We start from the raw sequence: 140,280 nt of genomic DNA on the forward strand, positions 1-140,280 counted from the left end.
GATAAAATTGGGTGTGGTGTCCTTTCGATCACTAGAGGGAAACTTGGGAAAAACACTAATGAAACAGGAGCTTGAAGACAAAAAGGAGAATGTGGGGGAAGCCCTAAGGCTTGGGAGACCATCCCCACTTAGCCATGGATCTTGGGTCAACCAGGCAGGCTCTGTTGGTGGTGTTGTGAAAGAAGAGGAGAACCATATATGCCATCCTGACTTTTCTAGAGGGGCTGGGTGCATCTGAACTCCCTTGAGTTCTAACTTTGCTTCATAGAAAGCTCATGCTAGATATTGCTAGTCTTTCTGATGTCACTGGACTCCTCTTTTATTTTATTACAATAGACTACTATGGCTATCTATCTGGAACATACAAAGATGAAGCCTGTGGTTTGCTCAGTGGTGGCTTTAGGCCAGTAAAGTGTCAGAATATGTATTTTTATTTCAATACATCATTCCCACTTTTCTCCCCAATGGGACTCAAAGCGGCTTACAACATCATTCTTCCCTCCTTCATTTTATCCTCAAAACATGTGCTTGTGTAACCTCTATCTGTGGGTTCTGTGGGGCAGAACTTGGAAGGAGTTGCAAAGAACTAAATTTAAAACAAAATGATTTACTTCCTTAACAAATAACACTTTTAACATCAACATTTAACATTAACAATTTACAGTCCTTTTAGGTTGCGTTTCAAGTCCTTATATTTACAATCTACTGATCATGCCAAGTCCAATTCTTCCTGTGGTGGTTGGCTTATGAAGACTTCAGAGGCTTGGTGAACGGGATCCAAGATGACGAAGGTCCCCAAAAGAACTCCCATCAACTACATACATAGGAAGCCCTGAAACAATAAATTCTAACATTTACAATGTAGCAAAAATAAACAACTCCCTTCCCACTAGTTCCCAACAACTTTGCAATTGCCTTAAACAAGGTGTTAAGAGCTTATAAAGAATTAAATCAAGGTCCCAGCCTGGTAGCCTTGCTTCCTCCAACTTCACCAGTTTTTGCAGCCTTCTGCTGCTTTGAGTCTCCACCCCTTTCTGGGTCAACCCATTCTGAACATAGGGGTTACACTTGCACTGTCTGAGGGAAGAAGAGACAGAGGACCTCCCTCTTATCTGTCTCAGTCAAAGCTCTGCTCATGACCTGAGTACAATTCCGACAGAAGTCGGTTTCAGGCAGTTGGCTCAAGGTTGACTCAGCCTTCCATCTTTCCAAGGTGGATATGCTGGGGGTAAATTGTAGATGACTGAGTAAGGCAATGGCAAACCACCCCATAAACAAAGTCTGCTTAGTAAACTTCGTGTTGTGATATTACCTCATGGGTCAGTAATGACCTCGTACTTGCACAAGGGGCTAACTTTACCTTTAAGCTTTTGTCTTCAGTCCATGGCTTTCTCCTCTTTTCTCGCAGGATTGTCCGTGAATATATAAAGCAATTGGGCTTGCAGATGTCCGAATTCGGTTCAAGTAACTCAAACAACTTGTATTATGTTAACAACATCAGAAAGAGAGCTTCGGAAGTCAATAAGAAACCCAGCATTCTGGGATATCACCTGAAACCTGAAGAAGAAGGGAAATCTGCCCGGCAGTTATACAGTTTTGCCATCAAAAAGGTCTGGATTGTGTTTTTTTAATTGTTTCAAACTGACAATAAACTGATAAATACTAAAGAATTCCAACTAGTTTTTATAAATATGTATATGTATACAATATCCATAATATGAAAAAACCATAAGAGCTTAGAAAATTCATCAGAGTAGATAACAGTCATCATAATAATTGTAAAGAGTGCAGCAATACAGATACTTAAATATTAAGTACATTATTAAAGTTAAAGTTTAGTTTATTATTCAGTCATTGACCAGACATATAAAATAATTACATTTAAAGCCGGTGCAATTCCACTAAGAACTGATGTCTCTTAATCACATCATAATACAATATTAGCACACATGATCCAATAGTCCCCTACTGTGGCGGAGCCACTAGGGGATGGGGGGTGCGTTGTGCTCCAGGCGCATGCCTGGGGGTGCAGAAAATCGCCCCCAGGCCCCTCCCCCCCTGCGGCGCCTCCCCACTCCCTTCCCACACTTATCTTAGTTCCTTTTTCAGAACTTTTTCAGGCTGCAAAAGTTCTGTTCGCAGTAAAAACAGCCTAAGGAACTACAGTTCCTAGGAGACCTTGGGGCTCACAAGGTCTTCTGGGAAGTATAGTTCCCATCAGGTCGTTTTTACTGCGAACAGGCCTTTTGCAGCCTGAAAAAGTTCTGAAAAAGAAAAGGAACTAGGGTAAGTGTGGGAAGGGGGGAAGGGGGGCGCCGTGGGGGGCATGGGGGTGTAAAATAGAGAATGCACACCAGGCGCAGTTTGGCCCAGCTATGCCTCTGGTCCCCTATACCGTGGAGAGTGTGAATTCTTTTTACCACATGGGGAGGAAGCCATCACAGATAAGGTGAGTCATGGTGAAGGCATCAATACAGAAAAATCAAAAGTTATCCTTCCTATATGCACACAAATTCAGTCCTGAATCCACTGAGATTCTTTTGTCCCTACAACTGTCTAAGGAGGCTATTTTCTAATCTCACAACCCTGACAGTGTGGTGTAGTGGTAATTCCCCTTCACACCAAGGAAACTTGCTTGGTGACCTTGGGCCAGACACACACTCTGCCCAGACCCTGGCTAGCATTTGGATGAGAGACCTTAAAGGAACACCAGGGTTGTGACGTGGAAGCAGAAAATGGCAAACCACCTCCATTTTTTTTTTGCCTTGGAAACCCTTCAGGGTTACCGTAAGTCGTCTGCAACTTGACAGCTAAAAAAAATTAAGCAATGCAAGAAATGGTGTTACATAAGTGGACATATAACACAGTGAAAGCAAGGTAAAACTGCACAGCAAGAGATATTACATAGTAGTAAAGTCCACTCCCTGATATGGAAGGGCCAGGCCAGTCCATTCTTGTCAGATCTTGGAAGTCAGCCTGGTTCATTCTTGGATGGGAGGTCACCAAGGAGGTCCAGAGTCACTACGAAGATGTGCTGCATCATTCATAGCCACATATGCATGTCACCCTTCCTTAAAGGTGCTCAGGCTAGCATGGGCTTTCCTACTGGCAAAGCATGTCCTCTTCCACTGAGCCACGGACCCTTCCTTCCAGGGCAGTAATTCTTGGTGTGAGAGCATTACAACCAGTCTCATTGCACACCCACCAATGTTTCATAATATTCCTATTTTCATTTTTGAAGCATTGTAGGTATGCAGTTCTTCTGCTTTTGCCCTAAGCCCAAGGTTTGCTGAAGTTTGACAGACCACCAGATGTAAATGCTTTCAGCTTGACAGTTGGAACATGTAAAGGTTGAAGATAAAATATCTGTCGAAGGCTCCAAAAATCAATCTGTTGATTAGTACCCTTGCCCAAATGATCAAGGATTGGGTTCTGGGACAAAGTGACAAGCGTTAAATCCATTTTTCATTGTTATTGTTTTGTTGTTGTTTTACTCCTGTCTTCACTCATATCTCTTCACTCCTTACATTACCTTTTTTTTCATTCCTGACTTTTTCTTGATGTTCATTCCAGGTTATAGAAGAGGTACAGAGGACGAACTGTAGCTACCTGTTTCAAAAATATGACTCCTACTCAACCAGGGTAAAGGAATTCTTCCTAAAGCAACAGTCCTAACTTTTGAAGTCAAAAGAACCAATAATGGAGCACGGGAGTGGCATACTCGTGCCTTTCATGCCCTTTTTCAGAGTTGGTTCAAAATGGGAGATGATTCATTATGTTGTTTTGGAATGGGAAAAGTGGTGACTTTTATTGGTTAAGTCAGCTTTTGAGAACTTTATGTCCAATGGGATGGGGAGCCTGCCAGTAGTTCTAGAAATATACTTCTCACTTTGGGGGGAAGAGTACTAGAGTTTACAATCAGTGACCAAGGATAAGGAGCTATTAAACATTCTAGGGAGACCACATGTGTCAATGTCAGAATGTATGTTGTGGGTTCAGAAATATAGCTTAGTTCAGAAAGGAGCAGCAGTGGCGTAGTGGTTAAGAGCAGGTGCATTCTAAACTGGAGGAACCGGGTTTGATTCCCCACTCTGCCGCTTGAGCTGTGGAGGCTTATCTGGGGAATTGAGATTAGCCTGCATGCATTCATTTCCCGCCCAAGGACCGGCGCAGCGGCTGCGTCCTTGCCAAAGCCCCGCCCAGGAATGCCCTGCCCCCGGAATGCCCCACCCCGCCCCCATCGTGCCCTGCCCAGCCCCATTGGTGCTACACCACAGTTTGAATCCCACCACCATGGGAACCTGTTACTAAAATTTTTGGATCCCACCACTGAGCGTAAGTTAGCTGCTGGCATGAGGGGTGTTCTTGGGCTAAAAGTCCTTTGGGAACTGTCTAAAATCAGCTCAACCCCCAGACAAAGTGGTCTCCCTGCTGGCAGAGGCTGTTACAGTGTAAGAATGACAATATTGAGAAATGCTTCCTGGTTCCTGTGCAACAGTGCCTCGCAGTCAAGCTAAGTCCCTTGGCTCTGGCATATGTGCCACTTTGCACAGTGCTGTTGGCATGGGCATCAGAACAACTCTTCCTTTGCTTCCAGTGCAAAGTCCTTCACACACAAACACTCCCCTTTGGATTGCACAGAAAGTATCCACATCTCTACATACATAGTGCATACTGCTTAGTTAGGTCTTATATGAAAAATGATTCTGAGACCATTCTTCTCATCAGACTTGGAACTCTTTTCTCCTTTAACAGCAATACTTAATCGAGGTAGCGAACTTGAGTCATGGAGCTGTCCAGATGATTGGAGTCTTACTAAATCACGATAATGGCTATTACCAGTCCTTTGTTGAGAGCTTGAAGGGGGAAGTCTTCGCACATTCAAAAGGGTAAGCACGTGTGCCATGGGGATGAAACTGGGACCAATTAACCTTAGCTGAGAGAAAACCCTAGTCATTTTGGACTCAGAGTGCAATTGCCAGTGTTGCAATTATATGGCAAATGTCCAAAGACCCCACAGCGAAGCCAACATGAATCAATTCATAGAATCGTAGATTTGGAAGAGACCACAATCCAACCCCCTGCCATGCAGGAATGCACAATCAAAGCACTCTGAACAGATGGCCATCCAGCTTCTCCACCACCCTCTGAAGCAACCCATTCCACTGTCGAACAGCCCTTACTGTCAGTAAATTCTTCCTAATGTTTAGGTGGAATCTCTTTTCCTATACTTTGCATCCATTACTCTGTGTCCTAGTCCCTGGAGTGGCAGAAAACAAGCTTGGTACTTCTTCAACCTGACATCCCTTCAAATATTTAGACATGGCTATCATATTGTTTGATATCACAGCTGCCAGTTCTTTAGCTGGTTGTTGGCCTTTCATTACAATTCGAGCCTCACCCAGAGGCCTAGGAAGTTGTAATGTATTGGTGTAGTGTTGTTCGGATTCCTTCTGAATCTGACAGATGTTGATTTTGTCGATTTGAAGATGTTTTAAGTGCTGCCCTAGTGTTTTTGGAATGGTGCCCAGGGTGCTGATTACCACTGGGATGACCTCGGCTGGTTTGTGCCATAGTAGCTGAATCTCAATTTTCAGATCGTGGAATTTAGTGGCCTTCTCATGAGCAACAGAGTCAGTCCTCAGAGAACATGTAAATGACCTTGAACGATTTAGCATGTGGAATGGCCCCTGCCAGTCCTCATAGATGTGTGGTGGTCGTGGTTGTGGTCGTGGTCGTGGTCGTGGTAGGGGACCAAGAAGAGCACATAATTGCCCCAGAGATATATTTATTTTCAATATTTGTAGGCCCACCTTTCTACTCTCCAAAATGGAACACAAGGTACCAAGAGAGAGAAAAGACTAAACAGTGACACACAACCCTGAATTTATGGTTCCAAACTGAAAGTTTTCTCCCATCCAAGGGGGATCATTATATGGATAGGGCAGGGGATTGGAATGTGTACTTTTTGCCTGACACTCATTAATCTGTATAAGGCACCATTCAATTGGTTGACAATTCACTGTACTGTACTGTACTGGATTTCCACTGATGTGTGTCTCCCCACTTTCCTAACTTTATATCTGTACTATAAACAGAAATGCATAGCAGTCAGGAGGTGCCGACACTAGTGTGATGGACTTGGAGAAAGGACAACATGTGGCTGATCCTTTCTTGTGGCTGTAGTTATGGCCATGGTTTTACACCACCTGACGTTCCATATGCTTATTATAGTATAATTAAACCCAAAAAACAAAGTAGAACCAGTAAGAAAGCAGCATAATTTGTGCAACATCAAATACCTGAGTGAATAGTCATGCTTTTATGTACCTCCCCAAAACAAGATGGAGGGGAGGAGTTGTAACAGTTAAACTGACATAATAGCTCTGTAATATAGAGCCAGGTTGTTATCAGGAATTTATACTGAACACCAGACAAAGCTGGAGGCTGGTACATGATGGTTTTTCACTGAAAGATTCTCCATTGAATTGAATTCAAACCAGCCCCAAGAGCAAAAACAAACAAACAAAGAAAAACATGCATATAAAAATGTAATTCAGTAATTAGATATTCAGGGGCCCCAAGAGAATCAGAGATTACATTTTCCATAAAGTCTGTAAGAAAGTGATTATTTTGCCTGTGGAAGACTTACCTGGGGTAGAAAACTGCCTCCTCTCCCACAGCAGAGGCCTACTATTTCAAGAAATGTGGAATGGTGTGGAAAAATATTATGAAGAGGCCCCTTTGTCTATTTCCAATCCATTTATTTGAGTTTGCTTTTTGTCTTGCAGTTCTGATGAACTAGTAGGAGGCATAGATCTACTGCCAAGAGCCCTTTACAAAACCATTTCAAATCGCGTTGTCCTGAATGCCAGAGTGGTCAGCATAACACAAAAGAAAGGTGCTGTTACTGCAGTTTATAAAACACCTCGCCAATCGTCAAGTGTGACAGCCGACTATGCCATTCTCACCCCTACAACGAAGGCCACCCGGCGCATCTATTTTGATCCGCCCCTCTCAGCTAACAAATCCAATGCCTTGCGAGCTGCCTACTACAGGAGTGCCACCAAAGTCTTCCTTGGTTGCTCCAAGAAGTTCTGGGAAGCTGAAGGTATTTATGGTGGGCAGTCCGTCACCGACCGTCCATCCCGATTCATCAACTACATGTCCCGTAATTTCTCCAGAGGCTTTGGGGTTCTGTTGGCCTCCTACGTTACTAGCGAGGACTCCACTTTTTTCTTGTCTCTAAGCCATGAAGAAATTCTTAACATCGTCTTCGATGACCTGTCAGTCGTCCATCAGTTGCCTAAAGAAAAGCTACGAAGGATCTGTAACTCCTCAGTGATTAAGCGATGGGACCTGGACCAGTATGCCATGGGTGGTTATGTTCGGTTCATCCCCTACCAGTTTACGGAATTTGCAAAACCTCTTCGGGAGACAGAAGGTAGACTCTATTTTGCTGGGGAGCACACCACTGTGCTCCATGGTTGGATAGATAGTGCCATGGCAACAGGACTGAGAGCAGCAAGAGCTATCAATCTCTTGTGAGGGAAGCACTCCCGGATCAATCCAACTAAGAGAAGAATGATGTTTAACAACAGAACTGCAAAATAATAACTATCTATTAAGAAGTTCAACCCAGGATAAATCAAAATTTCTTACAGCATTACCAGATAGCAAAGAATGTGATCCAAAGCAAACAACCTTTTGCCAAAGAGGTTGGCAACAAACCTCTTTGCAACAAAAGGAGAACTTCTGAATAATACAGCAAAGATATTCAGAACACTCCCACATTTCTTTAACATAGCAGCAGTGGCGGAGCTACAAGGGCCTGGGGGGTGCGCCATGCACCGGGCGCATGCCTGGGGCGGAAAATCACCCCAGGCCCCGCCCCTGCCCCCTGATTCCCACAGCACCCCCTTGCGACGCCTCACCCCACCCCCCTTTCCACACTTACCTTAGATCCTTTCCTTTTCCTAGAACTTTTTCAGGCTGAAAAAAAGGCCTATTCACAGTACAGGCTAAAAACAGCCTGAGGAACTACAGTTCCCAGGAGACCTTGGGGCTCTCAAGGTCTCTAGGGAAGTATAGTTCCTATCAGGAACTAAAGTGCAAGGGTGTAATAAAGGGACTGAGAGAATTCGAAAAAATAGATTACACAACAAAACCAACACTTATAAAGGATGACTTTATAAGCTGTTGTTTCAGTTTGATACAGAAACAGATCAAGGGAAGCCATGTATGGTCATATGGATGCAAAACTTTGAGGAAGAAATCTCTTTTCATCAATGGGAAACTTGATGGATGAAAGGTATAACATTTATTGCCAACTGAACATTAAGAGAAAACTGGTACAAGATGTTCTATCCATGGTAGATTACTCCAAAGGATAGTGAGAATATGGACATGAATTATAAAGGAAAAAGCTGGAAATGTAAAGAAGTGGATGTCTCTTTTTGTCACATGCAGTGGATGTGTAGAAAAGTTTTAAAATTCTGAAAAGAAATTCATGCAGAAATGCAAAGAAATCTTAAAAATAAAATTTGCAATGGGTGCTAAGACAACGTTACTAGGCATATTGCAAACAATATTCCCCAAATGTCAGACCAGTTGTTTCAGTATTTGATAACAATGGCCAGAGTGGTACTTGAAACAAAAAGGAAGGCAGAAGAATATCCAAGGAAAGAGAATTGGGAAAATAAACTAATTGAATATGCAACAAAGGCAAAATTAACAAACTTTGTGAATAAACAACCAGTCAAAGAATTCCAAGAAAAATGGAAAGCATATTATTTATATTATTTCAAAAGCAAAGAAAGAAGTGAAGGATATTGCTGAGTGATGCATATAAATTATCATTAACCTTGATGATATATTATGTATTAGATTGGAAAAGGATTTAAAAGGAAACAGACCAATGATTAATCACTTTATGAAAAATGTTATGTCAATACAACTCTTATTTTGTGAGAAAAAAACAGAAAGTTAAAAGGCATTTATGAGTTTTTATATACTTTGGATTATTAGAATTTATAGTACAAACAGCCATCATTGGTAATTGTTTTTTTATTTCTCTGTAATATTATAGGAAGAATTTGGTTTTGTTTCTTAGTCTTTAAAACTAACTGTAATTATGATTTGACTCTGGTTTCTTTTTTTTCTGTTTTGTTAATTTCTATCAATAAAAAAAGGAAAAAGCAGAGCTCCAGCCAGTCGGAATCAAGGATTTTTACAGATAACCTTTAATGGCATAATACAAAGATTTAAAATAAAATACCAAAAAATTAAAAGACAAAATAGAAAGCAAAATTAAGATAGTTTGTTTATGACCATGCATCGTTTGTTTATGACTGTGCATAAAAACCTGGCCGTTTGCTTTAGAGCAGCGATGGCGAACCTTTTCGAGACCGAAAATTACTTGGGAAATTGCAAACCCAAAAAAACCTAACGTATTTATCAAGAAAGTGCCTTAACATCGGGTAATTTAACCTGAATACTGAGGTTTTCATTTAGAAAAACTGGATGGCTCCGAGGCGTGTGTTACTCAGGAGTAAGCTTGGTGGTAGTTGATGGCTTTGCTTTGAAGCAACCGTGCAACTCTTCCAACGGGTGAATCACAACCCTAGGAGGGTTTGCTCAGAAGCAAGCCCCATTGCCAGCAACCGAGCTTACTCCCAGGTAAAGGATCACGCTTAAGTTTAACAGCACTTACCAGGGTTACCTACACTACTTCCCCAAAACTAGGTCTCAGGTTTAATGCTGATAATCGAGCCCAGCGGCCCAGGCCAGCCTAGATGTGGGGGGGGGGGGGGACTCTGTTTGCGCGTGCCCACAGAGAGGGCTCTGAGTGCCACCTCTAGGACCCGTGCCATAGGTTCGCCATCACTGCTTTAGAGCATCGCTGGATTCGTTGTTTAATAGATAAACTGTCTTCTGCATTTCTGTCCAGCACTCTAGGCCCATCAGCAAGGTTGAGAGGAACTTTGTTCTGGCCTGGTTATGAAGGGGGCAAGAATACAAAACATGGTAGACAGTTTCTGGAATCAAGGATTTTAAAATTGACAGGGGGAGTGTCGTGTGGACAAATACTTATTTAGCAGAGTTAATGCAATAATGAGGCAGAGACCAGTTGCTTTACTGAAATAAAGTGTACTTACTACAGGGAAGGGAAACTTGGAAGAAAAACAATAAACATCTTTCTTACTAGCTAGCACCAACAGCCAGCTTGCGGCTTAGACTATTACATAGCTACTAAGCTATGGATAGACTGAACTGAACACGTGCAGAGTGCAGAGTGCAACACAAAGAACATATATCTAAAGCCTACGTGCAGACCTGCATGTAGCCCACCCAACCAATAGTATCAATTACCTGGTCACTGACTTCTGACCTCACTAACTAATTAGCATGCAACAATTAACTCCTTCATTACTGGTTTGTGTGACTGGCACTTGCCAAATCCCATCAGGAAGGAAGTGGGCTTTATGAAGGTTGACAGAGGACAGTGCTGCGTCCAATGGTATTTTGAGAGAGAGAGGTGGCTGCTGGGGGTTATAGTTTTTCTGAGTAAAATGGCTGCCACTATGTGTTTTTAAAAGAGTGTTTGCTGATCTCCAAAAATGGAGAAAGAAGGGGGGGAAATGTGACGGTGGTGTGCAATTTTTTCTTTCGAGTCCTTCAGACTTTTGCTACCATGTTCTGCAGGCGGCAGTGGGGCTAGAAAAAGTAAACATGTGTGCCTTATTCCTTCCTCCACCCTTTCCTACCTGACACAAGAACAAACAAAAGCAGTCTTTTTTTGCTCTAGGGTTTAAAGAGAGAGAGAGCTTTAGAACTCTCCCTCCCGACTTTTTGCAGAAAAAGTAGTTCCATACACACCCCACGTCCTCCAACATCTTTCCAGCATCCAGTTCCTATTCTACATTCCCTTTCCTGTATCTAGACTTTGGAAACTGTTGTAACTTTCTTGGTATTATCTTGGTAAGCATATAATTCCAAAAAGAATGCACTGAAAGTCAATTTCACTTCTGGCTGCTAATATAAAATAATTCAAGGCCCACCATGCAAGGGGGGGGGGGGGTTACTGAGACCAGAAGGACCATTTCCACAGTCTTTGCTTTGGAAAATGTTTGCTGTTATTATGCTCTATCTCACCAAAAGATCTCAGGAGATTTCTGAATTAATCCACCACTTCTTCCTGGATCTTCTTTGCAGTGGCCCTAGTGCTCCCCTGTGGTCCTAGTGCCTACCTCGTTCTTCCCTCTCCCCTTCCAATTGTTTAATAGCTTTAAAAAGTAGTTTTTAAGCACAGCCTTCATCAAAAACATATTTTCGTGCACTGTTAAATATGAAACTGTAATTCTGTTGCCCTAGGAATGTTTTTGAATTTCTTGTGTGTGAAGCTGTATTCTACAGAGTTAGACCGCATGTCTATCAAGGTCATAGCCACTGCTCTGACAGGAATGCTCTCCGGAGGTTCAAGTCTTTCAGATCGTCAACTGCCTGATCTTGGGAACTGGAAGCAGCACGGATTGAACCTGTTATCTTCTGCATGCAAGATAGGTTACTACTCAAGTAGGAATTACACGTGGATCTTTCCAAACACTGAGTTATGTCTATGACCGTCTCAGGTGCGCTGTTATTAAACCACAAACCTCCTGTTCTCCATCTGCTTTCTTCTTGTTGTTCTCCAAAGACAAACAAGCTACAAGGAGTAGGAATAATTCAGCAGTCCAGTATCAACTTTACATCTAGAAGGTGCCAGTAGAAGGTTAGTCAGAGTGAAAGGGTAGAAGGTGTCTGGAAAGACCCTGTGTAACCCCCATGCTCAGAATGGGTTGACCCAGTAAGGGGTGGAGACTCAAAGCAGCAAGAGGCTGCAGACCTCCTGTAGTTTGGAGGAGACAAGGCTACCAGACTCGGACCTTGATTTCTATAAGCCCTTAACACCTTGTTAAGGGTTTCTTTCTGTGGTTGTAATGGGTGAGAGTTCTCCTGGAAACCTTTATCATGTTGAATCCTGTTCACCAAGTCCTTGGAGTCTTCAGGAGCCAACCCACTTGCATGAAGGATTGGATTTGGAAATATCAGAAGACTGTAACTAGAAGGACTTGAAATGAAACCTGAACAGGACCTTGAAGTATGATGTTAAATGTTGATGTTTGATGTTATATGTTAAGAAAGTAAGCCATTTTGTTTTTAAATTTGTTGTTGCAAACTCATTCCAAGTTCTGCCCCACAGAACCCACAGGTAGAGGTTACACCTGCTTGACCTCTGGAGAACAGGTTCTATTTAGACAGTACCAAGCTAACTCTGTATAAGTTATAACTCTGTATAAGTTCACTATGTAAGAATGTTTCCTAAACTTCATCTAGGGAAAGCCTGAGATATCACTTGGTTCAAAAGAAAGAGGGCCACAACAAAACAACCAGTAAGATCCCAATTTATTATATTCCTAAGAATTTGAGGGTGTTTTTTCTCCCAGAGTTTTTCCAATGACACGAGATCTTTCTGCAACCCACACCCCATCTTGGTCCGCCGGGATGGAAAGTTGCTGGCTCACGAAAAAGTTATTCCTTGTAATGTGAAAGATCTCTTAGCATCCTTAGGGTAGCGTTGGGATTATACTTCAGGTGGAAGCTGTGGTTTTCTTTCATTCTGTTTCATGCAGGCTGGCTCATTCTTTCTTTCCCCCCATCTCATTCCCCCTCTTTAGAACTCATATTTGCCAACCCGAGGAGAATGGAGGGGATAACGTTCTAACGGCAACGATGGCGAGACACTTTGCGGATGGTGCGGATCAACTTCGCGGCCTGATCCTTGTGCATCATCCGCTTTAGGGCATTTTGCAGTTCCTTGGCACCAACGATGGAAATGCGCTTCACTTTCTTGTTGTAGAACTTTCTGATGAAGGAGATCATCTTCCCCTTGGCCTTGTTTGATATGTACACCTTGTCCCGGTTCAGCTGACGCAGGATTTTAGATATAAACTCATCGTACGGATGCTTCAGAACTCGCCTTGGAAGCCCATGATGATTCCCTCGTTTCTGCTGTGGCTTCCTTCGTTTCAGCTGTGGCTTCCTTCGTTTTAGTAGTGGCTTCCTTCGTTTCGGCAGGAGCTTCCTGCGCCGAGTCCTCCTGGTCACTCTCAGCTTCCTTCTCTTTGGAAGCTGGGCCCTTCTCCTTCTTCTGTGAGCAGCAACCATTGTCCCAAATGTCTCCAATTCAGCCTTGTTTCCCACCTGAGAATACCACAGCTGCCCTGAGCTCTGCTTTGGCTGATGGTCTGATGAGGGATGAGCACTGATGGGCTGGCTGCATCAAGGTTCCCTGGTAGCAGCACTGGTAGCCAATCAAATGCTGACACCTCACAATGCCCACCTCTCACCTTTCCCTCTACCCCATTTGCTCACAAAGGAGACTGTGACACCCCTGCCACTCCTTGACTTAGGGGTTGGTTCAAGATCACATTTATACTGGTGCCATCACGTTTTTTGGAGCTCAAAAATTGGTGGCCATTGTGCAGCAGCTTTCTGGTCAAACATCCTGCTTTACGCTAGAGTTGAGTCTAGGAGCATCTTAGAGATCAAAAAGATTTTCAGTATAATTTTTGTGAGTCAAAGTTCCCTTTGTCGAAGCTTTGACTCTTAAAAATTTACACTCTCAAAATCTTTTGTCTTTAAGGTGCTCCTGGACTCCAACCTAGCTGTTCTACTGCAGACCAACGTGGCCACCTTCCGACACTATCCTGGTTTATTTTATTGTCACCCTTTGTAGGAAGCGGGATGTTGAAAGAATATTTTTAATTGCAAACAATAGCACAGAAAATAGAGGCCAAGGTGGCAAGGTGACCAAATTGCTGGACGTCTGTACAACTCTGGTGTTTTTGTTTTGCTTTGGGTTTTTTTAAAGTATAATCTTTGTCATGATTATCTGTGTCTCATCTTCCATTCTGTCAACCACTGGAGAAAGGTCAGAAAGGAAAAAGGCAGAGATTATCACCACTACATGGCAGACAGGCAGAAGTTCAACATTCAGCAGTGAATGGGATTCTGTACTAACCACCTGCATAAAACACATTAAACGTTTAATGGCTTGTCTCCAAGAAAAAGGTGCAAAAAATGAAGCATACTTTAAAGAGCGTTAGCTGAATTTCCTCTTTGGTACTGCATTATCTCAGTGTAATCAGTGTGAATCTGTGTCCATGATGACCTGAAGAAGGGATCTTTGACTCACAAAGCTTATACTGAAAATCTTTTTAGTCTCTAATAACCTACTGGACTCAAACCTAGCTGTAAAGCAGGATGTTTGAACAAAAGCTGCTGCATAATGGCCACCTGAGGTCCAAAATAAAATTACTGAAGTCCAAAATGACTGAGGTCCAAAATAAAATTACTGAGGTCCAATTACTGAGGTCCAAAATAAAATTACAGCACCGGTATGAATGTGGTCTGGAACCTGTAAGGTTGTTTCGGTTTGCTAGAAGCCTGATTCAACCTTGGATCTACATTCCTGCTTCTGGGAGTCGTGCCCAGACCCATCTTTATCTCTTGCTTAGCCTTGCTGCGTGCTTGCTACTGTTCTGTGTGAACCTGTCCTTGGTGGGAATAGTAAGATGGGAAGGAATGGTTGTTTGGGTTGGGATTTCCGCGGGAAAACGTCAGCCCGTAAAAAGCGGCTGCTTGGGAGAGTCTGGTCAGAATTCGCATTGTCTGTAGAAGATCATGATTGCCAGATCAATAAAGAACTAATACAGTTACTTTTTGTCTGGATTTTGCTGATTCCTTACAGAACCAACTCATAAGCCAATGAGTGGCAGGTATGTCATACTCTCCTTTGTTAGCAAGTGGGATAGAGGGAAAGGTGAGAGGTGGGCATTGTGAGGTATCAAAGTTTGATTGGCTACCAGTGCTGCTACCAGGGAATCTTGATGCAGTCAGCCCATCAGTGCTCATCCCTCATTAGACCATCAGCCAACGTAAAGCTCAGGGCAATTGTGGTGTCTTCAAGTGGAAAACAAGGCTGAACTGGAGACATTTGGGACAATGGTTGCTGCTCACAGAACAAGGAGAAAGACCCAACTTCCAAAGAGAAGAAAGCAGATAGCGAGCAAGAAAACTCAGCGCAGGAAGCTCCTGCCGAAGCTGAGGAAGCCGCAGCTAAAACGAAGAAAGCCGCAACTAAAACAGAGAAAGCCACAACTAAAGCGAAGAAAGCCGCAGCTGAAACGAGGGAAGCCGCAGCTGAAACGAGAGAAACACCCTGTGCATCCAAAGCCAGTTCCAAAGCGTCCCTACGATGAGTTTATATCGAAAGTCCTGCGTCAGCTGAACCAGGACAAGGTGTGCATTTCGAGCAAGGCCAAGGGGAAGATGATCTCCTTCATCAGAAAGTTCTACAACAATGTGTCCGAGCAGGCCAAACACAACAAGAAGTCCAAGGACATTTCCATCATTGGCACCAAGGAACTACAAAAAGCCCTAAAGCGGGTGATGCACAAGGATCAGGCCATGAAGTTGGTCCGCACCATCCGCAAAGTGTCTCGCCATCGCTGCCGTTAGAGCAGCATCCCCTCCATTCTCCTCGGGCTGGCAGATGTGAGTTCGAAAGAGGGGAATTGAGGTTGGGAGAGAAAAAGAATGAGCCAGCCTGCATGGAACAGAATTAAAGAAAAACCACAGCTTCCACCTGAAGTATAGTCCTGATGCTGCCCTAAGGATGCTAAGCGATCTTTCACTTTACAAGGAACATCTTTTCATGCAACAACATTATCATTCGACATAAATCAACAGTTTTCCATCCTTGATGAACCAAGAGGGGATGTGAGTTGCAGAAAGATCTTGTATCACTGGAAAAGCTTTGGGAGAAAAACATCCTCAAATTCTTAGGAATATAATAAATTGGGATCTTACTGGTTCTTTTGGTTTGTGGTGGCTTTCTTTCTTTTGAACTGAGTCAGAGTTTTCCCTAGATGAAGTTTAGGAAACATTCTTACATAGGCCCCTTCCGCACACGCAAAATAATGCATTTTCAAACCACTTTCACAACTGTTTGCAAGTGGATTTTGCCATTCCGCACAGCTTCAAAGAGCATTGAAAGCAGTTGGTTAGCTTATGCATACTTGGATCTCTGTTTGATCTAGCTCAGGGGTAGGGAACCTGCGGCTCTCCAGATGTTCAGGAACTACAATTCCCATCAGCCCCTACCAGCATGGCCAATTGGCCATGCTGACAGAGGCTGATGGGAATTGTAGTTCCTGAACATCTGGAGAGCCGCAGGTTCCCTACCCCTGATCTAGCTCATTGTTCAAGTCCAGAGTTCAAACAGGGTCCAGTCTACAGAACAGTTGTCGTTCAAGAGAACTGCAGCCAACTTTGAAGTTGACAAGCTGAAACTATTTCTGCCTCATGATAGCACTGATTTGGTTACCAAGCTAAAAGTAGGAGGCGGAGCTTGGGGATGACTGAGTTTGGGAAAGGGAAGGACCTCAGCCACATAGTCCATCCTCCAAATCAGCTTTTTCTCCGAGGGAACTGATCTCTGTTGTCTGGAGATGTGCTAAAATTCTGGCAGATTCCCAAGCCCCACCTGGAGAATGGCAACCCTACTGCCCTCCCCAAACTGCCCTCGCCCTGGGTAGTACCCCCCTCCCAATTCTTCAGCAATTTCTCAGGCTATAGTTGGCAAACCTAATCACTGAGCCTCACCAAGACATCATTGAGCCCCACCCAACAATGAGTGTAAGAATTTGGGAGGATGGGAACCTGCCTTCAGTGTTCTTATGCCCTCTCACCATAAAAGTTCTACCTGAGGGGATGGGAGCACTCCAGGAAACAGGGTTTTTTTAGAGGTTTTTTAAGAACTGCCTTCCATCTGTGGCATTTTTGGCTGTTTTCACATTTTACCACCTGTTTGTGACACTTTCTCCTTGTTTTGTGAGCAGCAACCATTGTCCTAAATGTCTCCCAAGACCATTCAACCTTGTTTCCCACCTGAAAACAACATGGTTGCCCTGGGCTTTGCTATGGCTGATGGTCTGATGAGGGATGCGCACTGATGGGCTGGCTGCATCAAGGATCCCTGGTCGCAGCACTGGTAGCCAATCAGACGTTGACACCTCACAATGCCCATTTCTCAACTTTCCCTTTCTCCCATTTGCTAACAAAAAAGACTGTGACACACCTGCCACTCATTGGCTTGTGGTCAGTTCAAGGACACATGTATATTGGTGCTTTAATTTCGGGGGTTCGGGGGTAGAACAGTATACCAAATCAAATTTATAATAATAATAAATAATGTTATTTTGGAGCTCAATAATTGGTTATCATCATGCACAACTTTTTGGTCAAACCTCATGGTTTACAGCTAGTTTTGAGTCCAGTTTGTCTTTAGAGACAAACAAGGGGTGTTTTTTGGGGGGAGGGGAGATAAACTTTTGTGAGTCAAAGCTCCCTTCACAAGAGCTATGACTCTTAAAAGCTTATACAACGAAAATCTTTTCAGTGTTTAAGGTGCTCCGGGACTCGGATCTAGCTGTTCTACTGGAGACCAACATGGCCACCCTCTGAAACTATCCTGCGTTATACAGAAGAGCTGCAACGCTGTGTGAGCCTTCCTACATCCACCATTCAAAAAATAAATCAGATAACCCCTTCCCTTCCAAACAGACACAAGAATAGGGAAAGCAAGAGCAAAAGTAAATGGCTCCCCCTGTGGTTTGCTGTCAGAAATGCAGAAACAGCTAACAGACAAATGAATGCTTCCCCCAAAAGACCATTGGTGCCTATGGTATCGAGGCATCAACCACACTCCAAACACTACAGCTTCAGTTGCAAAAGTAGTAGGTTGGGATTGAATAAGTGTGCAGGCAGGAAGCCCCTGCCCTATGGATGCTCCCCATATTCAGGGGCTCCCTCAGTATGCAGAAAACATGACTATGGCAATTAATGAAAAGGGGTAATTAACAAACAGAAGGAAAAAATGGCCCAGTAAGAAAATGCTCCAGGAGTTCTGCAAAGGAGAGAGCAGCATAGCGTTTGAGGAGAAAGGCACAGACGGATTCTGTGGCAGTTAAATAGGGCCAATTGACTTCCACCACCACCCCATCCCTTGGGATTTACGTGGAGAAAAGAAAGCTGCCTGCAACAAGGACAGAACTTCCAAACTTCCACTGTGGTCCAGCACAAGCCAGATGCGACACACAGGACCACCTGCCATGTAGCCAGTCAAGGTACCCCCTTCCCTTGGAAGACTCACCCCCCCCCCCGCCTCCCTAAATTAATATTTGTCTTTATTTAATTTTAAATTTTATTTAATAACAACAAATAATACATCTGGAGTAATATTTGTGAGGCTATTTCCAAGAAAGAGGTGTCTCTGGGGAAGAATCCCTCAGTCTCTGTGCCTATGGTATCGAGGCATCATGCAAGGTTGCCGCTCTCACAGCTTGGGTTTGTGTTCTGCCTCCTCCTTTGAACCCTTTATTAGCAAAGAAGGCGCCAGAGAGAGCCATGTCCACCTTCTGGCAAAATGGACCAACAAGGGGTGGGATTCAAACCCATGCACGAAGAGCACATTGGATTAGCAGTCTGTAGCCTTGACCACTCGGCCAGCTTGTCAAGGACTTGGTCAGTCCATAGATATCCCTGAGTAGGCTCCAACCACCATCCTTCCAGTTAACACCTGGACACGCTGGCCAATTGCACCACAGAGAACCTGCTTGTGTAACCTCTATCTGTGGGTTCTGTGGGGCAGAACTTGCAATGAGTTTGCAACAACAAATTTTTTAAAAAAACAATATGGTTTACTTTCTTAACATATAACATATAACATCAACATTTAACATCACACTTCAAGGTCCTGTTCAGGTTGCATTTTCAAGTCCTTATATTTACAGTCTACTGATACTGCCAAGTCCAATTCTTCTTTGCAAGTGGGTTGGCTCCTGAAGACTCCAAGGGCTTGATGAACAGGATTCAACATGATGAAGGTTTCCAGGAGAACTCTCACCCATTACAAACATAAAAAGAAACCCTGAAAAAATAAACTCCAACATTTACAACATAGCAAAGATAAACAACTACCTTCCCACTAGTTCCCAACAACATTGCAGTTACCTTAACAAGGTGTTAAGGGCTTATACAAACCAAGGTCCGAGTCTGGTAGCCTTGTCTCCTCCAAACTACATGAGCTCTGCAGCCTCCTGCTGCTTTGAGTCTCCACTCCTTTCTGGGTCAACCCATTCTGAGCATGGGGGTTACACTTGCTCACACTGAGCAGCCAAGCCATAATATGATTTTCAGGAGGCTGAACAACGGGGAAAGACAGAAGCACAGGGAACCGAAGGGGCAGTCTGGCCCAAACTAAAGCATTTTAAGTCCGGCTGATTTGCAAAGTGAGATACTTCAGCCAGTGGTGTGAGGTGCCTTGTCAAAAGCCTTCTGAAAGCCCACGTATAGAATGTCTACCAGGTTTTCTACATGTTTGTTCACTTTCTCAAAGAACTGCAAAAGATTAACCAAGATTAAATTTCTGTGCCCGTGTACAGAGTAGGGGAGAAGGAGGTGTCACATCTGTGCCATTTTCGAACTTCCCTGACTCACAAGGTTATGTAGTTGCAAACTTCAAGTGGTTGAAACCCTGACTCCCCAACTCTTGCACTGCACCAGATTTGATAACATCAGATCTAAATATACCAACTTACATTTTTTCTTCCAATCTGGGCTGCCTGATCTGACTAGGTTATCTCTATTATTAAACAACTCGGACCCCGGTCTTTGTGAAGAGATCGCCAATTTCATTGCGGAGATAGTTGAGAGTTCCCAGTAGAACGTATTTGTTGTGCTCCCCGTGGGGCCTTTTATCTATCATGCATTCATGCAATTGTTCCCCATTTATGTAACTCTTTCTGACTATGCCAATAAAGGCTTATGTATGTAAACTTCCCTGACTGGAAAATACACCAGTGTGGTGGTAACAGGGTGTAATGGGCTAACCACCCTGCCTCACTCAAGGAACCAGTAAATTAGTAACTTTCATTATTGTTACTTTTAATTAATTTCTCTCCTGCCTGCCTCCCCAGTGGGAACGCAAAAGTGCTTACAAAATCCTTCCCTGTTCTATCTTCACAATAGCCCTGTGAGGTACGCCAGTCCAACAGGAGTCAAAGTTCAAGCCCTACATACCTTGATTTCCTGCAAACTCCCCCCCCTCCTTTTTTCTGCAACCAAGTGACCATCAGTTTCACCATAGGCCTAAATAAAAGACTATGAAACTTGAACGCTGTTGTCTTCTCCCTAAAAGTAGGGGTTTTGTTGTTGTTAAACATGCGATTTAGAGTTTTAAATATAAATAGTCCCTAATGAGGCCAGTATCGAACACTAAAGTAATATTTAAAACATTTCAAGGGGCCTTGGATCAGTCGTTCTCAACCTTCCTAATGCCGCGACCCTTTAATACAGTTCCTCATGTTGTGGTGACCCCCAACCCTAACATTTATCCATTTTATAGAGGGAGAACACTGATCCAGAGAGTCTTAGGCGACCCCTGTGAAAGGGTCGTTCGACCCCCAGGTTGAGAACCACTCTAGACAGAGATCTCACAAAAGGTATCAGTTTTCTTTGCAGTTCTACCACTAGAGGGCTCTGGATGAGAGGGAAAGAGAAGAAACCTCATCACTTCTCTCTTTTTTCTTACTGCTTTTTCTCTACTCCAATGCAAAGTTGATCTTCCTGGGGTTATCAGACATAGTGTGGGCTCTCTTCATTGGGATCTACGCAGCTAAGTCAGTGGCTGTCTCTTGCTAAAAATAATTTTGTGCCTCATACACTATGCACTCTTCTCTTCTCTCCTCCACCCCTCTGTATTAAGTGAATAAAAGGAGTAGATTTAAATCCCTTTGGGCAAGAGTAGTTTCTCTTTTATGCTCTCTATAGTACACCACGCCCCCACCGCAATCCTTAACTGGTATTAAATTGTTATAATTATTTATTTACACAGCACACCCCACTGAAAAGGCCTTGAAACAGTTTCACTTATCTCGCTCTTTCCAGGAGCTACAGCAGTGTAGTAGTAGTTATGGAATGAATCTAAAGCTGGAAAATCTCCTGTTCAAATCTTGCAGCGGTGTTGGTGTGTTTTATTTATTTCTGCTCTATTTCAAACATTTGTTAGCCACCTTTCTTCTTTTCAGAGCTCAAGGCTGCATCTAGCCCTCCCAGTAGAGGATGAAGAGGGGAAAGCTTTTGCTGGACTGTTGCATTTCTGACGGGGGGGGGGGGGGAAGGGCACTTCACCCCACACCAAATACTTCAATACCCATCAGGGGAAGTGTTCTGTCTAGATCTAGAAGTTTTCACATTGGGGGGCGGGACCAAAACGTTGCCGTTTGTGTTAAGGCTTGAGTTCGTGCCTCAGTCTGCGCGTGTCCCATACTATTCTGGAAAGGATGGCCGGAAGGTAGGAACTTGGAAACTTGGGGGAAGCTTGAAGAACGATTTTAGGGAAAGCGGCATCTTTGGCCGCGGCCACCAGAGGGCTCTGGCTGTTGCTTGAGGGATGCCTTCCCCTCTCGAGCTCTGCGCTTCCCACCCACCCAGGATATCAGGGGGCTGAGCTTCCCAGGTCACCCAGGATGTGTGCAGCGCGGGGGTGAATTCCGCAATGACTTGGGGTCAACGGCGGCTCCCCCTGTTGCAATCCGTGCCCGGAAGCGCATCTCTGTTGATGAGGGACCGACCGAAGTGAGAACTGCTTCTGGTTGCTCTCAGCCGCTTGGGGTCTCCAAGGCTCTGCAGCCTTTAACCCTTCAGCAACCGGCGACTCCAGGTAATCCAGGAAAGAGCGCAGCCTGGGTTGTTGCGGTCAGGAAAGAGGATGTTTGGAATGGCTCCGTTTTAGCCTTCTTTCCAAGCTGGGGGCTCCGGTACTTTAATTTTGCACAACAGCACAGAGAGATTGTCACTCCCACTGATTTGGCTTATGAGAACAAAGGCATCCGGAATGGACGCATATGTGGATTATGCATAGGCGATTTAAAAATTAGAGGGTTAGCTGGGTTAGTCTGTTGCGGTACAAATAGTCTGGATTCTGGTGGCACCTTAAAAGACTATTTGATTCCAAGATCAACTTTGTTCAGAGAAGAAGGGGTCTGCTCTACAAAAGCAGTGGAATGGAATAAAATGTTTTTACAGTGACACAAGACTCCTGTTTATGAAGGACCAAAGGTGCTGTTTAAAATGGCATCCCATAGTGACTCTCTGGAAATTCACACAATTGCAAGCACGGGTTTTCTATCATGTGTGCTGTTGCCTGTGTGGACAAATGGAAGGAAAGATGGTTTGTTACGGGTTTAATAAGCCAACCACCACCACAAAAAAAAACACCCCCTCTGCTCTGTTCAAATGTCAAAATATCACCAAGTACAACAGGGTCACTGGATGAAAAACTATAAATACATATACAGGTAATGGTATTTCTAAGAGGGATGTTGCCTTTTTCAGAGAGATGCTTTGTGCTTTTTGTCAGATGCATGGCAGAAGAAAATTCAACACTTTTGCATTTCTCCCCTCCAAAAAAATACCTTTCCTTGTCTAATTTCTGTCTGATGCACAGTGGTTCAATGCAAACTATTTCAGCGGGGCGGGGGGTTGTGACAGTCCTAATGATGACAAGGAACCCAACAGGTGCAGCTGTGTTTGTTTTTGGAGCCAGAATGAAGGACACCTGGAGAAAAGTGTGGGTACATGTGCACAGGTGTTTTATTCCCCCTCCCACAGATTAATAGCTCTCCTCTCAACCAACCATCAAATACAGCCAATCCATGAAATAGCCATTGGTTTGCTGTTGGAAATGCTTCAACTCTGTACCTGGAAATTTGGCCAATGGGATTATTGCTTGTTGTTTCAGAGCTGGCAGCCTAGAGAAGAGCAGCTGCTGGTGGTGGTTGCAATGGAACAGTATGTGCTCCTGGACCCGCGGCAGAGAGCCTTGTACCGGGATGTCATGCAGGAGAGCTATGAGACACTGATGGCACTGGGTAGGGATCTATTTTCTTCCTTGGGACAACTCACAAGAAGCCCAGACAGGTTCTCTTTGTCCCCCCGCCCCCGGGAGCTTCCCAGTATCCATTCTCAAATAGGAGTGATGAATTTCATTTTCTGTCTGGTTTTCTGTCCCCCCTCCCCCCCCCAGGAGGTCAACCAAGCATCTATTGTTTTTACCTCCCCATTTTATCCCCACAGCTACCCCAGCTAAGAAGCAGTGACTGAGTGGCTGTTGCTTCTGCAAGCTTCATGTCTAAATGCAAATCTGATCTTGAGTTCCTGCACCCAGTGCTAAAACCATGTGCTACAAATCTATCGTTTGGGTTTTGTTACTGCTAAAGGCCCACAAAATAAGAACTGTTAAACTGAGCACAACATATATCCAACAATAGGGTTTTTTTGTTGTTGTATTGTAAGAGTTTGCAAACTTTTAAGTTATCACCCCCCAGACCTAAGGCTGGATAGAAATCAGTTTGCTCTGAAGATGTCTGGGTAGGTTTCTCTTCTTTTTTGGTATGGCAGCAGACTGACATCTGAATAGGCAGATGCTGCAACCACACACCCCCTCCCTATACACACATACAATGCAAACCTTGCCTACCTCTTCTCCAGCATATTCAGATGAAGGATTTGGGATTAATTTAGAGAAGACATAGCAGATTCACAGCTGGGTCACTTCCATTTTTTCACAGCGGGCTTAGAGGGGCACTCTAGATTGGGATCACGGCTCCTGGGATGAGGACTTAGCCTCTCGCCCACATTTGCGCTGAGTCTCTGATCCAAATTGTCACCCCAGCAGCTGTATTTTGAGAAAACTGAAGTTGTCAAAGATGTAGTCTTGGATCTTCTATGTCTTGTCTAGTGAAGCCCTCCAGTTGCCTGGGCTGAAAAGCATCTTAGCATCTTTCTGTGTCTGACACTCCAGGCTGCTGTAGTTAGTGAGCATAAGAAAGGCCAATGCTGTGTCTTAATATGAGGCAGCATCAAGCATTTATGGGAAACACCACAGAGAACACTGTTTGCAGAAGGCCTCAGAGCCGTCATTGCACCTTGGGGTTTGTTTGTTTTTCCTCATTGTAAATAGAGAATTGTCGATGGGTCTCTTGAGCTTCAGCATCTGAACAAAGCTGTTCTTGCTCTTCTCTGTGCATTTCATGGAGAGAAGAATTTCCACTGTCCAAACCTGACCTGCTGTCCCGACTGGAACGAAGCCATGAGGCAAGAGCCCTTGACTTTCAGGAGCCAACAGCCATCCCTCCAGGTGAGTCGTGACTTCAATTGGAAGGTCTGGATCTCACTGCTAAAATAATATCCAGGTTGTGCCACCAGAAAGCCCCGTCTGACCAATGACCATCCAGAATAAGTTCTGTGTGTGAATCTTCCATTGCATATACTTTATCAGCATGTTGCAATTGCTCCTTCCAAAAATCTTGGATAGATGTCTTAGTTTTTGCATGGAGAACTGTATAGACACAGATTCTGAATTCTGTGATGTTTGCTGTGGAGTTTGAACTATTGCACATTTTTCCTTACAATGGAGCTTTGTTTTAGACTGGATTTTCACAAATGAGAATAAGTTGTAAACCTGTTTCTGGACATGCCGACCCATTAAGTTTGGGTGTACCATTTCAGATTAGCTCACACAACAGAATGTTCCTCTGCAGAAAAATATTTCCCATACAGAGAATCTAGATGTCAAGGAGATGGTGCAATAGCTAAAAAGGCAAAAGCTATTCTGGAGCTGCATCAACGGAAGTATAGTGTTCAGATCGAGCCTTTGCTTTACTCTGCTCTGGTTAGACTTCACCTAGAATATGTGTTCAGTTTTTGGCACCACAGTTTGAGAAGGATGTCGGCAAGTTGGAGTGTGCCCAGAAGAGGAGAATAAATATGGTGAAGCAACTGGAGACCAAGTCCTACGAGGAAAGGTTGAAGGACCTGAGTGTGTTTAGCCTGGAGTGGAGATGGTGATATGATAACCATCTTCAAGTACAGAGGATGCTGCAGGGCTGTTCCAGAAGGTTGGACCAGAACCAATGGGTTGAAATTAGTTTCAGCTAAACCAGCGGTTCTCAACCTGTGGGTCGCGACCCCTTTGGGGATCAAACGACCCTTTCACAGGGGTCACCTAAGACCATAAAAAAACACATATTTCCGATGGTCTTAGGAACCGAGACACCATTCCTCTATGGTTGGGGGTTATCACAACATTAGGAACTGTATTAAAGGGTCGTGGCATTAGGAAGGTTGAGAACCACTGAGCTAAACATTAGGAAGAACTTCCTAACCGTTACAAAAGTTTCTTGGTTGAACAGGCTTCCTCAGGAAGTGGTGAGCTATCCTTCTCCGGAGGTTTTTAAACAGAGGCTAGACAGCCGTCTAACAATGATGCTGATTTTGTAAACTTAGGCAGATCATTAGAAAGAGGGCAAAAAGGGTTGTGTCAGGGCTCGGTTCTCATGGCCCTTTCTTACATGTGCAGGGTAATGCCAATCAGCACTTTGGGGAGGAATTTCTCTCCAGGCCTGATTGGCCAGGGATCATGGAGGGTTGGGTTTTTTTGCCACCTTCTGGGCATGGAGCAGGCATCAGTGGGTACCATGTGACCCGATTTCCTATAACCGGTGATGCCAGGGATTGAACCTGAAGCCTTCTGCATACAAAGCAGATTTTCTGCCATGACCCTTCTGCAAACCTCATTCAAACTCATACCAAGTGTCAAGAGCATAGGTGTGCTGTTGGCCACTTCCTGTTTATCCTTGGAGCTAGTGCGGGAGGCGAAACTGTTGTAAGGATGCCCTGTCTGGCTGTTTCAAAAGATCTTGAACTCTTGCCCTTTTCAAAATTAAGTGAAATAGTCTTTTCTTATCTGCAAACTAGGAATCCCTGTAAGGCTGGGACGGTCGTAAGAACTCTGGTTCTGTAGTCCATTTGTTTATTTCCGGTTGCTTATTGCTGTCATTGGTTATTACAGCTGTCAGTGAGAATACTGAGGAAAAGCTCCATCCAGAACAGGAAGATTCCACAGCAGAGGAACTCACAGGGGTGGCCTCCAAGGATTCTGAAGGTGGGCAGCCAAACACCGAGGGCTGGGCTGAAGACTCCCCTCTCCTGTCTTCAACACCTCAGCCACCTCCAAGACCCAACATCTGCCAGGAATGTGGCAAAGCCTTCAGCCACAAATCTGCCTTGGTGAAGCACCAAAAAATCCACACTGGAGAAAAGCCTTATGAGTGTGAGGAATGTGGGAAGAGCTTCATTCAGCGGTCAGACCTGACTATCCACCAGAGAACTCACACAGGAGAGAGGCCGTATCGGTGCCCTGATTGTGGAAAGAGTTTTAGCGTCAGCTCCACTTTGTTGACCCACCAGCGGATCCATGTGCCAGGAGGTGAGAAACCTAATTGCTGCCCCGAGTGTGGCAAATGCTTCAGCGATCCAGTGGCGCTGGAGCGTCATCGCAAAGGCCACACTGGGGAGAAACCCCATGAGTGCAGAGACTGTGGGAAAAGTTTTGCCTGGAGCTCCCATCTGGAGAGGCACCGGCGAATCCACACAGGTGAGAAACCTTACAAATGCCCTGAATGTGGCCGGGCGTTCGCTTGGAGCTCCCACTTGGACCGACACATGCGCACCCATGCTGTGTCAGCTCTACCCGAGGAAGCGCCCCCCTCCAAGTGCACAGATTGTGGCAAGCGGGTCAACCACATCACGCATCCACATCGCTTTAGGCACAAGAGCACCCAGACCCCTATAGAGCATGAGGATGAGGAGGGGGCCAAGAACGAAGTGACGGAGAAGGAGCATCCCCATCGCTGCGCAGTATGTGGGAAGTGCTTCAGCCAAAGCTCCAACCTGCTCAAACACCAGCGTGTCCACACCGGAGAGAAACCTTACCAGTGCTCAGAATGTGGGCGGTGGTTTACCTGGTGCTCCGCCCTCCTCAAACACCAGCGCACCCATAGCAAAGACAGGCCTTTCCCCTGTCCAGTATGCACCCGGGGTTTCAAGGATCCCACTTCCCTGGCCAAGCACCAGCTCAGTCATGCTGGCGGAAAGCCTCATCAGGGTCTTGATTGTGATAAAAGGTTTGGGCGGAGCTCCCACCTGGATGCACATTTTCAGAGCCACACAGAAGAAAAACCCTATGAGTGCAAGGACTGCGGCCGGGGATCTCGCTTAGGGAGGCACCAGCAGATCCACATCGGGGCATGCCCCCATGGCTACAGGGAGTGCAGCAAAACCGTGCCCTTAGAGGCCACACTGGCCACCCATCGGCGCCTCCACGATGTTGAGGCCAAGCCTCACCAATGCCCCGAATGTGGGAGAGGGTTCAGTGCTGCCTCAGTGCTGGAACGTCACTGTCGGCTGCATCGTGGCAAGAAGCCTTATCAGTGCAATATCTGTGGCAAGGGCTTTGCCTGGAGCTCACACTTCGACCGCCACCGGGTCTCGCATACTGGAGAGAAGCCTTTCCCCTGTGCATACTGTGGGAAGTGTTTTGGACGCAGCTCCCATCGCAACCGGCACCAGCGCTCCCACGCTGTCCCTGAAGGCCAAGTCCAGCCACAGGACAACCTAGAGGGTGCTTTACCAACTGCACCAGTGGCCAATTGGTGGGAAGGGGATGGAGACAGGAGACCCTCACTGGAGCAGCAGGAAACCTGGCCCGTCACAATGGACCCAGCAGTTCCATTCCAATGGATGGCCAAGTCTTCTGGAGATGCATGGAGAACAATGCGGGGAAATGACCCTGGGCCTGAGGCAGAGAATTTGACACATCCTGCAGAAAGTTGGACTCAGCCACCTCCTCCAGTTTCCTCTCCCAACCTCACTTGACTCCCCCCCCCCCGATGCAAATATTGTACCTTTGTTAAGCTGCCTTCTCAAAACATGCCACAATTGAACAGGCAACCTTCTATTTCATTCCAGCTTACCCAGAAGCAGATGCCTCCTTGGTACCTAGAACACACTTCTAAGAGTCTCTTCACCACCTGGATCAGGGTATGTGTATGTAGGTGTTTTTTTAATTTGGTTGCTTTCAGTTTTCACATTCCTGCCAGTGGCACATGTGCAAACGTTTTGTTTGGATAAGTCACAGCAACCCGGAGCAGTACTGCATGTTTGTAGAACTGGCTTCTCCATGAGAGGGCACCCTGAGAATAACAACTCCCAAGTTTCTAACCCAGTGATGGTGAACCTTTTTGAGTCCGAGTGCCCAAACTGCAACCCAAAACCCACTTATTTATCGCAAAGTGCCAACATGGCAATTTAACCTGAAGACTGGGGTTTTCGTTTAGGAAAAATGGTTGGCTCTGAGGCGTGCGTTACTCAGGAGTAAGCTTGGTGGTAGTTGTTGGCTTTGCTTTGAAGCAACCGTGCAACTCTTCGAACAGGTGAATCACAACCCTAGGAGGGTTTACTCAGAAGTAAGCCACATAGCCAGCAACCGAGCTTACTCCCAGGTAAAGGATTGCGCTTTAGTTCTTTGCATGAAAATCAGTGGGGTTTAACAGCGCTTAACAGGGTTACCTACACTGCTTCCCCAAAACTAGGTCTTAGGTTTAATGCTAATAATCGAGCCCATGGCCCAGGCCAGCCTAGATGTGTGTGTGGGGGGGGGAGCGATTTCCCCCCCACATGATGAATTCTGTCTGTGCGTGCCCACAGAGAGGGCTCTGAGTGCCACCTCTGGCACCCGTGCCATAGGTCGCCATCACTGTTCTAACCCATTTGGTTGCAGATAATTATTTGGAAATGCAGGAACAGAGACAGAGATGGGGGGAGTTTTCCATTTTACTGTTCCATTTTACCTCTCCCTGTAATCAGTACTGTGTTCATTTTTGTGCATGTGCAGAATTTGGTACCCCAAGTGACTCTGCTTTTGTTAAAGGGAGACAAGTCTAATTGCAGTCCTTACAGTAAAGAGTCAATGCTGATGTCGGCGCTGAGGGTAAAATCTGAAGAAAGCTTCCTAGGATCGTGGTATAAAGGTTTATGGCTGCCAAATAAAAAATATCGATTTTGCAGGTGCGGAAAAAACTCCCCGCCCCACCGAAGCACTGTTCTTTGTGTGGACAAAACTGAGCTAGATTGACCAGTTGTCAAAGGCTCATTCCTCACATGCAGAATAATGCACTTTCAAACTGCTTTCAGTGCTCTTTGAAGCTGTGCTGAATAGCAAAATCCACTTGCAAACAGTTGTGAAAGTGGTTTGAAAGCCCATTATTTTGCGTGTGCAGAAGGGGCTGAAGGCAGCTTCATACACATTAATATGCATAGTGCAGAAGAACTGCAAGTTTGCATTGTTGTAGAGTTTACAGAACACAGCTCCCCTTGGCCCTGACAGCAAGTTACCCAATCTCAAGAAATCATTGATTGCTGTGTTGGCTCATTCATTCGCTCAGCAGGGACTCTGTTTATCACACTTTCTTATTTAATTCCTCCATTTCCCCCAATCTGTAGTTTTCACGGCCTTTCCTCCTTTCTGCTATACTTCTTGCCAAAATACATTGAAAATCTTGATTTCAGTGCTAAGTAAATCTGTCTGGATGTATACTTGCTGGATTGGCATGGGTTTGTTTGCATCATAGGGGTTCTGGATGCAGGAGGCTTATTGACAAAGGTGCAAGGCACCATTTTCAGTATTTACTGTTTCGTTACATTTATACTTTTCCTTTTCACTCAGTGGCGATCCAAACCAGTTTATGTGGGTTCTCCCCGATTTTATCCTCACACGATCTGATCATGTCATCCGATGAGACTCCATGGCAGAATGGAGATTCGATTCTGGGTCTCTGACCATTACACCCCACTGGATCATTCTTGAATTTATTGTCAAAGGCTTTCACGGCCGGATTCAAATGGTTCTGGTGGGTTTTCCGGGCTGTGTGGCCGTAGTCTGGTGGATCTTGCCCCTAACAGTTCATCTGCATCCAGAGGCATAGCTGCGCCCTAACCCCGCCCCCCCCCCCACGGCGCCCCCCTTCCCACCCCCCTTCCCACACTTACCTTAGTTCCTTTTCTTTTTCAAGTACTTTTTCAAGCTGAAAAAAGCAGCCTCTTCACAGTTCAGGCAAAAAACTGCCTGAGGAACTATACTTCCCAGGAGACCTTGTGAGCCCCAAGGTCTCCTGGGAACTGTAGTTCCTCAGGCCGTTTTTAAGCCTGAACTGTAAATAGGCCATCAGGTGAAATGTTAAGAGCAAGATCCACCAGACCATGGCCACAGAGCCTGGAAAACCCACCAGAACCATTCTTGAATCATTCATCTTTTCTGCTGTTCAGGACCACTTTGGTCTCTTACACTTAGCCCCCACTTCATTTGCATCAATCCTGCCTACCCTTTCCCAAAATAAGAAAACACCTGCTTCTATACTGTGGGTGGAAAATATACCATATGATCAGCCCTCCACACCTCTTTGATGGGGCAGGAAGGGGGAGTGACTGTGTGAAAGTAGTCCCATGTGGCAATGTTTTATTTCACCACCACCACCACCAATTTAATTTTATCCAATCAACAGGTCCTGAAACTTGCTGGAAAAGTTAGCTAACGGGAACTGTAACTTAGCCGCGTTTTATTTTCCAGCCACACTACTAAGGCAAAGATTTCCAAGTGTTTCAGAGCACCTCCTCTGACCACCGGCAGCTGTTTTTAAAGAATGTCTTTCAAGGGGCACAGAAGTAACCCCCACTCCAAAAAGTATCCTCTTTAGTTTAAAGTATCCTATTTATAAAATAGGGAAATAACGACATCCTGCTCTTAAAATAAAGCTGCAATGAGTCCGGGCACTTAATTCTCATTCTTTCAAGTGGACCCCATTATCCATCTAGCAATGCTAGCAACAGTAGCATCCAATATGGGAGGGCGTTTTCACCTGCAAATACAGCTGTATGGTTTGGCCCCAAATACCATTTGTCCATCTATAAAGTCATACCCTTGGAACATCTACCAAAGAACCATCCCCACCCCCCAGTTAAATGATTTTCCATGCCAGGGAAAGGCTCAAGCCAGTACTGAAGAGAAGCTGAGATCAGGCATCAATAGCCACTGTCAGTGCTGACCCACCACAAAATCAAGGTCTTCTGGCAACCAAAACCAGGGTACCATGGCCCCAGGGAAAAATCGGGGGGGGGGGGCAGAATTTCCCCCTTTGCCATTAAATTCAGTTAGTCACCTTGGGCTTGCCAGCCACCTCTCAAGAGCTTTGTGAAAGAAAGGTGGGACCATATTCCAAGCCAGCATGGTGTAGTAGTTGAGCAGGTGGAGAACAGGGTTTGATTCCTCACTCTTACCCATGAATAGTGGACTCCTATCTGATTAACCTGATTTGTTTGCCTCCCTCCTACACATGTAGCCCGCTGACTGGCCCTGGGCTAGTCACAGTTCTCTCTGAACTCTCAGCCCCACCTACCTCACAAGGTGTCTGTTGTGGGGAGAGGAGGGAGTTTGTAAGCTTCTTTGAGAGTACTTAACAGTAGAGAAAGTGGGGTATAAATCCAAACTCCTCTTCTCTTGGGATGTTTTAAAAGAAATAGTGAAGATTCTAGGCAGGTTTCAACCCGGTTGCCTTTAACCCAGCCTTCCCCCTAGAGGTATCAGCAGATTGCGAGCAAATGAGATTCCTGACAGAGCAAGGTGGCTGGTTTCAAAAAAGCTCTTTCGTTGTTGGACACACACAACGGCACTACTATGTGGGTTCAGGTTGGCGGGGGCGAATGAGGCAACCTAACCTGAGGAATGGGTTGAATGAAGCAAATACAGTTCTGCTTCCCCTTTTTTGTGTACTTGGACGTGATTTGAACTCAGAGCTGAAAAGAGGATTGTTGCAGAATAAGTCTGGCCACCAAAGTAGCCTCTCCGCTTGGATCCTGTACACCAACTGCAGTCTTCTAGTTGCCATTTTTTACTTGTCCCCCTCGCTGAAGGGGGCCCTGCTTGGCCTGCACGGGTCTGTTCCTTGAGGAAATAGCGGCTCCCACCTTGAGGAATGAGCTTACCTGAGCAGGTGACAGAAATACTCTGTTGAGAAGCCCTGTCGATTGTTTCATTTTCAAAGGTTTAAGCCAGGGGTCTGCAACCCACAGCTCCGAGCCGCATGCGGCTCTTTCAGCCTTATACTGCGGCTCCACGTGGCCTGGAGGTCGGAGGGTAGCGTGGCCATGTCCCTCCAGCCCTTCAGAGCAGCTCTGGAAGGAAAGGTGAGTGGAGGGGCCGAACCGGCTCTCCGGCTCAGTAGATCTTCGGGGCTGTGGAAAACAGGTCCAAATGGCTCTTTGGGTGGTAAAGGTTGCCGACCCCTGGTTTAAGCTGACTGTTTTCTTCAGTACAGACAGTTTAACTTTTTAAAAATATGGAACTATAAATTGTTTTGAGCCATATGGAAGGGCAGGGTATAGGGTTAGGGTTAGGGTATAAATTAAAGAGCCAAAATGACGACCATAGCACACACTGATCCGAATCATAACGGTTGGCTTTGATCGACAATCAAAACCAAGTTGTCAATACTGGTCTCTTTGGATGGACTCTCATAATTTGTGCTGTTGGGTCACAGAGAAAGAACGGAGGATGCATTCCTAGAGCCCCTGCTTTCTCTTCTCAGGACAGCCTGTGATAATCACATCAGGTTCAGTAGGCCAACAGTCACAGGCTTCAGGGCCTCATGTCATTAAGAATTTAAATATGGATTGCCCGCCCGCTGACTTTGGCCCAGACATTCATTTAAACAGGTGTAAGGGAACTGGTTTCCAAACCAAATGTAGCCTTCTCAGCCAGCACAGTTTTCCTCACAAAATTGCCCTGAGGAGAATATGGATGAACTACACTCGCTGCCAGACAACGGGGCAAAAAGCAGCTTGCTGGTACTGTTATGGTTCACAAAAGTGGTCCAGGGAAGACTAAATTCTAAACTCACACACTCTGTAAAGAAGTTTCCCCACACCTGGTGTATTATTGGGTCAGGAGAACCAATTATAAAAATCGCAACATGGAATTTGTCCTAAGATTGTAACATACACGCAAGCACACACATCCATTTCCGTACGCAGCAAAAGAAGCAGATGCACGCGTGACGTACGACTGTTTTGTTTTGTTTTTACTTTATTACTCCTACCCAACAACAAAGGAATCAGAGCTTAGAAACGTCTTTCTCTATATGTCATTTCAAAGTGGAGGTGGGGGAAAGAAAGGAAGAGAGCCTGAAATGGAGAGGAGGGGGACAGCAACAATACTTGCTTTGGATAAAAACAAAGGACGACAAAACAAAAACGGAAACACGTCGTTTCAAAACAGATACTCCAAAAAGCAATAAAGTAAAAATGCGCCTCTGTCGAAGAACATGTGAGACAGAGAGGGGAGAATACGGAGGCAGACACAGAAGCAGAGAACCCAATGCTAGGGGAACCCAGAGACCCGGCTATCCCTGACAGGCCACCTCCAACAGACTTGCTGGGACAAGACAGTAGGGCAGATCTGAGCCCCACAGGTGCAGCAGCGCAGCATGTAATACAGCAGTTGCCACCAGTGGGAGGCGGCGGAGAGCGTTCTTTCCACAAGCCGGGAAAGCCTGCCTTGCCTCCACAGACCTCTCTGAAGGGAGGGGCTGACTCTTTCGGTCTGTCATCCTGAAAGCAGGATTCTGAGGTAGGTGTTCAGAGAGGGGGAGAAAGGTTTTGGGGGAAGGGGAGGGCATGGCAGCCAGCCAGTTCAACAGTTCTCAGAGATCCCCCCCCCCCAATCCAGAACTTACAGGGAAGGTTTCTGTGCCGCAAACCCCGGTTCTGCTCCTCTCCTTTTCACACAGAGATCCAAGGAGCGGCCATGTTCAGTAGTAACAACTCACCTGCCTCCCTCCTTTCCAGCAATATCTGCCACTCACCTGCAGGGCTGAGGAAAGTTGCCAGCCAGCTAGCCAGCCCTCTCCCCATCTTGCAGCAGTTAAACCCATAAGTTAGCCTTACACTGCAAAAGGGGAGCCCCATTCTCCCCTGAAATGAAAGACTTTAGCTGCCTTTTATTTCCCCTTCTGGCCTTTCTTGAGGTTAGGCGCAAAGTCTGCTTCTTTTAACTCTCCATCACATACTCCCCCTCCCCCTAAAAGAAAAAAAGCATAGCAGATGCCCCCATTTCTGATCCAAGCAGGTCTCTCTCTCAGGGCAAAAAAACAAAAACAACCCTTTCTTGTTTCATTTTCTTTAAAGCCACGTCAAGAAAATTCTCAGTTGCCTGTTTGTCTGGGTACCTGGAAAGATGATGCCGCCACTTAGAAATCTGACTTTTCTTTTTTCTTACACAGCTTGGGCAGGACCTATTTCAAGGCCTGGTGACACCCCTCCCACACCCAAATAGGAACTCAACGTATTCTTCATGCTTCAAATCTAACTTCCCCACCCATAAGCTGCCTGCCAAAGAGGCACAGACGTGACTGCTTCCCCACTCCAATAGCTCAATCCTCCTGGAGTCCCTCCTGTTTTCTATCCTTCACCTGCACCTGCAGCATTCCCTGCCCCGAGACAGGTGGTTTTCTTCACACTGTTACCTCCATTTCTGTGGTTATCTTAACTCCCCTTTACACATCCATGCCTTTGACCAAATGAAAAACCCCAACCGAGGGATAAGAGCACCAAACACATCATCCAGTAAGCCCAACATTCCCTTCCCAGTCTGTACAGCAGAGACGCAGATCAGCCGATTGTCTCCATTCTCTCAGCTTCTCCAGTTCAGGAGAAGGAAACAGCTGGGAGTTCCTGGGCATGGAAGGTTGTCTTTCCCCCAAAGCACCTGGCAAGCTGAAACTGAGCAGCGGGGACTCCCAGAACCACAAGAAACCAACTGAAATCCCCCATCCATCCACAAGTCACTAAACGAAGAACAAAGTCTGGCTAGCTCTTGCTGCAGCCGAGGTAACTACAGCCTCACGCGGGACTAGGGAAATGCAATTTACCAGCCCCACTCAAGGGAAATTTCACAGGGCCTCCAGTGTTCAGATTCTTTGAGCTGAATGAGTCAATAAAGCTTTTTCCTCCACACTCAAGAGGACTACGCAGTTCCGTTCCCCTCCCTTCCGTGTGGATTCCCGAGCCATCTGGTCAGGTTCGAGCCAACCTGCCAGGCATTTAAGGTCTGGAGGTCTGTCTTCGGCATTTGTTAAAGCTTTGTTATCCAAGGGTTTAAAATGATAAAGGAGCGAGAGAAAGAAGTTGGTCTAATCCGGGCAAGTCCTCCGATGTGTAATAAAGGGATGATCAGTAAAGCTTTCCCCCGAAACTGGGGTAAATATGTACACAGTGTCAACGGGGGAAAAAAGTAAGACATCCAAACAGATTTTTCTAGACACTAAATCAGAACCAGTTTCCAATGTACGTGGTCATTTTTACCTAGATACGATTTCCAAAAATCTGGTGTCAGCTACACCTAACCATCAAGGTATTTAGAGGATGTACACCATATTTCCTCAAATTCCTTAACCTGGTATTGTCATGAGAGGTAGAGATGCCCCGAAGCTTCCCCTTAACCGGTACGTATGTTAAGGACTTTGATCGTGCGGTTTTTAGATTTGGTACGGGACAATCCCTTTCCCCGGACCAGGCTGGACATCTCCTAGGGGGACTCCTTGACATGACACCTTTGATGCTTCAAGAGGTTGGCCCGGCGGGTGAACCCCTTCCCACAGTTCGAGCATCTGTAGGGCTTGCCCCCCATGTGGGTCCGCTGGTGGATGAGGAGTTCCAGAGTGGTGCCGAAACTCCGGCCGCACTCGCTACACTTGTAGGGCCTCTTGCCCAGGTGGCTGCGCTGATGCTTGAAGAGCTGGGAGGTCTGGCTGAAGTGCTCGGGGCAATCCGGGCATTTGTAGGGCTTCTCCCCCGTGTGGATTCTCTGATGCCTCTCCAGGTGAGAGCTCCACGCAAAGCGTTTCCCGCAGTACTGGCACTTGTGGTTCTTCTCCATGGCGTGGCCCCGTTGGTGGGCCAGGAAAGCCGAGCTGTCCCCAAAGCGCTTGTCACAGTCCCCACACTTATAGGGCCGCGCGTGCGAGTGGGTCTTGTTGTGCTGAAGGAGATGAACTTTCTGGGCAAACTTCTCCCCGCAGGTGGGGCAAGGGAACGGGCGCTCCCCAGTGTGCACCCGACGGTGGCGCTCCAGGTGGGAGGCCCACACAAACCCTTTCCCACACTCCTCGCAGAGGTGGGTGCGCTCGCGGCGGTGGCCCCGCTGGTGCCGCATCAAGGTCTGCCTGCTGCGGAAGACCTTCCCACAGTCCTCACAGCCCAGGTGGGTCTTCTTGTGTTCCTCCAATTCGGAGATCTGAGCGTAACTCCTCCAGCAGGCTGGGCAATTATAAGGCCGCTCTCCCATGTAATAGTTAGCGCCCGGTCGCTTGGCCAGGTGGTACGCTCTGACTGTCGTCTCCCCTTTTTCGAAAGGACGCGGAAGGGCAGCTCTCCGATAATACTCGCCGGTGTCTCTCCAGGTGGGAGGCCCAGATGAAACACTTCCCGCAGTCGGTGCACTTGTGGGGCTTCTCGGCCGTGTGCCCCTTGCGGTGGTTCTCCAGGGCGGAGCTTTGGGCAAACCGCTTCCCGCAATCCTCGCACTTGAAGGGCTTCTCGATCAGCTGGGAGCAGCGGTGCTGCAAGAGGTGAAAGTTCTGGCTGTAGGCTTCCCCGCAATTGTGGCATTTGAAGGGCTTCTCCCCGGTGTGCATCCTCCGGTGGCGCTCCAGGTGGGAGCTCCAGATGAAGCTTTTCCCGCAGTCGGTGCACTGGAAGGGCTTCTCCCGAGCAGCATTGGCCTCGCTCTTCTGCCGGCCCCTGCCAGGGTTGGTCAGGCACTTGGTACAGTCCGAACACCGGCTCTCCAGGCTTTTCTTCAGCGCGTGGCCCCGCTGGGTGGCTTTGTCCTGCTTCTTCACCACGGCGGGCATTTTCTGGTGCTTAGGACTGGTCCGGTTGGCTAAAGGTCTGGCTCGCTTCGGGATGCTTTGGGAGGTGCCAGGTCGCAACTCCTCGGGGCTTTCGTCCTCCTCTTCGTCCTCTTCCTCTTCCTCGTCCTCTTCGTCATTGTTACTGCTGTTCAGCAATTTGTCTGCAGCTGACAAGAGGGAGAAAAAAAGATTCACCAACTGAGGCTAGAAAAAGGGATCCCGCCCCCCCTGTAGTCTCTAAAACGCCTGGGTCTTCGACTTTAGATTGCACACCTGCATGCAGGGCCTCTTTGGCGGGGGGCGGGGAAGCGATTGTAAGATCCTTTATTTTTAAAAAGCAGCCCATGAAAAATAAAATGTGATGGTTAAAAAGGGGGAGAAATTTAAGGCAACAGCTCCCAAGATCTAGACTGGGCCTCCACCGTGTAAATGTGGGCACAGCCACTTGGTTAGATTCGTCTTAAAAAGGGGTTGGGCAAATTTATTTATTTATTTATATATACACACACACACACATACATACATATATACACATATATACACACACACATACATATACATACATATATACATACACATACACACACACACATATATACATACATACATACACATACACACACACACACACACCGCCCTCCCCAAAGGCTCAGGGCGGTGTCCATCAATAGTAAAACAATTTAAAACATCATAATATATAATTTACATAAAATAATACATAAAATAGCAAGACTACAGATGGCTTCAACCCCTCCCTCCCCCTTTTATATACCCACGGGAGGCCAGATGTTCTTACGGCGGAGTTGACATCATCCCGGCTGGCCAAACGCCTGGCGGAACAGGTCAAGTGCGGGCCCTCGCGGAGCTTTGTAAGTCCCGCAGGGCCCTGGTCTCACCTGGAAGCCTGTTCCACCAGGTAGGGGCCAGAGCCGTAAAGGCCCTGGCCCTTGTAGAGGCCAGCCGGATCGCCTTGGGGCCAGGGATCACCAGTAGGTCCGCCTCCGATGAGCGGAGGGGCCTAGAAGGGCGATATAGGGAGAGACGGTCCCTCAGATTAATGCACGATGACAGCTGAACCAAAGGAAGAATGTCTCCTGTTGTCAGATGCTGGGAAGCATCCTGTCGGAAGGGGTTCTTGACTTGCTTATGTACTTCCCAGAGCACGTTAGACATTTTTCAAATATTATCAAAGAATAAAACATGGCAAGAAAAACAGAATGAAAATAATGAAGATATGGACAAGTTATGAGAATCGGATGAAGGAGACGGGAGTCAAAGGAGACATATGGATAAGAAGACAACAACGAATGAACTTACTGCTGTTTGGTTAAAGAAAAGTAAAACATAATATTAGGGGAGGGTGGGAGGGAAAAAAGGGAAAATGTATTGTTTGGAAATTATAGCAGAAAGATGTAAATAGAACGATTATTTCAAACTATACAATAAAAAATATTTTTTTAAAAAAAATGTACTTCCCAGAGCCATCTGATTGGCTACAGTCAGAACAAGATGCAGGACTAAGTGAACAGCCCAGATCAGTATCGGGAGAGGACGATACAGGTCTATCAAAACTAGGACAAAGAGGCTTAGAGACAGCTTCTACTCCAGAGCTGTGGCTATGCTGAACTCCGCAGCTTCGTGTTGATGTGTTTGGGGCTGTGTAGGGATGGGTGGAGGAAGGGGAAAGTGAGGATGGGGTACGAGTGGGTTTGTGAGAGGCGTGATGACCGCATGGTGACTTGCCACTGCCTGCCTGGTCACGAAAGGTTGCGGATCTCCGCGCCCGTCTGGAATAGGCTTTTAGACAGTGCTGGGGTGTAGTCAGCAGTTGTGGTCCACATTGGCACCAACGACATTGGGAAATGCAGCCGGGAGGTTCTGGAAGCTAAATTTAGGCTGCTAGGAAACAGGTTGAAGTCCAGGACCTCCAAGGTGGCATTCTCAGAAATGCTACCCGTTCCACTGGCATAAGAGGCCGAGAGCTAGGCAAGCGGAGATACAGGAATCTCCAATATGCGTGGATGAGAGAAAGGTGGTGTAAGGCAGAGGGTTTCAGATTTGTCAGGAACTGGGGAACCTTTTGGGACAAGGTAGGCCTGTACAAACGGGACGGGCTTCATCTTAACCAAAGAGGAACCGGGCTGCAGGCGCTCAACATTAAAAAGGAGGCATAACAGCTTTTAAACTGACCACTTGGGGAAAGCAGACAGGAGCTGGGAGTGACTGCCGGTTCCCGGGAGAATACAGTATCTATAGGGATGCAGACAGAGAGGGAGGATTTTCCTAAATCAACCACATACTGGCGAGGAACATAACAATGTGCATGTGACAAGGGATAGTGTCTACAAAAGACTTGAGGTTAAAGCACATAAATCCCAGGTTAAGGACAGAGACAGGAGTATACAGGTGTCTCTATGCTAATAGTAGAAGCATTACGACCTAAAATGGGGGGGGCTCAGAATACAGAGTTTTGAAGGAGGACTTTGATATAGTGGGCATTACAGAGACATGGTGGAATGAGGAGGATAGTGGGATGCTGTTATGTACCAGGCTGCAGATATAGGAAGGATAGAGACCCAGAGGCGCATTGGGGAATTGGAGTTGCCCTTTACATCAAAGAGAGCATAGTATCACATAAAATAAAAGACAATGCAAGGGAGGCGGGTTCCCCTACAGAGAATCACTGTGGATATCAATACCACCAGGTGTGAAGGACAGTTTAATGTTAGGAATATATTATAGTCCCCCTGACCAAAGAGGTGCACAAGAGGATTCTGAGGATGGAAAAAGAAATTAGAGGAGCCAACAAAAAACAAAATGAAAACAGTGGTAATGGGTGATTTTAACTTTATCCCCATATAAACTGGAAAAATGCATGTTCAGGTCATAGTAAGGAGAGAGCATTCCTGGATATGCTAAATGACTGTAGCTTAGAGCAGATGGTTGTGGAACCAACCAGGGGAGAGGTGATCCTAGATCTAATTCTATGTGGGACCCAGGACCTGGTGCAGGAAGTCAGTGTTGTTGAGCCGATAGGGAACAGCGGCCACAATGCTGTCAGATTCAGTATCTCAGCATGCGAACAAGTGGCAACTACTAATGTAGTTACATTAAGCCTTCAGAAAGGGAAATTTCTCAAAGATGAGGGGGATAGATGCTTAGGAAGCTGAAAGGGAAAATCAAAGAGAGTCAAAACTGTCCAGGATGCTTGGAGGTTATTTAAAAACACAGTCTTAAAAGCTCAGCTGGAATGTGTTCCACAGGTTAGAAAAGGCAGCACCCAGTCCAAAAGAAAACCACCATGGTTAACAAAATAGGTTGAGGAAATTATCAAAAAAAAAAAAAAATGTCTTTTAGAAAATGGAAGTCCAGTTTGGCTGATGAAGAATATGAGAGGGAACACAAATGGTGGCAAAAGAGAAGCAGAAGTTAGCTGTAAAGGGGAGGCAAAAAAAAGGATTATGAGGAGCGCATGGCTATGAACATCAAGACCAGCAACAAACAGTTCTTCAAGTACATCAAAAGCAGGAAGCCAGCAAGGGAAGCGGTAGGCCCGTTAGATGACAAAGGAACAAAGGGTGTGCTAAAATATGGCAGGGAGATTGCAGAGAAGCTGAATGAATTCTTTGCATCTGTCTTCACCCAAGAGGAGGTGAGGAACATTCCTGCACCTGAACCAAGCTTCTTAGGAGGCGAATCAGAGGAACTAGCGAAGATAGTGGTAGACAAGGAAGAAGTTCTGGCAGCCATTGATAAACTAAATATTACCAAATCCCCTGGCCCAGATTGCATTCACCCAGGTTTCTTAAAAGGCTCAAGAATGAAATTTGTGATCTTCTGCTCCACTTTAATAATACAGCTTATCCCTGAAATCCTCAGGCTCCTTCCCTGAAGACTGGAAGGTGGTAAATGTCACACGAATCTTTAAGAAAGGATCCACAAGGGGGGGACCCGGGGAAATTACAGGTGAGTCAGTTTGACATCTGTTCCTGTGGTAAATTGGTAGAATCTATCATTAAAGATAAAATTATAAAACATGTAGAAAAGCAAAGACCTGCTGAGAAAGAGTCAGCATGGCTTTTGCAGAAGAGCAAATCCCTGTCTTACAAACTTACTAGAGTTCTTTGAGGGTGTAAACAGGCATGTGGACAAAAGGGGTGAACTGGTGGACATTGTCTACTTGGATTTCCAAAAGGCTTTTGACAAAGTTCCTCACCAGAGACTGTTGAAAGAAAACTCAGCAATGAAGGAATAGGAGGGGAAGTCCTCCTATGGATTAAAAACTGGTTGAGAAACAAGGAAACAAAGAGTGGGTGTAAATGGGAAGTTCTCACAATGGAGAGATGTCGTGAATGGTGTTCCCCAAGGATTCGTTTTCGGGCCAGTGCTCTTTAGCCTATTCATAAATGACCTGGAAGTAGGGGTGGGTAAGCGTGGTGATGGCAAGTTTGCAGATGATACCAAATTATGTAGAATTGGTGAGAACCTGCAAAGGATTATGAGGAGAGCTCAAAGTGGACCTTGATAAATTAGATAGAGTGGGCTCCAGGGAAGCCCAGCAACGTGCAGATCAAGCCAGCAAAATGTAAAGTGAGGAGTGCACATAGGGGCAAAAAATCCAAACTTCACATACACGCTACAGGGGTCAGTGCTATCAGTCACAGACCAGGAAAGGGATTTAGGCGTCTTAGTTGATAGTTCCATGGGAATGTCAACTCAATGCATGGCAGCTGTGAAAAAGGCAAACTCTATGCTGGGGATCATTAGAAAAGGAATTGATAATAAAACTGCAAAGATTGTCATGCCCTTATATAAAGCAGTGGTGCGACCGCACTTGGAGTACTGTGTCCAGTTCTGGTCGCCGCATCTCAAAAAGGATATTGAGGAGATAGAAAAAGTGCAGAGAAGGGCAACAAGGATGATTGAGGGACTGGAGCACCTTCCCTATGAGGAGAGGCTGCAGCGTTTGGGACTCTTTAGTTTGGAGAGGAGGCGGCTGAGGTGGGATATGATTGAAGTCTACCAAATTATGCATGGGGTAGAAAATGTTGACAGAGAGAAATTTTTCTCTCTTTCTCACAATACTAGAACCAGGGGGCATTCATTGAAAATGCTGGGGGGAAGAATTAGGACTAATAAAAGGAAACACTTCTTCACGCAACGTGTGATTGGTGTTTGGAATATGCTGCCACAGGAGGTGGTGATGGCCACTAACCTTTATAGCTTTAAAAGGGGCTTGGACAGATTTATGGAGGAGAAGTCGATTTATGGCTACCAATCTTGATCCTCTTTGATCTGAGATTGCAAATGCCTTAACAGACCAGGTGATCGGGAGCAACAGCCGCAGAAGGCCATTGCGTTCACATCCTACAAGTGAGCTCCCAAAGGCACCTGGTGGGCCACTGCGAGTAGCAGAGAGCTGGACTAGATGGACCTTGGTCTGATCCAGCTGGCTTGTCTTATGTTCTTATGTTCTTATGAGTGTGAAATTGTGTGCATCGAGGAATGCTGCTGTAAATTTCGTTGTGCGTGCACAATGACAATAAAATGCTTATGCTTATGGTTGTTGAGGCCACAGTGGGGAAGGTGGTCAACACTGGGGGGGGGGGGCTGCCTCAATTGATTAGCCCCAGCAGGTTCGCCAGCCTAGATCAGCACTGGAGGGGTTGGCTTGCAAGGTCAGATTGGGAGGGTGGCTGCTGGCACCGGCGAGCCCATGGAGAGCCCAGAACAACACCGGGGTGGGGGTGGGGTAGCTGCCTTGGTTCATGGGCCTGATAAGCTCTCCCAGGGGGGCAGATCCGGTTCCCAGGCTGCAGGTTTTACTCCCCTGATCCCTGGGGAGTGCCTCAGCAAATGCCCTTACAGCAGGCTTGCCAGTCAGAACAGGGGGTAGCTGCCTTAATTGGTGAGCCCAGAGCAGGCTCACTGGCCCAGACTGGCGGGGGGGGGGGGGGGGGGGAGGGTGAGGGGGGGGGGGGGGCGGGGGGGGGGGGGGGGGGGGGGGGGGGGGGGGGGCAAGGTTACTTCAGCTGGTGAACCTTGGGGGAGATGACCTGCACTAGGGAGCAGTGGCCGCCTGAACTGGGCAGCAGGCAGCAGCCTCACCAGTCCTGATGGACACTGGGAAGATGGTTGGCACCTCAGCTGGCTCTCAGGGCCGGATCCAGCCACTGGGCTACATGTTTGACACCCCTGATCTAGACGCTCTTGTTCAGAGGTCTCCAAACTATGGTCCTCCAGATGTTCAGGAACTACAATTCCCATCAGCCTCTGCCAACATGGCCAAGTAGCAGGGCTGATGGGAATTGTAGTTCCTGAACATCTGGAGGGCCATAGTTTGAAGACCCCTGCGTCTTGTTGAAGCAGCGGATTTACTCGGAGTAGACCACCTTGTAGGACGCAACGAAGACAAGAACCGATAGGCACACAGTCCCCAGTGCAGTTCTATTTTATGGCTATCTACTAACAAAGTGCTTCACCAGACCACAGGTGCTTTCAGGCACAAATCACACTGCTGTCTGTGCTAACTATATACCAAAGTGGTACCCATCAGGTGCCCTCACCTTATCAGGTTTGCACACGGTACAAGCTGTGCACTTGGTGCTAATCTGCACACGGCACCTGCTAGGAGGGTCCAGCTGTCATTTAGATTTTGCCTATCTAAACATTTACACCTGTCCTGACACCCCTTCCAAAATCGGTATGACAGTATGTACATTATTTACAACATTGACACACGCCACATTTAGCTGTTCACACAGTGGACCATATTTTTCTTTCGAAGTAGGTTTCGTTAATGCATCGGCCACATTTAGTTTTGAATCGACATATTTCTACTCCTCCTTTTGGTGCAAAAGATCCTGGGTTCAGTTCAAAAACATGGCCATGTCATAAAAGGAGATCCCACAACGTGGGATGGGAGCATGCATCGTGGCTGAGGGCATGGCTTTCACTCCAGGAAGCTCCGGGCTCCATCCTGAAGTGGCAACTCAAGAATGAACTTGCTCTTCTCAAGCCCTCAAAGAGCCCCTGCCAGTCAAGTCAGGCCACACAGAGCGAGACATCCCACCGAAGGACACGACTTGCCCATTTTCAATCCCTGTCAAGGTATTTTTTTAAAAAAAAAGTACACACCCCATCCCTTTTCTTGATCATCTGACTAACAGCAAAGCAGTGGGTCTCAACCATCCTAGTGCCGCGACCCTTTAATACAGCTCCTCATGTTGTGGTGACCCCCAACCCTAACATTTATCCATTTTACAGATGGAGAACACTGATGCTGAGAGTCTTAAGCGGCCCCTGTGAAAGGGTCGTTCGACCCCCAAAGGGGTCCCGACCCTCAGGTTGAGAACCACTGCAGCAAAGCCTCCCACCCATTAAAGGGGGGGGCGGTGTTGGTGCAGAGATCAGACTGGAAGACTGGGACAGGATAGGGCAGGGGCATAAGAGGGAAATAAATCAACTTGAGGGGAACGCAGAGGTAAAGGGTAAGTAGAAGTGATCCTCACTGAACAGAGAAGAAGAAGAAGAGTTTGGATTTATATCCCCCCTTTCTCTCCTGCAGGAGACTCAAAGGGGCTTACAATCTCCTTGCCCTTCCCCCCTCACAACAGACACCCTGTGAGGTAGGTGGGGCTGAGAGAGCTCCGAGAAGCTGTGACTAGCCCAAGGTCACCCAGCTGGCATGTGTGGGAGTGTATAGGCTAATCTGAATTCCCCAGATAAGCCTCCACAGCTCAGGCGGCAGAGCGGAGAATCAAACCTGGTTCCTCCAGATTAGATACACGAGCTCTTAACCTCCTACGCCACTGCTGCTCCAGAGAGGGAGAAACGAAGTTGTAAAAGCAAATGGGGGAAGGCATCATTAAGTAAATACAGAAAAGACATTAAGGGAAAGGCTGTATACACAAGGATTCACTTTCCAACATTCATCAAAGCGCGCACACACCCCATTACACCCCCCTGTTTTTCACACTGACCTGGGAAGCTCCTTGCTTTTGCTGCTGCCATAGCTAGATTTAAGATCTGCCTTCCTCCACCTTCCTCTACCCACCAGAGAGAAAGCGTGGGAGAGATCAGGACCATTTGTAACTGGGCTGGGGAGTGGGGCTTTCAAGAGCTGCCCCCCCCCCCCTCAGGACACACTGGGAGGCAGTCGCTGGAGGTTTCTTTACACTTAAGGCCAACAAAACCAGATAACCGTTTTCAAAAGAAAACAATGTGGAAACAATAAAACAAAACCCTGGTAAAGGACAGCCCTCCTTACCCTGAAGCTCAAGGAAATCTGCAAGGAGAGCCCCTCCCCATAGCTCAAGGGGTCTCTCAGACTTAGCCGGGGAAATCAGAACATGCTATTAGGAGCACCCATGGCAGCTGGATTCAGAGCTTGCCACTTTATTTTTGGTTGCAGCTGAAAATGTTTATTATGATAAACCACCTCTAACCACGAGGAAAGGCGGGACATGTTTGAATGAATAAGGAGTTATTCTAAAGAGTTTTCTAGCCTTCTTTCTGAATTGCTCCTCACAACCACATGCACAAACATACACGTGCGTGCAGACCCACATACACACATTCCTCCCAAGGAAAGATACGTCCAACTCCTCCTTGTTGAGGAAAATACGAGCAGCCTAAGAACCCAGATATCAAATTCTTTCCTCCTGGAAAAAGGAAGTTGCAATAATCTGGAACCTGCACGGGGAAAGGGGTAAGACACTCTACGGCATAGGTGTCAAACTCGCGGCCCTCCTGGACTACAGTTCATGATGGGAACTGTAGTCCATAACATCTGGAGGGCCGCGAGTTTGACACCTATGACGGGTATCGAAAGCCAGGCTGGCCGGCCTGTGACTGTACTGTAAGTACAAATAGCTGCAGATAATAAAATGAACTCTTTGCACACTCAACAAGAGCCGAGATCAGCCGAGAGCCGTTTCTCCTTGTACATTAAGAGCTTTTTGGTATGGCAGGTTTTATTTGGCCAGCCGTTGTCTCAGCCATTCTCCAGGCACTCAAGGAGAGTCTTTTACAGCACCTACCGTACTAACAGATCCTTTAAACTGGAGATGTGGGATTGCACCTTTTACATGCAAAGCAGAGGCCCTTCAACTAAGCCAAGAGTGAGCCAGGCTACTTGGAAAGGGGAAGTAAATCTGAGTTTTGTGTATGTATTGTGGGTCTACACCTCTCTGCGCTAATGAAACCTTCTCCCATCTCTTGAGTGGCCATGCCACCTAGCACAGGAAATATGCCCCCTTCACTCTTTATGCATACTCACTAGCAGCAGGACCTTCCAAAAAGCAGTATACACATGCCAAAAACTCAGCTCCATAGGAGATTGAAGTAAACAGGGTTCCAAGACCCTTCTGAGGGTCAGACCCGTGACCACAGGACCAAAGGAGTACACAGGCACTGGAGGTAGCTGAAACAATCAAGGCAGCTTCCATTGTGCTTTGCCTCAAGATAACCTTTTATTATTACGCAGATTTGTGTGAACAGCTCAACAGGTTTTGCAGCTGCGTCGATGGCAGCTGGTTTAGAATGCGTATCCTAGGGTGGAATGTTGCAATAAAATGCCTTCTTCATGTACAACAGGTTCTTCACCAGGAAAATTCCAGACAGAGGCCGCTTCCACACAGATACTATTATTCTCTGTGAAATTCTTGTTCCTGCAAATGCAGAGGAACTCACATACTATCCAGACAACACATTTCCTTGCACTTTTCTAGCCTCAGGTCCCCGTAATCACCATTTCTGCAACAAACAGGGGAGAGGGGGGATCCCAGACTTTACAATAAAATCAAAAATTGCTAACGTGCTTTAGCACTATCATAATCTATTAGTTCCCAGTTTTTTTAAAAAAAAATTAAGCCTCCAGCCCTTTTTGTTGTAGAGTTATAAAGGGAAAGGTACAGCTTGTACTTCGCCCTCAACTGCACAACAAAGAGCTACAGACTGGGGGGTGGGAGGAGGGGGAAAAGTGGGAGCCAGTAGTTCATGACAACAGAATGTTACATAATGCCTTATTGGTTTATCCATTCGAATTTTTTTTAAGCCTTGGAACTCCTTCAGTGGCATAGGGCAAAATGGCAACTATGGAGAAGAATCTGTAAAAATACACACTTTCCCATCCACACAGCATCCAAAGGCACTTGGATTACCATTAAGTTAGTACCAAGCCAGGCCTAAGGTAGATCATAAACGAGACAGGGGAGAACATAGAATCAGAATGAAATGAGAGGGTAACACCATGAAGATGTTTCCAAAAGCAGCACTGTTGTAAAGCAGCCGGGGCGGTGGGGGAGGAGGGGGGGAGGGAGGGGAGAAGAGAGAGAATCTGTGTGAAAGCAGCAACCAGGGTGCCTGAATGTCCAGGATCTTGTTACTGTCACAGAGGTGCCTCAAATGCTTCTTCAGATCTTGGCCTTGCTAATAACTACAGGGCTATGGTGGCGAACCTTTGGCACTCCAGATGTTATGGACTACAATTCCCATCAGCCCCTCCAATTGGCCATGCTGACAGGGGCTGATGGGAATTGTAGTCCATAACATCTGGAGTGCCAAAGGTTTGCCACCACTGCTAGGGTTTTCAACACTATTTCCATCCAGGCTCTCAATTGAAGAGATAGGTAGGAATCTGAACATTCAAAACACTACTTTGGCAACACTAAGAAAAAAAATCCAGTGTCGGATAGACTATGAGCTATAACATTGGAAACTGCCAATTCAAATCTCACCTCCGCCATAAATTCACTGAGTGGGAGGCAGTGGCGTATGTGCCTAGGGACAAGGGGTACCCCTTGTCCCCGGGCGCCACTCTTCTGGTCACATGGGGGGGCGCAAAATCGGGCCCCCACGTGACCAGGAAGTCCTGCTGTCTCATTGTTTTCGCGTGCCTCGACCCCATCCGAGGCACGCAAAAAACGACGAGCACCCTCAACCCCACCCTGGACTCCCCCCTCTCTTCAGAAGAGACTGCAGGCTGCCGGCTGAGAACCCAGCCAGCAGGGGGAGTCTGGGGGGGAGGTGGGCACCCTAGACTTTGCCCATGTCCATGGTGACATGGGCAGGGTTGAGGGCAGTGGGGGTGGAGCCTGGTGGAATCAGGGGTGGAGCTAGGGTGGTGGGGGCAGAGCCTGGGGGCGTCCTGGAGACAATTTGTCTCTGGGCGCCATTTGCCCCTGGTACGCTTCTGGTGGGAGGGGAGCTGCCATCCTTCAGCCCACCCCAGCTCCTCTGTATAATACCACTGAACTATCTAATAAGGCTTTTTTTAAAGTACATTTTCAGTACTTGACTCCAATTTCTAAAATCAATGTGCATTAATGTACCAAGAGGCTCCCCAAACCCCTTTGCTACCTCGTCCCTCCACCAGCTGCAAATGCCAGTCCTGAAGTCCTCCACAAATGGCAGAAAACTTGGGTTTATACAGAACTCAGTCTTCCCACCAGCTTTGAAGGGTCACTGTAGGAGCCCTATGTATCATTGCCACAAATCCCAGCATGCACCTGCACCTGCACCTCTGGTCACCAGGCTTCTGAGAAGAAAACAAGCCGCCAATGTTCCTCAGCACTTCTCCCAGGGAGATTAATTCCGCTTCTTTGAAGACTGGTATGAAGGGAAAGATCCTACCTCTCCCCATATTGCCCCGGTAGGCCCCTCCGCTCCCCGGAGGAGGACCTACTCATGATCCCTGGCCCAAAAATAATCAGGCTGGCCTCAACGAGGGGCAGGGCCTTTTCAGCCCTGGCCCCTACCTGGCGGAACAGGCTCCCTAGGGAGATCAGGGCCCTGCGGGACTTACAGAGTTTCCGCAGGGTCTGCAAGATGGACCTGTTCCGCCAGGCGTTTGGCCAGCCTGATTAAAAATACATCTATCGTGTCATCTGGCCTCCCATGGGCACAAAAGGGGGAGGGGGGTAGCCAGACGCCATCCACATTTTTTAATGGGTTCTGTTTTTATGTAATTGGTATTTAAATTATGTTTTAATGTATGTTTTAACCTGTTGTGAACCGCCCTGAGCCCTCAGGGGGAGGGCAGTATATAAATCTAATAAATAAATAAATAAATAAATAAATACCTCTTTGACCATCACACCATTTGGGTTATGACTTCTGTGTATATTTAAAAGTGAGGGGGAGAGAGAGAGAAGAGCTCAGCATGAAGTGGAAAGAAGGTGGAAAGGCATCCTTACCAAGAGACATCAGTGTCTCATAGCTCTCCTGCATAACATCTCGATACAGGGCCCTCTGACGTGGATCCAGATATACCCATGGCTCCATGGTGAAACGACAAGTCTTCTCAGAAGCCCACCAGCGCCTGGGAGATAGCAAAGGAATCATAATCAATGCATGGAACATCTAAAAGGCAAATTACATGTGGACTGCTTACATAACTCATAGCTAAGAGATAGTCCTCTATAAGGTTCCACAAAGGCTCTATTGGGGGGGGGGGGGCTCTGAAGCTCCTTTGGAAAAATTACAATGATAAGTCTTCTGGCCCTGACCCCAGCTGGCCTGATCTCATCAGACAGAAGCTCCACAGGGTCAGCCCTGGTCAGTATTAGGATGGGAGATGGCAAAGATATTTCAAGGATGTATTCACACATATGCCACACAGTGGCAGGCAGTGGCAAAACGCCATCCAAATGGCTGAACTACTTCCAACTCTGGGAGTTTTGTCTGGAGATTTTGAGAGGTCTCTCATTTTGAAGAGCCAGGTAAAGCTCAAATTCAGATCAACCTGCAACTCAGAGGAAGCCCGTTCTCATTGCACCGTCTGATCTGGAACAGCCTCGCAAAAATAATGATTTGCCTCGTGGGGCAAACGCAAAGGTCACAGAAAACCTACAGGTTCTTCCAAATGTGGCAAACAACATCTTCACGGGGCTCTTGGAAAAAATTATCTTCACGCACATCCTGCAACCAACTGGGAAGGGTGGGGGACAACATATAATTATAATTAACTATTTAACACAAAATGCTTGGGGGCTTCAGATGTAAAATTCACAATGTCCCTTCTGGTTGGATATTAACAGCAGCAAATGCCATTTTAAGAAAGACCCTTCGTCACCAGCATCTCCAGAAATGTTAGATAAGAGGTGTCCAACTCTGGTGCTTCAGATGTTCATGGACTACAATTCCCATCAGCCCCTGCTGATGGGAATTGTAGTCCATGAATATCTGAAGCGCCAGAGTTGGACACCCCTGTGTTAGATCAAGGAACACCCCTAAACTCTCCCAGAATCAGCAAGGGATAGATTCACAAACACCCCTTCTAGAAAGTTAACTTTACCCACATCAACATCACTACCATCTTGGCCTTTGGGTCACTTTCCACTTGGCTAAAAGCACCCAACACTCCAGCAGGCAGCAAATCCAGCAAAAGTGTGACAGAATAAAGACACCAGGAATTGTCCCACTTACTGAGCACAGTGGAAGCAGGATTGAAAGTGCTAGAACTCAAAGGGAAGGAAGAAAACACCAAAAATGCCTCTTTGTAAATGCTGAGGGCACCTACTTAGACTTCCTCACACTTTTGGAATAACTAATCTGCAGAGCCTTCAGTAGCACTGGTTAAAAGACTCCAGTAGCCAGGCTGAGAGACTCTGGCCCCTTCCGCACATGCAGAGTAATGCACTTTCAATGCACTTTGCAGCTGGATTGTACTGTGTGAAATAGCAAAATCCACTTGCGAACCATTGTGAAAGTGGACTGAAAGTGCATTATTCTGCATGTGCGGAAGGGGCCTTTGACCCAAACCCTGGAAAGCTCTCCATATCAGAGAAGGCAAGACAGGGTTAGAGGGACCGTCAGTCTGATCTCTGAGCAGAACAGCTTCACGCATTAACATAATAATCATGTTCTGTCAAGTTACAACCGACTCACGGCAACACCAGGATCATAGGGTTTAAAGAAAGAGACGAGCAGAAATGGCTTGCCATTGCTTTCCTTTGCATAACACACCTTGAACTTTCTTGGTGGTCTCTAATCCATGTATTACCGTGTCCTATCCTGCTTGGCTTCCAAGCTCTGGCAAGATCAGGCTAGGCTGAGCTACCATATGCTAATTAGAGGAATCTAATTAGGAAACTGCTTGTGTAAGCAATTTTAAGGCAACTAGCACTACAACCAATGGGCTGGCATTTCCAGGTGTCTACACGGCTGCTTTATAGATCAGCTTGCTGCTACTATTACCTTTGAAACGATCCACTGAAACTGACCGTTTTGTATGGAACATAAGAACTAGCCTGCTGGATCAGACCAGAGTCCATCTAGTCCAGCACTCTGCTACTCGCAGTGGCCCACCAGGTGCCTTTGGGAGCTCACATGCAGGAGGTGAAAGCAATGGCCTTCTGCTGCTACTGCTCCCGAGCACCTGGTCTGCTAAGGCATTTGCAATCTCAGAGCAAGGAGGATCAAGATTGGTAGCCATAGAGCGACTTCTCCTCCATAAATCTGTCCAAGCCCTTTTTAAAGCTATCCAGGAGATAGTCAACAGGGTTCAACTAACAGGAGGTTTTTGAAAATGCTTGCACGAGGTTTAAAAATATGGTTTGCCTGTTGTGTTTTATTCAGCCCACAGAGAGGCAACCCACGGCAGGGTAGGAACTAGGCCTACCTAGTCCAGTATATGTTTTCAACTCTGACCAAATACATACCAAGGGGAAAGCCCACTGCCTGCTCCCCAGCATGTGCCAAACTGCACATGGAAGAGGTTTATACACAGTTTGTATACATACAGGAGCACACAAGCAAAGGAGAGCAGCAGTCTCTGACGCTGGCCACAGTCCAGGGGGTGTCCAGGGGAGGGGGGATGCCCTTCTGGCTTGGCTTTTCCCTATTAAGTCCTGGATTTCTTCAGGATTCCTTGGCCACTTTTAATCCTATACACACTTGCTTTAGAATAAAGCCTATAGAACAGGGCAAGACTTACTTCCGAGCAAACAGGCACAGGATCAGATTATCCCACCTGTGTTTATGTGTGGAGAAAGCAGAATTGCTGAATGTTCTTTCAGTGCTTAGCATTTAAAGCAGGGGTCTTCAAACTATGGCCCTCCAGATGTTCATAGACTACAATTCCCATGAGCCCCACCACTTGGCCATGCTGGCAGGGGCTGATGGGAATTGTAGTCCATGAACATCTGGAGGGCCATAGTTTGAAGATCGCTGATTTAAAGGAACCAGGGAGGGGAGTAGAAGTTGTTATATGCAAAGGACCTAGAATCTACAGTTGGACTCCCCACAGACTCCCCAGCCAAACTGGGCTCTGAACTGGAATCCCTCAAATCCAAATGCAGAGAATAATGCAACTAGACTCTAACCTCAGCAACTTGTTCACTGTGACTCCTGCCCTCAATGGGCTTAATCCCACAAAATGGCTCTCTCGCTGTTTCTGATCCGAAGGATGCAAAAGAAGAGCTGGACAATTTCTAAAAAGGAGAGGAGCCAAACTAGGGTTGCCAACCTCAAGTTGGTGGCTGGAGATGTCCTGGGATTACAAGAGATCTCCAGGAGATAGAAAACAGCTGACGGGCAGAAAACAGCCACTCTGGAAAGTGGACTGTATGGCCTTGTACCCCTCCCTCAGGGTAATTGATTTTCAGGATGTCCTCGAGGCATGGGTGAATACAAATACCTCGACTTGAATATGAATACCTCAACTTCAGCCATTTGCTGAAGGTTGCCTTAGGACTTGATTCAGATTTTCAGTATAATTAAGTGCTGTCAGGTCACAACTGACTTAGGGTGACCTTTCAAGGGGTTTTTAAGGCAAGAGAGGGAGGGGGAAGGGGGCCGGTATCTGGACATGACCCACCCACCCTAGCAGAGAAAAAGGGAAGGGAGGGAGGGGTGGCATGCAAGGGAAGGGGAGGGAGGGAGGGGTGGCATGCAGGGGAGGGACGGGTTCCCCTCTGCCCTTCTCAGGGTCCCCCCCCCCTCCAAAAAACCCTCCAGGTATTTCCCAACTCAGAGCAGGCAATCCTAGGTTAAATAGGCAAATAGCTATCTCCTACTGGCCAGCTCAGCCCTATCAAAATAGATGTATTTGTTGAATGGCAGTTCCGATTCAGAGTGGCAGTTGCTTACACAGCCTGCTCCCGATAGCCGTGCGACAAGCTGCTGGCCCAGCTCTCCACCAAGGAGATCTAAGAAGGGCACGACAATCAGAAAAGAGCACAGACAGAGGAGACAGCGCAAAGCATGCGACGGTCACCTCGAGGTTGGATTACTGTAACTCGCTTTACGCGGGCCTTCCCTTGCGCTTGATCCGGAAGTTGAAGCTGGTCCAGAATGCAGCGGCTCGGCTTCTGACAGGGGGTGATTATTTCGATCATATCACCCCTGTGCTATGCCGTCTGCACTGGCTCCCAGTGGAGTTCCGGATCGTCTTCAAGGTGTTGGTAATAACCTTTAAGGCCTTACGCGGCATGGGGCCCTCATACCTGCGGGACCGCATCACCCCTTATGTCCCACATAGGCCATTACGCTCAGCGGTGGCAGAACTGCTGGTGACCCCTAGCCCCGCGACGATGCGGCTGGCCTCGACCCGGGCCAGGGCCTTTACGGCTCTGGCCCCTGCCTGGTGGAATGCTCTACCTCCATCAGTTCGGGCTCTGCGGGACCTTGGGGAGTTCCGCAGGGCCTGCAAAACAGAGCTATTCCACCAGGCCTTTGGAGAGGCTGGCCGCGGTTTTACTGCCCCCCACTGACCGAGGCTGCCGGATTTAAACTGAGGCCGCCAATTTTTCATCTTCTGCCAACCCGGTCGGGCCCATTGCCGATTCCATCTGGGCCCGTCTGTTCCCTCCCTTTCTTCCTCTCTCTCTTTCTTTACTGTTTATCTTTTCCCTCTCCTTTAGCCTTGGGATTGGGCGCCTGTTTTTAAACTGTTTTAAACTGTTTTGAACTGTTTTAAACTGTTAGACTGTGCGGTTTGAACCGTTTGAAGTGTTTGAACAGTTATATTGTTGAGCTGTTTTAAATTATGTCTGATTGCTGCTGGAATTTTAAATTTGTTAAGTTATATTGTTTTTGAGTTGCTGTTGGAAACAGCCATGTTGGGAGCCGCCTCGAGCCCTTCGGGGAAGAGGCGGCCTACAAGTCTAAAATATAAATAAATAAATAAATAAATAAATAAACCCACAATCACTCGTCGGAGCCATACCACAGCTGCCAGGGGGTACATGTTGAGTTGCAGAGGCACTGAAAAAGTCATGCAGTTCATGTTCTTACTAGATGCGGGTGGTGTGGGAAGTGGTACCCTATGCCTGCCTTCCCTCAACCCAGGATATCTTAAAGTTACAAGTCAAATTAACTGATTATATACACAACGATGGCTCTCTTTTTTAAAAAGAACCACTTAAACATGACACCGAACGTGCAGCTTCTCCTTCAGTTTCAGGAATGACTTCCTCTCATAATATTCTCAACACAATAATATGTACCCATACAGATATAAGCATAGACCCCCTCAGGGGTCTGCAACCTGTGGCTCTCCAGATGTTCATGGACTACAAATCCCATCAGCCCCTGCCAGCATGGCCAATCTGGAGAGCCACAGGTTGCAGACCCCTACTTAAGACTTTCTACTGAGGGTACTGCTGATTCTTACATCCAATTCAAGATAGTCGGCCCCTGGGTTGGTGCCTGACCTCGCAGAGTCTTCGATGGCTCAAAATATATTTTTTAGAGCTCATCAATCTGCTAACACTCAAAAGTGTTCAGTTTCCATCTGGGGACAGGAGTTTCCAACAGCACCTCTAACCAGCCCCATCAATGGACATTTCAGATCTAAGCATCTTTTTGCTCAGATGAATTGGGGACTGAAGGAGAATCCCCACACTTGGTATCATGTTTAAATGATTGAAGCCGTCACTGTGTATATAGTAATAAATTAATTTGACTTATAATTTGAAAATATCCAGTCTTTTGACTGCCAGCCACTGATTGCTCAAAAAAAAAGTATACAAAAAAACCCCACCACTGAAGAAGATCCTTCAAATCTAAAACGTCCGAGAGCAGAATACGACCCACCTCTTGGAGGTTACCCTTCAGATGTTCTTGCCATCGTCCTAAAATACCCGCTTCCCTAGAAGACGGCTGTTTTAATTGTCCAGACCTCCCTTGTTTCCCCTCCAAATTCCTCTGATGTTTTGTTCCCTCTATTTCTACATCTGTCCCTGTTGATGGGCTGGCACTCTCTTCTGTAACCCAGACTGGTTCTTCACCCTCCTGCCACCAATCTGACCACGGACTCTCCTCTTCTCGATCGTCCTCCTTCTCCAGAATTTCTTCCCCAATTGTCGCTGCTACCACATCCTCACTCACCATCACAGGTGCTAAAGGGGTACCCCCCACATCTGTTAAAGACAAAGGTTCTACCTGTACATTTAAAGACCCACTAACCTTTCCCTCTCCTGGGGAAATATTGGCCCCTAACTTCTGGTCCACTGTTGTAACTTTAGTTTCTGAAACATTACTCTATATTCACTGCACAAACCCCCCAGTTTCGCAATTATGGTGTGTAGTAGTGCACCGCCGACCCAGCAGTGCCGTAGTAGAACGTTGGGACGCCAACGGACCTGCGGCCTTGCCGGTCGCATCGCACCCCCACTCCTCATCCCCCCATGAGTCACGGGTCATGAACTGTCTGGCTCAATCACCGGGCGCAGGGACAATGGTCTTGCCCCCAGGTGAGGATTAGGCTCAGACGCGTACGCTCCTCTCCGCACGTAGCCAGATGAGATCATGCATCACATGATGATCTCCCGGCCTCCCGCTCTCCCGGAACTCCCCCCCAGTCCTCCCTCCTACACGCCCCCGATAGAGTAACAATAAAAGGTGCCAGGAACCGGCAGACGGGAGATTCGCTAGGAACACGGACCTCCGGTCTCCCGCTGCTGGCGATCTCCACCAGATGTTATCTCCGCGTCTCGTCTCGTTCTTACGCTGACCACGTGGGTCGACTACAATGGTGGATTCCCCCAACCCTGGACAGCCACTGCCCAGGTCCAGCTTTGGTGACAGCCACCATACCCGTTGGGGACACCAAAATACCTTCAGGCAGCCATTAGAGCGCTGGAAACAAAGTGAGTTGTGAAAAGTTGTGAGGGCGAGTTGTCAAAAGTTATCACTTCCTTTCCGAGGCTGCCCCTTTATCAATGATGACCCAACCCTCCCCCCAAAATGCAGATGTGCTTATTCCTTACTATTCTTCGGCCAGCAGCAGCTGAGGGCAGGTCATTTTGGACCCTGGGCCCTTGCTTATAAAAAGACCACAGAATCCCACAGACTGAAGGTACCTGGGAAATCATTTAGTTCACTCAGTGCAGGAAATACAAACTTGCAGCAAAAGAGAGATCACCGTCTCCAAAAGCTGCCTCTTGCAGTGAACAGCTTATAGCATTAGGAAGTTCCTCTTGATATTTCGTCAGAATTCCTTGCGACTTCTTCCAATCAGAGGAAAAAGAGAGTAAGTCTTCAGTTTCTTCCACACAACAGCCTTTCAGGCCTTTGATCACATCTACTTTCAGTCTTGCCCCGCTCCAAATTAAACATGGCCTTCCTTCAAAAAGCTAGCTCTCCAACTACCCCTAATCTTGGGTACTTCACTCAACATGTATATTTTGCTTATATCCTTTTGTGGCCAATGGCTGGCCACTGTGGGAGAACAGGACTCAATATTTGTTTGATTTTTTAGCAGCCCTTTCCTGGTCAAGTTGGGCTCAGGGTAACTAAAAACAACATAAACAATTAAAATTAAACATCAACGGTCAAAATCCTCAATACTGTTCTCACAATAAACACGTACTGTAAAAACTGAAGGCACCATGGATCCTCTACAACAATGAGAAACAAAAGGAAAAGGAACGGCTAAAAAATCAAATAAAGAAAAGAGAAATAAACAATACATTGAGAAATAATAGCATAAGGCAGTGATGGCGAACCTTTTCGAGACCGAATGCCCAAATTGCAACCCAAAACCCACTTCTTTATCGCAAAGTGCTGACACGGCAATTTAACCTGAATACTGAGGTTTTAGTTTAGAAAAAATGGTTGGCTCCGAGGCATGCGTTACTCAGGAATAAGCTTGGTGGTAGTCGTTGGCTTTGCTTTGAAGCAACCATACAACTCTTCAAATGGATGAATCATGACCCTAGGAGGGTTTACTCAGAAGCAAGCCCCATTGCCAGCAACCGAGCTTACTCCCAGGTAAAGGATCGCGCTTTATTTCTTTGCATGAAAATCAGTGGGGTTTAACTAAACTAGGTCTTAGGTTTAATGCTACTAATCGAGCCCAGCGGCCCAGGCCAGCCTAGATGTGTGTGTGTGGGGGGGCAATTTCCCCCCCACACACATGACAAACTCTGTTTGCGCGTGCCCACAGAGAGGGCTGTGAGTGCCACCTCTGGCACCCGTGCCATAGGTTCACCATCACTGGCATAAGGGAAGGAAGAAAAGGAGGGAGGGAAGGAGGCCACAAGATGGAACCTGTTGCTACCCTGTTTCCCCGAAAAATAAGACATAGTAGAGGTTTTGCTGAAGTGCGAAATATAAGGCATCCCCCGAAAGTAAGACATAGCAAAGTTTTTGTTTGGAAGCATGCCCGACGAACAGAACACAGGAAAAATAAGACATCCCCTGAAAATAAGACATAGCACATCTTTGGGAGCAAAAATTAATATAAGACACTGTCTTATATTCGGGGAAACACGGTATCCTCAGACATAGGCCTAGTACAGGGGTAGGGAACCTGCGGCTGTCCAGATGTTCAGGAACTACAATTCCCATGGCCTGGCATGGCCGAGGTGGCCATGCGGCAAAGAGCTGATGGGGTGTGGACTAATTGTGACTTCCAGTTCCTAACCCTAGCCTCAACTACAGCTCAGTCTTACAAGCCCTGTGGAATTGTGCAAGATCCCAAAAGGCTTACTACATAATTTCACCAGCTGGGGCCAGAGCCAAAAAAGTTCTGGTTCTGCTTGAGGACAGCTGGATGGTTTGGGTACCTGGGACCACCAGTAAGTTGTTTCCTGTGAGCATAATGCTCCTCGGGGGTGTAATGGAAGAGGCAGTCCCATTGGCCAGATCCAATGGGCTATTCCAGGGGTAGGGAACCTGCGGCTGTCCAGATGTTCAGGAACTACAATTCCCATCAGCCCCTACCAGCATGGCCAAGTGTGTGCGGCGAACTGGGGTGCTGATTCCATTCTGGGCTCTAATATACTTTCTCAAGAAAGAGATGTACATTTCCCTGCACCTGGTTAAACTGCCTCATGTAGCTCCCCAGGCCGTTTTAGCAACTACATCAGAAAATCTAAACGGTGATACCAGACTTTGAAACCAGTTTTAAAAAATGACCAAAGTGTCTATAGCATGGGAAAGATCAACATGTTAACTGCAGCATATACGTTGGCGGACTGAAGCTCATTTCACCAGACACAGGAAGCAGGCATGCCCACAAAATCTCCAACCAAAACAAATCAAGAGGTCCCACAAAACTGCTGGTTTGGGTAAAGGAGTCCAACACAGAGTTGTTTCTCTGGAACAATAAGACTGGCGATTTATTACTCCTTAAATTGTGCCCCAAGCCCATCATTGTCTCACTCTACGCAAGAACCCACGGATTAGCTCCTTCATTTCCAAAGCAATTAGCCTTCTCGTTTCCATGAACCACCAACGCCATCTCAATGTATTTACACTACGTTGCAAGATTGAGCCTTCCCGTTCCTCCGGCACGGCACAACTACTCTACCGAGCTGTGCCTAAGGAGCATCGCAGGAACGCAAACGCATTTAAAGGGGGGAAAATAACCTCGCGGGCGCCTAATTTTAGGAAAGGGACACATGAAAAGCAGGCAACCGACGCCGGCCGGAGCAAGAGGGCTGGCCTGAATCACCACCCCGATTCGGTTTCTGCTCAGCGGGTTATTTACTCCCGTTCCAGCAACCCGCAATAAACGAGGCCGAGGTCGCGCCTCCAGCCAAGTGGAGCAGCCTCCTCTGCAATTAAGAGGCAGCGGCGGAAAAGTTGTTTACCTGCAGAACCGACGGGCGCCTTAACCCTTAACGCGACCCGCATCAAAAAGCAATTCAGAACTGCCCCTCGCCTGCACGAACAATTGGGCTCAACCAAAAGGGAGGGGGGCTCCCTCTTCCGCCCCCTCCCTCCAGGCAAGGCCTCCGCCCCTCCCACCACAAAGGACACCCTATGGAGACTTAATCTCCCCTCCTCCCATTTGCCCTGAGATGTCCCCTTCCCCCCCACGGGCCAGGCTCCGCACCTTCCGTCCCATTCAAAGCAGCACAAAAAAGGGAGGGGGGGGGATGCAGGCCAACGGGTACCCCAGCCCTCCGGGCCCAGCTCCTGCCCCCTCCCTCCACCCTTTGCCCCGCTGCCTCGCCTTTGACCACCTGCAAACGATCAGCCCGCCGCGGGGCTTGAGCAAGTTTCCTTCCAAGGGTTATTGCGGGGACCAGCAGCGGCAGCAGCCACTTAAGATTAGATCCGGATGTGCAGCGGCGGCGGCTGATCCAGGAAACTCCGCCTTGCTGCTGGGGGCTGCCGAGCGGCACCCGGAAAGAAGCCACCTTCCCCGGCTGGAGCAGGAAGAGGAGCCCTCTAGTGGGCACGGCCCCAGCCAGGCATCTTTATGGAGGCTGCGATCTTAAGACGGAACGATTGGGGAGGAGGGAGGGAGCGGGATTCTCCCTCCCTCCCTCCCCCTCTTTAACCCATGCAATCCAATGCTGGGGAAATGTTAACCAGAAATTGTAACAAGTGGATCTGAACCGTCCAAATGCGATGTCTTTGGCAGCCCTTCGAATCCTCAGACTTTTGACTAACTGATGCACAAGAATCTCCAGGGCGTTCCAGTTCTAGGGATATTTCAAACGAACAAGGTGGATCTAGGCAGGTTTACTCATAAGCAAGGCCCGGTGACTCCAGTGGACTTCCTCCAGAAATAGTGAAGGAAGCGCTCTTGATACGGAGTCGGCTTCACTGAACTCCGAGTAGGTTGGATGGCTGCATTTGCCCCTGTTGGATTTTCAGGGGGTTTTCAGTGTCATTTAAAGCACTGTCTAAACCCAAATAAAGATCCTTGGAATCGTGATGAGGGCACCAACAATGTTAAGGTTTGGTCAGCAGCTGAAGCCGTGCTATGAAAATCAAAGAACATAAAGCGTACTGGATCAGACTGTCAAGCAAACCCAGTTTCCCTACAAGAGCATCAAACAGGCCTTAGCTGCTGATGACTTCCCCCAGCAGCTAACCATCAGAGGGCGTTCTTCATCTGAGCCCCGGGGATCCCATTCTGTTTATCATAGCTACTAGACGACGAGGGGCCAATCTTTCACAAATCCATCCAGCTTCCTTTTTAAAGTCAATTACCTTCAGTAACATGGAAATTCCACAAGTCAACTACCTGTAGTTCTTTTGTCTTTCTTGAAAGGAAAGCCTTTGCCAATCTAGTGGAATTGTCTGTTCCTTGTCCAGACAATCTGGAAATCATATACTGTCTAGACAATATTTATTTTTTTATTTTTATTTATTAGATTTCATGAACCACCCACCCCCGGGCTCTAAGGGACCTTTAAAAAAAAGAATTTGAAAAGCTTCACTAGGTAATATTTCCACTATCTGATTTCTAATCAATCTCTTCGTAGTGTACCGAAGAAAATTATTTTCCAGTATTCTTAAATGATGACTGCTACCTTTGTCCTCACACTTTTAAGAGACGTGTGTGTTCTGTTTGTATCTGATAAACATTTGATCAACGATTGATTGCTATATTTTCAACTAGATCATTTTGACTTCTTCCTCCCAGATTGCCAGCTGTGCTGTCGGATGCCAACTAGCCACACCCTGTGCCTACTCAAGCCAACTCAGCATCTTACACAGGAGGCAGACAAATGTGCCCCTCCCCTTTAACCTCCAACAGGAGGAAGAGTTCTAGACAGTTTGCACAATGTGTTGTAGTGTTTTTGATGAGTATTAATAAAAGGTATTGTATGGATTTTGTATTGGAATTTTGTATTGGAATTTTGCTATAGCCACTGAGGATCGCTACTCCTTATGTATATGATGTAAGTGTATATTTAGTCTTAGTAGATTGTGCTGTTAATTGAATTTTGTGTCAGACTGGTTTCTAACATCTTCCCCACCAGCACCTTTCAATTGTCTGCATCCACCTAATAGATTACTACTTCATGCATCTGAGGAAGTAAGCTCTGGCTAGCCCTTATGCTGGAAAAGTCCTTAAAGTTGACCTTAAAGAGTCCCTGCTACTAACAATGCTGTCCATTTGGAATTGTCTCTGATAATGAAAGTTAGTTCTAGGAAAAGACACACCCTTAGTGCAGATGTCTAGGGATGTTTTAACACCACCTTAAAGACCTTGTAGTTAGCAGAATTAATTAGGGGGGCACCAATCTAGGTCCGCTGCTGTGCTTTTAACATAGACTGGATCTACAGAAATCAGCAGGTGAAGCTTTTTATGGCATAGAGTTAAACATGATAACCTGCTAATTGCTACAGATTAAACTGCTGGTAAAGGGACAGCTGCAGTTTTTCAAACCTTGGCAAGCTTAAGGTTGCGTAACCTTTCAACTGGGCCACGGCCAGGCACTTTAAACTGAGCGATAAACAGGACTGCTGGAGATGAAGAAGATTGGCTAAATACACTTCCAGAACATTTGAGATGTGTTCCCGTTGCCACCATAGTTGAAAGAAGCAGAGCTCTGCTTAGGAATCCTTATGTGCTTGGGTTTGGAACTTGGCCATTGTAGACTGGTGGGCAGGTGGAGGCTTACAGACTTTGAAATAACTAGACTAATCAAAACACTTGAAAATAAAATGAATTCTAATAATCCATTCATTAAGACCTGTAGGATATGCTTGTCACCATTTTTGGTATTGTGCTTCTGATGCAACTGCCAAACTACTTCTATCACCTGACAATACCGAAGCTCAAAGAGCTCTTCCCTTGGCAAGAATGAATGCCTTTCCTTCAGTGGTTTTGCAGGGCAGATATTTTAAAAGAGCCATACTCAAACAGAACATGTAGATGTTCACATGACAAAAGTTGACACTTTGAACATATGATAGTGTCCTATATTTAATGATCTGAGGGTCAGTTCAATCACTCATTTATTTGCACAACAGGTTGTTGTGATAGCTACTAATATAGTTAGATTCAAAATAAAATTGGACATATCAACAGAGAGTTCAATCAAAGTCTACGAGTTATGATGATTAAATGGAATGTCCGTGTTCAGAAGTAGTAACCCTCTAAATGCCACTTGCTGAGGGATAATGTTTTGACCACTGAGTGAAACAAGATGCCAATCTAGATGCCAATCTGATCCAGCTCAGCAATTTTTTCTTCTTCTATAGCCGTGGTGGCAAACCTTTGGCACTCCAGATGTTATGGACTACAATTCCCATCAGCTATAGAACGCCAGTTGGCCATGCTGGCAGGGGCTGATGGGAATTGTAGTCCATAACATCTGGAGTGCCAAAGGTTCGCCACCACTGTTCTATAGCATACACAGCAGACATTTCAGTGACTTTCCCAACATCTTTTTCTCCAAAGACAACCCATTTAAACATCCTCCCCACCAATATATTCACAGCTAGGAGTATTTCTGAATTGTTCTCACTTGCCCTAAAGTTCATCCACCGTGCTGTTGCCTGTTCAATCTGGAGAGAATTCTTTTGCAGTGTGTTCAGAATTTTTCCATCCTGATGCCAAGGTATTTATCTGCAATTTTTCCTCTCCATTTCATTTATAAATGTGTGAGATAGCACTCAGTGCTCCTGACACAGATTTCTGTTTATTTCCTCCATGTAGTAAACTGCCAGTTTGTTCCTGTGCTTCCTGTTAGTTTTTACTAGGGCAGTGTGACTGACACAGGATTGTCTTTCATGATGTAGGAAGAGATACAACATATAGTAAGCATATAGTAAGTACAGAAATTTGTCAATTGTGTGCATTTTATACAGCCGTGTGAAAAGGTGCATCTCTCACCTTGAGTGCATTGTCATTGATAACGAAAGTATCATTTATCTGTGCTTCGAAGATCCAGATTGACATAGTAGTCATAAAACAGCAGACTCTAATCTCATGAACTGGGTTTGTTTCCCCATTCCTCCACATGAAGCCTGCTGGGCATCCTTGGGCTAGTCACAGTTCTCTCAGAACTCCCTCAGCCTCACCTACCTCCCAAGGTGCCTACCTCCCAAGATTGTGGGAGCAGTAAGCCCCTTTGAAACTCCTTAAAAGTAGAGAAAAACAGGGCAGAAAAACCAACCAGGAAAAAGAGAAATTTGCTTTATGATAACTGTCATCACCTCCATGATCGCAATGATTGATGCAGTCCATTGCATATATTCCATTGATCTAGAACCCAGCAAACCAGATTAGACAGCTTGATCACTGCACACAAGTGATGGGATTGTAAGGAGTCAAGCTGAAAACTGCAGCAAATGAGCTATTCTGGTGGTACTCCATCAAGTAAAACTGAATGTCATTAACTTCTTATGTTTCTGTCACATTTCCATCAACAGAATTTGTGGTCTTCCAATGCCCCCTGAAAGGAAACGATGATAGCATAACCATATTTAAACATGGTTATGTTAGCACCCCTTAACTTTATCTTCTCCAGACTAAACATACCCAGCTCCTTAAGTCTCTCTTCATACGGCATGGGCTCCAGATCTTTGATCACCTTCCTCTGGATACACTCCAACTTGTCAATATCCTTCTAGAACTGTGGTACCCAGAACTGGACACAATATTCCAGGTGAGGTCTGACCCATGCAGAATAGAGTGACACCATTACATCTAGACACTGATGCAGCTCTGAATTGCATTGGCTTTCTTAGCTGCCACATCACACTCTTGACTCATGTTCAGCTTGTGGTCTGTTAAGACTCCCAGATCCCTTTCATATGTTCTGTTGTCAAGCCAGGTGTCGCCCATCTTATATCTGTGCATTTCATTCTTTTCTGCCTAAGTGTAGCATCTTACATTCATCTCTCTGGAAATTCATTTTGTTAGTTTTGGCCCAGCTCTCTAATCTGTCAAGGTCATTTTGAAACAGAAAGTACAGGAGTTTCATGCTTCCAGTTCTTCTGCAGCATGTTCAAATCTTATATTTATTTTTTCATATATTTAGATATCAGAGCCCCACTTTTTCTCTTCTGTAGGGCCCAAAGCTGCCCATAACATTGTTCTCACTTTCTTTAGTTCTTACCCTCAACAACACAACAGTATTGGAAGGTAAGCTAGACTGAGAGAGTGACCGACCAGCCATCCTCGTTAAAGGGAAAATACATTTTTTCAGGCTGTTTATTTTTTCACTTGTTTTCTATCCCATTTTTTATTATATTTAATAACCTTTAATGGCAAAGGTAAAAAGAAAGAAAAGGATCAAAGGAACCGAAATCAGTTATTCCGTTTACATATACTTGTTAAAATATATAAAATTGGAAAACAATTCCACGTCTTCAGTTCATCTAACATTGCAATCATTTAAAAGGAGCCGAATCTTATCCGGACAAGAGATGGATAAGCATCTGTTTACGTTTTTATCCCATTTCTGCCCCCACCCCTTAGGGGAGATCTAAAAGTGGTTGTTGGCACCCCTAAGTGAATTCCACAAGTTCATCACTCCTTGAGTGAAGGACAGAATTGCCAACAACCTGGAGTAGAAATGCTTTACTCCTTTAATAGTGGTTTAATGAGCTGGAATGGGCAGCTAGACTTTGGCGTGGAGGTAAGGGTCACCTGCTAAAAGCATGCCATTTAGCCTCTGATAAAGAGACAGGGCATTTTTTTCTCTCCAAGTGGTTGGTGACCCTAAAAAAGTTCTCCACTCATGCCCCAGCCTGAATTCATTGCCCAACAACCTAATTGGTATCTGCAAGTCCTAATACTATGGGAGATGGAGAGAAAAAAACTTTTCAATCCACTTTCTCCACCATGCATAATCTTATACACCTTTACTTTCCACTGAAAAGTCTTTAACAAAGGAAAACAAAGAAATAAAGCTAGAAGGGACATCCAGGATCATCTTGTACAGCCCCCTATACAGTGCAGGAACATCACATTCCCCTCCCACTCCCCCAGTTAGGAAGAAGGCAAAAACCCTCCAAGATTCCTGGGCCAATCTGATCTGGGAGAAGTTTTCTTCCTGAGTTTAAAGTGGTGACAGGCATTATTACCCTCCTAACAATCACCACTATCTTTAAGAGTGCAATGTCAACGTTAGCCCAAATAAACTCAAAAATACACACGTTGCACTCTGGCTGTGTCCAATCTTATATATTGATCTTACATATAATTAAACAACTTAACACTTCTATTTGTATTTACATTTCCTTATTTCTCTGACAAAGTTCTTAAAGATACAGCATAAGTCTTCCAACTCTTATAACTAAACATAAATAATCACTTAGTCCATTCAATTCTTTGTTCAGAAACAAAGCTTCAGTTCCATATAGTCCATATTCCAATTCTGTAGGTTCTACATAAAAACGTCTCGCGCGCATAGAACGTTTTTCGTGCGTCTTCCTCAGTATGCCAGTATGTTCAATCAACTTCCAACAGTTCTTTTAGGCTTCTAATGGGTATATCTGAAATTAAAGTTACACAGATACATATATACTGAAATCAAAATTATGCCTATGCATCTATCTTTCTTGCACCAGTCCATTTCATCTATCTTTCTTGCACCAGTCCATTTCCCAATTAATCTTTTATTTTTATTACTCCCATTACTCACTGGCTCTCTGTCATACAAGACAGACCACTGACCCATCCCTTCCTGCCTTCCCTCTCACAATCTGCCTAAATTCAGAGTGAGTCAATAACATATTGGGTGCCCTTCCCTGCACTTTTTCTACATCTAAGAAACGATGCCTCACAAGCGGGATTTCAACCCACGCCTCTGTACAGGTACCAAAACGCCCAACAAAGGTGAGGAGTGGCATGCAAGCGCACCATCCTGCCAGTTGAATAACTCCTTCATCATCCCCAAACCCTTGATTGTTTTAGCTGCCCTGGTCAGTACCTTTCCCAGCTGAATGATATCTTCTTTAAAAAAAAAAAACCAGGATGGCCAAAACCTGTATCCAAAATTTGGGAGAAGTGGTAAAAAAGGAGTGCCTTTGAACACTTGCAAAATGTCTGTCCTTCAGGTCATTCCTCAGATTATGGGGCGGACTTTTATGACAGAAGGTGTGGTCTAAAGAGAGGTTGGAACATTGACACTCCTCTTTTTAAAAAATGAATTTTTAGGAACTAAAGTTATTTAAAACCTCGGAATGAGTGTTGGAACACACAGCAACAAGGAATTCCTGGCAATTTTATGAGGCAAATGTGAGGATCACAACAGGATCTGATCCTGTAAGAGGGCTGTAGGCATTAATTTCTAAGTAGGGAATCACTGGTGTTTGGTCCTGCGTATAAACTGCACTCTCTTGCTGCTTATTGCTCCCAAATCTTGTATTGTTTATTTAGAGGCTAGTTCATTTACTAGGTAGAGAAAGGCATTCTGTATATTCCCTTCTTCTTTTTGAAGACACATTTTTCCTCTCATGGAAAGTACCTCCAAGGGAGGAATTCATGTGTATCTGGCTGGTTAATTCCATGTGTGATGGTTCTTTTGTGCATATGTATCCATATGTTACATGGAATGCAATACCACCCAATGAGTTGCATCTTCCCCCTGGAAGCTAGGATGTGCCACTAAGGCATGGAGGTTATATTGTTCTTCTATAAAAGTGTTTTCCACTTATGAAAAGGTCATGTTGTCATATGCCCTGGCTCAAAATTAAACAGAGAAAGTGGGCATTGCATTAATTGGGGAGTGACAGTTTACATTTTTCCTCGCTGCTGCAAGTCCCCATATTTTACCAGGCACTATTATGAGATATTTTAAATTCCAGCAGAGTAGCCCAGTTTATCTTCAGCCGCCATAACAACAAAAATGACGACAATGGGCCCATTGAGGGCCATGCCAAAAAACCTTGGACAGCACTTGAACCATCTACATACTGATAAAATCTCCATCTATCTATCAATTAGAAACCCCAAAGTTGCTTGGATCCGCATATACACAGAGGTGGGATCCAGAAGGTTCTCACAGGTTCCTGAGAGTAGGTTACTAATTATTTGTGTGTGCCGAGAGGGGGTTACTAAAAGGTGATTTTGCCACATGATTTTTGCCTTAGTTACGCCCCTCCTCTCAGCAGTAGCGCGCAGAACTTGAAGCAGTCTAGCAGGAGGTGCACCGGCGTGCATGGCAGCCTGCGCCTGCATGCATTCGTTTCCCACCCAAGGACCGCAGCGGCTTCATCCTTGTCACAGCCCCGCCCAGGAATGCCTCGCCCCCATCATGCCCGGCCACGCCCCAGTGGCGCTACGCCACAGTTTGAATCCCACCACCATGGGAACCTGTTACTAAAATTTTTGGATCCCACCACTGCATATACACCAAAACATTACCACATCCTAGGCTGCTGTGAGTTCATAAAATAATAACAATAAAGATATGTGGTCTTATTGCAGCTAAATAAGTAAACATTTGTTAATGAACCTGCTTTCACTTTCCTACACCGGGTGTATGAAGCATGAGTCTACTTTGCATCAGGCGAAGTAGGCTCATCACACCCTAGTACACCACAATAAACTTGTGCGTCGTTACAGAGCCACCAGGATCTTATTATGTGTGTGGGGGGGTGGGGGGTTACTGTGAGACCATTCCCACGTTACAAAACACACGTTTGTGGAAAGGCACGTATGAAAACGAAAGAGGCCTCTCTCTTCTCTCGTTCGCTCGCTATCATGCCGGGTTTTTGGCGGAGTGGGAAGTTTTCCCCTTCTCCTGTCCAGCCTTTTTCTCCACGGCGACGAGTGCTGTAAGCGGGGTTTGTTTTTCTGCTGGCACAGGAAGGGGCTGGAGGAGTGGTGGGGAGGGGGAGGCAGGGAGGAAGGAAGGAGGGATCGGTAGGAACCGACAGATCGGAAATCGCAAGGCTTCAGACTTGGAGTTGTTGGCAAGAGCTGCCTCTTTGTGATCGGGCAGCCTGGACTGGGCAGCCAGCTGGTGGTATGCCTGCTTGCACAACTGGATCTTTGCTGGGGGCGGGGGGGGGGAGGGGATCTCTCACATCCGACCGAAGTGGAAACTGTGCGCTGTCTGTTATCAGACACAGACTCCCAGTCTGGTACCCCGGAGGCTCGCCGCGGTCTGAGCAGCCAGCCAGGGTCTCCAGGTAATGGTGGGGCTGGGCAGGGAAGTGTCTTTGGCCTCAAGGGCTTTGTTTCTACTCCTACTTTCTACTCATCTGGGGGGCCACTGCGAGTAGCAGAGTGCTGGACTAGATGGACTCTGGTCTGATCCAGCAGGCTCTTTCTTATGTACTTCCCCGTTGTTTGAGGATGCTGGATCAGCTGACAAGATTGAGGCTTTTTTAAAATTTTGTTGCTTCACCGTTCAGGACACAGGTGTCAAACTCGCGGCCCTCCAGATGTTATGGACTACAGTTCCCATCATCCACTGCTGGCAGGGGGTGATGGGAACTGTAGTCCATAACATCTGGAGGGCCGCAATAGGGGTGATGGGAACTGTAGTCCATAACATCTGGAGGGCCGCGAGTTTGACACCTGTGGTTTAGGAGATGTTAACTGCACGGAGCCAACCCGCATTTCTAACTAGGGCAACTTCATGGTATGAAAACTCTGCTATACAATAACAGACTGCCTTTGTATCTGCAGATGACACACGTGGGTCTGTGGGTACGCAGAGTGGGAAAATCTTCCTTGGCCATCATTACAGAGGACAATCTGGGCGCAGATTTTTTTACACTGAATCCTGTGTGTAAATATAGGGCAAATGATGAAATGAGGTGTGTTTTTGTTTTGTCTGAGTGGTTTCCCTTTGTTAGCAGATAGCTGCCTTGTTGGTCTCAAAAGTCAAGAGGTCTGTGCAATAGAATAATACCTTTGTTTTGGGGGCTAGTGTAGCAGAGTGAAACAGGTGAGCCTTCGGTGTCCAGCAAAGCATTCTGTGAAAAAAGGTGAGAGGGTTTTTTTAAATTGCACAGGAGAAGCCGATGACATTTTTGCCCGTAAATCTGCTTGCCCTGCAAACTGTTCTAGGGACAGTCCCTTGCAGTCTGGTACTTGGAGACTTGGATTACAGTCCAAATATATGTATGATGTTGCCTTGTGCTGAGTCATATCATTGGTCCATCTGTTGTATAATCTGATTGGCAGTGGCCCTTCTGGGGTTCCCACAGAGAAAAGTCTCCCATTCTACTGAAGAAGTCAGGGGGACTGTCACTTTCTGCATGAGAAGCAGATGTTCTTCTGCTAGACCACAAGCCTAAGAAGGAGCATTCATTCACTTCCCCACAATTATATTCCACTCTACCCCAAAGCGGCATTAGATGGTCTCACTTATTTTCCTTATATCAAGCCTATGCCCAGAACCACTGTTTAATGACAGAGGCAAAGATTTGAACCCAGGTCTCCCCAGTCTAGATGCACTACTCTAACTTCTATACCACCCTGTCAATAATTTGATTATTTATAAGTGATGTGTTTTAAGGCAGCATGGTATAGTGGTTAGAGTATCAGACTAAGATCTGAACCAACCAGGTTCATCCCCATGGAAGATCACTGGGTGTAGCCTGGCTACTGTCTCAGGTCAGCTTACCTCACAGCTTACCTCACAGGGGTGCTGTTGTAAGGATAAAATGAAGGAGAGGGAAATGATATGTCATTTTGCATCCCCATTGCAGAAAAGAGTACAAATACACTTAGAAGTATACTCATACTTCTATTCAGATGCCCTCACTATTGACCTGGTTGCCTTCTTTGTTACTCACAGACTATGTTTCTCCACCCACCCTGGACACTCCAACAGATATATATACTCCACTTGCTTTCCCAACATCAGATCCTCTGAAGATGCCAGCCGCAGATGCAGGCGAAACGTCAGGAGAGAATGCTGCTAGAACACGGCCATACAGCCCGGAAACCACACAGTACCCAAGTGATTCCGGCCGTGAAAGCCTTCGACAATAAATTAGTAAAGTGTTGCAAACTTCGATCAGTAGCCACAATGATGGAATTCATTATTTTTTGCTAAGGACTTAAGAGAATTTCTAGGATACGAGAAATGTGAATGAAAAGTGAAGACAAGTGTGACAAGGTTTTGACAAAAACTGCACTTGTCAGTAGCACTAAAATAGTAAAGAAGTTTGGCAAGGATAAGAGCAGACTTGAAGGATAGGGTAAAACTATAGTGGAAGCTCAGCACAGTCTGGCCTTTTTTTTCCTTCTGAGTTGCTTATCAGGTCAGAAAGGAGCCAAGGCTGCCAGGTGGAGCTGAAGATATAATGAGAGAAGAGTAGGATGAAATCATGTACTACTACTGCAGAGTAGAAACATACCTTATCTTGAAAGAAGGCAATATGGGCTCAAGAGATAATATGGGCGAAGGTGGAAAGTAGCAATGGCTGATTAGAAGATCAGTCCCTGCACACAGATGGCCAATTGTGCCAGTCCAGCAGGAGAGATCTTCATGCATAAGCATCCTTCTGTACATGTTACCAATGTACATTTGGATGCAGATCTCTTTCAAACCTTATTCAACAGTCTATGTGAGTCTTTTGAAATAACTGGGTGGTTTACATCTGTTCCTGTATCTGACTAGTTAACTGAAACTACAACTCTATGGAGCTCAGTGCCTTTATATTAATCCAGAAATCATAGTTTGTATTTATGACAACCACATTAATATTTCCACCAAGGGAAGCATATGAGGGTGAGTATCAGTTAGTATCAGCTTCACAACCAAAACGATAAATGAGAGAAACAGTTCTATTGTTTCCTCAGGCCAGAATTATCATGGGTCAGTAAGAAATAGCAGCACTAAAAGAGGGCTGTAAAATATCAGAAGGGTGTCAAAACATCGTCACAATTTTTTGTTTTAGTTTAGTGTTATGGAACATACATATATACACATATATATACATATATATACATATATATACATATATATATTTAAAAAACCCTCTCGTATTTTATGTGTGGTGTGGTCTAATATTTAAAGTGTTGGATTATGATCTGGGAAACCCAGGTTCGAATCCCCTCTCTGCCACGAGAACATGCTAGGTGACCTTGAGCCAGTCACACACTCTCAGTCTCAACCTTGGCAAGTATTTGGATAGGAGGCCTCCAAGGAGCACCAGGAGCCTGACACGGAGGCAGAAAATGGCAAACCACCTCTGAACATCTCTTGTCTTGAAATCTCTTGCCCTATGCCATGGGGTTACCATAAATCAGCTGTGACTAGGTTGCAAAAAATAAAATAAAAAACACTCACATGAAATACTATGGATGATAGATAGACAGATGAACAGATGGACAGATGGACAGATGGACAGATGGATAGATAGATAGATAGATAGATAGATAGATAGATAGATAGATAGATAGATGACCCTAAAAAAAGTTCCCCTCCCACTCATGCCCCAGCCTGAATTCATTGCCTAACAACCTAATTGGTATCTGTAAGTCCCAATACTATGGGAGATGGAGAGAAAAAAACTTTTCTAAATCCACTTCTCTCCACCACCATGCATAATCTTATACACTTTACTTTCCACTGAAAAGTCTTTAACAAAGGAAAACAAAGAAATAAAGCTAGAAGGGACATCCAGGATCATCTTGTACAGCCCTATACAAAGTGCAGGAACATCACGATCCCTCCCACTCCCCCCCCCCAGTTAGGAAGAGGAGGCAAAAAAACCCTCCAAGATTCCTCTGGGCCAATCTTGATCTTGGGAGAAGTTTTCTTCCTGGAGTTTAAAAAAGTGTATGACAGGTACTATTACTCCTCCTAATCAGTGCCCACTATCTTTGCAGAGTTAACGCAATGTCAAGCGTTTAGCCCAAATAAACCTTAAAATACACACGCGTTAGCACCTTGGCTGCGTCCAATCTTATATATTGATCTTACATATAATTAAACAACTTAATAATTTCTATTTGTATTTATATTTCCTTATTTCTCTGATTACAAAGTTCTCAAAGATACAGTATAAGTCTTCCAACTCTTATAACTAAACATAAATAACTCCTTAACCTATCTAATTCTTTGTCTAGAAACAAAGCTTCAGTTCCATATAGTCCATATTCCAATTCTGTAGGTTCTATATAAAAGCGTATCTCACGCATAGAACGCTTTTCAAGGTAGATCCTTCCCTAGCATGCCAGTATGTTTCAATCAACTTCCAACAGTTCTTTTAGGCTTCTAATGGGTATATCTTGAAATTAAATTTACACAGAATACATATATACTGAAATCAAAATTATGCCTTATGCATCTATCTTTCAAACATCTGTGTCCATTTCTATCTATCTTTTCTTGCACCCAGTCCATTTCCCAATTAATCTTTTATTTTTATTATTCCCATTACTCACTGGCTCTCTGTCATACAAGACACTAATTTCTAATCTATCCCTTCCACTGCCTTCCCTCTCCTACAATCTGCCTAGAATTCAAGAGTGAGAGTCAATAAATATATTGGGTGCCCCTTCCTGCACTTTTCTAAGATCCGCAAGAAAGCCGTATGCCTTCACAAAGCTGGATTTCAAACCCGCGCCTCTGTACAGGTAAAATTCAAAACGCCCAACAAAGGTGAGGAGTGGCATGCAAGCGCACTCATCCCAAGCCAGTTGAATAATCTCCTCATCATCCCTAAAACCCTTGATTGTTTTAGAAGGCTCTGGTCCAGTACCTTTCCCATTGAATGATATCTTCTTTAAAAAAAAAAAAAACCAGGATGGCCAAAACCTGTATCCAAAATTTGGGAGAAGTGGTAAAAAAGGAGGCCTTTGAACACTTCGTAAATGGGCTCAGTCCTTCAGGCTTCTCATTCCCTTCAGATTATGGGGCTTTGGATTCCTATGACAGAAGGTTATTGGTCTAAAGAGAGGGTTGGAACATTGGATAATCCACTCTCCTTTTAAAAAATGTAGAATTTTTTAGGAACCAAAGTTAGTTTCTAAACCTCGAATGAGTATGTGTTGGAACACACAGCAACAAGGAATTCCTGGCACTCTTTATGAGGCAAATGTGAGGGATCACAACAGGATCTGAATCCTGTAAGAGGGCTGTAGGCATTGATGGCACTTTCTAAGTAGGGAATCACTGGTGTTTGGTCCCAAGTGATAAACTGCACTCTCTTGCTGCTTATTGTCTCCTAAATCTTGTGCATTGTTTATTTTAGAGGCTAGTTCATTTACTAAGGTAGAGAAAGGCATTCTGTATATTCCCTTCTTTCCTTTTGAAATATTACATTTTCCTCCTCATGGAAGAAGTACCTCCAAGGGAGGGAATTCATGTGTATCATGGCTGGTTAATTCCATGTGTGATGGTTCTTTTGTGCATATGTTATCCATATGTTGGCATGGAATGCAATACCACCCAATGAGTTGCATCTTCCCCCTGGAAGCTAGGATGTGCCACTAAGGCATGGAGGTTATATTGTTCTTCTATAAAAGCAAGTGTTTTCCACTTTATGAAAAGGCTGCTGTCATGTATGCCCTGGCTCAAACATTAAACAGAGAAAGGGGTAATTGTAATTAATTGGGGAGTGACAGTTTACATTTTTCCTCGCTGCTGCAAAGTCCCCATATTTTACCAGGCACTCATTATGAGATATTTTAAATTCCAGCAGAGTAGCCTAGTTTATCTTCAGTCAGCCATAACAACAAAATGACGCATTAATGGGGCTCCATTGAGGGCCATGCCAAAAAACCTTGGACAGCACTTGAACCATCTGGCATACTGATAAAAATCTCCATCTATCTATCAATTACAGAAACCCTAAAGTTGCTTTGGATCCGTGACATACACAGAGGTGGGATCCAGAAGGTTCTCAACAGGTCTCTCGAGAGTAGGTTTACCACTCATTTGTTGCGTGCCGAGAGGGGCTACTAAAAGGTGATTTTGCCACATGATTTTGCCTTAGTTACGCCCCTCCCAGCATGCAGCCGCAGAACCTGAAGCAGTCTGCTACGGAGGTGCAACACCAAGGCAGCATGGCAGTCATAGCCTCTGCATGCATTCGTTTCCCCACCCAAGGACATGCAGCTGTTTCATCCCTTTGTCACAGCCCCCGCCCCCAGGAACGTCTCCCAGCTTCCCATCATGCCCGCCATCACTCTGGCGGCGCTTACAGCTTCACCAGTTTGAATCCTACACCACCATGGGGAACCTGTTACTTACTAAAAATCTTTTGGATCCCACTCACTGCATATACAATTCAAAAACATTACCACATCCTAGGCTGCTGTGAGTCTGGCAAAATAAATAACAATAAAGATATGTGGTCTTGTGGCCATGCAGCTAAATAAAGTAAACATTTGTTAATGAACCTGCTTTCACTTTCCTACACTGGGTGTAAGGAAGCATGAGGTCTACTTTGCACTTCGTATGGTAGGCTCCATCACACCCCAGTGCCACCATAATCCAGTTAGTCAAGTTACAGAGCCACCAGGGATCTTATTATGGCTATGTAAGGGGGTGGGGGTTACCAGAGACCATCTCTAATGCTACAAAACACACAGCTTAGGAAGGTAATGTATGAAAACGGGAGAGGCCTCTCCCGTCTCTCGTTCGCTCGCCATCATGCTGGCTTTGGCGGAGTGGGAAGTTTCCCCTTCTCCCTGTCCAGCCTTTTCTCCACGGCGACGGAGTGCTGCAAGCGGGGTTTGTTTTCTGCTGGCACAGGAAGGGGCTGGAGGAGTGGTGGGGAGGGGAGGCAGGGAGGAAGGAAGGAGGGATCGGTAGGAACCGACAGATCCGGAAATCGCAAGGCTTCAGACTTGGAGTTGGTGCTGGCAAGAGCTGCCTCTTTGTGATCGGGCAGCCTGGACTGGGCAGCCAGCTGGTGGTATACCTGTTTCTGTACAACTGGATGCTTTGCTTGGGGCGGGGGAGGGATGCTCTACATCCGGGACTGAAGTGGAAAGCATTGTGCTGGTCTGTTATCAGACACAGACTCCCCAGTCTGTGGTACCCTGAGGCTCGCTGCGGTCTGGAGCAGCCAGCCAGGGTCTCCAGGGTAATGTGAAGTCAGGGAGGCTGGGCAGGGAAGTGTCTTTGGCCTCAAGGAGCTGTTGTTTCTACTCCTCACTTTCTACTCATCTGGGGGGCCACTGCGAGCAGGAGAGTGCTGGACTACATGGACTCTGCAGTCCTGATCAGCAGGCTCTTTCTTGGCGTACTTCCCCGTTGTCGAGGATGCTGGACTAGCTGACAAGATTGAGGCTTTTTTTTTAAAATCTTTGTTGCTTCACCGTTCAGGACACAGGTAGCTGACTCAGGTTCTCCTGATACAGCAGTGGACTACAGCTCCCATCATCCACCGCTGGCAGGGTGATGGGAACTGTAGTCCATACATCTCTGGAGGGCCGCATTGAGGTGCATAGGAACTTGTAGTCCATAACATCTGGAGGGTCATGAGTTTGACACCTGGTGGCTGAGGGAGGATGGGTTAAACTTCGTAATGGAGCCAAACCCTGCATTCTAACTAGGGGCAACTTCTGATGTATATGAAAACTCTGCATATACAATAACAGACTGCCTTTGTATCTGCAGATGACACACGTGGGTCTGTGGGCACGTTGCCTGGGGAGTGGGAAAATCTTCCTTGGCCATCATTACAGAGGACAATCTGAAGTAGATTTTTTACACTGAATCCTGTGTGTAAATATAGGGCAAATGATGAAATGAGGTGTGTTTTTTTGTTTTGTCTGAGTGGTTTCCCTTTGTTAGCAGATAGCTGCCTGATTGTTGGTCCCAAAAGTCAAAGAGGTCTGTGCACAGAATAATACCATTGTTTTGGGGGGCTAGTGTAGCAGAGGTGAAACAGGTGAGCCTCTGATTGTCCAGCAAAGCATCTCAGGAAAAAAAGGTGAGAGGGTTTTTTAAGAATTGCACAGGAGTAGGCCGATGACATTTTAAGTTCCTGTAAATCTGCTTCTGCCCTGCAAACTGTTCTAGGGACAGTCCCTTTGCAGTCTGGTACTTGGAGACTTGGATTACCAGTCCAAATATATGGCTATGATGTTGCCTTGTGCTGAGTCATACTATCATTGTGGTCCATCTGTTGTATAATCTGATTGGCAGTGATGGCCTCCCTTCTGGGGTTCCCACAGAGAAAAAAGTCTCTCCCCATTCTAATTGGAAGAAGTCAGGGGACTGTCACTTTCTGCATGAGAAGTAGATTGTTCTTCTGCTGAAGACCACAAGCCTAAGAAGGAGTATTCATTCACTTCCCCACACTATATTTCTCCCACTCTACCCCAAAGCTGCATTAGATGGTCTCACCTCTATTTTTCCTTATATCAAGCTCTATGCCTAGGAACCACCTGTTTTAATGACAGGAGGGCAAAAGATTTGAAACCTATGGTCTCCCTAGTCTAGGGGATGTAATTCACTCTAACTTCTATACCACCCTGTCAATAATTTGATTATTTATAAGCATGTGTTTCCAAGGTGCATGGTATAGTATAGGAGAATCAGACTAAGATCTTGAACCAACCAGGTCTATCCCCATGGAAGATCACTGGGTGTAGCCTGGCTACTGTCTCAGGTCAGCTTTACCTCACATTTACCCTACAGGGTGCTAAGCTGTAAAAGGATAAAATGAAGGAGAGGGAAAATGATACATGTCATTTGCATCCTCTACTGCAGAAAAAAGAGTACAAAATACACTTAGAAGTATACTCATATACTTCTATTCCAGATGCCCTCACCATTGACCTGGTTGCGCTTCCTTTGTTACTCACAGACTATGTTTCTCCACCCACCTGGACACTCCAACAGATATATATACTCCACTTGTTTCTCTCCCAACATCAAGATCCTCTGAAGATGCCAGCCATAGATGGTATGTAAACGGCGATCCAGAGAGAATGCTCATAGGAACACGGCCATACAGCCCGGAAACCACACAGTACCCAAAGTGGCTCCGACGTGAAAGCTCTCGGCTAAATACTTAGAAGCATTGTCATATTTTCACTGTCCAGATTCATCTTAGTTGTGGAGGGTTTTCCAGTTGTGGTTCAAATGATAATCTTGTTCCTAAAGTTTCGCCTGCATCTGTGGCTGGCATCTTCAGAGGTGTATCACAGAGAGAAGTCTGCTACACACTGTGGTACACCACTGAAGATGCCAGCCACAGATGCAGGCGAAACGTTAGGAACAAGATCTACCAGACCACGGCCACACAGCCCGGAAAACCCACCACAACCAAACTTAGAAGTGTTCCCCAGAAAGGAAAATGGCCCAGGATTTCTGCTTGTAAAGAAAGTAATACAATGCACTCAAATCCATTTGAAACTGTTTCCCTTTTGCTTTTCCCTCTGAAATAGGCTGCCTGGCATCAGTATGCAAAGTCCCTGCATCCTGCTGTGAGCAAGGAAATGGCTTCAGCAGAGCTGGCTCAGGTAAGTTGGGAATGTTCAAAATATTATTTGGGGGTGCCTTGGGAAGGGGCTTATTTGTTGCCAGGTAGAAAGAGGGACTGTTGGGAAGAACTGGGTGGGAGGCACAGCCTCCTTGGAACTCCTCAATATATTGGCAGGATCTCTGGATTCAGATTTGGCAACTTTACAAAAGCTATAGTGCCTCGGCAGGCACTATGTCTGCGACCAGCTAAATCCAATCCACTGTCCTTTGCAGAGAAAAGGGGACAATGCAAGTCAGAATATGCTGAGAACGTATGTTTGTTTCCAGCAGTCATCACTGGGTCCTGGATATCACCAAACCTCAATTTTAATTTTATTTTTAAAAAGTATTTATCCTGTTTTTCCTGCAAAATTTGGCTCTGACTGTACACAAAGAATGGAAAGACAATGGAAATGACAATAAACTTCAATCAGACATATTCCTGGAAAATAAATGCTTTGTGGTTTCTGGGGGGGCTTTGTTTATACCAGAGTGTTGTGTGGCTTCCGGGCTGTATGGTTGTGTTCTAGCAGCATTTTCTCCTGATGTTTCGCCTGCATCTGTGGCTGGCGTCTTCAGAGGAAAATGCTGCTAGAACATGGCCATACAGCCTGGAGGCCACACAACACCCCAGTGATTCTGGCTGTGAAAGCCTTCGACAATACTTTGTTTATACCCTTTGAAAGATCGTTTGGGGCCTAGGCAGGAAGGCAGAGTGTCACGGCCCAATTTCCTCCAATCTCAGAAGCTACGCAGGGATAGTACTTGGATGGGGAACCAGCAAGGAAGATTCTACAGAGGATGGCATCGGCAAACCACATTTGCTTCTTGCTTCACTTGGAATCCCCCTGCTGGGGTTACCATAGGTTGCTTGCAACTTGACAACACTTATAGGTACATACATATGGCCAGTGGTGGGATCCAAAAATTTTAGTAACAGGTTCCCATGGTGGTGGGATTCAAACTGTGGTGTAGCGCCAATGGGCTGGATGGGGCACGACGGGGGCGTGGCCGGGCATTCCAGGGGTGGGGCATTCCTGGGCGGGGCTGTGGCAAGGACGCAGCCACTGCGCCAGTCCTTGGGCGGGAAACGAATGCATGCAGGCGCAGGCTGCCACACATGTCGGTGCACCTCCTGCTAGACTGCTTCAAGTTCTGCGCGCTACTGCTGAGAGGAGGGGCGTAACTAAGGCAAAAATCACGTGGCAAAATCACCAATTAGTAACCCCCTCTCGGCACACACAAATAATTAGTAACCTACTCTCGGGAACCTGTGAGAACCTGCTGGATCCCACCTCTGCATATGGCCCAGTTAGGGATATGGCATGTGGCAGAATTCAGCATCCTCAAAATCTGAACTTTCATATTAAAATAAAGAACCACATTTCTACTCTTTTATTGCTAGGAATATATTTGTTACAATGTGCGACTGATTGCCATTAGCATCTTAGAAACCAGAGAAGTAGCTGGACAAGACTCTCAGGGTTTGTGGTGGAGGTTTCAGGGCTTTGCCTTGCTTTTTGCTCCACTCCTTGACTAGCATATTTGTCCTTCTTCATCTACAGCCTGGGCTAATTCAGCCCTCCCTGAGCAATCTGGTGGATCCCATCTTCCTGCGGCTTTTCATATTGATGCCAAGCTTAATATGAGCAACAGATCGGAACTCCTGAGCTCCAACGATCTGCCAGCCTCCAGCATCTGGGGTTGCAGGCTCCCACCACCATGCCCAGCTACCCCCTTGCCTAGCAATACTGGAATAAAATGAAGGAAAATAGTTTAATAAATTATGCGGCCAAAGAGGAAATGGTCCAAGTGAGGGCAGGCAGTTCTTGGTGTCCTACCTGGATTCTTTTGAACATGGATTACATGTGCCCTGGGCAGGGGCGTACCACTCATGGGAACATGGGGTAACCCATGTCCCCGGGTGCGCGCCATTTTGTCACTTGGGGGGTGCTGGGCGCCAGCCAGGTCCCTGCATCCGACCTCTCCCGTGGCATGTAGACCCAGCTGGCATCTGGTAGCTCCCCCCATGCCAGGGTGCTGCTTGCCATCTGAGCTGTCAGCTGTGGCCACAGGCCGCCTCCTGCCCCCCCAGAAGGTTGGGAAGGGCAGGAGCTGGCCTACTGTGGTGGCCACCTGGACCACTGAGCCTTGCCCCTCCCCCGGCCTTCCTGGGGAGGCAGGAGCCAGCCCACAGGGAGGCTGGGGGGGGGATGCTGCAGCAGGCGCTGAGGCACCCATCTGAACCAATTCCCTGAATCCTCTCGCGCCTCCCCAGAGCTCCCTGCTTGCTTCCCACGTGTAGAGCAGTAGGGATTAGCGGGGGGGCAAGGAGCTGGTCATGCTCCTGGGCACCATTTAGGCCCAGTATGCCACTGGCCCTGGGGCACAGAAGCCACAGATGTTTACTCTACACCCCACAGCCAGCGTAGGGGGATAATTTTGCCAAATCTGCAGAGACACTGAGTTGGGACCATTGCTGTTTCAGGAGACAAAAGCGTCTGAGGCGGAGGATGCAGAAAGGGAGAAAACATTGGATTTGCTTGTTCCTGGGCAAGCATCTCCCCTCAGTAATGACCAAGATGACTGCGCAGCAGCCACAGGTAAAGATTCCGTATACATTTAAAGCCCTGCGTAGCCTTGGATGACTGCAATGGAATATGGCAATGATACGCAGAATTTCTTGTCAAATGCTTATTCTGGGGTGACGTCTCGTGTATCTACCACCACCCTCTTCTCATATGCTGGGCTGGCACCAAGCGTGCTAATAAGAAAAGATAAACTTTAATGTCATTGTGCACGCACAACGAAAATACAAACATCCCCCGATGCACATTTCTGCAGTCCTCGCACCCCATCTTCCACAGTCCCTCTTCCAACCATCCCTACACAGCCCCAGCCACGTCAACGCGACACCATGGAGTTCAGCGTAGCCACAGCTCTAGAATAGAAGCTGTCTCTGAGCCTAGTTGTCCTTGTTTTTATGATCCTATGCCAGATGGTAATATTTTTTTAAAAAGAGTATTGTGTCCATGTAACGATGGTTAAGTTGAATCTCTGGCCCACCAATTACTACACTGTCTCAGATTCAAGGAAATCAGATCCAAGTATGTGAATCTTACTCCTTTACATTTACCCGATCTCCCCGATTTAATTAGATTACACTACTTGTTGGACAATCCTGATCCTTCTCTCTGTATGATAGTGGCAGACTTTCTCCTGGAAATTACTAAACGCCCGTAGATTTCCTTCGACCTAACATTTATTTCCTGAATTGTATATGCTTTTCAATCCGTTTTTTATTATTGTTGTACTGTTGTCTATGCCAATAAAGGTTTGCTATCACAATTATTCTCTGGGCAGTAGTGATCACCCTATGGAGCGCCTTCCTATCTGCCACTGTGCAGCTGGCAAACCATGCACAGATGCAGTATGTCAGGACACTCTCTATGGCACAGCAGTAGAAGGTCACCAGCAGCTGAAGACATATTTGTTTACCCACACTTTCCCTTTTTTATTTGGACTCTTTAATACCCCCGTCAGTTTTCACATAGCCCGACTTTTTCACACTTAGTCTGCTTTGATTTGTTCACAGAAGAGACCCAATAGGCAAAAAGTTCGATCTTAAAATGCTGCTCTATACGCCAGTCAGTTTTAACGTCTTACAATATTTCAAATTTTATTTTATTCAGTGGATGACTTGTGGATTTGAGAAACAGAAGATAATCAGAGCAAAAGATCTAATAGGAAAAAAAGTATATTTATCACTAACAACAAATAAGAAATAATTTTATATATGATATTAGAAAGCAAGTAGTAATATATTTGTGTGCCAGTACTCAGTGCAAGTGAAATCGGGAGCTTTCTTGTTCAATGCACTTCCTGTGTTTCTTTTTTGTAAGTCTGATAAGACCATAATAAAATTCTATTTTTAAAAAAGGAATGCTACCCAGAGGTCCATCTTAATTCTTTGTCTAACGTACAACTTTTTATTTAGTTCTGGTGGGTTTTCCGGGCTGTGTGGCCGTGGTCTGGTGGATCTTGTTCCTAACGTTTCGCCGGCATCTTGTTTCAGAGGTGTATCACAGAGAAAAGTCTGTTTTACACTGTGTGAAACAGACTTTTCTCTGTGATACACCTCTGCAGATGCCAGCCACAGATGCAGGCGAAACAAGATTCAATGGTTCTTTTTATTTATGTACACTTGTGGGACTACTATTATTTGGGCCAAGGCAGCTTTTAAAAAGAAATATTGCCATAAATATATACATTTTCTTATATTTGTTTATTCTTATGTTTTTAACCTGCAGATATTGAGCCCATATTTATATTGTCTTGATCTTTGGTTCTTCATTCAATTTGTTTTGGGTTGTGTCCCTTCTTTTCTTTTGTTGCACTTTATAACCAGGAGGACACTATTCTCACACGCTTATGCCAACACAGATGTTCATTGCAAAATGAATACAGGATTAGGGCTTGAAAGTGTATTTCATCCCCATTTGTTGTAGAGAAGGGCATTTCAGGACTCAGAGAAAATTTGTAAAAAAACTCACCCACATATGGATTTCATTTTAGGGAGTGAAAATGAAGAAGAGAATCCAGTTGTTTTGGCATCTTTGTCAAGAGGCTTCAGAAGGAGTGTATCCTCAGACATTATGGACAGAGAAGCTCATGAGAAGAAGAGGAAAAGCTATTTTGGAGAAAGACATACTAGCCCCTCTTCCTACATTGAAATCCTGGGGGGTGCTCAAGGCTCTGCAATCCACCAAAAACCTGGCCCCTATAACAAGGAGCATGGAAAAATCCTTAGAGCCCAATCCTCCAACCTCATCAGCCAACAGAGACTTCATATGAGCAAAAAGCTCCACCGGTGTTCTGACTGTGGGAGAGACTTTGGTATCTTCGCAAATCTCATCCGCCACCAAAGGACCCACATTGGAGGAAAACCCCACAAATGTCCTGATTGTGGGAAAGGATTTGGCCACAGCTCAGCCCTCATCACTCACCAGCGCATTCACACAGGGGAAAAGCCATACGTGTGCAATGAGTGTGGGAAAAGTTTCAATGTGGTATCCAACCTTCTGCGTCACCAAAGGAGTCACACAGGAGAGAAGCCTTACCAATGCCCCGACTGTGGGCGCTGCTGCAGCCAAAGGTCTCACCTGATCACTCACCGGCGTCTCCACACAGGGGAGAGGCCTTACCAGTGCCCAGAGTGTGGGAAAAGCTTCAACGTTAGCTCCGACCTGATCAAACATCAGAGAATCCACACAGGTGAGAAGCCCTACGAGTGCCGTTATTGCGGGAAGCGCTTCAGCGGCAGCTCCAACCTCATCACGCACCAGCGGCTCCACACTGGCGAGAAACCCTACGTCTGCCCTGAGTGTGGCAAAAGCTTCATTATCAGCTCCAAGCTGATTGCACACCAGCGAATCCACGGGGTGGAAAAGTTATTTGATTGCACAGACTGTGGGAAGAGCCTTACCAAAAGGTCCCACCTGGCCAGGCAGCAGCCGAGCCCATACCATCGGGAGAAACGCTTCAAGTGCGGTGACTGTGGGAAGAGTTTTACCACCAGTTCCTATCTCATCACCCACCAGCGTACTCATACTGGGGAGACTCCCTACATCTGTGGGGACTGTGGGAAAAGCTTCACAGTCATCTCCAACCTGGCCAGGCACCAGAGGATCCACAGGGGTGAGAAGCCCTATAAATGCCCAGACTGTGGTAAAAGCTACAGCCAGCGGGCCCACCTGACAACACACCTGAGAGTCCACACTGGGGAGAAGCCCTATGTCTGCACCGAGTGTGGAAAAAGCTTCAATGTCAATTCATCTCTCACTAAGCACCGGAGAATTCACACCGGTGAAAAGCCCTACATGTGCCCTGACTGTGGAAAATCTTTCAGTCAGAGCTCCAATGTCATCACTCATCGAAAGCTCCACCATGGAGATAGCCTCCTTGGTGACCCCATTAGGGTTGTTCAGATCCAATAGTTCTTCACATTTCTATGGAGAGACTGTAACCCACCTGAGAATCTGGCTGCTTTTCATTAACCTATGGAAGGCCCCTTCCTTTGCCTTGCTTCAGTGCCCTGACTTCCATTGAATTGTGGGTAGGAATTCCCCTCTTCCCTTGCAGTGGCTTGTGATCACCTGCAGCCATTAACTGCTGAGGCCTGGGGGAGGGGAGGATACACAACGCTTTTGCTCGGTTGTCCATCAGAGCTTCCAAACTGGCTGGGACACTTCACATGGGAGTTGCTACAGCCTTCTTGCTCAGTTCACATCTGAAAATCGTTATTGCCAGGATATGCGGATGTTGTGAATTCATGGAAAGCCTTCCTATCTGTCCTGCTAACTACAATACAACCTCACTTATGAGAGGACCCTCTTTTTGCTGAGGCAATGATGCAGGGAAATTTCAGCCAGTTTTCAAACCCACAGAAACTCTTTGACTCTGGGGAAGCCTTTACTCCCCAACAGAACTCAATCATTCTTCTACCTAATGAAGTCACATTTGTGCTTTGCCTTCTAGGAGAAAGAACCAGAGCACTTTTAAACTGTTTTGTGCACTCCCACTTGGGATTTCAGATAACAGCAGCTGATCCTGAACTATGCTTTTGGGTGGGTGGAGACCATCCCCTTTGTTTGAAAATAACCTTTGCAAGTTGATGTTGTTCTCCAGTACTGGAAAGAATAAAGGCTGTGGCTCTGTGGTAGAGCACTCACTTGCAGAAGGCCCCGGCAATTCCAGCGGAAAGCTATTCTGTATTAAGCTGGGGGTTGAACTGTATGGCCCCTTCAGACTCTGTGAATCTAAGCATCAAATAGCAGATGATGTGAAAGGCCTCTGCTTGAGACTCTGAAGAGCCACTGCCAATCTGCATAGGCAGTCCTGACCTTAATAGACCAAGGATCTGGCCCAGCTTCATGGGAATGTTGTGGATTTCTTTCTAGGCTTGTTTGGTGCCTACCATATGGCAATAAAATGACGATTTTGTTAGTCATGTTGTATTTTTCTTCATTAGCTTATGACTTGTGCATTCTGGAGTCCTTGAATCACTTTCATGCAGCAGTTATATCTGCCATGGCTACACCCATATTTCTTGTAGTAAACACGCCAAACTTAAGGGAACATGCACTGGAAATCTCTTACAAAGGTGCTAACAACGGCAAGCACATTTGCTACATAAAGTGTAATGCTACTCTTCTATTACATAAATTATATTTGGCAGAGCAACAGTGCCAGGATTGCAAATTCTGCTCTGAAAAGTGCTCAAAATGAATGCAGAGTAAATTCAAATCCTGCCAATGGATGGTGTGATGTATTCGAAACTCCAGGTCTTTCCTCAGTGGTTTAAGCAAGAATTCCAAATACAACAAGAAGATCATTATTGCACAACTTGCAGTACACAGAGTAAAAATATAGCAACAGCTTCAGAGATTCCAACATTAGAGTTATTTAGAAGCTTAGCCATTTTTATCTTATCAGAAAAGAGCATACATCCTGTTGGTAATACCGTTCTGAAATCAGTTCTGATGTTATTGTATTTGGAACAGTGAAGCAGAATATGAGAAAGTGAATCAGTTGTATCAGGACAAAATCGACAGCAACGCTCATTTTGTGGAATACTAGAGAAGCGACTACAGAGTTGTTGCGAAGATAAAATTGAGGTAAAGAAGAATTGTATCTGGGGTCCTGAGCATCTTGAAGACAGGGTGGGATACAAATGTACTAAAAATATTTTCTGTTGCCTGTCCTTGGGCAGCAGGGAGAGACTTGTAAACTCTGCCCAAGAAGGTTCCACATAGCTTAAAAGATTGCCTATATGCATAGGCATTCTTAAATATTTATATTCTGTTTATCTCTATAGCCTCCAAAGAAAACTCGCAACTACAAATTTTAAACCGACTCCAAACTGAAAGCACAGATCAAAATGTAAATAGCAATAGCAAAGGCAAGCCTAGAAACTTGTGGGCCGTAACTCTCTCTAAAAGCCATATCACTGCCTGTTTAAAAAGTGGTCATCACTGCCTCTTGTGGCAATGAATTCCATGGGTGGCTGCAAAGAAATATTCTCTTCAGCTGAATTCAGTGATCCCAAGATAACAGGACATCATTAGTCATTGAAATAAATCCCAAATGTAAGCCATTTGCTCTACGACGTGAACATTAGAAGCAGCTAGTCTATGGATTTTTCATAAGAAGAAGAAGAGTTTGGATTTATATCCCCCCTTTCTCTCCTGTAGGAGACTCAAAGGGGCTTACAATCTCCTTGCCGGGGAGCTGTGTTATTTCTAGGCTGTATGGCCGTGTTCTAGCAGCAGTCTCTCCTGTCAGGAGAGAATGCGGGTAGAACACGGCCATACAGCCCGGAAAAAACACAGCACCCCAGTGATTCCGGCCATGAAAGCCTTCGACAATACAACCTCCTTGCCCTTCCCCCCCTCACAACAAACACCCTGTGAAGTAGGTGGGGCTGAGAGAGCCCCCAAAAGCTGTGACTAGCCCAAGGTCACCCAGTTGGCATTTGGGAGTGCTCGGCTAATCTGAATTCCCCAGATAAGCCTCCACAGCTCAGGCAGCAGAGCGGGGAATCAAACCTGGTTCCTCCAGATTAGAATGCACTTGCTACGGTTCCATACAACTTTTCCTCAAAGGAAAAAAAAGTTGTTTACAGCTGTGCTTGTCCAAAAGCCAAATCCAAAACCACAAGTACAATCCAGGTACTACCTTTTTTAAAGATCAACTAAATGATGCCAGTGTGCTAACACTTGCATTACCCAGAACACTTCATCAAGCCGGATGTTACAAAAACAAAATTGTGGTGGGGAGGGGGCAGATTCCTCAGGCCATGATCATAAATGGTGTCTAAACCAGGATTGTGAGTTAAATGCCAAGCAAACATGCAGCTTGAAAATGGTAACTGTGTTAACTTATACCCTGCTCCCTTGGAGCAAGGGACCATCAGCGGCTGCTCTCCATTGTAAAAACAAATTCCAGCCATTGTCCCTACTAACTGTCTGACTACCAGGTGAGACTTATTGGCAGTCAGCATTCCTCAAAAGGATTCAGGGTAGAATAAATAGTTCTCCCCACTTCAACTTCATCCTCACAACGACCCTGTGGGGTAGGTTAGATTAAGCAAGAAAGACCGGCCCAGGGTCACCCAATTAGTTTCATGGCTTAGCAAGGATTTGAACCTGGGTCTCTCCAGTCATAACAATCTGGCTCTTTAACAGCTACACCACTCTGGTGTGCATTAGTATGTTCATACTACCCTCTCCTTGCTCGTGTTCATGCCAGAGCTGTCAACCTTGTGTGATTGTTCTGCTTAAGGAATGCATCAAAAATCACAATGAAGAAATTTCTACAGTTATTATGGCTGTAGAAATACTTTCTGAAAAAAAGGCCTTTGCAAAGTCTTCAGTATTCATGAGGGAAAGGGGAAAAGAAAAGAAAAGCTTGGAAGAGGCTGTGTATCAGTGACTTTGCATAGAAGTTTTACAGTTTCAATCCCTGGTATCTCTAGTTTAAAATATCAGATAGGCAGCAACATGAAAGAGTTGCTCAAGGCACTGGAGAGATGCCATCAGCCTGAGAAGACAGACCAGTGGGCTGATTCAGTGCAAGAAAGCTTTATAGATCTACAGCATGGGCATGACTTCAATGGGGTATAATGCGATACAGTGCAACTTCCTACAGGTCTGTTGAAGCAGCGGATTTACTCGGAGTAGACCACCTTGCAGGGCGCAATGTGCACAAGAACTGACAGACACACAGTCCCCAGTGCAGTTCTATTTATTGCTATCTACTGACAAAGTGCTTCGCCAGACCACAGGTGTTTTCAGGCACACCTCACTCTGCTGTCTGTGCTATCTATATACAAAAGTGGTACCAATCAGGTGCCCTCACCTTATCAGGTTTTGCACACGATACAAGCTGTGCACTCAGTCCTAATCTGCACACGGCACCTGCTAGGAGGGTCCAGCTGTCATTTAGATTTTGCTCATCTAAACACATGTTCTGACAAGGTCTCTGTCAACTGGAGATTAGTTGTAATAGTAGTGGGAGATCTTCAGCCACCACCTGGAGATTGGCAACCTTTGGTCATACTCTCTCTCTCTCTCTCTCTCTCTCTCTCTCTCTGCTTAACCTACCTCACAGGGTTCTTGTGAGCATAAAATGCAGGTGAGGAGACCAAGGCCCAAAAGGACTTTTGGGGTCCCCAATGGGAAGAAAAGTGGGGTATATTTAAATAAAATAAGATCTCTTGCACTCAGAAATAACTAGATCCAAAAAGAGTGAGACCTTTCCCACCAGTAGGACACCTGCCCATGCTAGATGATGACCCAGTCATCAGAAACAGAGGTTTTAGGCACCCTGAAGCAATGACAAAAGAACCACCACAAAAAAATTAGGGTTGTTGGAGCATATGAAGCTTCCTTAAACCAAGTTGCATCCTTGAGCCATCAGACTCGATCAGTCTGACTGTAGGATCTCAGATAAAGGAAGCTCTTCCTTCACACCAGCGTCCGGGGATCCTTTTAGCAGAGATGCAACCAGAAGACCCTGAACGTGAAAACCCCACAAGAAAGCAAACCTCGGTTAGAACGACTGGAATTGCTGCTTTTACTTCTAACAGAAAATATGAGGATTTGGCAGATGCAGCTTTTAAATCCATTTCTATAGAAGATTATTTTCATATCTTCTAAATGTCATAGGAGAGCCACTGTCTTGTTTCTGGAGGCTGAACCACCCTTGCATCATGAGACCCTCTTGGCTGCTCCCCTGGGCTCAAACCCACTGCGCGCCCTCCCCTGCTCCGCTGAAGATGCTCCATGGTTAAACCAACAGAGCGGACAATCCTAGAGGGGTATGAAAAACGGCGAAGGAAATAATAGCCGGGGCCACCTTCCTGTCCTGCCTGCCTCCCGTTCCACACCCCTCTCTTCCGTCGAGAAATTGCCCTTAGGAAGTCCCGGCTTGCAACCTTGTTCAAGAAGGTTGCAACCGAACCAATGGGTTGCAGCGGCGCCCTGAAGACTGTTGCGAGATCCGGATAACCTGGCTGCAGCATAGAAGGTAGATTAGAAGATGTATGAACCTAGAATGGATTAGAATTCAACAATGAGATAGTGGGAAGTCAATATATGGTTTTATGGTGTGTAGTTAGGTTGGCTATAATAGGTTAGGTTTTGTTCTTGTAAGTTTTATGTTTAATCTTGTGTGTGTGTGTGTTCCCTTTTGTGTTTTTTCTTTTTGTTTTGCATTTCTGTAATCGTAGTTGTGAAAATGTATATTTTTTATGTTGAGAAAGTAAAAGCCTGTTTAAAAAAACATTGGTGCAGACTTATCTGTTTCCACATTTTCTTTCTGACAACATCCAGTGATTGAAAAGTATACTGATACATCTTCCTTACAGCCCTCCCTGTAGGCTGAACTTATGGTTTGCCAGCATTTTCATGTGATTCATCTTCCATGTCTCTATTGATTGCATTTATCTCTCTGCTTGTTCCCTAGAACTCAAGGCATATATTAGATCCACAACACCCCTGGATGGAAGGCCAGGCCAAGAGATGATAAATAGTTCGAGGTCACCCAGTAATCTTCACTTGGAATGTCAATCCTGGTCGCTGGAAATCATCATGCCGCACTGCCTGTATTCCTGGGTATCATCTAGTTCAAACATTCTGTAAAACGATGAACTTTTCACCGTTCATCATACTACACTTCCGGCAGGTTCAGCTTTTGTGGATGTCACCTTGAAACTGAAATTGTCTTTGCTGGCCTTCTCTTGTGACATATTCTATTCTGTTGGATCCCTTTTCTGTGGCGGCGAAAACTACAGAATTTCACATCAGAGCGCAACACGTGTGAGCTGATAGCTCATTATTTCTACACCTTTCCTAACATCTGATTGCCAGGTGTGACAGACAGTGGCTGTACTGAGACTGTAAGGGAAATGCGCTTCCTTCAAGATCTTGGTTGGCAACCATTTTGGCACAGCCTTTGCACTTTGTGAAAACTTAACTTCATTTGCAGTTCTGAGAGGGCAGAAAATAATTTTAAAAATGGAGGAGCAGGATCCAGCAGAACCCAAAGCCAACGAAAAACTGGCGGCGGATCACTCGCTCATCCATGTCAGGGCCGCCAAAGATCTTCCAACAGAAACAGGCGCACAGGAAACTGAACAGACACCACGCAAGGTGGCTTCACTAGAATCTAAGCAGACAACCACCGAGGAGGTTGTGCAAAAAAATCAACAGGTACCAGACAGGGTGTTCCTGCCGGAGGCTAATCAGGCACTGGAGGAAAAGACTCAGCAGCAGGATTTCCAGAAGGCAGCCAAATCCCGGAGGAAACCTCTGGTGCCCACTCAGTGGGATAACACTAAAACTTTCCAGACTTCCTTCCAGAGAACAGCTGATGCCATCCACTGGCCTAAAGAAGACAGGGCAACTCGAAGTCGGGCAGATCTCAGTAGAGAAGCTGCAGAAGCCTCCAGTGGCCTGTGCTCCTCCCGCCAAGAAAAGGACGAGCTCTTGGATAGGGATGCTGTGAGTATGGAGCTACGGCGCCGGCAATTCAGGCAGTTCTGCTACCTGGAGGCTGAGCGCCCCCGAGCTGTTTGCAGCCAGCTCCGAGAGCTTTGCTGTCGATGGCTGCAGCCTGAGAAACACACCAAAGAGCAGATCTTGGAGTTCCTGATCTTAGAGCAGTTCCTGGCCATACTGCCGCAGGAAATGCAGATCTGGGTCAGGAAACGAGGCCCAGAGACCTGTGCCCAAGCGGTGACCCTGGTGGAGATTTTTGCCTTGAGACTGCAAGAGAATGAGAGATGGGACCAGCTGGTGAGTGTGACTGGCAGTGGCCTTCCTAGCAAGCCCAGGGGGATTGTAAACTATTTGATTTCTATTTGTAGATATCAAATGTCGATATTATTTTTCCTCATCTTAGAATGAAGTCGTCCATCGAGGCTTACTCTTGAGGAATGAAAACGGCTAGCACGTGAGCGACATATCATCCGGGTGGGAGAGAAACCAGTAGTGGGCTAATCTGCCGTACTCTGGTCCCTGGCACCTTTTATTGGGGTTTTCGGGAGGCCGGAGAGTGGGAGAATATTGTGCAATACATGAATCATAGGGGCTGCGTATGTGCGGGAGGAAACGCTCCTGTCTGGGCCTAATCTATACCTGGGGGTATGCACCTTTTGTCCCTTTGTCCAGGACACCTGGTGACCCGTGGGTCATGGGGTCTTGTGATCGGTGAGTCTGCTTGCCCAGAGGGTAACAGATGGCGCAGGCATTCCTGTGCTCTTTCTGAGACCCTACGAGGTTCGCCGGCTCACCCCAACATTAGAAGACTAACTAGATTGGGCTAGAAATCTGGTTTCATTTCCTGCCTGCCTGCCTGCCTGCCTGCCTGCCTGCCTGCCTGCTGTAGATATTTGAGCTGGACCAGAGGGCTGTTCGTGGTTAACTGTGATGGTTGCAAAATTTGATTGAGCTCTGCTGGGGCATTTTCCTCCATACAAACTTATGGCCATGTCCTAAACTGGGTCTCTGCTTCTTGATACAGGTGCCAGGCCCATTGGAAAAGGCGGCAGTTGATTTTTCCAAGGCCAACCCCTTGAAAATGCAGCTATACATGGTGGCCATGCAAGAGGGTGAAAGAATAGCCAGTTTGCTGGGTAAGAATGTATTCCGCACTTGATTTCTGTTCCAGAGTTCTCAGAGAGAAAGAATAAACCTCATTCAGCCCCATGGGAAAGATGTTGGGGAGATAATAAGTAGCCACCCCACAATGTACTTTGGAACTCTTAGAACAACACAGCAGCTTATGGCACCTGCTAGGTCCTACATCTGTTTATTTATTTAAAATATTTACTTCACACCTTACCTCCTTAAGATTCAAGGTGGCGAACAAAGCAACAAGAAGTTACACACTCAGGAAACCAATATGACAGTGAGTCAGCAATGAAAATGAGATACACACACAGTTGGAGCCTCCATTAAACGGCCTGTGAAATGAATTACAAGCTTTCCTGAATGCAGAAAATGAGGGCACCCTCTGCCCCCACTCTGGTAAGCCATTCTAATGGACCAGCCCTGCCATGGGGAAAGTCTACAACCTCGTGGTTGCCAGGCAATCCTAAGAAAGAATTCCACAACAAGAGCGCAGTGTTGTTTGCATTCACTAGCTTTCAAACCGCTAAATTCATCTTGTGGTACATGATTGTATATAGTGCATGTTATTATATTAATAATTAAGTGTTGACAAGTCACAATTGACTTATGGCAACCTCTCACTGGGATTTTAAGGTAAGAGATGGTTTGCCAATGCCTGTCTTTGCACAGCAATCCCAGTCTCCCATCCAAGTGCTAACCACAGCCAACACTGCATAGCTTCCAAGCTCTGATTTGCTCTGGCTAGTCTAGGCTATTCAGACTATTGTAAGTTATAACACTTGACCAGAATTCCAATGAAAAATGTGTCAATTTATTGTATGAAATATGCAGGTAGAATTGGATCCAACGTGTGTGACCTTCTCACTATTAACGCTTACTATTAACCTACTTCTGTACATCACAAGGGGGATTTGAGTGGAGGGTAAACCGTTTTGATAGTTCTGGTTCCTTTTATAACTTGATTTTATAACTTGCACAGTGGCGGATAGGAAGGTGCTCCAAAGGGTGATTACTACTGCCCAGAGAATTACTGGCTGCCCTCTCCCCTCCTTGGAGGAACTTTATAATGCCTGTTGCCTTTATAATGAGTTGTATTCTGAAGGGCCCATCTCATCCAGCATACTCTTTTTTTTTAAATGTTACCATCTGGCAGACGATACAGGATCATAAAAACAAGGACAAACAGGCTCAGAGACAGCTTTTATTCGAGAGCTGTGGTTATGCTGAACTCCATGGTTTCGCGCTGATGTGGTTGGGGCTGTGTAGTGATGGTTGGAGGAGGGTGGGGTGTGAGGTCTGGAAGAGTGTGCATCGGGGAAGTCTTGTAATTTCATTGTGCATGCACAATGACAATAAAAGCTTATATTTTTGGTGAGTTGTTTGTATATTGTCAATTACCTGCTATGTTTCCATATCCTACAATTTTATGTGACTTGTCCATGGCCTTGAATCTAAGGAGGGAAAGCATAATATGTTGTTTTAGGTAAAATCAATATACATGGCTGCCAGCTGTCAAAGAGCAATGCTGGGCTTATGTTTTCCTCCTTATTTCAGGTATTGAAGTCTTGGTGCAGCTTGAGGAGTGAGCCAAAGGGCAAGAGCCAGGGGGCTCTTATCCTGTGGCTCACTGTAGTCTTCAGTGAGAGGGTCCAGTTGGACTCCAGGCCAGCCCTTTCATGGTACTGAATGTTCATTTTGTTGCTAGTTATTTTCTTGTTATATTTGTGGGGTTTTCTTGTAAGCCACTATATGCCCCGCTGGAGAGCAAAGACAAATGTAAATATTAAAATCAGTGCATCAATTCTTCTAGCAGGTGATGTCCAAGAGGCCAGTCTTCAGCTGGAGCGACGGGAGCAAATGGATCTCAAACGAGCGTCTCTGGAACAAAGCAAAAGCAAACTGTTCCTGTTTCCCAAGATGGAAGAAGCGCCTGGAATTCAGGACAAAGTAAAAGGCTGTGAGATCCCTAATATTGAAAAGGCATGTGGAAATCAGCAGCATCAGGGAAGCCACACAGAACAGGCAGTGGAAAAGAGTTTAAACAAAAGCACTTTGCAAGAAGGGTTTGAGCCAGGTAGGAGGAAAAGGACAGGAACGGACAGTAGGAAAAGCTCTAGTCAGAGTGCTGAACCTCTTAAAAACTTGAATGTCCAGACTGGGAAAAAGCCATACAAATGCTCCTATTGTGGGAAAATCTTCAACCATGCCTCAGCCCACTTGGTGCATGAGAGGATCCACACAGGAGAGAAACCATATAACTGCTTGGAGTGTGGGCAGAATTTCAGTCGGAGATCGCACCTTACCAGACACCACAGAATCCACACAGGAGAGAAACCACACACCTGCTCCAAATGCGGGAAGAACTTTAGTCGAAGATCACACCTTATTGAGCATGAGAGAACTCATACAGGAGAGAAACCATTTGCATGCTCCACCTGTGAAAAAAGCTTCAATTACCGGTCCCTCCTTAAAGAGCATGCAAGGATCCACACAGGAGAGAAGCCATACAAGTGCTCAGACTGTGGGAAAAGCTTCTATCGGAGAGAGAGCTTTATCATCCATGAGCGGACACACACTGGAGAGAAGCCATATGAGTGCCTAGACTGTGGGAAAAGATTCAGTCAGCGATCAAACATTACTGCCCATGAGAAAACTCACATAGGAGAGGGAAAATATAAGTGTTCAGAGTGTGGGAAAAGCTTCTGCAATTCCACTGGCCTTCTTAGGCATCAGAAAATCCATACAGAGAAAAAGTCATGATAAAACACGCTCAGTGGTAGAAAAAAAGCCTCTTGGGGATCTGATTTGCTTAAGAAACAGACGAGTGTGCAGGAACAAGGACACAAAATGGTCTTTGCAGGTGTGTTCCGCTTCAGATGGCAGGTGACAGGTCATTTGACTGAGAACACTCTCATTGTTAACAAGGAAAATTAACTTGCATGTGGAAAGCTAGCATTTCAGGGGGAGAAGTTTTGGCACTTCCTTTAGGGGCAAAGCATCCCAGACCTGTAGCCTGCCCACAGGAATCAAAATTTACTAAAAGAGAAAGCCCTGTAAGAAACTTGAGGTTAAACTGTGAAAAGGAAAGCAGGGCAGTAAACCTGCTCCCTATTGAATGGTGAGGAAAATCTCAGTATGAATATTAGTACTTTTAAAAACTCCAAAATGTAGAAACTTGATCCAGTTTCCCTGATCTTGGTCCTATGGGGTTTAACTGTTAGCTATGGAAGGCAAAAAAAAGGCCAAAAACAACCCAGCATGTAAGCCATACTACAGTGCAAGAACTCAGGCAGATCTTTGATGGGACTGTCACTAGACCCTTCTATGCTTGCTTTCATTATACTGACCACCAGAAAATCTGGTGCAGGTGCTAAACATGACTTGAAGTGTTGGCATTTCCCACTTTTCTAACTATGCACTAGAAAAATAGCAATGAGTATACCTGAGCTACTGAGAAATTCTGTTGCATGTCTACCTATGCAGTTTCCACTAGGTTATATGTTGTCAGCAACAATCCTGGTAGCATTCTCCTTTTGGGTTTTGCATTTTTTTGCATCCCCACATGCTGGGTTTTGGGAGAGGCACATCCTTGCTCCTCAGTTTGTGAGTAGGTGGTTGAGAGGTATGCAGCTACCTGCACATGTTGGCATGCCTTTCCTTCAACTTCAAGTCCGTCCCACTACCTTTTTGTGCCTAACTTTGTTTTTACACCCTTGGCCAAGCTTTGTTTACAGTACAAAAATTAATTCTCCAGAGAGGATGAATGAAAAATCACTCCCGATTGCAAAGACAGGTAGAGATGCCCCATGGAATGGGCTGGAGTATTTTTGCTGCTCGTGAGATTGCCTTCCATCCTTTAGTCCTCTGGAATACCCTCAAGTACCCAATCATCCATTAAGGAGCACAGCCTGATGTTCGTAGCAGGAGAAAGTAACATTCTGTGGTACCAGAAGGATAGATGACTGATTGGCGGTGAGGAAATGGAAACGTGAATCCAAACGTAGCATCTTGTCCTTTTCTCTTTCTCCTGCACCTGATTCCTTCCGGCGTTCCTCTGTGGTCAAGCAAAACACATTATTTGAATAAAAATGTCTTTGTACATGCTCTGGCTATGTCTACACATACAGTTGAATGCGGTAGTACAACACTAAGGAGGGAGAATAAAATGCACCATTCTAGACTAAGTGTGAGTGCAGAGATTTTAAATGATCTACAGTCTAGATCTACAATTTTAAATGATCTACTTCAAAACATCTCTGCAAACAGAAAACCAGCATGCTGGACAAAGGACAAGAACGTTACTTTTTGCTCTGATGTACTAAGTTTTCTATCATGCAGAGAGGGCTTGTGGGTTTTTTGGTTTTTTAAAAAAAGCATATTCCACCCAGTTTTTTTTTCTGCCTACCCTTACAAACTGGAGCTTGGGTATGTGGGGTGAGGGGAACATCGATGTGATATCATGCTCTGCCCTCTTTCTAGGCTTTACCCACCCTCTGTTATGCTCTGTCCAAAAGTCGTTTCACTCAATCTCTTTGGAATAACGCCAAGTACATTAGCATATCTGCTTTCCTGCCATTAGCCTCTTGCAGGTAACATTTTCCCAAGAGCATTTTCCCACTGTTTATTGTACATACCTTACTTTTCTCTCCAATGGGGTCCCCAAACAGCTACAATGTCATTCTTCCTTCAGGCACTTTATCCTTTCAACAGCAGTCCCTTGAGTTAGGTCAGTGAGGCTGTCCCAAGATCACCCACCAAGCTGCCATGGCTCCGAGAGGATTCGAACCTGGATCTTCCACTTAGAGGTTCCAAAAAGGAGGTGGGGGAGGGCAAAATAAACCATAATATCAAAATCACAGAATCATCCTTTCCTGGCAGCCTCAGACTTTCTTCCAGCAGAGAGCCCTGCTTATTCCTAGCTACTTAAAGAGAATTTTGCTTTTTCCAATTGCCTGATGATCTTCCTGGGTTGTTCAAAGGTGGCCCGGTTGCGCTTTCTAATCCTAGCACAAAGTAAAAATTATTCCCACACTGAATGTCAAGTGGGAAGAAAGATTCTGGGGAGTGGGCCTCAGTGAGAACTGTCTCTGAACAGCCCCCTCCTTGTATTAAAGCAGCCTTTACATGTGTAAATAAATGCTTTTAGAAGGTATGCCAGGACGCAGGAGGCATTCCCTGAAAACAGGCTGGAAAAACTGAGGCTCATTCCGCACATGCAGAATAATGCACTTTCAAACTGCTTTCAGTGCTCTTTGAAGCTGTGCGGAATGGCAAAATCCACTTGCAAACAGTTGTGAAAGTGGTTTGAAAACGCATTATTTTGCGTGTGCGGAAGGGGCCTGAGAGTGTTGAGATCCATCAGATGCGCCAGAAACTTTGATTTGTGAAAGAAGGTGAGTGCTGAATCTTTCTTGTGGGAGGGCATTTGGTGCTGTGAGCTCAGAGGTCCACTGGGATGAGAAATGGGAGTTGGTGAACTGAGTGGTTTCAAGAAGGACAGGTGACTTCCCATGAAGGCTAAAAGGAGCCTCCACCTCCAGCAGCCTGTATTCTCTGCCACTAGAGACCAGTGGGAGTCTGAGTCTTCAACCTCATGATTGGGAGCTTCTCTGGGCAAGTTTGTGGGCCCTACTTGATGAACTGGATCTGATTCAAAGGCTGTTGCTGGATCCAAGCTGGCCTCTTCAAGTTTATGTCCTGTCACATCCAGCACTCTTAATAAATGCTGATGATGTGCAGGCATTTCAGTGTTCACGGGTGGCCGATCAGATGAGCAACCAAGAATGGAGAGAGGCACCCAAGTTATTTTCCAAAATTGGCAGGTCAAGCCAAGTGGTATTTATTGTTTGAGCCATTGGCTATAACATCCAAAAATATATACAATTAAAGCATTCAGATTAAAATAATAAACTTATCTTTAGGTTAAAATATAAATGATTTATATTCACTATATCCGAATGAAAATGCCCCATCAAATACTTTCCACGTCGGGTCTTTTTACAGCTTCTTCATGCTAAACTAACTTGACCACAAGTTCATTGAATCAGAATTGGCAGGTGTGTTGTTCTTCATACAGAGGTTTTCAAAGCAAAAGAGCCCCAAAGGAGACATCATTTGGTAAATAAATAAAATAAAAGTAGAAGAAGAGTTTGGATTTATATCCCCCCCTTTCTCTCCTGCAGGAGACTCACAGGGGCTTACAAGCTACTTGCCCTTCCCCCCCTCAAAACAAACACCCTGTGAGGTAGGTGGGGCTGAGAGAGCTCCGAAAAGCTGTGACTAGCCCAAGGTCACCCAGCTGGCGTGTGTGGGAGTACACAGGCTAATCTGAATTCCCCAGATAAGCCTCCACAGCTCAGGCAGCAGAGCTGGGAATCAAACCCGGTTCCTCCAGATTAGATACATGAGCTCTTAACCTCCTACGCCACTGCTGCTCCTACGCCACTGTGACCGCTGAGGGTTTTCTGGGCTGTGTGACCGTGGTCTGGTAGTTTTTGCTCCTAATGTTTCGCCCACATCTATGGCTGACATATTTGAATGCAAATGCCCAGAAAACCCACAACAGCCATATATATATTTTTCTGGCTGTGAAAGCGTTTGACAAAATATATAGTGAGTTTGGACAGAAGCAGGGTGGAGGGAGGTGGAGGAGAAGGAGGAAGTGCCTAAGGCTCTGTCCTGGAGAGCACAGATCTTTCACGTAGAGCATCCCAGCATCTCCAGCTAATCAGTGGTTCTCAACCTTCCTAATGCCGTGACCCTTTAATACAGTTCCTCATGTTGTGGCCCCAACCCTAACATTTATCCATTTTACAGATGGAGAACACTGATGCAGAGAGTCTTAGGCGGCCCCTGTGAAAGGGTTGTTTGACCCCCAAAGGAGTCGCGACCCACAGGTTGAGAACCGCTGAGCTAAATGCTTTGGAGTTTAAAAAAATGCTTCAGGAATAGGATAAGGACAATTCAAACAAATTAAAGTATCATTACTTTGCTTTTTACCACGTTAAGTAAGGTCCACGTGACATCTGACACAGGTGTCAAACTCGCGGCCCTCCAGATGTTCATGTACTACAATTCCCATCAGCCTTTGCCAGCATAGCCAATGCTCATGTTGTGAGGGACTGATGGGAATTGTAGTTCATGAACATCTGGAGGGCAGCGAGTTTGACACCCCTATGAATGTGAATCCTACCTATATCTTGTTGAAGGCTTTCATGGCCGGATTCAACTGGTTCTGGTGGGGTTTCTGGGCTGTGTGGCCGTGGTCTGGTGGATCTTGTTCCATGGTCTGGTGGATCTTGTTCCATGTCCCAGGGTGGGGAACCAATCAGTAAGTGTTTGGGCCACCCAAACAGTTACTGGTTGGTTCCCCACCCTGGGACATGGACAATATATACCCCAAACATTTCCTTCTCTCTGGACACAGTGTGTAACAGATTTCCCTCTGTGATACACCTCTGAAGATGCCCGCCACAGATGCAGGCGAAACGTTAGGAACAAGATCCACCAGATCACGGCCACACAGCCCGGAAAACCCACCAGAACCACCTACCTATATCTGTTCCTAAGAGCCAAAACACATTCGTTTTTCGAACGTAACCAGGAACAAGTCCCTGGATAAATGTGGGCTTCGCATCACAAATCCAGCTGTAGTGTGTTGAAGAACTTGGCGCCCGCGCACAAAGCACAATCAAGCACACACATGTATGGCAGGTGCTGCGATTGTTACCCGGGCGACAACGGATTTGCGTGCAGAAACTGTCCTCCACGGGAGACTTTCATAAAGCGTGAAGCCGGGGAAACCAGACAAGCATCAGCATGCGCTTCCCCCTGAGGCCAGGGTTGCGGATCCGGTGTTCTACTTTTGGGTGCTCAGTCTCCCGAGGTGGCGAAGAGACACCGCAAACAACTGGGGAATGTTGCAGTCCGGCTCGGAAATGGCAGCGGCACAGGAAGGGGTTGAGCCTGCTCTAGCAAGTGGGTGTGCGTGGCTCGGCCACAAGAGCAGATCCGGGTGGAGCAAAGATCCAGAACAAAAGAAGCTGCGCCGCTCACGAGCCTGTCGTTTATTTTAGTTTATCTTAATATCCGTCCTCAGCAGCTTTTGCATTGGAAATACATTATCGAAGAAGTTGCAGGCCCGCGACGTCGTCTTCTCTCCCCCTCCCCCCTTTAGTCCTCCGATCTGGGCCTGAGCAGCTCCTGACGACGATCCGAGCGACTGCAGGTTGGACGGTGATTCTAGATTGAGCGATCTGAGCACGACCGAAGTGAAAACTGCCGCAGTTTGGAATCGGCTTTCAGCGCCTTGATCAACTAGTGAACATCCCGACACTCCAGGTAAAGAACGGGAACGGGGCGGGGGGGGGGGGTGGAGGAGCAAGGACCTGGTTTTATTTTGGCAAACGTGCAAGAAAATGAAGCCGTGGAACCGCAATTGGGGATGGGTGTGTACTCCCTCCCTCCCTCCCTCCCTCCCTCCTAGAAATGTGCATTTTAGTATTCCATAACCATCTCTTTCTATAACTATTCCATAACTATTTATTTCGTGGAGTCATTCAAATAACGTGTCCCAAATATCGTATGACTGGTTTTCCAAACGCGATGTATTCTGAAGAAACGTAGAAATCAAAGACTTTCAAAGGTGTTTTTTTTTTTTTAGATTTAAAAAGGTGATTTTTAAAAGGAGAATTAGGCAGAGTGGGAATATTTCGCTTTACTTTGAAAGCATACTTGTCTGAGGGTAGGAAGGCTGATATCGTGGAAGATGTTCTCGAATATTGTGATAAATTCGGCATTTTTATCTGTTAAAGGGGAATCTTATGAAAGATATTTCATATGGGTTTTAGGTTTCATATGGGTTTTAGGGAAAATAAAGCAGGAGTCCAGTGGCACCTAACTTTTATTTTGGCATAAATTCATCAGATGAAGTGAGGTTTAACTCACACCAACCACATATTGAGGAATAAGTGTTAGTAGAAGGGTTGGATTTATACTCCCCTTTCTCTTCTGTAAAGAGACTCAAAGGGGCTTACAAACTCCTTTCCCTTTCCTCTCATAACAAACACTCTGTGAGGTGGGGCTGAGAGAGCTCAGAAGAACGGTGACTAGCCCAAGGTCACCGAGCTGGCATGTGTTGGGAGTGCACAGGCTAATCTGAATTCCCCAGATAAACCTCCACAGCTCAAGCGGCAGAGCGGGGAATCAAACCCAGTTCCTCCAGATTAGAATGCACCTGCTCTTAACCACTACGCCACTGCTGCTCCACTAGTCTTCAAAGTTCCACCAGACTTTGATCACTCTGAAGTGCAGCATTACCATTACTGTAGTGTGGTGAGGTGTAAATCATGCTAGACCAGTGGTGGCGAACCTATGGCAAGGGTGCCAGAGGTGGCACTCAGAGCCCTTTCTGTGGGCACGTGTGCACAGAGTTCATCATGTGGGGGGGGGCCAGAAAATCACACACACTCACACACATCTAGGCTGGCCTGGGCATGACCCTTTACCTGGGAGTAAGCTCAGTTGCTGGCAATGGGGCTTGCTTCTGAGTAAACCCTCCTAGGGTCGTGATTCACCCATTCAAAGTGTTGCATGGTTGCTTCACCAAGCTTACGCCTGAGTAATGTGTGCCTCAGAGCCAACTGTTTTTTCTAAACTTAAACCTCAGTATTCAGGTTAAATTGCCATGTTGGCACTTTGCGATAAATAAGTAGATTTTGGGTTGCAATTTGGGCACTCGGTCTCAAAAAGGTTCGCCATCACTGTGCTAGACTGTTGCCTACATGCACAGTGCTTAGAATGGCAGATTGAAGTGATCCTGATCTTTCACGAAGCTGACTGGGTGATCTTCCACTAATCACCCTTGGTCAGCTCAACCTACTTCACAGGGTGGTTGTTGTGAGGATAAAATGGGGGTGGGCGGGGGAAAGAGAACAGTCACGTTTGCTGCTGCGAGCACTTACAAAACGAATTTTTAAAAAACCCACATAGGAATAGTCCTTGACTAGCATATCTAGGTGGTTTCTTGGATTCAGGGGTGATTTGGGCTGGGATTGAAGGTGTTTGAATGTGGAGCTGTTTGTGGATTGGCCCTAAGTCTTAGAAGCCGGTGTGTATGTTTTATCAGAGGTTGCTGCTACTAGAGAACCATTTTGTTATCAGGGTGGCCAGTGAACATTTTGAATGTTCCCCCCTCCCCCCTCCACTATATGAGCAGAAGGAAGCAAGACCTTCTCTCTAATCCCCTTCGGTAGACGGCTTCCCCCATCCCCTCGGTAAGTGGACAAAAATGTGTATTCACACATCTCCTGCCAGGAGCTCTGCAGCCCAGTGTGGGTATTTAGCAAGAATCACAGAGCAAAATGCGTGCTGCTGGAAACCGGCAGCTTTCTCCCCTTCTTTGTTTCAAGTCTCCTTCTTTGGAGGTTTATAAAAAGAGGCTGGATGGCCATCTGTCAGGAGTGCTTTGATTGTGTGTTCCTGCACGGCAGGGGGTTGGACTTGATGGCCCTTGGGGTTTTTTCCAGCTCTGTGATTCTATTATTCTAAGAGCGGCACAATGCCCAGACCTTTTGCTTGTTTGTAAATATGTATATTAGCTGCAAAATAATGTTTATTCATTCATTTCTTTATCTATATTTTTCCCCTAGCAGGAATTTAACCTCTTTATCATTTCTCCTGAAGTAGCATGTCTGAGCTTTAAAGGAGTTTTTTGAAGGGCTGTCTGGTCTTGAGGAAGTGAGTGGTGTGGGATTCCTGGACACACTTAACAAAATTAAAATTTTATTTATATGTTATTTAGATTAAACATTTCAAGAAATAATTGACAACAAATAAAACAAGCTGAGCCAACAACTTCTGCGGGTAACATCCACTCTACAGCAATCCACCCTCTTACTCCTTTTACATCTCTGAGACCCTATTAGGATTTGGCTCCATTTCTAGTTTCTCAATGTTTCTCCCTATTTCTTTGGCAGTTCTACACTTCATCTAATACAGGAGTCTGCAATCTGTAGCTCTTCAGATGTTCATGGACTACAGTACAGCCCAGAATGCTGTCCTAAGTTTTTTCACATACTGATTATCTCTCAGTTCAACACAAACTGTCCACAGTCACTCTCCATTGCTTTCACCTCCTGCACGTGAGCTCCCAAAGGCACCTGGTGGGCCACTGCGAGTAGCAGAGTGCTGGACTAGATGGACTCTGGTCTGATCCAGCTGGCTCGTTCTTATGTTCTTATGTCCAGTGCCAAACCATCAGTATTCTCTACCTGCCCTTTCACCCCCTGTCCTTCCAGAACTCACCTCTCATTTTAAAGAAACACATACCATTTTAAATTCTTAAAAGCACACTCTGCTCACAGCCACAAAAAGCTGTAATCTCCTCTAAGAGTGCAAAACATCGATCAGCACCCCCAATTTTCCTTCCCGGTGGACAGGCATGCTTTTCACAAACACACAACCAAACTCTTTAAAAAGTGCTCAGTCGAGCAGAAAAAACGCTGAAGGGGAGGAGGGACCCGGCTATGATGCTGGGGAGAGAGGGGATTAGGTCTCTGCCCCCTTCCAGCTAGCGAGGGAGTTTTCTCCAGCTCCCATCTAGAGAGTAATATTTAAAGCATTTTTACTCACATGTGTTCAGTAGCCAGCTTCTTAAAAATTAATCAAGGTTTTTGGGGAGGAGATGGAGCTTACCAACTCCCCTGGAAAGTGGCTACAAGCTAGCAAATGGGCGGCAATCAGCCAGCCAAAACATAATCTGTCTCACAATTTATCTTTCCACCCAGCCTGCATGCAAACATTCAGAGGGGGAAGAGATTAATATCCCACAACTTTGCTTTGAAGTCAGGGGAAGGTGGCGGGGGGAGGGGCTTATTAACCGGCTTCCCCAATCTGATAGAGCAAACATGGAGTGATTTACAGTACTTTCACACACACACACGAAAACAGTTGAGGATTCAAAGAATAATGGGAAGAAAATTAGAATTAGGAAATCAGACACTCTCCCTTCCAAGTTCTACAATGTCCCAAATACATGCTCCTATAAGTCCCACCTCCTTCCAGTAAGCCATGCCCCCAAAACAGTCAAAACTTTATTAAAAATGGGATGGTATCCCCTCCTTGCTACTCACTATGAATGTCTCTCCCTTTGTAGCAGCAATGAGAGCTCCGTGGAGAATCATCACCATGGGAAGGCAACCTAAGCAAGTGCCAGTGGAATGAATTAACACATATTGTCGAAGGCTTTCACGGCCGGAATCACTGGGGTGCCGAGTGGTTTCCAGGCTGTATGGCCCTGTTCTAGCAGCATTCTCTCTAGCAGCATTCTCTCCTGATCCTCTGAAGTTGCCAGCCACAGATGCAGGCGAATCGTCAAGAGAGAATGCTGCTAGAACACGGCCATCCAGCCCGGAAACCACACAGCACCCCAATTAACACATAGTTTCCCTGTTTACCTCCAGTTCCCCCCGTCTTTTCACTATCTTCTCTGTAGTCTTGCCCATGAGGCCCCAATGAAGAGACGAGACGCGGAGATTTCATCTGGTGGAGAGAGCCAGTGGCAGGAAGCGCGGGATCCCGTGATCCTGGCAACTCTCCCGTGCGCTCGCCCTTCACACCTTTTATTAGGGTTTCAATGGGGGCGTGTAAAAGGGTTGGGCAGGCGGGAGAACGGGAGATCATCATGTGATGCATGATCTCATCGGGCTGCTACGTGCGGGAGGAAGCATCCGTGTCTGGGTCTAATCTTCACCTGAGGGCAGGGGCCCTTTTGTCCCTTTCTATGGGACACCTGGTGACCGCGAGTCAGGCAGTTCATGACCCGTGACTCATGGGGGAGCGGGGGTTGGGGGAGCGTGTGGGCCCGGAAGGCCGTAGCCGGCACCGGCATGCCTGGCGCTCCTTCTACGGTTCTGCTGGGTTCGCGGGCTCACCCCTACATTTCTCTGTGCCAGATGTTAAATTGCAAGCTCTTTGGAGCAAGGACTGTCTTTTTGGACTCTGTATGGATATGGATGGCATTATGTTAATAACAATGGTGGTGGTGGTGGTGATGTCTTGTTTGCAGCTGCACACCCAATTTTCCCTCTTCTTTTTTCTCTTGCACAGAATGGCTCATATTACGAATGTCTTTCTGTTCCTACAGGTTAGAGATGGTGAAAGAAGAAGAGCATCTGATAAAAGAGGAGCCAATCTCCCCAGAGGAAGAGATGGAGGATTTGGTGCAAGTAGTGAAGATTCACTCAGAGGATGGTCCTGAAGAAGCTGAAGAATCCTTGCCGGAAGAATATCAAATACATGTTTTCCAGATTCCGGGGGACAAAGAGCCCTCAGATAGTGAAGCTGCTCCTGACAGCCAGCAAATTTACATCCCAAAAAAGAGACGGTGCAGAGCAGCATCACGTGCAAGAGCAAATGTGGAATCCAGCAAAACAGCAGCTCAGAATAAAGCTCCAAAGGTAAGGAGGATCTACAAATGCCCTGATTGTGGGAAGATTTTCAAACGATGCTCACCTCTTATCAGACACCGAAGAACCCACACTGGGGAGAAACCTTATGTATGCCGGGAGTGTCTGAAACGCTTCAGTGACAGCTCAGCCCTTGTTAAACACCAAAGAATCCATGCAGGAGAGAAACCTTACACCTGTCCAGAGTGTGGAAAGAGCTTTTCCCAGAGCTCAACCCTTATCGCACATCAGAGAATACACACTGGAGAGAAACCTTACAAGTGCCCTGACTGTGGGAAGAGCTTCAGTGTGAGCTCCAACCTTGTCGCTCATCAAAGAATCCACACAGGAGAGAAGCCTTTTGGCTGTCCTGTCTGTTTGAAAGGCTTTCTGGTCAGCTCTCATCTTATCAGACACTTGAGAATCCACACAGCAGAGAAACCTTATATTTGCAGAGAATGTGGGGAATGCTTTACTCAGAGCTCCCACCTTGTGGTACATAAGAGAATCCACACTGGAGAAAAACCTTACTTGTGTTCAGAGTGTGGGAAGAACTACCGTGGGATCTCTGATTTGATCCAACATCAGAGAATCCATACAGGAGAGAAGCCCTACAAATGCTCTGAGTGTGGGAAATGTTTCAGCCAGAGTTCGTGTCTTAAGAAGCACCAGAGAATCCACACAGGAGAGAAACCCTATGTGTGCCTTGAATGTGGGAAGAGGTTCAATCGGAACTCACATTTGACTAGGCATCAAAAAACCCACATGGGGTAATTCTGAAGAATAATGCTATACTGGGACTGGAAGCTCATCTCCAAAATTCCAACCGCTATGAGAACTAAAACCAGTTTTCTCAAATAGTAAGCCATTCCCCTCCTCTTCCAAAGAGTCCCACCTCTTCACACCTTGTCTGAGACTGGAGATGCTGCCATACAGTTTTTAAATATTGCTTGGCTTTAGTTAGTTTTTTGTTCTGTGGAGTCTCTGCTTTCTATTTTGTAACTGGATTCTAGAATCTTCCCATGGATTATCTGTATTTTTTGTTACCAGTATTAATATGTTGTCTTCAGAGATTTCACCTCCTGAGTTTTCCTATAAGCTATAGATGTTGAGATTCCCTTGATGGCCTTTGATGAAGACATATGGTTTCTGATTGGTTGTTCCCTACCCCTAGAAAGTTGTCATGGATGAGAAAAGGCAATGAGACCTTGACTTGCTGTAACTTAGAACAACCTCTGCTGTGATGCTAACATCCTTCCTCTTCTATTGTGGGAGGGGGAGGAACATATACTTATCCACTACTGGATGTGTTCTGTGTCTCTGTAGTGCTGTTCTTTACAGCTGGTGGGAGCCTACGTTATTTAAAAAAACCCACATCTCTATGAATATACATATGTCAGGATTTGCCATACTACCAAATGGCAAAATTAGCTTTTTTGATGGTAAGTGACAAGACTTTGACTGCTGTGGTATAAGTGTGCAGTGGTAGGTTCTGTCTCTGGGCATAAGGCATGATGTCTCTGACCTGGGGGGTATTCTTAAATTCCTCCGTATCGGCCCTTGATCTGATATAGTGTCTCATGGTACCCCAAGAAACAAGAAAAGGTTCCCATTAAAGGCATTTTAGGATCTTTGGTTTGTCTGATCCCTAGCATGCATTGTGGTCTTACAGTAATAACATCAGAGGCTGGAAATTTCATATGTATCCCTTTTCTTTCTAATTGTATTTCAGTAGGAACTTTTGAAAATTGCATAGATTGTGTGGTTTCAGGTCCCTGGTTCAAACACACCTCTGCTATGAACGTATTAGGTAACCTTAGGCAAACCACCCCCTCTCATCCTCTCCCCTTTATCTGCAATATTGAAGGGCGGGCGGGGGGGGGGGGGGGGAATAACACTGACTTAGCTTGTAGGGTTGTTGCAAGGATTACAACAGAACAATATATGTGAAGGGCCTTGAACACTCAAACAGCCCAATCCAGATGTGGAGGAGCTTTGCAGCGACTGGGAGCAGTGTGGTGAAAGCACTGCCTCCAAAGGAGTTTGGATGGCACAGGAAGGAGGCAAAACTGAGAAAGCTCCCACTGTCTGAATAGTCCCCTAGAGAAAAGGACTTTTGCCACACTTTCTAGTGGCATTTATCTGTGGCCAGGGAAGAGGGAAGGTTCCCCGGGCTGAAACTGGGTGGAAGCTGGCTAAAGTCGGCTTCTCCCTTGGGAATGTCCCCTGCCCGCCTCCACTGCCCTGGCATGCTCTCCTACGCTGGCAGGGGGCCCTTCCATGTTTGGCCATCACAGATCAGTATGACACCAGCTTGCCAGCATGTCTGCTTTCTCTCCTGGTGGGGAGTGCAAGCACACCAGCACAAGCCCCCCCCCCCCACTCCCACAACCTGTTTCACACCCCCATCCCCATTTGGATTGGGATAAAAAAGTATTATATGAATGCTAATATTCATTACTATTATTTGTATTGGGTGGGGGGAATGGGGATTTTGGGTGTGGGATGATTTTCTAGTCATTTGCATGGGGAAGTTCAAGTGGGCTCCAGAATGGTTTCATGTACATTTTGCTATTTACCTGTACAAGCGTTGCCACCTTTTAAACTGGGTCTTCTCCAGCTATCCGTGTAATATCAGCGTGAACTGCAATAACCAGTGATATTATTTAACTTCCTGGCATGAAAAGCTTCCGCTGCCCATTTCCACACGGGGAGCCTCTATTAAAAGGACAGAAAATTTCTCTCCTGGCCAGTTAGCCACTCTTAATCTTTGCAACCTTCTAAACTTAAGCAGTAGACATAACTGTAGGATAAGGAATAGGAGATTAAGAATCCCATCCAAAGGGTGGGGTGAATCCACTCGTGGGAGTGGTGGCATGGCCACACCAGTGGATTTGACCTTTGGGGGGCACTTATCCTGGCAGGGGGTTGAAACCACTGCCGTGCGGCTGTCACCACCCTCCCTGGTGGTGGCAGTTTACCTGCGCCTCCTACTGCTACCGGCTTAGTGGGGGGCAGGCTAGGTTGGAGGAGCCAACCTTAGTCAGCTCCCTCCTAGCCATCTGGCGCTTTACGATGGCAGAGCCGAATCGATACTTACACAACCCTTTGAGTGGCATAAGTGTATTGTGCATTATGGGGACTTCTTGGCAGTGGGGAGGCAGTCACACTTGTATAGCCTCCCCGCACCGCCGGGAAACCCCTTTGGCGATGGCGGGGCAGCTGTCTGGAGCTGTGGGTGGGGCTGTGAGGTTGCAATACTAAGGCCACTTTCCTGGGAGTAAGCCCCAATGAGAGGATCTGCTTCAAACTGCCCCCCTGCAGGAATAAGCAAGGTTCTGGTTTAAATCTCAGGTCTGCTGTGAGCTCATCGTAGCCCCTCCCATTCAGCCACCAGCTCTGCAATCTGGGGACATGAATATTAAGCTACCATATAGAGTCCTTTGTTAAGTATAACAGAAAGAAAATGTGTGTGAACTGCTTTAAATACTGTACAGAATAAAATAAATATTCAAAGGGTTGTTATTGTCTGCTCTCCCAAAAACATAATAATGGCTGAAATGATGATAAAGGCACCTTGAACTTAGCTTATTATGAGTGTGATCTACCAATCAGAGTGTTAGACTAGGTCTGCACTAGATCCAAATCTCCTGCTCAGTGTAAAAAATCACTGGTTGACTTTGTGCTAGCAACTCTCTCAACCTAACCTTCCTCTCAGGGTCACTGTGAGGATAAAATGGAGGAGGGAAGAACCATGCATATTGCACTGAATTCCTTAGAAGAAGAAGGGCAGGATGAAAATCTAATGTGTAAAGATTTGAGGGAACTGAGTCCAGACAAAAAATGAAAGAGGGTAAGCAGAGTAACATTTTGCAAATATTCATCACGGAAGTCTTTTCCTTTTCAAGCTGTCTGCATCCTTCCCCTTCTGCATCTGCTTCTAGAGCCAGCGTGGTGTAGTGGTGAAGAGTAGTGAACTCTAAGCTGGAGAACTGAGTTTGATTTGCCTCCACTCAAGCGGCGGCCTTTTATCTGGTGAATCAGATTTGTTTCCCCATTCCTACATTCCTGTTGAGTGACCTTGGGCTAGTCACTTTTCTCTGAACTCTCAGCCCCACCTACTTCACAAGATGTCTGTTGTGGGGAGAGGAAGAGAAGGAGTTTGTAAGCCACCTTGAGTCTCCTTACAGGAGAGAAAGGCAGGGTATAAATTCAAATTCTTTTTCCTATCTTGAAATATCTTTCCTTGTGACCCTCCAAAACAATTGCCTCATCCACCTGTATTGCCAAGAGGTGATGGTTCTTGACAGGGCATATGGAGGCAATGGAAACACAAATGGCAAAGAGAAATTGATTTTGTTGAGTAGTTAAAGCAGTCTGCAGAAGAAAATCCCATCAACAGAAGGATCAATGACATAAAAACCTGAGCCAGCCCATTACTCCAAACTTTTCATCAGTTAGAAAAACTACTCTATAAAATTGTATAGCTAGCCAAAGCAATTATAAGAACATAAGAACAAGCCAGCTGGATCAGACCAGAGTCCATCTAGTCCAGCTCTCTGCTACTCGCAGTGGCCCACCAGGTGCCTTTGGGAGCTCACATGCAGGATGTGAAAGCAATGGCCTTCTGCGGCTTTTGCTCCCGAGCACCTGGACTGTTAAGGCATTTGCAATCTCAGATCAAAGAGGATCAAGATTGGTAGCCATAAATCGACTTCTCCTCCATAAATCTATCCAAGCCCCTTGTAGAGGACGAGTGACCTACTCTCCTCAAACGTGGGTTAGGATTTTGAACATTCACACAGCTCAGAAAAAGGAGACTGTTTCTTTAAAACAAGTTCTTAAAGTTTATTGAACTTAGCATCATTCAACAAACGATAGTCAGATGGCATACTATGCATACAATCAATTGAATAAAAGCAAGCAGAGACAAAATCACTGAACCTACTAAAATCAAAATGTAAAACTTCTCCATTGCTTAGCAGGTGAAAGGAAAAAAAAAATGAAACCCAGCTCTCATAACTCAATAGGCAGCTTCTAGCCAGCGAGAGGTACCATTGCGTAATAGGAGGAAAAAAAGGAGGGGGGAAGACGGGACAAGGGTTGCCTCTTTTAAAATATGCAAAGGCAGATATAGGGAAATTGTACATCAGGTGATCTTAATAAACCAATCACAACTTAGTGCCAATTAACTAAAGCAGGTGATGTAACTCTTCATTCTTATCAGGTGTTGTGGCTGAAAGTTTATTGAAGTTCCAACCGTTAGCAAAACATTGTGCAGCTGGGCCAAGACCTTCAATTAACTGTTACTCGGTACCAGGATGAGAAAGCTGGTGGAAAGCCAAAGACAGGCAATTAATTTCAAGAACTATTAAGGCCAGCAAGACCGTGGTAGTGATGTTGAACTATTACAAAGTTCACCAATAACGGTTACATTAATAACTGCATACAAAATGGCGATGGTTAAGCTAACATAGCCACTCTCTCTACACCCCTTTTCAAGCTATCCAGATTAGTGGCCATCACCACCTCCTGTGGCAGCATATTCCAAATGCCAATCACACATTGCGTGAAGAAGTGTTTCCTTTTATTAGTCCTAATTCTTCCCCCCAGCATTTTCAATGGATGCCCCCTGGTTCTAGTATTGTGAGAAAGAGAGAAAAATTTCTCTCTGTCAACATTTTCTACCTCATGCATAATTTTATAGACTTCAATCATATCCCCCCTCAGCCGCCTCCTCTCCAAACTAAAGAGTCCCAAACGCTGCAGCCGTTCCTCATAAGGAAGGTGCTCCAGTCCCTCAATCATCCTCGTTGCCCTTCTCTGCACTTCTTCTATCTCTTCAATATCCTTTTTGAGATGTGGCGACCAGAACTGAACACAGTACTCCAAGTGCGGTTGCACCACTGCTTTATACAAGGGCATGACAATCTTTGCAGTTTTATTCTCAATTCCTTTCCTAATGATCCCCAGCATAGAGTTTGCCTTTTTCACAGCTGCCATGCATTGAGTTGACATTCCCATGGAACTATCAACTAAGACGCCTAAATCCCTTTCCTGGTCTGTGACTGATAGTACTGACCCTTGTAGCTTGTATGTGAAGTTTGGATTTTTTGCCCCTATGTGCATCACTTTGCATTTTGCTACATTGAACTGCATTTGCCATTTCTTAGCCCACTCACCTATTTTATCAAGGTCCGCTTGGAGCTCTTCGCAATCCTTTGCAGTTCTCACCACACTATATAATTTGGTATCATCTGCAAACTTGGCCACCACGCTACCCACCCCTACTTCCAAGTCATTTATGAATAGGTTAAAGAGCACTGGTCCCAAAACGGATCCTTGGGGGACACAGTGACACAGTGACACACATTCCCACAGTGACACAACTTCAGAGACTGGAGGAGTTCTCAGCAAGGCTCAGATATACATGAAATTGAAAATGAAAACATCCTCTCCCAGATTTTTTGGGTGCATTTGTTGTAGTTGTTTCTTGTTACCTTGTAACTATTAAAGCAATAGACAAGTAATTGCCTCCTTTAGAAAAACAATACCTTTGTTGTGTGTGCCTAGTCCTGTTACATTGCAGAAATTATGATAGTAACCAGTGGCATAGCACCAACGGGACAGGGAGTGCGATCAGAGGCGTAGCTACCATGGGGACATCCGGGGACAAGTGCCCCGGGCGCCACCTTGTGGTGGGCGCAAAAATTGCAGGTTCGTTTATGGCTTTTTCTATTTTTCAGGTTCTTTTCAATTTTTGGCCTGCAGGGGGTGCAGTTTCTAGGCTAGCGGCACCAAAATTTCAGGGTATTGTCAGGTGACTCTCCTGATGATACCAGCCAAGTTTGGTGAAGTTTGGTTCAGGGGGTCCAAAGTTATGGACCCCCAAAATGGGTGACCCCATACTCCATTGTTTCCAATGGGAGCTAATGGTAGATGTGGCTACCCTTTTGAGGGTCCATAACTTTGGACCCCCTGAATCAAACTTCACTAAACCTAGGTGGTATCATAAGGATAGTCTCCTACTGATACCACCCAGGTTTGGTGAAGGTTGGTTCAGGGGTCCAGTTATGGATCCCCAAAGGGTGTTTCATCCCCATTGTTTCCAATGGGAGCTCATGGTAGATGTGGCTACCCTTTTGAGGGTCCATAACTTTGGGCTTCCTGAACCAAACTTCACTAAACCTGGGTGGTTTCATCAGGAGAGTCTCCTGAAGATAGCCTAAAAGTTTGGTACTGTTAGCTTAAACATTGCTCCCCTGACAGGCACCCTCAAATTTTCCCCAGGTTCTCTCTTTAAATCCACCTCCTTTGGATTTAAAGGGAGAATCTGGGCTCCCTAGATTTAAAAAAAAACACATTGAAAGTATTGTTGAAGGCTTTCAAAACTAGATTCAACTGGTAGTTGTGAGTTTTATAGGCTGTGTGGCCGTGGTTTGGTAGATCTTGTTCCTAACGTTTTGCCTGCATCTGTGGCTGGCATCTTCAGAGGTGTATCACAGAGAGAAGTCTGTTATAAGAGAAGGCTGGACATAGTGTATAATAGACTTCTCTCTGTGATACACCTCTGAAAATACCAGCCACAGATGCAGGTGAAACATTAGGAACAAGATATACCAGACTACGGCCACGCAGCCCAGAAAACTAACAATAACCAACATTGAAAATGATGCTGTTTGGGATGGGGAATCTACCCTGAAACAGCATCACTTTCAATGTTGTTTAAACTAGGGAGCCCAGAGTATCCCTTAAGGTGGATTTAAAAGGAGAATCTGAGCTCTGTAGTTTAAACAACACTAAAAGTGATGCTGTTTCAGGGTGGATTCCCCGCCTTCAAAAATAGCATCACTTTCAATGTTGTTTAAACTAGGGAGCCCTGGGTGTGTTCAGATTTGTGTGTTGGGGCATGTTCTATAATGCGATGGTGACTTTGAGATGACCTGGTGCAAAAAATGTTGTTTGGTCATGGTGGGGGAGGGACGCTGCCCATATTGGGGGGGGGGGGCGCAAAACTCAGATTTTGCCCCGGGCTCCATTTACCCTAGCTACACCCCTGAGTGCGATGCACCGGGCACGCACAGGTGCGGGGGCATGACTGGGGCATTCTGGGGCGGGTGGGGTGTGGCGGGGGTGCGGGGCACAGTTCCCCCTTGCTCTGGCCCAGATAGTAACATAAGGTACTTCTGGGGGAAATCGTGTGTGATCAAAAACACTGAGGGTGAAGGGCCCATAACTGTTTGCATATGCTTACATCTTTAGATTGGTCTCTGATTAGTAAATACTTGGGAAGGAAGGTGGTACAGTAGAGCCTGATCTCACCAGAATTGGGGGAATTACAGGCCAGTTAGCCTAACATCAGTGGAGCTGTCATTACAGATAGACTAGTCATCATGTTGAGGAACAAATCAGCACAGCTTCTGCAAATGGAAGTCCTGCCTCTCCAACTTTTGGGAGTTCTTTGAGAAGATTAATAAGCAGGTGGGTAAGAGTGACGTGGCAGACATTATATAACTGGAATTTCAAAGGGCCTTTGTTTCACTAAAGACTCCTTAGCACGTTTAGCAGCTGTAGAATAAGAAAACGGGTCCTTTTATGGATTTAAAAATTGCTTTAATAATGGGAAGCAGAGATTAGGAATCAATGCACAACTCTCCCCATGAAGAAAAGTGAGCAGTAGATCCCACAAAGGACCTGTGCGATTTCATTTGTTCATAAACCGTTTGGAATTGGGAGCTCAACAGTATAATTCTGCTGCTAGAAGCTGAAAAGACTGAACTGAAGTGTTGTACTTTGTTACATGTTAGGTGTTGTCAAGTCGCTTTTAACTCAAGGCGATTCTATGAATCAACGTCCTCCCAAACATATGGTACTTTAGTTACCGGAAAAGGCAATAATGCTAGGAAATCTTGAAGATACCAGGAAAGGAGAAAGAAGACCCATCATGAGATTAGTTGACTCCGTAAAGGAAGCCAGAGCCCTCAGTTTGCAAGGCTATTAATGAGAGGATGTTGTGGAGGTCATTGATTATAAGGTACAAACAACTTGATGGCACATGATGCCCATGAACAGGCCCTCTGCCCCCCCCCCCCTTTCCCAAGGTGTAAAATCAGGCTCTTTGGGAAAGGCCAAGCCTGTCAGACTAATAAGCAGAGCTATTTGTAGCCTTTAGCTCTAGGAGCAGCAGTGGAGTAGGAGGTTCAGAGCTTGTGTATCTAATCTGGAGGAACCGGGTTTGATTCCCAGCTCTGCCGCCTGAGCTGTGGAGGCTTATCTGGAGAATTCAGATTATCCTGTACACTCCCACACACGCCAGCTGGGTGACCTTGGGCTAGTCACAGCTTCTCGGAGCTCTCTCAGCCCCACCTACCTCACAGGGTGTTTGTTGTGAGGGGGGAAGGGCAAGGAGATTGTAAGCCCCTTTGAGTCTCCTACAGGAGAGAAAGGGGGGATATAAATTCAAACTCTTCTTCTTCTTTGGCAAAGCCAAGCATAAGAAAGTTCCCAGGTTTGGGGGGGGGGGCAAGAGAAGAGCCCATCCTCTCCCCCACCCTCCCACCAGGTTGCTCCACAGTTTGCAGTGCCTCAGCAGAGAACCAGGTGGGAGGGAGGAGATGAAAGAGGGGAGGGCATCAGGTATGCTAAGCAGTTAACTCTTCTTTCCCTGTGAGTGTTTAGAGCACACCCAATCCCTTCCCCAGGTTTCACGTGTCGCTTGCCAACCAGTGGTCTTTGAAAGGGGGCAGGAAGTCAAGGTATTGGAAGGCCCTGCAGGTGGAATCATAGAGTTGGAAGAGACCCCAAGGGCCAAGAGAGGTGGGAGGAGATTAACCAGACCAAGGAAGGTTATTTTGGGATCTAGGTCTCCCACTGCAATGAACTTGATATCTTTGAACAAATCCGCAGGAACCTTTACCTCCCCCTCCTATTTGCTCAGTCTCACCATACAACCACAACTTCTCCCTTACCAAGAGCAATTGAGCCTCCCGCCTGTCCGACTCCTGCCACCGCTTCTCCTGCACTTACTGCCTGCTCCTACCACCACAAACACACACACACTTCGATCCTGTCAATAATTGGGCTTACACCTGTTCAAGAGCAGTAGTGGTTAAGAGCAGGTGCATTCTAATCTGGAGGAACCGGGTTTGATTCCCCGCTCTGCCCCTTGAGCTGTGGAGGCTTCTCTGGGGAATTCAGATTAGCCTGTGCACTCCCACACATGCCACCTGTCGGGTGACCTTGGGCTAGTCACAGTTCTTCTGAGCTCTCTCAGCCCCACCCCCCTCAAAGGGTGTTTGTTGTGAGGGGGAAGGGCAAGGAGCAAGTCTCCTACAGGAGAGAAAGGGGGGATATAAATCCAAACAACAACAACAACTCCTCCTCCTCCTCTTCTTCTTCTTCCTCCTCCTCCTCCAATCTGAATTACCAATCCCACCCCCACCCCGATGAGGAGGAGGGGGTCCCTCCTCCTTACTCCCTCCGCGAAGAGGAGGAGGAGTCTTGGTTTGGAGATGGTCGTGCCATCTAGCCAACTATGACAAGGGACTGGCGGGACAAGGCTAGAGCGCCCTCCCTTGCAGCTGCCAACGGTAAGTCGAAGCGCAATACAAGTCGAAGCGCAATAGAACTTGATGCGTAATACAAGTGGAAGTGCAATCCTGCTACTGCTGCTGCTGCTGCCGCTGCCGGGTCTGGCCGGGCGTTTGCCGCAGAGGAGAGAGCCCTGGCGGGCACCTGAGAACAACACGGCGGATTTTGCTGCAGTGAGGAGGGCGCGGTGAGCTGGTCGATGGGACGGCGGAGCGGCTGTGCGGAGATTAACCGGACCGGCGCATAAAACTGCAGCGTTTTAGAGGCTCTGCCGACTCCTGGTGAAAGTAAGTGGCTGGATCGGGGCAGAGTCCTTTCTTGTCCGTCCGTCCCGTCCGTCCCCCCCCCCCCCCCGCCCCGCAATTCTCCTCCTCCTCCTCCTCCTCCTCCTCCTCCTCCGCCTTTCCTTTGCAGATGGGAAGATCGTGAGCCTGGGGTCCTTGTGGAGTGGCTGGTAAAATTTGTCGATTTGAGATGCCTTCTGAGTGTTAAATGGGACGGGCAAGGGGGCTGCCTGAGACAGTAGGGTGGAGTGGTTAGGGTTTTGGAGTAGGCTGGCTGGTGACCTTCCTCTCTCAGCCTAACCGACCTCATTGGGATTGTTTTGTGAATAACGTGTAGGAAGGGAAACCTGATGTATGCTGTCCCCAAGTTGGACCCCAACCCTTTTGAAGACGAGGCAGGGTGCAGAGAGGACAGGGCTGGTGCTTGAAAACTGGATTTCACCAGGTAAATGTGCTTCCCTCACTGTCTCTGGGGTACCCGACTGCGAGCTGAACAAAGCTCCCTTTCTGCCAACCTGAGGTGGGATCAGAGGTGGGATCCAACCAGTTCTCACCTCTTCTCTAGAAGTGGTTACTATTTTTTTCCGAGTGACGAGAAGGGGTTACTAAAGCAACCTCCCTGCCCAATAGCCACATTGGCGCTATGGCGCTGTTTGAATCCCACCACCATCGGAACCTGTTATTAAAATTTTTGGATCCCACCACTGGGTGGGATGTCTTTTGACTGGCTTCTCCGAGGATTGAAAAAGGGCTCACCTGGGTAGTGTCTGTGGCTGATCCGCCCTCTGTGCACCAGCGCAAGTAATCTGCTGGGCGGGTGTGGTGGGATTTCCAGGCAGCGTGGCCATGATATGGTACCTTTTGCTTCTAACGTTTCTCCCGCATCTGTGGCTGGCATCTTCAGAGGCATGTCACAGTGCCTCTGAAGATGCCAGCCCTAGATGAAGGTGAAACATTAGGAGCCAAGGTTTGAGACGCCTTCATGGCCGCACTGCCCAGAAAATCCACCACACCCAGTTGCTTCCAGCCATGAAAGGCTTCCACAATCGGTGGGGGATAGCAGTGTCAAAAATGAAGGGACTTGGAACCTGCTGGTCACAGTTGACTACAGACCGTCCCTGGTCTGCTTGTGTAACCCCCATGCTCAGAATGGGTTGACCCAGATAGGGGTGGAGACTCAAAGCAGCAGAAGGCTGCAGAGCTCATGTAGTTTGGAGGAGACAAGGCTACCAGACTCGGACCTTGGTTTGTATAAGCCCTTAACACCTTGTTAAGGTTTTTTTTATGTTTGTAATGGGTGAGAGTTCTCCTGGAAACCTTCATCATGTTGAATCCTGTTCATCAAGCCCTTGGAGTCTTCAGGAGCCAACCCACTTGCAAAGAAGAATTGGACTTGGCAGTATCAGTAGACTGTAAATATAAGGACTTGAAAATGCAACCTGAACAGGACCTTGAAGTGTGATGTTAAATGTTGATGTTATATGTTATGGGTTAAGAAAGTAAACCATTTTGTTTTTAAAATTTGTTGTTGCAAACTCATTCCAAGTTCTGCCCCACAGAACCCACCGTTAAAGGTTACACTTGCAATGGAAGCAAAGTTTTATGCGTGTGAAACCAGGAAAGTGCAGGCAGCACAGGGAGGGAGAATGGAAAATATCCCCATCATTTCAAAACAGCAGGAGGCTTTCTGAGCTATGGGAGTTAGAATGTCAGATTAGGATGTAGCAGGTCAAGGTTTGAATCTCCAGTTTCTGTTGTGGAGTAGCCATTCGTCTGCAGAATGTAGCCATCAGGAAGGATATTGAGAAGTTGGAACATGTCCAGAGGAAGGCGACCAAAATGGTAAAAGGTCTGGATTTCATGCCCAATGAAGAGAGACTTAGGAAGCTGGGGATGTTTAGTCTAGAGAAGTGAAGGTTCTAGGATAGCTATGTTTAAATATTTGAAGGGATGCCATATCAAAGAGAGAGAGAGAGATTGTTTTCTGCTGCCTCAGAGATTAGGACACAGAGTAATGGATTCAAGGTGCAGGAAAAGAGATTCCATCAAACATTAGAAAGAACTTTCTGACAGTCAGGGCTGTTCGACAGTGGAATTCATTGCCTCGGAGAGTGGTGGAGTTTCCTCCTTCGGAGGTTTTTAAACAGAGGGTGGATGAACATAAGTCGGGAGTGCTTTGATGGCACGGCAGGGGGTTGGACTTGATGGTCTCTTCCAACTCTATGATTCTATGTTTCTAAGATTCTATTCTGTAATAGGAACAAATCAAAATTCCTCTCAGAGTCACAATAATTAAATATATACAAGAAAAATGTGTATTAGGCCAACTGCCTTTATGAAGAACATACAAGATAGGCAATAACACTTCTGGATTAGTTGTTATTTCACCCAGGCTTTATCAAGCCTATTCTTTTCCTGGGGTGGTAAGTCACTATAGCCAACCCCTAGGATCAAAGCATGTGCATGTTGTCTTTCCCAGACTGAGATTTCTACTGCTTTCTCTTATTACTGCTCTGTCTTCAAAGGAAAGCCATAACCGAGGTGGTTGACAATTCAGTCAGCCTGTCCTTGCCCTGCACAGGCACAGAATATATTCACTTGATACACCAGAAGGTGCAGGTGAAATTAGAACATATGAACGAGCCAGCTGGGTCAGACCAGAGTCCATCTAGTCCAGCACTCTGCTGCTCGCAGTAGCCCACCAGATACCTTTGGGAGCTCACATGCAGGATGTGAAAGCAATGGCCTGCTGCTGCTGCTGCTGCTGCTGCTGCTGCTGCTGCTGCTGAGCACCTGGTCTGTTAAGGCATTTGCAACCTCAGATCAAGGAGGATCAAGATTAGTAGCCATACATCGACTTCTCCTCCATAAATCTGTCCAAGCCTCTTTTAAAGCTATCCAGGTTAGTGGCCATCACCCCCTCCTGTGGCAGCATATTCCAAACACCAATCACACGTTGCATGAAGAAATGTTTCCTTTTATTAGTCCTAATTCTTCCCCGCAGCATTTTCAATGTGTGGGCATCTGTCCCACCCCCATTTGCTATTCCACGGCAACAGTTGTGTGAATCCTGGTTTCATTTGTGTTTCTGTTTCCAGATTCGGAAAAAGGACATGGACAAAACGAAGTGCATCCTCTTCACAGTCTTCATTACTATAGTCGTGTTCTGCCATTCTGGTAGGTGTCTAAAAGTGCAGACTTGCTGCATCCCCTCCCCCTTAAGCATGCCATTTTCTTCCAAGTAAATTTGAGTCCAGTAGCATCATAGAGACCAGCGAGATACTCAGGATAATAGCCTTTAAGAATCAAAGCTTCCTTCCACTTATAACACTGAAAATCTTGTCAGCCTAAGGTACTCCTAGACTCAAATCCTGCTCTTCTACTGCAGACTAACATGGTTACCCTCTGAAACTAATTTTTTTCACTATCCCATTTTATCCTGCATTAGGCTTTTTGCATATTCTGTTTTGCTGTTGCCGATTAAGACTGTTTCACATCGCCATGACTGGATTACTGCTTCAATTGGATCTTGTTTACAGTGGTCTCTCCTTGTACCTTTCCCCCTCCCCACATTCTATGAAATCAATCCCAGTGGTTGTACACATCATGCAAGTAAGCTCTGAACTGAGCAGACTTGACCCTGGCAAAGATTTGGAGAGGAGACTTCCAAGGAACACAGAGGCAGACAATGGCAAACCACCCAGTGGTGGGATCCAAAAATTTTAGTAACAGGTTCCCATGGCGGTGGGTTTCAAACTGTGACGTAGCGCCAATGGGGATGGGTGGGGCACAACGGGGGCGTGGCCAGGCATTCCAGGGGCAGGGCATTGCTGGGCGGGGCTGTGGCAAGGACGCAGCCGCTGAGCCGGTCCTTGGGCGGGAAACGAATGCACGCAGGCGCAGGCTGCCACGCCCGCCGGTGCACCTCCTGCTAGACTGCTTCAAGTTCTGCGCGCTACTGCTGAGAGGAGGGGCGTAACTAAGGCAAAAATCACATGGCAAAATCACCAATTAGTAACCCCCTCTCGGCACACACAAATAATTAGTAACCTACTCTCGGGAACCTGTGAGAACCTGCTGGATCCCACCTCTGAAACCACCTCTGAATGGCTCTTGCAATGAAAACCCTGTGGGGTTGACATAAGTCAGCTGTGACTTGACATCCAAAAAAAGTCTTGAAGGTTCTAATTGACTCTTGTGCAATTTTGCTACAACTGACCAACACATCTATTCCCTGGGAAATTTTAACTAGCTAACCCCTATCTTTGTATCACCCTGAATAGCCCAGACTAGACCAAGCTAAGCAGGGCAGGCCATGCTTAATACTTGGTTGCAAGGCCGCCAAGGAAGACTGCAGTTGCTATGCAGACCAAGGCAATGGCAAACCACCTCTGTTGAACTCCTGCCTTCAAACCCATGGCAACCCATGAGTAGATCAAATTAATTACAGCCCAATTCCTGTGCAGAATTAGACACCCTCTTATTTTTGGAGTTGATCGGCGAATCAGCTGCCATTGCTTCTTCCCTATATTTTATGTTTGGGTTTTGGAGAGGGGTAAAATATGAGGTCACCACTTCCAAGCAGCCGTGAACTTGAGAGCCAGCATGGTTAGAGTGTTGGGGTAGGAACTGCCATGGAAGCTGATTGGGTGATCCTGGGCCAATCAGACACACTCAACCTAACTTAATGATAAAATGGAAGAGTGGAGGTAGGTTCCCATTGGGGAGAAAGGTATAAATCACACACAAAAAATAAACTCACTTGGGGACTAAAGAAGCTCCTCCTTGACTGAGCCCTCCCCACCTGCAACAAGAGAGTGGGTAACAGTACCAGGTTATTGCAAGGAAGCACGGATGGAGCATTTTGAAAATGTATGCATTTAACGCAACCTCTCTTTATTTCATAGGCAATGCGCTCCGATGTTACACCTGTGAACAAAGTCCTGTAGTATGCAGGACCAATGTTACCTGTACTCCCGAAGAAGATGTTTGCTTGCAAATCAGGTTTTGTATGTATATTGCTCCAAATTATTCTTTATTTTTGGTTATGCCCATGTAGTTTAAGGCAGCTTGCAAAGCTACAAACACAAAACACACATGAGGAATAAAGTAAAGCACTCTTTTGTCAGCTTGTGTTGATAGATATTAAAGTCTCTTTACAATGTTATAAATGAGATTGTAAATATATGTTTGCTATGGTGTATGTGTTTGTTATGGTCCTGAATACTGTTCAAACTTGGAAAACTCTGAATATGTTTGGAGGCAGCTGCCAGAAGTGGGATCCTAACAATAACACAATACATGTCCTTATATTTTAGATGTTGGCCCATGACCACTTCTGCTTACTTAACTTAGGCCCTTTCCGCACGGCCATGCGGACGCCGCCACACCGGCAGGGATTCTGCCGGTGCAGGGGTGGGGGCCGTTCGCACAGAAGCGTGCGAGTGGCCCCCGCAGAGGCCGATGCAGGAGAGGCGGCTCTGCACAGAGCCGCCTCTTCCCCGTCCCTCTCCCACTCACCTTGTCGCCATCGCCGCCCTGCTGGCCTCCGTAGACCCGCCCACGCTGCCCTCCGACCTCCAGGGGTCGGAGGACAGCGAGGGAGGGCCTTCGGAGGCCAGCAGGGCGACAACGGCAATGAGGTGAGTGGGAGAGGGACGGGGACAACAGCGCATTCCCGGCGGTGCCATTCGCACCGCGCTGCCGGGAATGCGCTGTTGTGCCAAAAACCTCCCTCCAGGAGGGAGGTTTTTGGAGGCGGCCTGAGGCCGCCCTGGGGGAGGGGGAAGGGAGCCAGGTCAGCGCTGCTGCGTTTTGGCAGCGCCGCCTGTGCGAACGGCTCCCTGGGGACGGCGTTTTTGCCGTCCCCAGGGCGTTGTTATTGGCCCGTGCGGAAAGGGCCTTTGTGTTCTTTAGTTGCAGAAAACTGCCCTAGTAATGGGGGTGGGGAATCAGTTGTGTGAACTGTTTAATAGATGACTTGTTGGTATTGGAAAGTGCCATCAAGTCGCAGCTGACTTATGGAGACCCCATAAGGTTGTCAAGGCAAGAAACAAACAAAGGTAGTTTGCCATTGCCTCCCTTTGCATAGTAATTCCAGATTTCCTTAGTAGTGTCCCATCCAAATCTTTGCCAGGGTCAAGCTTAGCTTCTGAAATCTGACATTATCGAGTTCGCCTGGGCCACGCAGGCCAGGGTGTTTTGACTGTAGATTTGGGGAAACTCCTCCCATTCTAATTTCTACAGAAAGCACAATTATTGCACAATCGTTTGAAAGTGTTAAATTTTCAGTTTCTAATTTAGTGTGTGTGATTTTCTCTTTCTTTCAGTACATTTGAGAACATATAGCTGCTGGAAGTCATCACGATGCTACCGAAAAGAAGTTTCTGATGAATTTCATGCTGACAGTTTTAGATTCCTTTGCTGCTACAGGGATTTCTGCAACAAGAGTCCGAGCTTCCTGGTAGCCTCTACAGCTACCTTCAGTATTTCTGCAGTGACTGTGCTTTGGATGGTATACCAGTAACACAGGGATGAAATGTTACTTCCCTTTGTACATTCTTTTTATTATTTTTTTGTGCTTGGATATGTCTGCAACAGCAGCTGTTTTAACCAGAAAATAGATGTAACAGTGTCCTCTATTTCTGTAACTTACAAGATGAGATGGGAAGGAGTTTTGACCTATATTCCAAAACCATAGTAACTGAATTATTGTGCCACTTATAGATTCTTGCTCGTGAACAAGTATTTAATCATACACACAGGAGGTACTACTTGAACATTTTTTCCCCTGAGGTTTGACACATTTACTTGTGTTCCTGTTGAGGAGAAAGGTAGGGTGTAAATGAAGTAAATAAATACATTGTAAATTCTCTCTTAAACCAGTAAGTATTCCATACAAGTGTGCGTACTTAAAGCTTAGATAGTGTTGTCTTCCGTTTTCATAATTAAGGTAGAGTTTGGCACGAAAGCTTTGTCCATAAGTTGAGTCTATGTGACTGCAGTCAGAATTGTAAAAAGCTCCATCTATTTTATCGACTACTAGCCATTAGGGGTTCTTAAAGCTATCTAATATGGCTGCCTGTGTACTATAGAAGGTCTATGATGGCCTATATTTAAGATTTGGTGATTCCATAGACAGTCAAATAGACAATATTTTGCCGTTTTTGCTACATTTACAGCCATTGCTCTCTTACTGCTATTGCAACCATTTCACGAATATGAATACATTCTTGCGCTGAATGCATAACGGTTCCTCGTGGAGCACCTTTGCTTGCATTTGTACTCACAGAACAGAATTATATCCATGGAGGGCAACGTTTGGAGATCTTACAACCAAAATAATTTTTCAAGGTCCTATTTATCTTGAACTGAATTCACGCTGGTCACATCAAGTGCTGTTCAGTTCCGCTCCTGCTCTGTTTGTGTGAATGTGTGAAAACAAAAACAGTTCTCTTCAATGGACTGATTTCTGAATTGACTGCCAGTCCTGCAGGTATGGTGGAAACTCTTGTGAGCACAAAATAATCTGCATTTGCAGAAAATGTACACAGGAAGCTTCCCTCCATGGGATCAAGAACACTCCCCATCACAGGGTGAGAGGCAATCTGTGTACAGAAGCCAGTGCGCGTGTGTGTGTGTGTGTGTGTGAACTTGCAGAGTGTGTGTTTGGAAGGATGCACCCAGAGGCGGGATCCAGCAGGTTCTCACCAGTTCCTGAGAGTGGGTTACTAATTATTTGTGTGTGCCGAGAGGGGTTTACTAATTGGGTCCGCTTTTCCATCTCCACGCCCTCGCCTCCCCGAGAGGCATACTGCCTTTGAACGTGAAGGTTCCATATAGCAATTGCGACTAATAATGTAACTCCCTGAACTGGGTTAATCCCTTTCAGGTACTGCAATTCATTGATTCTCAGCCTTTCGTACCTTTTATCTCACCAGTCTCTATCAAAGAACCTGTGCGTTTCACCATTGCTGTGTTCAGATTTGTGAGTTGGGGCATTTTCTATAATGTGATGATGATTTAGAAATGACCTGGTGCAAAAAAAATTTTTGGGGTCGTGGTGGGGTGGCTGCCCATGTGGGGGCATCCAACTCAGTTTTTGCCCAGGGCTCAGGTTTGCCTAGGTACGCCTCTGCCCCCTTTGCTGAGGGGGGGGGGCTGGCGAGGGAACCTGTTACTAAAATTTTTGGATCCCACCACTGGATGTACCCACTAACCAACTTTTCTGTAATTTTTCAACACTTCACTGTAGACTGAAGACTTTTCTGCATGGGTTTTTTTCATCATTTCTGGCCACGTACTGCTTTGGTTTATCCCCTGATTTCCTTACACACTTTTGTGCTTTTTGGTTTCAAATCTTGTTTTGTTTTCCCCGTTTTTTCTTGTTCTTTTGAAACCACTTTTGCGGTCTTTTTTCTGGAAGCCAATTCTGAGTCATTTTTCCCCCCTCGTGTGCAATGTTTGTCAGTTTTCTTTATCTGGCTATTTCCACTCACCTCCCGTGCACTTTTCAATGAGTGAACAGTCATCTTTGTCAAACTGCACCCTCTCCTCCCCATTCCCACCATGAAAACAAGTAGTTTTGTTTATTTTTTTAAAAGATGCACTAAAACATCGATATATTGATATACCATAGTAATGCCAGCTTTAGCAGGTTCTCTGAATTCCCAGCTTTCGTTTTTTAAAAAGTTTCTAGTCCTTTTCCTTGTGGAGATATGTCTTTTCCCTTATATCTTCAAAAGGAAAGTGGATTGGTTTTTAAAAAAAATAAAAGCAGAAAATTCTATTAATTCTATCATGTACAATGATACTTTAGCGTGTTTTTTAAAAAGCCAGCTATGATACTGACATAAGCATGTACAAAAAAATTTAAAGGCAAGTGTGCTGTGACACCATTGGTGAAAACACGAATGATGATAGCACTCTTCCTTGAAAATCCTGATTACTTAAGGCAGGTGTAGGAGAACCTAAAATGACTCCACCACTGAGAAAATGCAGAGGGAGGGTAGAAGAAGAAGAGTTTGGATTTATATCCCCCCCTTTCTCTCCTGCAGGAGACTCAAAGGGGCTTACAATCTCCTTGCCCTTCCCCCCTCACAACAAACACCCTGTGAGGTAGGTGGGGCTGAGAGAGCTCCGAGAAGCTGTGACTAGCCCAAGGTCACCCAGCTGGCGTGTGTGGGAGTGTACAGGCTAATCTGAATTCCCCAGATAAGCCTCCACAGCTCAGGCGGCAGAGCTGGGAATCAAACCCGGTTCCTCCAGATTAGATACATGAGCTCTTAACCTCCTACGCCACTGCTGCTCCTAGATGAGTGGAAGAACTGTGCCCAACCATACCCAGTACTTGTGGATCAACTGCCAAGGTCAGCTGTAAGTTGTGTGTGTGGAAAAGGACTGGCATTTTTCAGGAGATCCTGTGTTAGTTGTGGGGGTGGGTGAGTGGGTGGGTGTAGTCGACCCACGCGGTCAGCGTAAGAACGAGACGAGACGCGGAGATAACATCTGGTGGAGATCGCCAGCAGCGGGAGACCGGAGGTCCGTGTTCCTAGCGAGTCTCCCGCATGCCGGTTCCTGGCACCTTTTATTGTTATTCTATCGGGGGCGTGTAGGAGGGAGGACCGGGGGGAGTTCCGGGAGAGCGGGAGGCGGGAGGTCGGGAGATCATCATGTGATGCATGATCTCACCTGGCTACGCTCTTGGAGAGGAGCGTAAGCGTCTGAGCCTAATCCTCACCTGGGGGCAAGACCATTGTCCCTGCGCCCGGTGATTGAGCCAGACAGTTCATGACCCGTGACTCATAGGGGGATGAGGAGTGGGGGTGCGGTGCGACCAGAAGGCCGTAGGTCCGCTACGTCCCAACGTTTCTACTACGGTGCTGCTATCAGCAGTGCATTACTACATCTCCTCCTTTTTTACATTTTAGAAAAAGGGGGACCGAAATGCTAAGGGGCGATTTAAAGGGACGCTTGTCTCCTCCGCCGTCTGGTCAAGCTGACCGAGCTGCTTGTGTAACATTAGAACTTGGTTGCGGGGTAAGGGAAATTCGAGGGGCTTCTTACACACGTTACAGGCAATATTAGACACACATTGAACGAAACAAGATCCGATAACGAGGCACACAATTAAACCAATGCAGAGCTGTACAATAGCACTCAACGATCCTGGCGAGAGCGAGCATCAGAGGGGTGGCCGCCAATGGGGCAAAACATCATACTTCAGATTAGATACAACTTCTTGCAGCTCACGTACTTTCATATGAATCAACTGGGAATTATCAGAAAGATTAAAACAGCACATATTATGTACATTCTCACAACCTTGGTGATGCAATAACAATAAGTAATCAATAGCGGCACGATTGTCTAGGGTCGCTTGATGGTTCCTGCTGCTCGGAGGCCAGGGCATCCAGAGCGGTGGAGGTAGAGTTGATGGACTTCGCAAGGGCACAGGCCAGCCGGCCAATAGTCTTAGCATTGTAGGAAGCGAGTCCGGGGACTCCCACTAGGGAAGTTGCGAGGGAGACGAACTCCGCTTCGGAGAGGGCGACCGCCGCTCCGACAGGAGGGGTCGAAAGGCAGAGCGGAGCGGCGGCGGCGGCGCGTCCGGGCTCCCGGGGTGGAGCCTGGGGTAGAACGATGGTGAGGCGACTGAGGCAGCAAAGAGTTCCGGCAGGGAGTCGGGCGGGAATGTAATTAAACGTTCTCTCCCCGCAGGTCCAGAACCAGCCCTTGGGGAGCAGGATGTTTCCGAACACGGGGGGAATGTCCTCCATGTGTGTGCAGTTCCAATTGGCCGAGCCGACGAATGGGCCCGGGTCGGTTCCCCGTTTGGCTGCGCCGGTGATGCGGGCGCAGGTGTTAGATTCGTGGTTAGCGACAGTCTTGGTGACAAGGGAGAGAGCGCCAGCCGGGAGGGTTTGGACGACGGGTCCCCAGTCGGCGCTCATAGAGTACCTGATGGATGAGGCATTCATGAAGGGGCTTAGCCCAGACTCCGCTAGGAAGTCTCCAGGCGCTTTGCAGACGGGGAGCAGGCAGGAGCTTAGCAGGCTTCCGACTCCTAGGTACTGGCCCAGGCAGAAAGATGAGACGTTGGCAGCGGCAGCAAACTGCTCCCAGATGTTGGTCTGGTGAAAGCTCGTCAGGGGGTGGCCGATCGCCATCGGCAGGAGGCAGCAGAGCAGGCAAAGGATGGTGGCCGCCGAGTTGGCGGTGATGATATGAGAGCAGCACAGAGGTTCTCGGGTGTCTCGGGGTGGTCCTGCTGGCGCAGCATCTCTCGGGCTGGGCTGGTGGTCGCCTTGACGCCTCCCCAGGTCATTCGGGTCTTTGGGCGTTGGCGACGGCGTTCCTGTTGAGGCAGCTGGGGCGGGATCCTAGAGAGAATGTTCCATCTCCGGGATGGGGTTGGTTTCCTCCTGGCGCCATTCCATGGGTTGGCCTGTCATGGCGAATCGGAGTCCACAGGGACCTGTAGGAAGAGGGACTGAAACACACCCCCTTTTCCCAGGTTATGGGGGGGGGGCGGGTCCCGCCAGGCTCAGTTCTAGAGCGGATGGCGGGAGATCGGGATCGGGTTTTTGTTTGATTTGGGGTTAGAGTTTAGAGTTTAATATAAGAAGGCTTGTTTTGCAGCCTGTGAAGGTTGCTTTTAATACAATCCTCCTGTGGGGGCCGCCTACTCCTCTTTTCTTTAATTGTTTGACAGGGAGGGCAGGAGGTAGGCGACCCTGGTGGGAATTGACTTCAGAGCGTCATCAGGGTGCGTCAAGGCGAGGGTCCGAGCCTCGAGGGGGGAGGGAGCAGGCGGGTCCTGGGGGGATTGTGGGTATGCATGCTTAATCAGCAACACAAAGGGGGCTTTGGAAGCGCCTTTTGGGGGGATGGGTGCATCCGGGGAATGAAGCAATCAGGCGATTAGAGGCAGATCCCTCGCACACACAAAGGAAAAAAGGGGGGGGCTTTCTTTGCAAGGGAGTTGCACTTACCGTGACCTTGGTGGCTAATGCAGGAAGGCTGGAGTGGCGCGAAATTTGTGATCGAATTATCTCCGGGAGATGCTGCCCGCCGAAACCACTCGGCCAAGCATCTTAGAAGTGATGATAGTGCTATAATGCCATCATCACTGGAGGCGCCCAAACTTGTTTGTGGGTGAATTTGGTGCGGCAGCCTCCTTTTTTAAACTGGGGCCTGTCCTGGCAGTGCTGCGGTACCAGGACGGGCCCAGATTTTAATCCAGGGAGGGCCAGTCAGCCAATTGGCCCTCCCGCCTCTACTGGTCGAAAAACAGAAGGAGAAGAGTGGGGGGGAGGGAAACAGGTTTCTTACGGAAATTAGAAAGTAATTTTCGGAAGGCACGATGGGGATCAATGATCTGTGACGGCTTTACCCATCCCAGACCAGAGTCGTTTTAACCTGACTCATGAGGTCCCTTCCCCAGAGATTGACATGGATGTCTAAAACGATGGGGCGGACTGTGAGCTGCCGCTCGAGCCCTGGGCTGTTGACCGTGAGCGGGCGGATGCTCCGTCTCGCGGTTTGTCTCCCCCCCACCCCCCAGATGTGCGGGCAAGCCTCGGTCGGCCACTGGTCGGGCCACTCGGCTGCTCTGATGACGGTAACATCAGCGCCGGTGTCCACCAGGCCCTTGAACTTACATCCTTCTATGGCGAGCTCCAGGTATGGGCAGGAGCTCCCGATAGGCGTCTCCACCGCTGCGACGGTGGTGTAGGCTGCGCCATGTTGGCTGCTTGGGCTTGTAGCCTTTATTGAGTCGGCAGCGGGCAGCGCATGGGGCAAGAGAATCAACTGAGCGCAGCTGGCTCCGGCAGGCAACTCCTGTGGGATGTTTGTCCAGACTTGGAGATGGATGGGTCCTTGGTGCGTGGAGTCGATCACTCCGGGGACGATGAACAGTCCCTGTTCAGCGGCAGAGGCCTTTGGCAGCACCAGCCCAATAGTCCCGGTAGGGATGGGCTCGTCATACTGGGTTGGGGCGACAAGAACCTCGTGGGGGAACTTAAAGGAGATGGGCTGGGTGCATGCGAGCGAGATGCCACGAGAGGGGGGTGGTTTTGGCAGGGGCCTTGGTGTTTGGGTCCGCTCTAGTACTCTCCTCCTTGGTCCTGGGCTGGGGAGACGCCCGGGCGGGAGTTTCCCGACGGGCAGTCGTTTCTCCAGTGGAAGCCTTTCTGGCCCCGCGGGTACCGGGTCTTAGGTGGCCTTCTCCTCCTGGGGGAGGGCCCTCCTCCATCGGGGTTGTAGGCCCCCCCACTGGGCTGCCTACACTCCCTTCGGAAGTGTCCGGGTCTGCCGCAGTTAAAGCAGTCATCCTGAGGCTGCCTCCCGCCGGTGGAGAGTGCTGCGGCGAGGAGGCTAGCTTGGTGGGCGGAGGATCCGATGTCCTGGCAAGCCTTAAGCATATCGGCCAGTTCAGGATTTTTGCCCAGGCCCGTGATTGCCCTGCGGCACTCCGGTAGAGCGTTCTCTTCGCGAGGCTGGGCATGAGGAGCTTCGTTTTGAGCCTCTTAAGCTATCTACCTGCCGCTGGAGCGCTTCCTGGAGCCTGTTCACAAAATCTGCATAGAGCTCTTGGGGTTTTGCCGGATGGAGGAGAAACTCTGGGTTGGCTGGCCGGCATTGGGGACCTTGACAAATGCCTTATAGGCGCACTCAGAGGCGACCGTAAGGGTGGCCTCAGGCAGGACAATCTGATGCGTTGGGGTTGGCGAAAGCATCGAAACCGTAAAGCTGGCGGCTGTGTAGGCGCCGCCGGAGGCGGCTCCCCTGCTGATGCATTGCTGGCGGAACTCGCTTTCCCAGATCACAAATTGTGCTGGGCTCAGGAGCATGCGAAAGGTGGTTTTCCAGTCGTCCGGAACCATTAGGTGATTCCTCGCGATTGCCTCTAGCATGCCTCTCACGTAGGGGCTAGTGATTCCTACGTCTCGCATCGCTTTGCGGAGCTCAGTGAGGATGTTATAGTTTAAAGGGCGGTACTCGACAACCCGCCGAATGACGCCACCCTCCCCCTCAGTATCTGTGAAGTGGACGGGGCACAATGCAAGAATCTCGGCATTGTCTTCCGTCAGGGTTTCTTTCTTCTGCAGATCGTGGCTAATACGCTCTGCGAGAGTTTTGAAACCCGCGCCATTACGTGGCGCCGATGGAGGCGCAGTGGCTTCGGAAAATGAAGGCGGAGCAAGGGGAGGGGGCGGCTGAGCCGCGGGAGAGTTTGAAATGGGTGAGGGAGCGAGGGGGGCAGAAGGAGGACAGGCGTCCAATTTAGTGGATAGAGAAAATTCCGGGGTTGAAATTGAAGGTGAAAGATCGAAAGGAGGGCGGCCTACAGCAAGGGAGCCATAGGTCTGCAGGCTGATGGCGACAAAACATTGTCTCCACGTCAGTAGCAGCGACATCGGCGCGCGAGGCTCTGTGCGAAGAGTGCGCCCGATGTTTTCCCAGTCCTTAAGATTCAATGTCCCCCCCTCTGGGTACCATGGACACTGAGCTTCAATCTCCTCAACCAATTTGCGCAGCTCCCTTCTCTTTACGGGGACCCTGCCGCATTTCGTTAACGCTTTCAGTTCGTCAACGTGCTTGTCATAAGCCCTGCTTTTGCAAGCTCCCATACTCACCGGTGTTCCGTCGGACGAGAGAGTGTCCTAGGACGCGATGTCTCTGGATCGCGCCCGATCCAGAGGACAGGCGATACCGAAACGGTGGTCCCTGGATGCGCGATCCAGCGGACTTCGGTATAGTGGCCCTTTCCCCGGCGAACGGGGAGCAGGGTGGAGGTTCGAGGGTTCCCGGGTTTCGGCACCAGCTTAGTTGACCCACGCGGTCAGCGTAAGAACGGTGACGAAAGACGCCGGAGATAACATCTGGTGGAGATCGCCAGCAGCGGGAGACCGGAGGTCCGTGTTCCCTAGCGAAGTCTCCCCGTGATGCGGTTCCTGGCACCTTTATTGTTATTCTATCGGGGGGGCGCAGGAGGGAGGACCGGGGAGTTCGGGAAGAGCGGGGGAAGGCGGGAGGTCGGGAGATCATCATGTGATGCATGATCTCACCTGGCTACGTGTGGAGAGGAGCGTAAGCGTCTGAGCCTAATCCTCACCTGGGGGCAAGACCATTGTCCCTGCGCCCGGTGATTGAGCCAGACAGTTCATGACCCGTGACTCATAGGGGGATGAGGAGTGGGGGTGCGGTGCGACCAGAAGGCCGTAGGTCCGTTGGCGTCCCAACGTTCTACTACGGTGCTGCTGGGTCAGCAGTGCATTACTACAGGTGGGTTAAGGTCCCCCTGAACTAACTCAATTGCTTATACCAGATGCGGGTATTTCACTGATTTGCAGTAGTTGTGAGAAGTTTTTTAAAAACGTTTTCAGTGTATTTGTTTTCTTAAAGTAAATTCACATTAAGGATGATCTGGCAACTAGTTGATCGCTCACCAGATGAGTAATTATGGTACTTCCAAAAAAATTATGGAACAATAAAATAAAACACTTCTGCAAGTTCAGATGATGGTTTTGGATTGATGTTGCATGAATCAGCCAAACTCTTGCAAAAGACAACATGGGAGAACTTCTGCAAATGAGAACAGTAACTCAGTTTCCTCCATTCCGCTTTCAAACAGCTGTCCTAAGCAAAGGTCACCCTTCTAAGCAACTGCAATTCACGATTCCTGCCTTCCTTTAAGATATGCTTATAAATAAAATGTCTAAACCTGTCATGTTCCACAAATGCTACAAGAAACATTTAACCAAAAAGCAGTACAATCAGTGAGGCAGCCAAAGCAGCATTGACTACCAACCCCATCCCAAGCAGATATACACCTTTCAAGTCCACTGAAGTCAGCTGCTTAGAGGCAATGGACTGAAGGTATGTTGATCTGATGGTAGATCACCTCATGTAAAAATAATGAGGGTCTGTGCCTCTGATCCACTTGTTTGTACAACTTCCCAGCTTGTGATATTTATACTGGTGAGAATAGCAGCAAACACTATCTTTTCCTTTTCATACAATGAACTGAACTGACAAGGTATAAAGAATAATCATTAAAATGAAACAGATCAGGCCCCTTATGCCCAAGCTGTGGGGGGTGTGGGTTCTCACAGTCTCTTCTGACTTCAGTCAAGCCAGCCCTTTGGCCTCTCTGCTCTGCCTTTTCTAGGGTTCGTTGCAGGCCCAAAACAATGATATATACTTTTACAGACAAGGCACTCAGCACACAGTATATTTATAACTCGCTATAAATGTGCGGTAAGGAATCCACTTACTCATTCTGCTACTTTAGACCTACCGATTACCACAGGAAAGTGGGTCTTTTTAAATAAGTGGAATAACTGCAGCCCCCACCCCCCCAAGCAGAATCACCCATGATGTTTACAGTGCAGCAGTCCCTGGATATCACAGTACAGGAAGGGGAGGGGGCAAAGTGATCCAACATTTACGGTACCCTCCCATCAGTACAAGGCCAAGAAATATGCATGTGTTACCCCTTTGCTAAGAATGGGATGACCCAGACAGGGTCTTAAAAGAAGCAGAAGGCTGCAGGACTCATGAAGTTTGGAGGAAGCAAGACTACCAGGCTGGGACCTTGAGCCCTTAACACCTTGTTTAAGGGTTTTTGTGTATGTAAACATAGGTGTCAAACTCGCGGCCCTCCAGATGTTATGGACTACAGTTCCCATTATCCAGGGGATGATGGGAACTGTAGTCCATAACATCTGGAGGGCCGCGAGTTTGACACCTGTGATGTAAATGGTGAGAGTTTTTCTGGGGACCTTCAACATCTTTTATCCAGTTCTCCAAGCCTCTGGAGCCAACCAGAGCCAACCCGCAGGAAGAATGGACTTGGCATTATCAAACTGTAATTGGAAGTACTTGGAATGGAACTTGAACAGGACCTTGGAGCGTTAAGTTAAATGTTAATGTTTGACCGTTGTCCTCTGTTAAAGAAAGCAAACCATTTTGTCTAGAAGGTCAGTTGTTGCAAACTCCTTCCAAGTCCTGCCCCACAGAACCCACAAGATGAGGTTACATGTGCACCCTCATCTAGTGCAGCACCCCCAAGCTCACAACGGCCCAGATTCTAAGTCGGTCTCCCCCAGTTCCCAAAGGGAGTAAGCACGCACGCGCACACAACATGGCCCTCTTCTCCCTCCCCAAGCGGCCAGCGAGGCAACGCAGGAAATCCTCCGCGGTGGAGAGAGATGCAAACCGCTACCGCGATGAATAGGAGGAGGAGGAGCAGCAGCCTGGGAGGGAGGCCTCCTGCTGCCCGGAACCCGCCTTCCCAACCAGGCCGTCGCTGCCGGGCGGTTGCCCTTCCCTTCGCGGCAACTCGGAGGCATCGGTGCGTCCGGCCCCTGTCTGCAAGCTGTCCTACACAGGGCCTTTCGGCGGGCCCAGCCAGAGCAGCGACCCTGTTGATAGCGGGCGAGAAGCGCAAAGGGCAGCCTGCAGTTTGCTTGGGCCATGGCAGAAAAGCATCTGGGGCATGCCTGGGCCTCGCTGCCGCTCTTTGGAGGAAGCATGTAGAGTTGGATTAAACGGGCGCCCCATCCATCACAGGTAACACCCGTGGCATCCCCTTTGGGCCTGGATCTCTATCCTTCCAGGCACCCTCTGGGTCTATGTTTCCATAGCCTCTTATCCCAGGAGTGGCAAGAGGCACGGAGATGGGGGTCAGTTCTGTGCGGCGGGCCACAGTCTCGGGCAGGACCCGCTCACACGGCACCAGTGGCACCGTGCTGCTGCCTTCCATGCTGATGTTTGGCGTGATCGTGGCCTCCAGCGGCCTTTTGCTCATGATCGAGAGGGGCATTTTGGCTGAGGTGAAGTCCCCGCCGCTCCATCCCTCGCACAGAGATCCGTCCTGGAGGAATGCTGGCAGTGCCAGAGGCGCCGCAGTGCCGGAGGATGTAGGGTACCAGGTGCTGCAAGATATCCGTAACAGGACAATCCGTGCCATGTGTGGGCAAAAGAACGTGCCCCACAGTATCTGGGACCTCTCCGCGAGCCAGAGGAGGACGGTACTTAAACACATCCTGGTTAGTGACAAACATCGCTTTTTGTATTGCTACGTGCCCAAAGTGGCTTGCTCCAACTGGAAACGAATCCTGAAAGTTTTAGACGGGGTGCTGGAGAATGTGGATGTGAAGCTCAAAATGGACCACAAGAGAGACTTGGTTTTTCTAAGAGACTTGAAACCAGAGGAGATCCGTTACCGGCTGAAACACTATTTCAAGTTCATCTTTGTCCGAGACCCGATGGAGAGACTTTTATCAGCTTACAGAAATAAATTTGGAGAGATCAAAGATTACCAGTTGAAATATGGAGTGGAAATAGTCAAAAGGTATAGGAAAAACCCAGGGAAAACGACGGGGGATGATGTCACTTTCTCCGAATTTCTCCGGTACCTCCTAGACGAAGATGTGGAGAAAATGAACGAACACTGGATGCCCATCTACAACTTGTGCCAGCCCTGTGCGGTGAGGTACGATTTCATCGGATCCTATGAAAGATTAAATGAAGATGCCAGTCATGTCCTGGAACGAGTTCAAGCGCCGTCCTATATACGCTTCCCCGAAAGGCAACCATGGTACAAACCAGTGACTCCTCAAACTTTACATTACTTTTTATGTAACACTCCAAGGGGGCTGATCAAAGAGCTATTGCCAAAATACATTTTGGATTTCTCTTTGTTTGCTTACCCTCTTCCGAACATCACTAGTGAATTTTGCAGGCAGTGAATTTCTGTCCACTGCTGTCTCAGTGTTCTATGCAACTTCCTGTTTTTTTATATACTTTTACTAAACGTTTTCCACATCAGATACTTTGCTACGTAGCTTTAACCTTTATATACTGTGTATATATGCCGCTGACTTAAGCACAATATTTTTCTTGGAATGTGGGAGGTGGTTTTTGTATATTTGAGCAACAAAGCACACTTTTGGGTAGATTTACCACAGTATCAACTGCAGGACAGTTATATTTTGGAAGAAAATTGTAATAGCAACAATGGAAAATGTTGGGAGTGAGCTCTACTACCCCAGTCTGCGTGTGTGTGTGAGTTGCTGGTGTGTTCACCTAGCAAATAAGATCTTGTAACAAAAGGGCAGCAATTTGATACAGTATTATTATTATTTCAGTATTAAACCATAATGAGAGTCATAGGTTTATTTTTGTAGTGGCATAGTGGCTAAGAGCGTAGTGGCATAGTGGCTAAGAGCAGGTGCACTCTGATCTGGAGGAACCGGGTTTGATTCCCAGCTCTGCCGCTTGAGTTGTGGAGGGTTATCTGGGGAATTCAGATTAGCCTGTGCACTCCCACACACGCCAGCTGGGTGACCTTGGGCTAGTCACAGCTCTATGGAGCTCTCTCAGCCCCACCTACCTCACAGGGTGTTTGTTGTGAGGGAGGAAGGGCAAGGAGATTGTAAGCCCCTTTGAGTCTCCTACAGGAGAGAAAGGGGGGATATAAATCCAAACTCTTCTTCTCTTCTTCTATTGCTCTTTGCAGAAGCTCTGGAGAGCTAATCCAGTACAAGCCCATTAGAATAAGTGTGGCCTGAAGTACATTTCCATAGGATTGCACTACATAAGTAAGAGATTACTTGGGTTATGTTGTGCCATAAAAATATAACATTCTGAAGCTAAACATTTCTGCTCACACCTCCACCACCTGTATGTAGCATTGCAGGTGTAATGTTCTGGCCTATGCCACTGAAGCATTTTAAGTGATTCACAGTGCAGTTCTGTGCAGAATTATTCCTGGCTGTTTTGAGGCCAAAAACACCACAGCAACCCTGCACAGAATTGCAATGCCAATACATTTTAGGATTTAGGGTACAATCCTATACAGACTTAGCTGGAACTCTGTGAGTAAGCACCATGTAATGTTTTGGGGTTTATTTTTGATCTGTGATGATTACAGGGAACCTTCACTCCCAGAGCCCTTTGAACGCCAGCACTAAGAGGCAATATCAGGGGAAGGTCTTGGCCTCTATCGGCCGTCCAGGATAACTGGTAACCTGTTTTATTAAACGGGATGGTAAACTAACTGGACAGTGGTCTGATTCATCAGGATTCTTATGATGAACAGGATTGCTCGGGCAGAGCAATCACCCAGGAAAAATACAAACATGGCAAACCTTATTAATCCAATTGACCTATGAGACAAGTAAAAGATTTGGGTTCGGATGATCTGAAATTTGGAGCAATTGTTTCCAGTATTGCTTTGAGGTAAGAGAGATTGTGTATACATACAATACATGCTTTGCTAATGATTAGGATTTTCATATACTCTGGGTTCCGATAACGAGGGGTTTATGCTGCTCAGTGCGGTAGTTTGCTAGGGTGCTATCATGCTAGGTATGAAATGTATAGCATATTTTATCATACACTATGCTATATATGAAAGTTCATTTGTTAGAGCCTAAAAATCGAAGATCTTCCCTATCTCAAACCTCAAAGCATTCCTTTCAGGGCAAATGCTACAGTGCAGTTAAAAGTGAGGAAAAACTCAACTCTCCAGGGCATTTGTTTTTTTTTAAAAAAAAAGCTGTGTTTTGATTGTCAGCATGTGTATAGCATTCTTATTGCTTTGTGTTTAAATACTGTTTTGAAATTTGAAACCGATATGAATGAAAGTAGGCATACCGGCTCACAAGCCTTTCCATAGTGTCTGCATTTCAATAAAGTTTCTGTATGAAATTGTCTTGGAATTTGACGTGTGAAAGAGGCCCCACAATTTCATTTATTTCCTTTATTACATTTTTATCGCATCCTTCCTGCAAGGAACTTTGTGCTTTGTACACTGTGCTTTGTGCTCCTTCATTTTATCCTCCCTGCAACCCTGTGAGGTAGGTTAAGCAGAAAGAATGAATGGTAAAAGTTTGCTCAGGGAGCAAACACAGGACCCAGTTCTTCTTAATTGTAGACCAGGGGTAGGGAACCTGTAACACTCAAAGAGCCATTTGGACCTGTTTTCCACGGGAAAAGAAAACACTTGGAGCTACAAATATTTTTTGACATTTAAAATAAAGATAACACTATATATATAGGGTTTTTTTTTTTACCTTTTATTCCGCTCATTCTGAGAAGCGCATGGATGCGCCCGCCTTGCTGCCTGCAGGGCGGGCAAGGATGAAGCCGGCGGCTCAGCCTCGTTGGCCGCCGGGAAAGCACCCGCCCCGCTCCAATGGGGCGGGCGAGAGGGGAAGCCCACGGCGCGGCCCAGCCGATTGTGGGCAGTTGGTGTGCAGGGCGGGGAAGGATGGGGCCGGCAGCTCGGCTCATGGAGCCACAGTGCAAAGGCAGAAGAGCCGCATGCGGCTCTCGAGCCGCAGGTTCCCTACCCCTGTTGTAGACCTACACTTTTTAAAATTACCAAAAGGTGGACTTTAAAAAAATTAATTTGCTATTGCATGTGATTCACAAAACTCCATAAATTGGACAAAAATTACACATTCTGTTATATATTCAGTGAGATGCATGACCTGTACTTAAAGATATCAATACTGAATTCATATAATCTTTAATAACATTAACTATCTTCCCAAATTGCTGTTCTTGCATAATATTAATTCATGTTATTATGATTTATACATTTATAATCTATAAATGTACACTTTATAGTAATGTATTCAATTTGCTACAATCATTAAAATCCAATAATCAATTAAGCTCCTCTACTTATAACTTAAAAACTTGCTCTCAATAATCATTTGAATCTAAATATATATACGCTCCTACATTGTTCATTAAAAATGCACCATTAAATGCATCTGTTAAAAAAAATCCCCAGCTCAAAGCACTCCCTGCTGGTGATCTGGCAGCCACCCTTCTCAAACAAAATAAGTTCTAAGCATGAAGCTGCTGAATCAGAATTCAGCAGGAAGTTGAATATCAGAAGACATCAATGGGGACAATTGTTCAAATCCTGATTTTGCAAAAAAAAATAAAATTAAAAACTCCTAGAGGCAACCCACTTATTTTCTGCCTGTCTCAAAGGTCAGCTTTTAAGTCTGCTTGAATCAGCCCTTCCATCACCGGCGGCCCTTCCTGGGCTTTCATTTGGGCCTCCTGCCTAGCTGCAGTCCAGGAATTTGTTCCCAGCGCCGAAGACGGAGATGAGAATAAAAGAAACGCTTCTTGCCCGCTTCCCAATGCAGCGCATGCTCTGTGAACCACCGCATAGCCCCTACCCCCTCCTCACTGCCCCAATTTCTTCCTTCGCTCTCAGCAAAAGAGGCAAACGCGCCGGCTAGTAGTCTTCTCTTTCCAACCGTCCTCTCTACTTCTTGGAGGAACAGTACCAGCTGAACCTCTCTATCCCTAGGGACCCACCCTGCATACCGTTTGCGTGCACCCTTCTGCCCAGCTGCACCTTTGCAGGGGACTGACGCATTCTCCCCACACACTTCCCGTTCCTTAAAAGTAATTTGAGGAATTATTCGCCCCCCCTCCCCCACTAGATGTTGCTTCTGTTTAGAGAGCTGGGAATATCCCCACGTATCAAGCAAAGCCACTATTCATTCATCTATCGCAGTGATGGCGAACCTATGGCACAGGTGCCAGGGGTGGCACTCGGAGCCCTTTCTGGGGGCACGCACACACAGAGTTTGCCGTATGTGTGCGTGCCCCCCCCCCCAATCTAGGCTGGCCTGGGCCACTGAGCACGACATGCATGCACCGGGGTGAGAAGGGAGGACTCAGCTGGCAGGCCTGATGCCTGTGCTCCGGGTGGCTGCTGCCCGAGGGGGGGGGGCATAGAGGAGGCAGAGATTCTGGAGATGCACAGAGCGGTGCGCGCAGGACTTGCTGGAAGCTAGAGCAAGTTGGCCCCTGCTCGAGTGGGTGGGGGGAGGAAGAGGGAGCCAACCGTTTTTTTCGAAACTAAAACCTCAGCATTCAGGCTAAAGTTGGCACTTTGCGATAAATAAGTGGGGTTTGGGTTGCAATTTGGGCACTCGGTCTCAAAAAGGTTTGCCATCACTGATCTATCGCTTTAGGTTGCACCTGTGTCTGGGCCTCTATTTTACCCATCCTATGTTGGGGCTTCCTCAAATTACTCTCCTGCCAGCAAAACAGCTGGGTGTGAGTGTGGAAAAAGAGAGCATCTGGCAAGAACCTTTGGGGAGGGCAGATATGGTGGGTTGTATACTATCTGAACCCGCAAAATAGCGCACCTCTTCTCAGAGACCTTGAGGGCTGGCAAATGATCCTTATGGCAAAGTTATTTTGATCTTGAAACAACATTGGTAAAATGTACAAGTGCTGCCTGTTACCAATGCTGTCAAATTGCAGAGGGGGATCTCCCCTACCCAAGAGCCCAATACCACTATATTCCACTGCTGGCTAGCATCTCCCTCATAACAACTACTTCAGTGATCAATATGAAAAGCTCCTGTTTGTTGCTGGGGGTTACGACAGCTGCATAACTCATGTACCAAATTCTCCAAGGGTGGGGTAGTAAGAAAGTATTTGCACACTGTGGAAATATTTAGGGGGGGGGGGGGAATGGTTTTAGCATGCATTATATGGAAAAAGAGGCATCTGGCCAAGATAGCCTATGCTCTGCTACCGACTTTCCATTTTCAAGGCAGCAAAAGTAACGAAAATCAAAAACTCCCTCTGAGGAAAATGGTATGCTTTATGGGGAGAAAAACCCCTGGATGGTTGACATACAAGCAATGTGTCTTCTCTAATTTCAGGCAGAATATATTTGGGGTAATTCCACAAAGGTCAAATATAACGGGTTCAGACCCTTTTTGAAAGCGTTATTGGGGGAGAAGTTCCCACAGAACTCACCCCCCCCATGCTTCTAACCCGTTATATTTGTCTGTGTTAAATAAAAGTTGCCAAATTAGTGACTTTTTCCCTTCAACCCAGGTTTCAGTCACTTCCTGCTTGCCTGTGCAAACTATGGCAAGCAGGAAGTGTTCTACTCCCGCCCCCCTTCCATCCACCATTATGGTGGACTCCCCAGGCGGCCACCGTTAGAGTAGATTCTCTAGGTGGTCGCCATGTTGTGCCAGTAAGTGGGTGGGGAATTCTCCGGTCCACCAGGAAACACAGCGTTTTGTGTGTGAACCATGCCACCTCCTGATACCGGGATCCCAGCGATCCCGACTGGCCCCTGCACCCGCCATGCAAACAGAGACACACAGGCAATGTGGGTTCATTTAACCTGTTTGTGTTGCCTGTACAGAATCAGCCAAAGTGCAACAGATATTTGGCTTCGTCAACATATGGTGAAGATAGAGTTCCCTTGTGGACATTTTTTCCTATGGCTTGTGCTAACAGCTCATAGACAGGAGATAAGAGAGTGCTTCTTCCTTGTGCTCAGAGAATTTATAAACTTCCCCTTTGAGAATCCATCAGCCTCTAGGATCATTGCTGTCAAAAAGCCTTCCAGCTTTCCAGGCTCAGCTCCTTAAAGTGTTTGACCTTTTAGACCATCTTCATATGGATGGAGATGCCTTGGTCCCAGTTTGGTTGGTACCCAAGTCTGGTTTGGTCTCAGGTAAAATCTTAATAGGAGATGGGGAGGTGAGTAGTGTAGGGATGGGCAAAATGTTCATTTGACAGTTTTTGGGGCATGGCTTGGGGATCACTGGAAGGCAGGACTTCCTGTGGCAGAAGGCAGGACTTTTTGGGTCACCAGGAGGGACTTCTGGGTCATTTTGCCCTGTTGCAGGGCTTGTAGGGTTCATGGTGGGTGGGACACGTATGGTTTGAAC

At 46.6% G+C, this 140,280-nt stretch overlaps 7 protein-coding genes and 1 long non-coding RNA gene across 14 annotated transcripts in view; 7 read left to right on the plus strand and 1 right to left on the minus strand.

The window, feature by feature from the left end:
- Window positions 1-7,894, plus strand: part of IL4I1 (interleukin 4 induced 1) — a 12,413-nt gene extending 4,519 nt beyond the window's left edge. The window contains exons 4-7 of the mRNA XM_048487272.1: window positions 1,409-1,610; window positions 3,574-3,642; window positions 4,756-4,889; window positions 6,792-7,894. Of these exons, the coding sequence (XP_048343229.1) occupies window positions 1,409-1,610; window positions 3,574-3,642; window positions 4,756-4,889; window positions 6,792-7,548 (1,162 nt within the window). The 3' untranslated portion in view covers window positions 7,549-7,894. The remainder of the gene's footprint in view (window positions 1-1,408; window positions 1,611-3,573; window positions 3,643-4,755; window positions 4,890-6,791) is intronic.
- A 13,739-nt stretch (window positions 7,895-21,633) lies between these two features.
- LOC125430158 (zinc finger protein 345-like) lies at window positions 21,634-28,326 on the plus strand. Its single transcript, XM_048491951.1, has 4 exons — window positions 21,634-21,826; window positions 22,907-23,036; window positions 24,209-24,304; window positions 26,018-28,326. The coding sequence occupies exons 2-4, from the start codon at window positions 22,949-22,951 to the stop codon at window positions 27,880-27,882; spliced, it is 2,049 nt and encodes a 682-aa protein (XP_048347908.1). The 5' UTR covers window positions 21,634-21,826; window positions 22,907-22,948; the 3' UTR covers window positions 27,883-28,326.
- Window positions 28,327-33,124: 4,798 nt separating this feature from the next.
- LOC125430163 (zinc finger protein CKR1-like) lies at window positions 33,125-59,377 on the minus strand. The gene is given in 4 exon segments (XM_048491959.1): window positions 33,125-36,463; window positions 36,465-37,135; window positions 49,166-49,290; window positions 59,257-59,377. Coding segments are annotated over 3 exon segments (1,581 nt in total). The 5' UTR covers window positions 49,254-49,290; window positions 59,257-59,377; the 3' UTR covers window positions 33,125-35,641.
- An 8,614-nt stretch (window positions 59,378-67,991) lies between these two features.
- LOC125430165 (zinc finger protein OZF-like) lies at window positions 67,992-84,517 on the plus strand. Of its 5 annotated transcripts, none has more exons than XM_048491962.1 (5): window positions 67,994-68,255; window positions 68,758-68,888; window positions 77,437-77,511; window positions 80,001-80,115; window positions 82,088-84,517. In XM_048491962.1, the coding sequence occupies exons 3-5, from the start codon at window positions 77,488-77,490 to the stop codon at window positions 83,506-83,508; spliced, it is 1,560 nt and encodes a 519-aa protein (XP_048347919.1). In that variant the 5' UTR covers window positions 67,994-68,255; window positions 68,758-68,888; window positions 77,437-77,487; the 3' UTR covers window positions 83,509-84,517. The 5 variants fall into 5 exon arrangements, with proteins under 5 accessions (XP_048347918.1, XP_048347919.1, XP_048347921.1 ...); XM_048491964.1 differs by having other exon boundaries at window positions 67,994-68,089; XM_048491961.1 differs by lacking the exon at window positions 68,758-68,888 and having other exon boundaries at window positions 67,992-68,255.
- Window positions 77,488-108,171, plus strand: LOC125427721 (zinc finger and SCAN domain-containing protein 12-like). Its single transcript, XM_048487273.1, has 8 exons — window positions 77,488-77,511; window positions 80,001-80,115; window positions 89,039-90,369; window positions 91,097-91,208; window positions 93,017-93,959; window positions 99,047-99,183; window positions 99,383-99,433; window positions 104,314-108,171. The coding sequence occupies exons 3-8, from the start codon at window positions 89,590-89,592 to the stop codon at window positions 105,423-105,425; spliced, it is 3,135 nt and encodes a 1,044-aa protein (XP_048343230.1). The 5' UTR covers window positions 77,488-77,511; window positions 80,001-80,115; window positions 89,039-89,589; the 3' UTR covers window positions 105,426-108,171.
- A 6,978-nt stretch (window positions 108,172-115,149) lies between these two features.
- CD59 (CD59 molecule (CD59 blood group)) lies at window positions 115,150-122,783 on the plus strand. Of its 3 annotated transcripts, none has more exons than XM_048492029.1 (4): window positions 115,150-115,528; window positions 118,624-118,702; window positions 120,433-120,534; window positions 121,855-122,783. In XM_048492029.1, the coding sequence occupies exons 2-4, from the start codon at window positions 118,639-118,641 to the stop codon at window positions 122,049-122,051; spliced, it is 363 nt and encodes a 120-aa protein (XP_048347986.1). In that variant the 5' UTR covers window positions 115,150-115,528; window positions 118,624-118,638; the 3' UTR covers window positions 122,052-122,783. The 3 variants fall into 3 exon arrangements, with proteins under 3 accessions (XP_048347986.1, XP_048347989.1, XP_048347987.1); XM_048492032.1 differs by lacking the exon at window positions 115,150-115,528 and adding an exon at window positions 115,666-115,695; XM_048492030.1 differs by lacking the exon at window positions 115,150-115,528 and adding an exon at window positions 115,726-115,970.
- Window positions 122,784-124,714: 1,931 nt separating this feature from the next.
- Window positions 124,715-131,048, plus strand: LOC125430202. The gene is made up of 2 exons (XR_007244104.1): window positions 124,715-124,973; window positions 130,817-131,048. It is a non-coding gene; the product is annotated as an uncharacterized LOC125430202 (long non-coding RNA).
- A 1,668-nt stretch (window positions 131,049-132,716) lies between these two features.
- CHST14 (carbohydrate sulfotransferase 14) lies at window positions 132,717-134,365 on the plus strand. Its single transcript, XM_048492006.1, has one exon. It carries the CDS (start codon window positions 133,213-133,215, stop codon window positions 134,284-134,286), a length of 1,074 nt encoding a protein of 357 aa, XP_048347963.1. The 5' UTR covers window positions 132,717-133,212; the 3' UTR covers window positions 134,287-134,365.
- The last annotated feature ends 5,915 nt before the right edge of the window (window positions 134,366-140,280 follow it).

Source organism: Sphaerodactylus townsendi, linkage group LG03 (genome assembly GCF_021028975.2).
Source record: "Sphaerodactylus townsendi isolate TG3544 linkage group LG03, MPM_Stown_v2.3, whole genome shotgun sequence".
NCBI lineage: Eukaryota > Metazoa > Chordata > Lepidosauria > Squamata > Sphaerodactylidae > Sphaerodactylus > Sphaerodactylus townsendi.

Bases quoted from the DNA above. Each gene is read 5' to 3' on its own strand.
- LOC125430158 (XM_048491951.1), top strand. From the start codon at position 22,949: ATGGAACAGTATGTGCTCCTGGACCCGCGGCAGAGAGCCTTGTACCGG. The intron at 23,037-24,208 runs GTAGGGATCTAT...CATGGAGAGAAG, and splicing joins TGAGACACTGATGGCACTGG to AATTTCCACTGTCCAAACCT. The intron at 24,305-26,017 runs GTGAGTCGTGAC...TGGTTATTACAG, and splicing joins GCCAACAGCCATCCCTCCAG to CTGTCAGTGAGAATACTGAG.
- LOC125430165 (XM_048491961.1), top strand. From the start codon at position 77,488: ATGGCTTCAGCAGAGCTGGCTCAG. The intron at 77,512-80,000 runs GTAAGTTGGGAA...TTGCTGTTTCAG, and splicing joins CTTCAGCAGAGCTGGCTCAG to GAGACAAAAGCGTCTGAGGC. The intron at 80,116-82,087 runs GTAAAGATTCCG...ATTTCATTTTAG, and splicing joins TGACTGCGCAGCAGCCACAG to GGAGTGAAAATGAAGAAGAG.
- LOC125427721 (XM_048487273.1), top strand. From the start codon at position 89,590: ATGGAGGAGCAGGATCCAGCAGAACCCAAAGCCAACGAAAAACTGGCG. The intron at 91,209-93,016 runs GTAAGAATGTAT...CAATTCTTCTAG, and splicing joins AAGAATAGCCAGTTTGCTGG to CAGGTGATGTCCAAGAGGCC. The intron at 93,960-99,046 runs GTCATGATAAAA...CCCTGAGGCCAG, and splicing joins AAAATCCATACAGAGAAAAA to GGTTGCGGATCCGGTGTTCT.
- CD59 (XM_048492029.1), top strand. From the start codon at position 118,639: ATGGACAAAACGAAGTGCATCCTCTTCACAGTCTTCATTACTATAGTC. The intron at 118,703-120,432 runs GTAGGTGTCTAA...TTTATTTCATAG, and splicing joins AGTCGTGTTCTGCCATTCTG to GCAATGCGCTCCGATGTTAC. The intron at 120,535-121,854 runs GTATGTATATTG...TCTTTCTTTCAG, and splicing joins TTGCTTGCAAATCAGGTTTT to TACATTTGAGAACATATAGC.
- CHST14 (XM_048492006.1), top strand. From the start codon at position 133,213: ATGGGGGTCAGTTCTGTGCGGCGGGCCACAGTCTCGGGCAGGACCCGC.